This window comes from Lipotes vexillifer, unplaced genomic scaffold (genome assembly GCF_000442215.2).
Source record: "Lipotes vexillifer unplaced genomic scaffold, Lipotes_vexillifer_v1.1 scaffold440, whole genome shotgun sequence".
NCBI classification, from domain to species: domain Eukaryota; kingdom Metazoa; phylum Chordata; class Mammalia; order Artiodactyla; family Lipotidae; genus Lipotes; species Lipotes vexillifer.
Genome location: NW_006778543.1, coordinates 1,776,095 through 1,888,709, shown reverse-complemented (window position 1 = coordinate 1,888,709; position 112,615 = coordinate 1,776,095). Strand labels below are relative to the sequence as shown.

At 38.9% G+C, this 112,615-nt stretch overlaps 1 protein-coding gene across 1 annotated transcript; it reads left to right on the top strand.

Annotated features, from left to right (window-relative positions):
• Nucleotides 1–25,653: 25,653 nt before the first annotated feature.
• Nucleotides 25,654–66,233, top strand: COLEC10 (collectin subfamily member 10). Its single transcript, XM_007451675.1, has 6 exons — nt 25,654–25,889; nt 50,690–50,761; nt 52,123–52,194; nt 62,073–62,126; nt 63,730–63,825; nt 65,701–66,233. Exons 1-6 carry the CDS (start codon nt 25,742–25,744, stop codon nt 66,090–66,092), a joined length of 834 nt encoding a protein of 277 aa, XP_007451737.1. The 5' UTR covers nt 25,654–25,741; the 3' UTR covers nt 66,093–66,233.
• The last annotated feature ends 46,382 nt before the right edge of the window (nt 66,234–112,615 follow it).

The window sequence follows — 112,615 nt, the reverse complement described above, 5'->3', positions numbered from 1 at the left end:
CCTGCTCTCTCCAAAATGGTTTTTTTTTTTTCCCTTCAGGTTTATTGAGATTAAACTGACAAATAAAATTGTATGTATTTAAAGTGTACAGTGTGACGATTTGATACATCATTACCACAAATTAATTAACACTTAATTCATCACCTCCCATGGTTACTATAATTACCACGCTCTACATTAGATCCTCAGTCCCCAAAGTTCTCTGAATCCTAAATTGATCATCTCAAGCATCTATACACAGTATGAACTCCCCTGGTAGAAACTTCTCTTCTTTTGCCCGTGTACACCTAGATTATTATTCTTGGAAGCCCTTCTCTGATTGATACTCATTCCGTAAAAGCAATGATCACATTGAACTGTATTTTTTTCTCTCAAGTGACTGTATTAAATACAAAATTTTGTTGTCTAGCTGTCTGAAGGTTTGGGCCCTGTCTTTTTCATCATGAAATCCACAACATGAATCTTGGCACTTAACAGAAGCTCAATAAATAGAAGTTGAATTTATTCAGGAGTTCAATGTTCTTCTTCCCTTTTCTAGGCTCTTCTGGACATATCCCTAGACTTTGGAGATGCAGCAAGAAGCTTGATTCTCACTCTCTTCTGCTGCTGAATAGAGAGCCTGAAAACGAACAGGGTAACGTAGAATAAACTTGGGTTTTAATATGAGACCAAGTGGGGCTCACATCTCAGTTTTGCCGTTTCTAGCTCGATAACCTTGAGTATTATTCAACTTCTCTAAGGTTGCTGAGAGAATGTAATAGGATTACGTACACAGCAAATTCACTGACATGATAAAATATCAGCTTTCCTTCTATCACCCTCTTTCCCCTTAAAGGTATCAAAAATTGTGCTCTGGTTAAAGTCAAAGGATGGGGCAGTGGACTTAAATGGGGGATTTAAGAAGCTTCTTGTAATTTTAGAAAAAGGGCATGGCATAATGCGAATCAACATTCTTCCATTAAACTTCCCTTTCCAGGAGATGTGAAGACTTAATCTTAGTACTACTTTAACTAAATGAACAACTGAACAAAATACCACAGGAGTTTCTGTACATTCACTCCCCCTTTTTCTATGCAAGCTGGTATTTAGACTTGTTTTAAGAATGTATTTCAATGAATGGATGTTGGTGTTGAAATGGTAATGTTATACCCTCATTCTCATTCATTCGTGAATCTTGTGATCCACCTTTGTGAATCTTTAGATCAATCATGGATATCTTATTCTTGAGCTAACCTGTCCACACGACTTAATAAACACGCCTGAATTGTTTCCCAACCTTACCAGACCCTGCCCCTCAAATACTGCTCTCCCTCTCTTGCTTATCTCCAGCCGCATTAGCTTTCTTTGAGTTCTTTGCAATTTTGCATGACCGTCTAAGTATTATACATAAAATTACAATACATATAAAATTACAATATACATTAAACTTATATAGAAAATTACAATATACATAAAATTAAATATACACAATAGTAGCTGTCTTACTAATAGCATTAAATTATATCACCCAAATTCTGTTTCTGAAGGCTCGGGATTCACAGTCTGTGGCACGTATAGCATTGTCCCTTTGCCCCTGCTGACGTCAGCAGCCCCCTCTCTCACCATGCTGTCTCTTAAGCCTTTATGCCAGTCATGCAGAACCTTCTCTTGGCTTCACCAAGACCTTCTTTTTTATTCTGGAACACGCTCTTACTTCTGTTTATATCTATTCTGCCCCACCTCAATGCCCAATTCCACTGACATCCCCAGGGTCAGTTGCCTCTGCTCACCCTTCAGTTTTCAACTTGAAACAGTCGCTTCTACAGAAGGCTTTCCTGACCCCTCCTAGGGTCACACCTCCTGCTAGGTCATCCATAGCACACTGCCCTTCTCTGGATAGCACTTCCCCTATGTCAATGTTAAAGCTGATTTAAATTTCTTTTTTTAATTTAATTTTTATTTTATACTGGAGTACAGTTGATTTACAATGTTGTGCTATTTTCAGGTGTACAGCAAAGTGATTCAGTTATACATATATATGTGATTTAACTTTCTGACTCTTTCTCCAGTCTATAAGAGGAGAGAACCTATGGCTGTCTTATTTCTTGTTATATATCCAGTGTCTGGCATAGTGCATGATCCATAGAAGATGCTAAATAAATAATTACCAATTAAAACTCTAAGCTAAAGACGTAAGGGTATTTGGTTTACAATGATATTAGTTTCCTTCTGCTGCTATAACAAATTGCCATAAATTTAATAGTTTAAGATGATGTAAATTTATCATCTCACAGTTCTGGAGGTCAGAAGCCCCAAAATGGGTCTCACCACACTAAAATCAAGGTGTTGGTGGAGTTATTTAACTTTGGACACTCTGAGAGAGATTTTGTTTCCTTGCCTTTTCCAGCTCCTAGAAGCTTTGGCTTGTGGCCCTTTCCTCCATCTTCAAATCCAGCAACATTGGACCAAGTCCTCTCATGCTGCCATTTCTTTACCTCTCTCTTCTTCCTCTCTCTTCTACTTTTAATGACCCTTGCGATTACATTTGAACTATCCAGATAATCCAAGATGAAGTCTTTATTTTAAGTTCAGCTTATTAGTAACCTAAATTCCATCTGCCACCTTCATTCCCCTTTGCCATGTAACCTAAAGTATTCATAGATTCTAAAAGATTAGAGCATGGGCATCTTTGGGGGCCGACATTCTGCCTATCGTAAGAATGGTACTATTTTATTCACCTTTGTATCTTTAAAATGAGAGGTGAGGTTAGTGGACCTCAAAGGAATTATCTATCTCTGGCCCAAGCAGTAGAGATAATATTAAATTATTAAATGGATGTATTCTACTCCTTTCTTCCTGTAAATTGTGTTTGGCTATAACAACTCCAAGTCATGAGATATAAAACACCAGAAAGAAGAAAGCAGATGCCAACCAACCAACAATGGCATCATTAGTTGGGCTTGGCTCTTAAATGAGTTATTATTTTGTTTTTCTTTGCGGGGGTGCCTAGCATGGCTATAGTCTTAAAAGCAGACATTCTTTAAAGAGAAAAAGTTGTTCTCAATTCTTTAATATCTCATTGGCATATCAAGGTGGAAGGTTGAAAATTGTGCTTTATTCTAAACCATTTGAAATGAAATTCAGGATATGATGTAAGGGATGTAGTTATCACAAAGAGAAGAGCAAAAGCCCATCCCTCCTAGTCCAGTAGCATGTAGGGAGAAAGACGAAGGTCAATGGGAAACATGTAGTAAAACAGGTATTCTGTGGCTCTCTGCTTTGTTTAAATCCATAACGAGAATACCCATACAGATATGAGATTTACTAGTCAAGTCCTTAGTGGCAAGATGTATATTCGAGGCTTTGAGCAAAGAAAATTTGATGAAAGGACCACTTACAGAGAGGTGTGGGCAGGATTAAAGGAACCAGTAATAGATGGAGAAGCACCAAGAACTATCAACAGAGGCGGAGGACCAGAAGGGGGAGATGGGTTTGGGGATCCACAAGAGTAAGAGTTTTAACTGTACGCAAGAGGGTCATTCAACAGGAGTTGTGGCCATTGATAGAAGAAAGAGCCACTCACTGTCAAACTATGGCCCTGCAGGGGGAGTGTGGAGGGAACACCTCCACTTTTCTCTCTCCCCATCTCCTGATCTCCAACCGGTGCCGCTCTCTAATTTGGCAAATTCAAACCTGGAAGCCATAAGGCAAGTGAGACTGTGATCTGGTCTAAAAAGGACAGTCCCCCAGGAAAAAATAACAGGAGCAAATGGAGAATAACTCACATAGAATAGAACTAACATCTGAACATATGGGGTTGTAGTTCATGTGCCTGGGCATAATCCAGGTGAAACTGCACCCCATGCCAAAGGGGTACACAAATCCTTGTCTAAGAGTGGACTTCTGGGGAACTTAGCCCCAAACACGGATGGAGCTGGGTCTCAAACCTATTTGCCTTGCTCCAAAACCCATGTTATTATCTACCACCACCTAATGCTGGCTCTTGTTGTCAGATCCTCAGGACAGAACCTGCTGAAGCAGCATTTCTTTTTTCCAGTCTGATCTCCAAATGATGGAGTACCATTTAATTCTTGCAGGAGAATCTGAAGGTTTGGCTTTTTTTTTTAATGGCATTTCCTCCATACATCAATTCAGTAGAAAATCACTATAGGAATGCAGTTTCAATATTTTTATGAAATGGATCCAAGACTAAAAGAATACCACCTAACAGAATTGCTAAGGGCTAATGAGTTTGAAATCTTAATTTTCCTAAACTGTACTAACTGGGTTCAAATTTTTACCTGGCCTCTTACTGTATTATGACTCTGGCAAACTGTTTGAATTGATTGTACCTCATTTTCTGTACCTGTGAGGTTGAGGTAAAATAAGATCGTTTTGAGGATTAAATATTTTAATACAGCTAAAGTCCTTACAAGAGTGGTTGGTATATATTAAACAAGACTCAGTAAATGTTATTATTACATGTCTTAACAATAACACCTTCTGCTTTTATTCAAGAAACTTTTAGTGAGCAACCACTCTATGAGAATACCTATAAGAAATGGTTTCTGTACTTAACATCAGAATTTGGCAGGAAAAACAGACTGTCAATATAAGGTGGTGCATGACAAGACAGAGGGAGTCATAGAGGTCTGCGTTATATTAACTACCGTCATTTATTGGTGTTGTCACAAATTCAGACTGGCCAGACATTGGTTGAGATGTGAAATAGGCAAGAAGGAAGAACCAAATTTTGTTAAATGTTACCTCTGGCATTTATGATTAATATGGCAGTTGTTCCTTATTTATGATTGATTGATTATGCTTTTGAATTTTTGTTTCTTTAAGGTTTTATCTTACTTTTTAAAAAGTCTTTCAAGAAATAACTCTGGTTTATGGACTTTTCACTAGGGCAGCAGCCCAAAGACACAGGTTCATTTGCTGGCACTACAAATTACTAGCTTTGTGATGCTGGACCATCCTCTCTGAGCACCCTCATCTATAAAATGAACCTAACATCCACCCTTTTTGCTGCCCTTGTAGAACATTATGAGGACCAATAAGCTAAATGGATGTGCTAGTAAGAGTGTTAAAAACATAAGACTTTGTGCAAATGTAGAGAAGGAAGTTGTCACCCCATGATATACCCTGAGATAAGACTATAGTTGTTCAGGACACAGGGTTTGGATTTCAGATATACTTGGGTTTGAATCCTGGCTTTGCCACTTATCAGCTGTGCAAACTTGGTTGAGTAAATGATCTTTTTGAACCTCATTTTATGTAATGGATCATTTTGAGGATTGGTTGAGGTTGTATGTAGAAAATGCTTAGCACATTGTTAAGCTCATAGCTCAATAAGCTGTTGTATTTTTAGTTTTTTTTTTTTTTTTTTTTTTTTTTTTTTTTTTTTTTAACTATTCCTTATACTGCAGCTTGGGTAGGAATGTATTGTAGTAATCAAATGAAGAAGCAATCTTGCACCTAAAATTTACAACCAAGAGTCATAGCAGAAGAGAGAAACCACCCATATTTGTATTTTGTCTCCCTGGCTCAGCAAGATGACTTAAGGAAGTTTTGAAATGTTAGCATTCAGACAAGCATTATGGAAAGACAAAACACTGTCCCAAATTGTGCCTGTAGTATATGCAGAAAGTAGATAAGGCTTATCACTTATAATTTAAATGGGGGATTTATTAAACTAGATAAGGATCTAGAATTTCTGATAAATTCTGTTTCTGCTTCTTATCCAACCACTTTTATGCTTTTAATCATTAACACCTCTGAAGTTACACGGGCATGTAACACTTTTATCACCCAGACTTTCCTCTCAAAAGACACATAAAAGATTGCAAGGACTTGCAGACACCAGAAACAATAGCAGGAAGCCAGAGAATTTGCCTAAAAATTGAAGGTGAGTCAAATAGGAAAAGTCTTCGTAACCAGGAGCAACCAGACAGCGTCTAATGTGACTTTGCCACATAAAAGACTCTGTTATAACAAAAAACCCACCAGTACCCTAAACTGTAGAGTTTTGCCAAAAACACACATGAAAAAACATTTCCTGTCTGTACTGAACTACCAAGTTGCTGTGACATTATGTGTCTGGGTGTGACTTTCAATATAGGTAAACAATTTTGCTTTTTTTTTTCAAAGATAACATTACCAACAGTGTATTCCAGACTCAAATTCTGGTTGTTTTCTTATTCAATATTTATTGAAACTTCATATTCTTTTCATAACTGACCTCTATTTTTATATATGTGTATAGACATATATATACGTGTGAATACACACACACACACACACACACACACACACACGTTAAATGGAAATCTGGGGGGCAAAGAAATCCTAGACCATTAGGGCTAGAAGAAAACTTAATAGTGATTTAGTCCAATTCTATCTTTTAATAGATGCAAATACTAAATCCAAGAAAGAACAATGATTTTTTTGTCTCACAGAAGTAGGACTCAGACCCCCAGATGTTCTTCTTTGTATTTTTTTTTACCTTTCCACTATATAATGCTGCCTTTCAAAATAAGAAAACAAAAACAAACCTTAAAAAAAAACTGCACAATAGAACAAATACCTATAACAGGGGAATTTTTACTATTGTGGATATTGGAAACACTAAAGCTAGGGAGATCACATATCCTAGTTTGCCAAGAGTAGTTCAGTGTGCACCTGTTGTCCTGTTGTAATAATCAGTACTACCCCATCTGCTCTCACAAATGTATGATTTGGAAGATAATTTATACGGTCACCTTAATGAAAGCACAAGTTTCTTGTTGAAGGTACAGAGCCACATTTTACTTGCAAAGAATCTGAAGGTCCATTCTAAAACTTGGCCTCCCATAAGGAAACACACACAGCCTATTACAAGAGCTTGGGATTAAAAAGGCGGTGTGGGTGGGAGATGCTGTGTACTTGAAAATGAGCAAGGTCACACACCATGGCCATAGTAGAGCTAACCGTTGCCAGAAAGACCCAAGCACGTATGTGTGGCTTTGCAAGATGTCTTCAATGAGAATTTTCGTTCTGCTTTTATTTTTGTTAGTTTTTAACAAACAACATGAAAGTACCTGAAAGAGTAGTCAGGCTATGCTGTGACTGTAAAAACTCAGCTGGGAGTTGAAACCCAAATTCATGTCTCAGCAAAGTGTGACTTGAGGCTGGTTGCTCTAAATCTCTGGATCTTATTATCTATAAGATAAAATGATTGAATGAGACTATCTCTGTTTCTTTCCAGCTCCAATTTTAGACTCCCATGGATTTGTTAATTGACTTCCATGATTTTATCCTTTCCCAGGGAAATGTATTACCCTTACCAACACCCTCACCTCCACCATCACCAGTTTGTCCTCAGAAATTTCAGAAAGCGGGATAAATGAGAACCACAAAGAATTTCTCCTCCTGGAATTTGCCTTAGACTTTAATACAACTTAACACAACCTAACAACATAAGGTTGAAACAATGAGAGCCCATCTCTCCATCCCAGTGTCCTGACTGGGACAGATGTCACTTGCATGTCTCATGTTTTTATTTTATTAGCTCAGTGGCAAACTAAGCCTCTGCCTGTACGTGTGGAATGGATAAAATATGGCATGGCCAATCGGCTCAACTCTTCTTTTACCCCCAATTGGTTCAGACCACAGCCCAGCAACTCATGATGACAATAGACAAAACTGAAACGATGGGATTAGATATGCTATAACCTCATTTGATGGCATGAATAGACCTAGCCTCACTTTTTCCCAGACTCCATTGCTGAGTTTTAGTGAGAAGTCCAAAGGTCAATTACTTTTTGACCGACTGTATGAAGAGAAAATTGATATCTGGGGAAAGTTGATTGTATTATTCACTCTGCACACACAGCAAATTGGTTTTCTATTTATGGAGAATGTTTTTAATTAGTGCTTGAATTGTGCATTAAAATTGGGCAACTATAAATAGTTAACAGCTGTGATATTTTATACCTTAAAATTCAAAACTTTTTTCCCCCCTCATTTGATGAATTCTAACCCATAGCTCTCTGTTTACATGTTTGCTATTTTGGTTCTGTGTAATTCTAGAAATAACTAGTTTCAGACAGTTATGGTTTAGTGAACGCAGGGAATTGCTTTTGCTAAAATTATTGTTGCTTGTTTCTAAAACTCCTACAGAATAAATCTACGGTCTTCAGAAAAGCAGAAGTTATTTCCAATGACACACACTATTTGCTGAAAATTTACGGTAGAATGACTCATGCATCTTTGCATTGTACTTAAATTAAAATACTATAGCTTTGGTTGAAGGGTAGATGTGTCAGTGGCCTCTCTGTGGCTTAACGGTTTGTTTTGATAGGACAGAGAAAGTTTACCTAATTATAGGAGGCTCATTATTGGTTCTGAAGGAGGAAAAAAGTCATCTCAACATTGATTTCTTCTGGAAATGAATCATGCAGTTGTATAACTTTTAGCACCACTGTCTGTCTCCATCTATGATCTTTTTTTTTCTTTTAGTTAATGTGAAGTTTGTCATTTCAAATAATGTCTGATGTCTGGCCCCAGGCTATTTGTAGATTTATCCTAGCCAACATGTGTCACTCATCTTTGTTTAGAATCTGCAACCTTCATCCTAGCAACCTCTTTTTATTTTATCCTTTTGCTTTTGCTTCCTTGGTGGCTCTGTACAGATTATAATGGGCTCTCTCAGAAAAAGTATGATTAAGGGTGGGTATCATAAGTCCATAGATGTATAGTAAATTGGAATTCTTGACATGAATTTATCATTCAGGTAAATATTGGCTGCATCTTATTTCAACAGTTGCTTTGCCCATATTTTATAGTGGCCAACCCGTCCTTTTAATGGTGCCGCTTAAAGAAACAATAGACAGTTCAAACTATTCACTCAACACATCCAATCTCTAAACTGAAGCTGGAGATGTCAGAATTCTCCAAATATGAAAAAAAGATGCCTTGATTTTCAAACAATTGTAATTTTAAAATTAGACTTTCATGATTTTTTATGTGGTATTTGCTTTGTTTACCTGCTTGCTAAACACACAAATAAAAAATGGATTCCAGCATGTTGTTGCCTATTTAGGAATCCATTTCTTTTCATTTAACCCTGATCCTGAGCCACTGACTGTCTTCCTATGGCCTTATGGGTTAGTCAATGACTTCACCACACATTGAACCATAGAATTTTCTACCTCACCTTTAGCTTGTGTGTGAAGTAACCAACATGAACTTGCATGTCAAGAATCCAGCTAAGAACATGATGAGGTCTTGGGAAGAGCATTCCCTTAGGAAACTTCTGAATGCTGATTTAGCTCTCCTAAGTAATCTGGCTCTCCTACTTTGGACTCTATTCCAAAATGGGTTTGTTTTTTTTTTTTGGAATATATACCAACATGTATTAATGGGTGCTTTCTCAAAAGAGACAGTACGTCATTATCACAAAGGAGCAGCCACTTTCAAATAAAAGAGTATATGGATTAGTGTACAAGGCAAACATTTTGGGTACATCCGAGCCTTGGTGAAACTGGTTTACCACTTTGGCTCTGTTGCCACATGGGTAGTGGATCAGGCAGCCAGAAAACCATGGACTCATTTCAGCTGTGGAAGTTCAGGGCGTGACTCCAAGCCAGAAGCGTGGCCATGGCCAGCTGTCTCAAGCCTCTGTGTGTACTCAGTAACCAAGAGTATGTTACAGCATATGCTGTGTCAGATCCAGCCATTCGCCTTCCAGATCAAGTTAGGGGAGTCTTTCTTGCATTTGGTGCACTAGCAAGAAAGCTTCAGTTGAATTATAGGGATCAGCAAGCAGAAAGGTAGAGAGACTAAAGCTCAAAATACAATTTGGACTTTGACTTGCCAGCTCTTAATAGTAGCATATCTACTTTTGTCTCCTTATAGAACTAACATATACATAATATGGTAGATGCAGGTTTTTCAACACTCCGCACATCAGCTGGAATGGAGAAGTTTCCTCTCTGAAAAATGTGCAAAAAAGGACATATTTACTCTTTTAAACATAAACCCCCAAGAGGTGTTGTTTTCCTCTTTTTTTTTTTTTTTTTTTTTTTTTTTTGCGATATGCGGGCCTCTCACTGCTGTGGCCTCTCCCACTGCGGAGCACAGGCTCCGGACGCGCAGGCTCAGTGGCCATGGCTCACGGGCCCAGCCGCTCCGCGGCATGTGGGATCCTCCCGGACCGGGGCACGAACCCGTGTCCCCTGCATCGGCAGGCGGACTCTCAACCACTGCGCCACCAGGGAAGCCCAGAGGTGTTGTTTTCTATCTGTACTAAGCCTCTCCAGTTTTCTACATTTTTTTTCTATAGGAATGTGATTACGTAGTATAAAGAAAAACAAAAAACTAATAGGAGAAAACAAATGACTTTGAGAGTCCATTGTCAAAGGTGTCATGCCAATTACAGTAAAAATTCAATTAATAAAAACACAGCTCTCAGCAATAATGCAAATAAGTGGAAAGTCTGAATTGCCCTCTTTTATGTAAAAAACAAAAAATGTCAGAAAAACAAGCTTATCTCATAGATGTTAGGAAAGTATGATTTTCAAGGTAAATTCTAGAGTTTGAACAAATTAAATCTATCTCCTTACATAAACCCATCTACTATAGAATGAGTCATCATTCCACATGGTAGCTCCAAATCCTTGAGGCTCAATCATCAAAGAAAGAGATGATTTTTTTAACATCCTTATTTACTAAGCCCAAGAATAGCATAATAGAATTTTTAAAGTTTGGTTTCTTTTTTTTTTTTTTTTTTTGGCTTTTTAACAAAGAGGAATTCTCAAGTTCAAAGACTAAGTTGTATTCATTGTACTGCCTCCACTGCTTAGGCGAGTACATGGCACAGAGTTGCTACTCATAAATTCTTGATGAATCAAAGGAATTTTAACACCAGTTGTAGGAGCTGTATAATTGCCCTGAAGAAGAAACAAAAAGTCATCTCAGCATTGATTGCATCTGGAAAAGAACCACGCTGTAACTTCTATCAGTACTGTGTCTCCATCAATAATCCGAGAATTCAATTATCTAAAAATTCAGTTTCCCCCATTTTTCAGGAATACATTGTCAGTATGGTTGAATTAGCTTTTGCTAGGAGAGACAGACTGGCTTTCGGGCTGAAGCTGCGACCCTGAAGCTGATTGCCTGTACCCATAGTCCAGATGGGCATACTAGCCGTGAAACCTTGGGCAAGCCACTTCACTTCTAAATACCTGTTTCCTGGTAAGAATAGTGCCTACCTACTCGGCTTTTTGTGAGAATCTAGCTCATATATGTAAACCACTTGTAAAATGAATGTTCCCTAGCACTTCATAAGTCTTAACTATTTTATTTTTAATGAGATTCATAAAAGGAAAGCATTATATCTCAAATGTCTTATCACTTATAGTTTCTAAGAATTTCTAGAGTAACCAGAGAATAACTGATTTGCTTTTTAATATATTCCTGGCTGTCAAAAAAAAATAAGTAAGAAAGTTCATTTGGCCTCTAAAGTTTTGCGTTAAATATAAACCCACCATTATCTCTTGAAATCATCTTATGGCAGCCTTAAAGTGATATGATTTATTCAGAAGTTAGTAAAGAGATTTTCTATCCAAGAGAAGCTTATAAATCATTAGCCAGAGGCTGCAAGAAACATTATATATGCATTTAGAGTCTGATTAAATGTCTGGATGGCTATTTTTTCTTAGGAAAAAATTTTTCTATTTTTTGGCTTGGTAATTTATTTTACTTTAATAAAGTCAATACTTTTTAAGACAATGAAAAATTCAATAAAATGACTATGATTCTAAGACCCACGTGAAAAATATTCTTTCTTCTTTTGGAGATAAAAATTCCGATAAATCAGTTCACATCCAGGTCACTGATTCCAAGCAATTCTCTGCCACTATGGAAGCATGTCTGAGTGGTTCTGTCCTGGGATTACTGACTTGTTTATAGAACGGGAACAACAGGACCAAAGTTATATTCTTGCTGCCTCTGTTGGTCAGGTAGCTGTGATCTTTCCATCACTCTTACAGTGCTCCTTATTCAGTAAAGCAAATTAATTTTTCACACATCTAAATATTCTAAGAGTCTCACCACCAACAAGAAAGGTTAAAGTATACTTGGATTAAGGGTGAAATAGAAAAAAGTGAAAGCTATTTGCTTTTTAAAAATGAATAAATCCTTACTTCAATCCTTTTCCCAAAGCGAAGTGCTTAAGAGAAACATACGTGTCTTTCAGAGCTATAGACCGAAACCAGTTTCCAAGTTGGAGGGATAAGAGCTGCAAAATTCAAAAAAATGCTTTCATTTACTTATGGATAATAAGAGTCTGTAACAAAATCTAAAACGAAATTAATCAATTATAAAAATTCAAATAGAAATACACTGTAAGAGCACGAATTATAAGTAATGTACCCATTTGTTGCCCTTTCCAGATTACTGTTTTAGGTGGTTCTTGGATGACTGAAACATTTTCCTTTTTAGTGATGCAGTGAGAAAAGCATCAAGATAGCAAATCAGAAGATCTGAATTCAAATCCCTGTTATTTCCCATCCATCTGGCAGAAGGCAAGTCTCTTGACCTTCCTGAGCCTTAGGAATATACCGATAAAATCAGAATTTTATGAGGAAGATAGAGATCATGAACCTAATGAAAATGTTATCAGTGTTTTTTAAAACAGCAACAAAAGTATCTGACTCAGGAAGTCTGGGCCTTGATCACAAACAAGAGTGCCTGGCACAGAGATGGAGTGAAATATATGTTCGTTTGAACGTTCATCAATGCATGAATAAACAGATGAATGTATAGTAGATAAAAGACTGTGACATTTGGGCTTCCCTGGTAGCGCAGTGGTTGAGAGTCCGCCTGCCGATGCAGGGGACACGGGTTCATGCCCCGGTCCAGGAAGATCCCACATGCCGCCGAGCGGCTGGGCCCGTGAGCCATAGCCACTGAGCCTGCATGTCCGGAGCCTGTGCTCCGCAACGAGAGAGGCCACAACAGTGAGAGGCCTGCGTACCGCAAAAAAAAAAAGACTGTGACATTTATTTCCCAGCCTGAGCAGAAAAAAAAAATAATAATAGAAGCAGGAACATCACCCTCATTTTAGATAGTGATTATACTATTTAAGTTGTCAGTTTCTCTAATGCATAAGATGCACATTGCTCAATATATGGCAAGCTGCAAAAGTAAAGATTCTGAATCCAGGGGCAGAGAGTGGAGATGCTCAGGCTCAGCCTAAGTATAGCTTTTGGAGCTTGAATCCTACCTCTGCACCTCAACTGCTGTGTGATATTAAGCAAGTCACTTAAATACTCTGTGCCTCAGTTTTGTCACACGTCAAATAGGAAAGATAACAGTTTTATTACAGTGTATTAAGCATCAAAAGAGATAGCTGAAGTATAGCACTTGGTACTCCCCAAAATAAACACATTTCTGGGGTAACTTCATCAGGGAGAACTGATAGAAAATACACCAAGATGGCAACATTGCTATAATTATTTCCACCTACAACATTATCAAAACTAAGTTTCTCATTCTTAGGCAAAGTTATTTGGCTTGGTTTTAGCCAACATGGTCCCAGCAACATTCCACAGTTTCAGCTAGAGCTTGCAAAATACATGCATTTTTAAATAGGAGGTCAGATGCTAGACAAATTATGGAAACAGTAGCAACACCAAGTCTGTGCATATACTGATCTCTTGTAAAGATCATGTTAATGTCACTTAGGTATAACTCTGAGAGCTACTTACTAGTCTTCTCTGCCAGGTAAGTATTTTAAGTTAAAAAAACAAGTCTTTCCATTATCCAAGGCATTGTCTCTTTTAATTTCTAAAGCTCCAAGGCTATCACTACTGACCTTAATTTCTCAGATCTGAACTTAGTTCTGGTTGTGACACTTATTAGTTAGACAAATTTATTATGTCACTTAAAGTCTCTGAGTTTCTGTTTCCTCACGGAGTTCATGAGATTCTCAGATTAATATAATATCTGTGGAACAACTTACAAATAGCAAACCAAGCCAATGCTGTCTCCCAAGGTCAGTTGATGATGTTGTTTTCGTGCCCATCCCATTTTCAGAGGAGAGAAAACGTAAGTATTTTTACATTTTAATTTAATTGAAAGAAATGTTGCTGGTGACGGTATGTTATCTTAAAGAAAAACGGGTGTTTTATCTTAGAGGTTATTGGGCAAATTTAGTGGAAGGCACACAGTGAGAAAGCAAAATTATCTGCAAAACGCCACAAAAAAAGATTTTGGAGCTATTTTGGCAACCCAAGAAGGAGGAAGAGTGAGGTTACATGAAACCAAGAAGAGAGGATCGGAGGTAAAGTCCTAGAGAAAAATGTTGGGAAGGAAAGGCCTGAGAGAAGATGGCAAAGGGGAAATTCCTAGTATATTATTGGCTAGGGAATTTTGAAGACGAGGAATGGCGAATACTCAATTTTAAGTTGTTTGATCCGCTCTTGAAATAATCATCCTCTGTTTATCCTCAGCACTTCGGTAGAAAGATACTGCATATAACTGTCTTGCACTGGTGATGCTTCAGGGTCAGGAAATAAAGTGCCCTTGTGTGATGGATTGCACACGCTTGAACTTACAAAATGGGATTTAGTCTTTCCTTCAGTCTTAATTTAGTTGATCAACTTGAAATAATTTACTTTAAGGCTGCAACTTGTGAATGTGATTATTCATCAGGGAAAGTCTCCCATAGCAACAGATTGCCAACAGGTCATGTAACCAATGTTTGTATTCTACAATACATGTATTAAACATATTCATAGAGGAAGCATGTGACAGACAAGGAGCCACTTAACAGAGACACCATGGACCTGGGGTTGAAGAATAGAACACAAAACCAAAATTGAGTTGAGCTCAATGGTGTGGCCAAGATATCCTAAAACATTAACCCTGTACATATCCCCATGGTGCCCCAAAACACACACAGCATTATTTCTAGGAGTCCCTAAATTCTCGCTTCCGTTTTCCGTGATGTATTCTTGCCTCTGAAATTAAAGTGTTTAAAAAATATTTTTTAGCAACTAAATGCTCATTTTTAAGCAAAATTGTTCCCCCGTGTTGTATACATTGTGACATGTCCTTGTAAGCGTTTGGATCCTTTGGAAGAAAGAGAAATAGGAGTAAAAGACTTCAGTATCTATGCCTGTTATGAAGGAGAAGCTTTGGAGTCGTTTATCAGAACTTAGAAAATATATTTGCTTGACGTTAAGTTTAGATCTTCTCAGAAGTATTTCATGAAAAGATGTGCTGAAAATTATATATAAAGTAAGCAGCCAAATTTCATAATGTGAAATCTCTGAAATATAAACAGGCCATTAAAAAAAGAACATATCATTTATTAGGCACATGCTTCCCAGCAGAGCTGAAATAAATATTTATCTCTATAACGCAGGAAATATTTTCCCCGAAATGGGTTATATTCTGTGTTTCATCAGCTCAACAAATGCCTGATGATCTCTTTTAACTTCTCTGTGTTGAATGTCAACCAAATACATCAGGTCAAAGGTCAACCACACACTCTTCAATCTTTATGGAGACCTTGTTGCTAAGGATTCTCAGAAGCAAGGGGTAAAAGAAGTGGTCAACAGCAATTACGCTGAAGAACGTTCATCCCTGACCTCCGTATACAGCGAGGAGAGAGGCAAAGATGCCCTTTAGTAATTCAACCTGTACCTGTTTAGTGCCTATCTCCAGGGAACTCAGGTACCACGAAACTGTTTGACCCATTCCATAAGCAGAGCATGGATCTGGTCTCCACACTTGCAAAAATAGAGAACTAAGATGTAGCACAAGTAAATAGTCTTCCCCAAGGCAAAAATCCGTAATGGTATTGAAAGTTGGGCCCAGGCTTCTTAAATGTCGAGTCACTGCTATTGTTTAGCATAGTTTCTGTTCAAAATATTCAGTTTAATCATCTTTTTTTCCTAGAGAGCATAAAGCAATTTAGAAGAGATCATGTATTTGAGCTGACTACAAAGAATAAAGATGCCTTGTCAAAAAGGAAAAAAAAGTGCATAAAGTATTAATTTCCCTCTCACACTGCCAAAAGCATTAAAGAATCTCTCAGTTATAAAATGTGAACTTTCTTCCTCTATATGGATTTGGCAAGTTACCAAACTCTATTGACTCTTCCTTTATAATACATTGGCTATCTTTTCTCTCACTTTCTATTCTTTCAAGATCTCATCCACTCTGATGGCTTTAATTACAACCTATATGTGGATGACTCTCTAATCTGTACCTCTGGCTGAGATTTTGTTGGGGCCATCAGATACCTCCCCTTGAATATTCCAGAAGGATGTTGAACTCAACATACCCAAAATTTAATTTATCATCTTTTCTCTGAAATTTGCATTTCTTTTCTCAGTAAATGGCATCACATCCAATTGTTCAAGCCAGGAACCTGGGAATTTCCCTGACCCCTTCCTCTCCCTGACCCTCCATTTCCAAGCAATCAGTAAGTCTTCTTACTTCCACATTCTTTTTTTAATCCATTTGCTTCACTTGATACTCACCCTTGCTTCCAAAGCCCTGATTTACCTAATTGAACTATTTGATCTTTCAGCCTCCCTTGCTGCTAGCATAATTCTAGCCAATGAGATGTAAATGGATTTCACCCCATAAGTTTTCCAGGATGGTTCTTTGAAAAGATGACTAACTAGCTGTCCCGTTGTCTCGGCCCTTAGTCTACAATTTTTCCCTTCATCCTGCGTAGAATGTAGGTACAATGTTTGAAGTTATAGCAGCCCTTTTGTGGCTATGAGGAGAAAAGCCACATGTAAAATATGGTGAAGCCAGAAAATAGAAGTCTTGGTGCCTGATGACAACGTAGTACTACTGTGGTAGGATTCTCTGCCTTCAGATTTCTTATTATTTGAAAAAACAAACCAATAAACCACAAAATCCATCTCTTATCTCATTGAGCAAGTTACTTGCTGCGTTTCTATTACATGAAGCCAAGAAGGCCTGCCTCTGACACACCTCTCATATTCTGATTTTCAGATCCAGCAGCAACATTCCCTTTCTTTTTTTTCTTTATTTTTCTTTTGGCCACACCCCTATTGCTTACGGGATCTTAGTTCCCTGACCAGGGATTGAACCCATGCTCCCTGCAGTGGAAGCGCTGTCTTAACCACTGGACCGTCAGGGAAGTCCCAGCATTCCCTTTCTTAAAATCCTTCATGCGCTCCCACTGCCCTGGGTATCTTTTTCAAACTCCTAAGCAGCACCTACAATGTCCTTCAGATCTACTCCTTACCTTCAGCTGAGCCTTATCTGCCCCATCAAGTGCCAAACGCTAGCCTCAATGAACTACTTTCAGTTCCCCACACATATCATTCTCTCTCTCAACCAAGACTTTGCATATGGTACTCCTTCTATGCAGAATGTCTTCCTTTTATAACTTCTCAACTTTATTTGGCTAATTCCAATAGTTTTCCAAAACCTGCTTAGGAAACATCCCCTAAAGGAAACCTTTCCTAATCTGCCAAGCCTAAATCAGGTTCCTCTCATCTAGGTCTCCATGACAACTGGATGCCCGGTATTTATCCCTATCAGAATGGGAAAAAGATTTAAAAGGTAATGGCAACTGTTTTTAAACTTCTCTCTCTTCCCCAAAAGACAATAAATTCCCTAAGAAAAAGACTGTGTCTTAAGGACTATTGTAACTCCAGGTATTGTACCGCAGTAACTGATAAATCATTCATAGTTGTTGAATGAGTAGATGAATGAATGCATTTACATCACACATATCTATCATTCAAACTCAAACCCCTCTCATTATGTGCCCATATAATTAGTCATTCTAATTCATCCACTATTATTCAAGAAATTTCTGTGTATGATTAAACACAGAACAAAAATAATGAAAGTCAGGAGCTTGCCTTGAGCCACATTTTAACCAGAAGAAGGTATTGATCCCTGAGTACGTAAATGGGGATACCCGTGCTCTTTAGTGTAATTAAGCTTATACTTAGATGTGTTTAAATAATAGAATTTAGTAATTTATATATATTAATATCTTTTCTTTTCTCTGGTTATTTTTTTTTATTGATTGCTTTGATTGAAGAAGCCTCACATAAAGACACTCTTCAGATGCACTGAATCAGTACATACTGACCTGGAAACAATCTTAAGATTTTTGATGACTTACTGAATCTATAAGAACTGATTTCCAAAGTGGAGGCAAAACCAGATTTTTCTAATTGATGATTTCCAGGCTTACAAACACTTCCTGAGAATTAAAACATTCCAAGAGTTTGGAATGTAATTTTGATGTTAGTTTTTTTTTTTTTTTACAGTTTTATGAAGGTATAATTTATATACCATACAATTAACCAATTGTAAGTGAAGAGTTGGAATTTTTAGTGTATTTATATAGTTGTGCAACCATCACTGTAAAACAAATTTATAACACAGCTATCACTTCCTGGAGTTCCACTGTGCCCATATGAAATCAATTCCTGCTTCCGCCCCCAGCCTCAGGCAACTACTCATCTGCTTTCTATCTTGAGAGTCTTGCCTATCCTAGAAATTTCATATAAAAGGAATAATATAATACTTAGTAATTTTTGTCTGGTTTCCTCTACTCTGAATAATTTGGAGAGAAGCTATCATCTATATTGTTCCATGTATCAGTAGTTTGTTCCTTATAGTATTGATCCATTGTATGGACACACTACTTGGTGGACAAAATCCATCCACTGCTTGATGGACATTTGTGTTTCCAGTTTTTGACTATTATGAATAATACTGTTATGAAAATTCATGTACAAGAATTTGTGTGGACATATGTTGTAATTTCTCTTGGATAGCTATCAAAGAGTTGAATTGATGGCTTATATTTTAAGTTTATATTTAACTTTTAAAGAAACTGCCAAACTGTTTTCCAAAGTGACTGTACCATTTTACATCCTTACCAATAAAGAATGAGGGTTCCAGTTTATTACATCCTAGCCAACACTTAGTACTATCACTTTTAAAAAATTATTATGGCTAGTCTAATCTGTGTATAATGGTATCTCATTGGAATTTAATGAGTAATGACATTGGGCATCTTTCCATACATATATTAGCTATTTGTTGTCTTTGTAGACATGTCTGTTCAATTATTGAGCTCATGTTTTTTTATTTAGTCAGTTGCATTTTATCACTTAGTATTTTTACAAGTCCTTTATTGAATATATGATTTGCAAATATTTTCTTCCAATCTGTGACTTGTCTGTTTATTCTTAATGAGGTGTATGTGTGCTTAAGCACAAATGTTTTAAATTTGGAAGTAGCATAATTTATCAGTTTCTTTTATGGACCATGGTTTTGGTATAAATATCTAAGAAATTTTTGCCTAACTCAAGGTCACAAAGTTCTTCTTTTATGTTTTCTTCGGTACGTTTTATAGTTTTGTCTCTTATATTTCAGTTTTTTATCCATTTTGAGTTAATTTTTGAGTACGGTGTGAGATGTGGTTCTAAGTTCATTTCTTTTCATGTGGCAATTCAATTTTCCATGTGGAATCATTTGTTAAAAAGACTATCGTTTTCCCCACTGAATTGCCTTGGTACCTTTGCCAACAATCAATGTGAGGATTTATTTCCATTTGATTTTTTTTAAATGTGTTTTTATAAATATGAGGTTTAAAATGTAAAAATAAAATAATTTTGAGTGTTTGTTAGCATGTTGCTTTCTAAATATGTGTCATTTTAAAAGCCATTCTATTAATTTCCATTTTTTACAAACTGCATGCAATTACATTAACTTATGAGAGAGAACTTTAATCGAATAAGATGCTTATATGTGAATGGACAGAGATAAAACCAAGTCCAGAGTTGAGTTATATCACCTTGCTAGGAAATTCCTTCAGGAGGTGAGGTTGTCATTTTGCTGTTATCCTGTTTTAACTAGTAAACACTTCAGCCTTGGGATATGCTTGTTTCATATTCTGTTCGTCATTTCCCTCCAGATATCACCTAAGCTGGATGAATAATAATTAAAATGCATAAGAACAGATGTTATTTGGTCTCTGTCAGGCACTGAATAAATGTCTGATGTGTCATTCCTTCCCATTAACTGTGGATGAATATCACAAGAATGGTATCTTAGTTTCCTAGGGCTGCCATAAAAAATTACCACAAATTCGGTGGCTTAAAATAACAGAAACTTATTATCTCACAGTTCTGAAGGCCAGAAGTACGAAATCGAGGTGTTGGCAGGGGAGGGTGATTCCTTGCTTCTTCTAGTTTCTGGTTGCTCCAGATGTGCCTTGGCTAAAGGCTGCATAACCTCGACCTCTGCCTCTGTCCTCGCATGGCCTTCTCATTTTGTCCCTGTGTCTCTTTTGAGTGTCTCTTATAAGGACACTTGTCATTGGATTTAAGGACCACCCAGATAACCCAGATAATTCATCTTGAGATCCTTAGCTTAATTGCATCTGCAAAGACCCTTTAGCCGAATAAGATCACATTCACAGGTTCCGGGCATTGGAATATGGACATATCTTTTATGGGGCCACCGTTCAACCTATGAGAAAATGGGTAGAAGACTGGGGAAGGAGGCAGAATATCACTTGTTATTCACTTCAGTGGCATGTCATTTTTGGACAAGCACAAATCTCAAACCTGGGATTTCAATGCCTTGGGAAGTGGAAGATGAAAAATTCAGGAAAATGTGGAATCACAGAGACAATTTCATAAACGAGCCACTAATTCTTATCTTTTTAGATTTACTATTTTTTTGAGGGTTTTTTTTAACATCTTTATTGGAGTATAATTGCTTAACAGTGTTGTGTTAGTTTCTGCCGTATAACAAAGTGAATCAGCTGTACATGTACGTATGTCCCTGTATCTCCTCCCTCTTGCGTCTCCCTCCCACCCTCCCTATCCCACCCCTCTAGGTGGTCACAAAGCACTGAGCTGATCTCCCTGTGCTTTGCGGCTGCTTCCCACTAGCTCTCTATTTTACATTAACCTCTTCTAATTTTATACCAGCTGAAAACTTGATTGGTTTATTGTTTATGTCAGAATTATGTTTTAAAGAGAAAGCATAGTTGACTTGTATTTCCACGTCTGACTTAATTTTCTAGATAACTGAGAGTTAAGTCTTTAAAGTTTCAGTAGAAATCTTTCTAGTGGGCGTTAGATATTTTTCACACACTAAAAAGGATACATTTAACATCATTTGACAACTTCCTTTCATTTACTTAATCCTCTCTTCCCTTTTAAAATTTACGTCATTCATTTATTCCATATTTACTGGGTTAACAAGGAACTTGTACAAAGTTTTTAAACAATAGCAACAGGCTCACAACTTTCAACATTTCACAGACGAGGCTCCATTAATACTTTCTTTATAACATCATCGACAAATTTCATAGTAAATTATGCTAGATTCCACTGTCTCATTTACCACACCATTCAATTTTAACTGCACTCTGGTTCAAACACTGTTTAGAACCCTTAAGAAGAAATACAGTATATTCTTAGATGCTGAGAGTAAGTAAGCAGGAGAGATATGGGTCAATAAAGATAAGTGATATTATTAGTTTTCATATTATTGTTACTGTTCAATAATGACTTTCCCAGTGGTTATGAGACTCCTTGTCATTCCTTTCCTCTCATCTTGATGAAATCTCTTCACTAAGTGATCTCTTTCATTCATAAGGTGTTATTTATAAATTATTGACTTCTAAATCCCGTGGCTTATTCTCAACCTTCATCTTATGCTTCCATGCATTAATTGGAACCAATTATACATTTGGACTTTCTTGTTCTTTGGCTTCCATGACATCTTGCTCCCTCTGTGATCTGTTTGCTAGCCCTTCTTTTGCCCTCTGGCCCCTGAATATAGACTCTCTTGGTATTCATACTCTTGAACTTCTTTTCTCACTCAAAATTCCACTTTTATCTCTAATCTCCATACTTATGACTCTCAGATTGAAATCTCAAATTCTAGATTTCCCCCTAGAATCAAGACCCGCATTCCAAAATGCCTGTCTGTAATCTCCATCCTGTTATTTCTCTGACCCTTAAAGTTACCCAGCCTCATTATTTTCCCTTCAAAATTATTTTTTTTCCACAACCAGGGTTTCTTAGTGGCAATAATGTTTTTCCTGTCACCCAGATTGAAACTGAAAAGTGTTTTTTAAGATCACATTTCTTGGTAAATCCTAGCTAAAAGTAGAGCAGCCCTCTCTAGTCTATGAAAGTCCTCTACTTTGAATATCCACCTATTTAAAAGCTCCCATATTTATCAGTCAGGGAAAAAGGGAACTATATTTCCAAGCCAGATGAGAAAAAAATTAATCCTGGAGACCATAGTCTCCATGAGAAAGAAAAGCACTATATGATTACAATATATGAGTTATTTTTTTTTAATTTCTCTTTAGCTGTTGCTCTCAACATTCAGTGACTTAGCAAGCCATATACATTTGTCTTCTTCAAGATCAAAAGGACTGGGAACACAGATTGATCTCTAAAGATGTTAATCACAGAGTTATAATATTAGAAATTTTAAATTCCCAACACTAGAGCATTGATTGACTAAATCATGTTTTACATATAAAACATGTGATGAATAATCTGCACTAATTTAAATTTTGTTGTAATAGTCTATTCATTAATATAGAAAGATATTATATGCATCCTTGAGTTTAAAAAAAAAATATTGGAAAGAACAGGAATAGGACATCCAAGGAAAAATACTAAGGACTATTACTTCAAACTGTTACCAGTGGATTTCTGCATATAAATGTAAAGAATGTATGTTCATTGTGTGCCAGGCAATGCTTAAAAAAGAAATGAAAGAAGTAAAATAGATTTAGAATAGTCTAAATAGCTTAAAGAACACCTATTTTCAAAGAATCGTAGAATTCAGAAAGTACATTAAATATCAAGTCCAAACTCACTTTATATGCCTTGTGGCAATTGAAGTTGAGTGATTTGCTCTATGTCATACAGTTGGTTATGACAAATGTGGAATTTGAGGCCTCTAACACCATTCTATTAATTCCCCCCATTTTCCTATCACTGTTAACATGACAAATGCATCCACTTTTGACATTTTAAGCATGTGTGAAAATGAATGCCCCTTCGAAGCTTGAGAATATTCAGCTTTATGGAATCCAAATAGCATTTTAAAGCAGGAGTTTTTAGACATAATTTGTATGAATTTCTTTTGTCCCCTTTTCAATGGGTGACTATTAGTCAGGATTCTCCAGAGAAACAGAACCAACAGGATATACCTCTATCTCTATCACTATCTCTATCTCTATCTCTATATATCTGTATATATCTATTTCTAGAAAGAGAAAGACTTATTATAAGGAACTGGCTTACATAATTATGGAGGATGAGAAGTCCCACAGTCTGCAAGCTGAAGGCCCAGGAAAGCTAGTGGTGTAGCTTCAGTCCAATCCCAAAGACCTTGAGAATCAGGGGAGGCAATGGTGTAAATCCCAGTCCCAGTACAAAGCCCTGAGAACGAGGATAGATGATGCTGTAAGTTCCAGTCCAAGTGCAGGAAAAAGCCAGTCCCAGTTCAAGTGCTCAGGCAGAGAGCAAGTTCTTTCTCTCTCTGTCTCTTTGTTGGACTCAGGCCCTCAAAGGATTGGATGAGGCCCATTCACTTTGAGGAGGCCAACCTGCTTTACTCAGTTTACCAGTCCAAATGCTAATCTCATCTGGAAACATCTTCACAGACGTGCCCAGAAATAATGTATAGCCAAGTATCTGGCACCCACGATCCAGTCAAGTTGACTAGTAAAATCAACCATCACAGTGACCTTGGCAAAACTGCTTAACTTTTCTGAGCCTCAGGTACTTTGCCTGTAAAATGAGGGAATTACTATCTATTCCACAGGGCTATTTTAAGGTTTAAATAAGATAAACAAGTTAAGAGACCTATCCTTGCACATAATGACTGTTCAATCAATGCCAGTTCCTTTCCCTCCCTTTCCCTGTATTGCTTATGAAAAGATCAGTTTAGTGATACTACAAGCCTGTTGTTATGGGTTGAACTGAGTCTCCCCAGGCAAAAATAATTACATGTTGAAGTTCTAACCCCCAGTACCTCATAATGTAACTCTGTTTAGACACAGGGTTGTTAAATAGGTAATCAAGTTAAAATGAGATCATTAAGGTGAGTCCTAATCCATTATAAATGGTATGTCTATAAAAAGGGAAACATTTGGACACAGAGACACACACACAGGGAGATCTCTACTTGAAGATAGGAGTTCTGCTTTCACAAGCCAAGGCACTCAGAGGCTATGAGATGGGCCTGGAACAAACCCTTTCCTGGTGTCTTCAGAAGAGGCGTGGCCTTGCCAATACCTTGATCTCAGATTTCTAGCCTCCAGAATAGTGAGACAACAAATTTTTGTTGTTTAAACCACTTAGTTTGTGATACTTTGTTACAGTAGCCATAAGAAACAAATCTACCTGTATTTCTTAGATTGACCATAATTTGAAATTACATCTCTTAGGGATAATTCCTTACTAGTTCTTATCAGAATATGTAAGGTTCTTCTTTTCCAATTTCAAAGAAACTAGGTCCAAAACCTCTTCTGGCCCAACTCTTAGTTAACATGCCTCTTCAAGAACAGAGAGGGTAAGAAAGCTCCCTGCTATATGACCTGGTTCTAGTTTTTCAGAATCTTCCTAAGTCTAGGCTACTCATACAGGTCATGGGGTTAATGGAACAGATAGGTAAGCAGACAGATAGATGGATAGATAGATAGATAGATAGGTAGGTAGATAGATAGACAAATAACAGATAAATGTAGAAAGAGAGAGGAGATCTCTATTTCTATCTCTGTATGTATGTCTTTATTTGTAGTTACATTATCTGTATCTATATCTGGTCTGCTTTTTAACAAATGTGATACCACAAGGTTTTTTCTCCCCATTTTATCAAAAACTTGCTGAAAACACCATTTTAATAAAATTGTCATGCTGTACTCTCATGCATTTGTACTTAACGATGACTTGCCAACCATTAACATATCATTAAGCAACTGATGTCCTTTCGCCTTTTGGCCACATCTTTTAAATAAAGCTTTGCCCACATTTCAGAATATTTTTTTCAGACAGTGTACCAGAAGGCTAATTACTAGGGCAAAGGCCATAAACATTTTTAATATTCTTGATACTTATTGCGAAATTGCTTTGCAGTGAAGTGGTGTTCTTTCCTTTGGGGTTCAATCCCAAGACAATTCTTTGTAGCAAGAGAAGAAAGAAATAAGGTCATGGAGATCAGTTGGGAGTATTAGTGTTCAACTGCCACCAGCAGCAAGTAATGAATATTTCCGTGTGAAAAAGCTCAATGCCATGCATAACGATTACATAATATGTAGGTAATTCAAGAAATCTCTGGCTCCATCTTTCTGGAACCCCAACATTTAAGTGCAATTTGGGTATTAAATTATCCATTCATGCACTGAGTTGAAGGTATCTCTATCCCCTCTATTCTCTGAGATGTTTCTGCTGACCCGCACAGTTGAGTGTTTAGTTCAGAGATAATTTTCAATAAACTGTTGTCACTTGAAAATAAACAGTCTGGACAATGTATGGTTCATTTGGAACACTGAGAAAATAAACAACCTAGGATATGCCTCCTTCCTGTTTTTACAGCCCTTTTTGGAATGTGTGTTCCAGATGGTTCCCCTTCCTCCCCAAAGAAGGTTTTATTTAAAATAAAGCTGTTTATTTGGCACTTCAGGGCGGCCCTTTTTTGAAGAGCCACAGCAATGGGTGGCTTCGGAGCCCATCTTCGAAGGAATCAGTTCATCCTCCTGATGCTTCTTCTTTTGCAAATTCAGAGTCTGGGTCTGGACATTGATAGTCGTCCTACGACTGAAGTCTGTGCCACACACATAGTTTCACCAGGACCCAAAGGTGAGGAAAGAAAAATGAAACGCTCATATCTAGTAAGTAAGCTCTCTTACTTCATCTCTCAACCCCACTCTAGCCCCCAATGACTTTCTCTACTCCCTTCCTTAGAGTTCTCTCACTTTCCTTCTATTTTAGAAAAATCAATGTCTTGTTACTTATTTTAAGATCTCCCTTGGTGTTAGGTAAGAGAACGTGGGGAGGCGCTGGAAGGCTGGGGCAGGGGTGTGATGGAATTCACCCAGGGCAGGGGGAAGTTCCATCTTCCATGCTGCTCCAGGGGAGATACACAAGCAAGACATCAACCTTCCGGAATCCTCTCCTTGAGAGCATCTCTGTTCATGGGCTGCTTTTACTCCAACTGCTTTCTCAGACTGATTTTGGTAAAGCTACTAGACAAAAGCTCAGTAAAGTAAAAATGAATTCTTTCATGTATTTCATAAATTAATGGGCTTCTGGGTTCCAGTGAAGAGGAAAATGTTCATCAAGGATTGGAGGTAGCATAGAAATGAACATTTCTTTATTTGAAAGTGGAGTTTTAGGGCCAAGTGCCTTCAGCTGAAGGATGATAGAATATTGCAAACATTGTTTTTCAAGTAGAGCCAAGGTCCAAATGCGCTTCCAGCAGCTGCTTGGTAAAAAAAAATGCTGCTGTTTTCCTGGTTTCTGACCCCTTTGTTCTGAAAGTGGTCACTGCAGTACAAATTGGTGCTCCCTCATTAGTAATTCATGCTATGTTTCTCCAGGCTAGATGGTGGAAGAATTGCATATGCTTAAAATTTTAAGTAGAAAAAAAGGGTCTTTAAAAAAAAAAGAAAAACATTGCCCCGTGCTTGTCAGTTATTTAAACGTGTATTGCTTAAAGTGCATTTTTCTTAATCAGTGAATTAATTTCCTCCTAAGATTGCAATCCAAGTTTTAACCTTTGATACCATAAAATAAATGCAGGGAAGAACAATGAGGCCTTGGGGCTTCCAAATAATTTCTTGGGTGAATAAATGAATAATGCGAGGGTAAATGTTCAGAAAACAAAGTTTCAATTAGAAATAAAGTACTTACTTAAAACCATTACTGGACTTTTCATAGAATAGAGGAAACTTTGTATTATTCCTGGGGTTTCATGGGAAATGCTAAAAATTAAAATTAAAACTTTGTCCCTTCAAACGGGAGAATCCATTTTAGAATAGAACTGTTAAGCAGTTTTCCTTGCAAAGAAACTGCAACTTTCAAACTGGAAGAAGAAAGGACAAAGAATTGATAAAATCATGTCCAAAATATCGTCCAATTCAACAATTCTGTTCATTCCAACTCAGCCAGCATATATTGAATACCTATTAAGTGCTAAGCACTATTTTAGGCACAAGCGATGCATTAAATTATATATATTAGTGTCATGAGCAATGGGGACGTAAATAATTTAGGAGGGAGAGCAGAGGGCAATTAATATTTGCTGGATACCAGCGTGGGGTCCACCATGAGTCTTCCAACCCTCATTTTTTAACGTAACACAAAACTTCTCCCTTCCCATTAGAAACTCTAAGGTTTCAAACAATGGAAACCTCTTTGACTCTCTTCCTGAGCCTGTGTAGAAATTATGAGATGATTATGCGCAGAAATGTGACAGAATGAAGAAGCAGGTGCTCCTGGGGAAGAAAGACTTGGGAAGAAGCCCTCTAGGGCTCCGGGTTTCAGAACTAAGTTATGGACTTGGTATGATTTCTTCTTCCCCTAGAACCTGGGGACTTGGCATCGGCAGGCGGACTCTCAACCACTGCGCCACCAGGGAAGCCCAGTTAACTCATTTTTAATTTGCAAATTGCCTGTATGTGTACCACATGCATAACATCAAAAGCCTATTCATCACTGCCCTTCCTCTGCTCTATGTCCTGTGCTAGACATTGTGGATACACCAAAACACAAGGCATGGTTTTTTTGTCTTCTCTCAAGATATAAACTGCCATCTATTCTATTTCATCCTGTCATGAACACGGTGACAGTCCTCCCCACCCATGAATAAGGCAGATTTGTATATTTATCTCTACAAAGTGACAAAAAAAAAAAAAAAGCTTGATGGCTAAGCAAACATTTTAAAGAACTGGATTATTGCTTTTGTTTAATATATTTTTTTAAGAGCATGCTGGTCTATATTTTCCTCCATGGCTAATCATCTCAACACCATAGTTATCAGCACTGTGTGCAGAAACTTTCAGATACTCTGAGAAACAAACAATAAAAGGAGTTTTCCCTAAATTCATTTGGGAGACTTGGAATTTAATAAAAAATAGAGAGTTGCAAATGGAAAACCATTAATGCTACTCCGTCATATAATATATTGTCTAAGACAAACACACTTTTTTTCTTGCGTTATGCGGGCCTCTCACTGTTGTGGCCCCTCCCATCGCGAAGCAAGGCTCCGGACGCGCAGGCGCAGCGGCCATGGCTCACGGGCCCAGCCGCTCCGCGGCATGTGGGAATCTTCCCGGACCGGGGCACGAACCCGCGTCCCCCGCATCGGCAGGTGGATTCTCAACCACTGCGCCACCAGGCCACCAGGGAAGCCCTGGAGCACATTCTTCAGTGGCTTTCTGAGAATGTTTGGGAGGTAAATATGTGATAATATCTTTAATCTGTTTTCTCACTGGGTTGGTCCTTTGATTGTGGTGGTCTGAGGTAGCAGTCATTTTCCCTCAGCAGTTTTCAGGGTTGCTAGTGAGAAGTCTTAGGCCATTCTCGTTCGCTTTCTTTTATGTGTGAACTATTTCTTTTTGCTGGAAATTTTCTTTTTTCTTTTTTTTTTTTTGCGGTACGCGGGCCTCTCACTGCTGCGGCCTCTCCCGCTGCGGAGCACAGGCTCCGGACGCGCAGGCTCAGCGGCCATGGCTCACGGGCCCAGCCGCTCCGCGGCATGTGGGATCTTCCCAGACCGGGGCACGAACCCGTGTACCCTGCATCGGCAGGCGGACTCTCAACCACTGCGCCACCAGGGAAGCCCCAGACACACCGTTTTTTATTGCACTACTTCCCAAGCTTGACTTAGTGGGAAAAAAAGACATTGGATTGAATCTGCTTGATCTTCAGAATCGTATTACATCTGTTTATGCTTCAGTTTCTTTATTTGCAAAATGAGCTTCATCACAGACCTCTTTTAAGAATAACATCGGATAATCAAAGTGAACTTTAAGCTGTGTAGACATTATGAATAGATACTTAACAGATTCTGTTTATCTTTCCTCTCCGTCCTATTTGTCTAAGTCTGTTGGGTAGTCATTTTGAGAATGAGTATTGCTCTAGTTATAAAAAAATTCTTCGTTGAAAGCCATTTTTATTTTTCTTTCTCTGCCTTAAACTTATTATTTTATGCTGCTTAGTAGGAAAATGTTCTCGTCTTTCTTCCCCCCACGTTGGTGGTTTCTTTAAACAATTTGTGTGAAATTCTGACCTCTAGTGGTTTTACTTGAAAACAGCAATGGCAAGAAATTTTAACAAGAGCTGTTAAAAAGAAATGTAAAACCGATAAGAAATATTTGGGTGATGCTTCACAATTTCCAAGGAACTTTCAAATACATTATCTTGTTTAAGTTTCACAGTTTTTCAACGTGGTAGCAATTACTTTAACCTTAAAGATAAGGAAACAGTCTCTATGAGGCCAATGGAGGTCCCGAGGTCTTCCACGTAGATGTTGTACAGTCATGCAATTTGAACTTGACCCTTGGCCTTCTGGCTCTGTGTCCACCATCATTCCATGACATCTACTAGAGTCTATTAGAATCATGTTTGAAAATACAGCCCACTGACCCCTTTTTGATAAATGGATAGGACTCTGCCTCAGAACATGGAATTTATGCAAGCTCACAGCCCAACGTTTTACTGGACCCTAAAACATGCTGAAAGTGATGACGTGCCTCCTCTTTGATAATGAACTCCATCACTTCATTCGTTTGTTTGGAAATTAATGATATTTCACCCTATTGCTTATTTTGGGTTTTGGTTTAGGAGGATTTTCTTTCAATGAAATTTGGGTGTATGTCTATGTATGTGGTCTTATAAAGCTCCTTTGCGATCCATCTGGCTTCTCCCAACTTCTCCCATGTCACACTGCTTGTCCACTTGCTTCAGGCATCCTTGCTTTGTCTCCCGTTCCCGACCCAGGATTTTTGCACTTGATGTTCCCTCTGTCTGACCCAAACTTGCCCCAGATCTTCCCAAGGATTGTTCCTTCTTCTCATTCTGGTTTTAGCTCAAATGCCATTTGCACAGTGGGGCCCTGCCTGACGACCCCCTTCACTCTCTGTCATAGTTCCCAAGACATTTTGTTGTTATTGTCACAGACTTACTACTAAATGGAAATCCCTTGTGTTTTTATATATCTACAGTCAGTCCTAGAATACAAGCTTCATGAAAGCAGGGACCCTGTTCATCTTGCTGAGTGTGTTTTCCTGCTGTCTAGAAGAGTTCCTGACACATAGCTATTGCTCAATAAATACTTTTGATGAAATAAACAAACCCAAATTTTCCAAGATCCCCTGACCGTTCCTTGAAAATACTTTCCAAGGATGTCTTGCAGTTCCCCAAAATGTGTTGCAATGCTTCCAAGAAAACAACAGGTCTTGGGAGACACTGTCATTGTACCACTTCAGTGGTCAAAGAACTTTCCCACCAGTGGCCACTGGGTTTCTGTAAGCACAGCCGTGCCACCACTTCCCTGGTACCCCTGTCTCAACCTGGCCTGGCTACTAACTCAGTGCCACTTCACTCAGTAAGGAAGGCTTTCCTTTGCTTCTGAGGGCACTGCAACTCCTACAAGTAACCATCTTGACTCCACGCAACTGGCCTGTGATGAACTCATGGGACCAAGAAAGGCTCTCTCCCCTTCAGCGTGACTGTAATGACAACCTCAATCATGGTGGTGGCAGCAGTAATACTAACACACATTGAATAGATGCCATTGACCCGGCACTGTGTGAGTGCTATCCAGCCATTTTTAAGTTGAACTATCTCAACAGACTTTGAGAAAGAAGACATTATAATTCTCATCTGACAGATGAGGAAACCGAGGTTCAGAACTATTAAGTCACTAGCCTAAGGCCACACAGCTGGAAGGTGGCGGGTTGGAACCTGATTCAATTCTAGTTGGACTTCATGCTCCAATCAGAATGCTAAACCGTCTAATCAGCTGGAGGGGCCCCTAAGCAGCGTTGACTGCATCACAGGATTTTACAGGGCAGGATGAAACAGCTACTTTAGTTTTTGCTTAAAGCTCCTATTGGTCCCTATGGCCCACATCTGAGTGCCAGACACTACGAGGTACATGTGGCTTTGCCAGGACGTAAACCTCTGTCTTATGGGATAGTTTCTTTCCCAGAAAACCCCTTACCTCTAGGAAATGGACTTCAATCTGGCCAGTATTTTTGCTGAACATGGCTCTGGATCCCAGCAATAGACACACTTGAGTTATTTCCCAGAAGTGTTCTCAGCCTCCAAACAGATGGCCAGCATGCCCAGCAATATCTGGGTCACTTTCACACTCCAATCAGAAGTCTCACTATGTGTAAAGTAACTTCAGAGTTTATTTGGTTTAACACCAGTTATTTTTACATTTGTGAAAACTGAAGCCCAGAGAGGTAAAATCACTTGTTCTAGTTCACACAGCTGTTCATTGGTGGCAGAGCTAAAACTCCTCTTCCAGATTCCCAAGCCAGTCACTGTTCCATTCCGCAATGTTCTACCATTGTCCTCAGGTTTTATCATCCTCATTAGGCATGAAATGATCCTTCCTTAGGTTTTATAAATTAACATTAGAAAAGGAGGTCAATGTATAAACATGGTACAGAACTGTTTTAGCTGGGTCACCTTGGTACAAATTAAGTTGCTGATTTCTTTCTGGTGACTTTATCAGAGAGGTTAAGCAAGTAGGTATTTTCCCAAAACCTTTTTTTTAATTGTATTAATTCACCGAATTCTTTCATTAAGAGTTTTAATATGTATGTTATGCATAAGGTCAGACCAAAATTTTAAGAGGCTTGGCTTTTTCAACTTTATATTCCAATGGATGGATGTTCTGAACCAATTTGTCTCCTCTTTTTCCCTTTGAATAGATGCCAAGAAAACATTTCAAGGTTAGGTCAGGAGGGGAGGAATAAAAGTCCAGTCACTCAAAGTGTGGGCAAAGGTGAGTGAGGATGTAATAACCAAAAAAAAAAAAAAAAAAATTAGCTTGTTTCATTTAAGAAAGTTGTATCCTTTACCTGTACCATTTCTCCCCCCAACTCACTTACATAATAATTTGGCTAATATATATCAGTCGTTACTAGGGACTGTGGTAATAGGTGCTTGCATGTTGATAAAGATCATGGGCTTTGGAGACACAATATATGGTTTTGAATTTGAGCTCTGCCACTTAACCTACCGATGTGATCTTAAGTCTCAGTGTCCTCATTTTTTAAATGGAGATAATTTTATGGCCAATCTCAAAAGCGTAATTTGAAAATTAAGACACGTTTAGCGTAGAGCTCAGCTATCATCATTTTTTTTCATTAGCTTCCATTGCTGTTACTAGTCACCATAAGTCTTCTCTCCCACATCCCTAAACAAAGGCTCATAGGTTGTAACCTTGGTTCCACAAACAGAAATCTACCAGGGAAATGCACCACCTTCTGCTCCTTGCTGCCATTTCCTACCTATTTTAGTCTCACTGCAAAGTCAACTTTTACTCATCAGACGCTCACAAACTTGAGACCACCCTTTCTCTTCACTAATGGTGCTTTCTTTCTGTAGTTCTCCAATTGAGCCTGGGGCTTCTTATCAATTAAATAGAATAATAATAGTGTAAATACACTCTAGTAGGATTAAATGAATGACAGAAAAAACCAAGCCTCAGTCCTTTTATCTGTAACATGGGTTAATAATGGTATGACTACTTCATAGGATTGTGATGAGGAAAAATCAGCTAAGCCACATAAAGCATTTAGCACCATCTCTGACACATTGTTAAGGACTCTTTAAATATTAGAAAACCACAGATTAGCAAAACCCAAGGGAGAATGAGAATTATTATTTCTGCATGTTTCCTTCTCTTTTTCCTTTAAGGAATATTTTCCTTTAGCCACTGTCTGTACCCTAGGTAGGCAATTCTGTTGGTCTTAGGTCATTAGCCATATGTGTAGGCCAGATACAGCTTACGTGTCTCTTTTTATTTGTGTTTATGAAATACTACTCCTGGAAACTTTCAAATTCTGTTAGAAATGGTTTTGTTTGGCCTCTGCACATCTTTCCAGGATATTCCAACTGATAACCAGTCTGTCTGGTTTTCACACTGCTATTCACACTGCTAATATTCTATAATTTTCCAAAATTCTTTCAGTTATATTTTACAGCTTTCTCTGCTCTTTGATAAAAGAATTATAAATATATGCAGTTAAAATCTGACACTCAGAGACTCAAGTCAAGTAGCATCTGAATAATTTAATTGTTTTCAAATTGTTTATCGTGATTGTTCTTGACTTGAAAACTCTGGAAGCATCCTTTCAGGTCTCTTGACCATACTTGTATCTGTGAAATCAATCATATAAATACGAGTCTTTAAAATTTACAGTTTATCCATTATTTCGCTTTAGCTCCACTGACGTATTATAGGAATCATTATCCCTATTTAAAGAGAAGGAAACTAAAGCACAGTACTCTTGTTTGTGACCCTTCTGAAGGTCATTTATGTAACATATCACCCAGGGATCGGTGTATGTGTAAGACATTACAATACTGGTTGCAGTCAAAAATATTTTACATGGTGGTGTTCTGCCTGGCCTGAGATGAACAAATATTTAGAAAAAGATTTTGATATTCAGAGCCAATAGCTATGGCGTCATCCCTCTCTCATCAGACCACATGCTGAGTGACCAAATGACAGGACAACCAAAAGGAAGAGGCCCATATGTTCAATGGGAAGTTGGCAGCAACTGTGACAGTGTGCTCCAGACCAAAATGAAAGTCCCCAAAGAGACTGGGAGACTTCGATATACCACAAAGGAGCGTCTCTGGAACTGTTTTATCAGTGTTGCCCTAGCATGTGCAGAGCACGGCTGGACAATGCCACCAATGATCTTGGGGAAAAGCCAGTACTAGACCATAGGCACAGACCAAATACACTGAAATAAAGCTCACCTAGAGTGTACAAAGGCGAGGGCTATGACCTGCCTTCCTAGATTAGAGTACTCCTAAGGGGGCATTATATTTTTATTAAAATGGGCAATTCTTGATTAACATATACATAGGTATCTATATCTATATTGAGAAATAAAGTATTGCCTGTCATATCAGTAAACAAAGGATGTCACAGTTATCAGCGATTACAGACTGAAGCCACCTCCAAAGGCCAGCTGGTGAGCCCTGAGGGAACGCAGGAAGGAAAGAATACCTGCCATCCAGCAACCATCAGACTGCAGCCACTCCCAACGGTGAGCCCTGAGGAAACTCAAGTGTGAAAACACAGGATACTGGCCCCAGAGAGCTGAGGTGCATATCAAAGGAATGATTTCTGTGAGCCCAGACTCTTGCATCTTCCCATACATAGAAAAGCACTAAATTCCTAAACTTGAGATATCTAGTTTTCTTTCATAAATAGTAATCTTTTGGTCTGACTACCTGCCCTTTGTTGCAAAACTCCTCTATATCCTAGCTCCCCCCTTCGCCTCCCGGGAACAGTTTTCTCAGGGTTACCTGAGATGCTGCCTCCAGGGCTTGAAGTCCTCAGTTTGTCTGCCAAATAAAACCTAACTCTCAACTTTTAGGTTGTACATATTTTTTAATCAACAATATCTGTATCTATATCTATATCTATCATCTCCTGATGATCAAGGAAAGCAATACCATGTTGGTATTATTCTAATGTTGCCCAACAATACTAACATGGAACTTTTTCCTTCTCCCTCTTTCTGATTGACTAACATTTTAACTCTGAACAAATGAGCGTATGCAAAACTAAAACGTCCAGCATTCATAGCTCCCAAGGTGTTCCTGTGCCTTCCTAAAAAGTTTTATTACTGGGAACTGAAACTGCCAAAATGCATCATTCCACTGCCTGTCCTCCTATATCCCTTTCTGTCTTACCTTTTGGAATGAGGTTAGCGCGCAGTACTCTGCCATGTCAAGAAACATCACTCGGGCTTCCCTGGTGCCGCAACAGGAGAGGCCACGGCGGTGGGGGGCCCGCGTACCGCAAAAACAAAACAAAACAAACAAAAAAAAACCCCCAAAAAAGATGGAAAAAACATCACTCATGTAACAAAGTTACTGACTCAGCTTTCTTGTCAGTAGAGACCTCGTCTTGGAGCAGGGGTGTCCAGTGGAAGAGGAACTAAGTTTCATTCTACCTCCTATTAGGTAAATAGGATGGATCTTTTAATAAGGTAGAAGACAGAATTATTTTCCCTATCCCAGCTCCAGTGGCTTCTGTGTAAATATTCATATGCTTCATTATGCTTTGTTAACCTAAACTTCGTTGTACCTTGGGTTTTCTTTTTTCTTCTTTCTCTCTCTCTCTTTCTTTCTTTCTTTTTTTTCCCCCCCCAGGTTTCATAGCTATTCTGTAGAAGTTGTATTTATCAGGTCTGAGCAGCCAAATGATCGTTTAAACCAGAGTAGCCAATGGAAGTTTTTGAGTAGGAGAATGATGCAATTAAATTTGTTTTTCAGGCAGATAAATCTCTTGGAAGGGGTGATGATAGACTGAAGGATGTGAGAAGCTCCTGGTGGAACATGAATTAAAAACAAGGGATGCATTAAGGCTGTCGGGAGAGGGTGTATTAGAGAGATTTCAGAAGCAAAATGGCAGATCATAATGAGTTCCACACTGTGTTTGAGCCACCTATGAACATCCAGATGGAAAAGTCCAACAGGCAGTTGAAAATAGACATCATAAATACTTTTTAGGCATTTTTCCTTAATAAAACCTAATCACATGACCTGTAGCCTCGACTCTTAGTCTTTATATTTTGTCTTATTTGGTGATAGCAGGGAGGACTGCCTTTCTCACAGATAGTTGGGGTATACATGGACCAGGATATTTGTTTATATAATAGCAGTTATGACCTACACTTAATAACAACACTACTCTTTTTCTTTAAATTTGTTTCTGCCCCACTTTGTACTGAAAGAAAATTTAGACAAAATATTGTATGTTACATCTATAGAGTATTGTAAACATTTCAATGCCAGAAGCACAAATCTCTGGAAGCAAAAATATATATCAGCCAGGGCGTGGCAAATCCGCACAGCCAAGGTGTGAGCTAAAAGATGCATTTGCTTCCCCTTGGCCTCTTCTTTTTATCCCTCTAATTTCTTTTCTTTTTTCTTTCTTTCTTTTTTTCTTTTTTTTTTTTTTTGTTGAGGGGGGTTTCTCATTCTCTTTATTTAATTGTTTTTTTAATTGAATGTTGTATTAGTTTCAGGAATACATATATATACATATATATGTATATATATACATATGCATATACATATATATGTATACGTATATATGTATATATACATATACATATATATGTATACATATACATATATATGTATAGACACATATACCTATATATGTATATATATATACATATACATATATGTGTATATATATTAGTTTCAGGAATACATATATATACATATACATATATATGTATACATATATATGTATATAATATATATATATATATATCCAAGATATACATTTTTTTTTCAGATTCTTTTCTCTTATAGGTTATTACAAAATATGTATCCCTCTAATTTCTAGTGGCTAGAAACTCTGGGGGCCGATTGGATGATACTGTCATAATGTAATATTTGCTGAATGCTCACTGCATTCCAGGCACTGTTCGGCCCTTCACATGTATCGTCACGTTTACTCGTCCCCACGGCGCCCTGGGGAAGATATTTCACTCTCTTCTGATTTACTAATGAGGAGACTGAGGCTGAAAGAATTGTAGTTGCAAAATCTCACAGCCAGTGAGCTCCTGATCCCAGATGCCCTGTTCTTAAGCACCGCATTGCATTGCAGAAACACAGCACTCAGTCCTACATGGACGGGATACCTCCTCCTTGCATTTGTTTCTGCTGACTTGGCTGTGAATGCATTTGAATAATGAATGATATGTTCAGGCAGAAGAAAACCTGCCCCACAAAACTTAATGTTGTATTTTTCATTAAGGATAATGTTAATTGTGTTTTGTTTTTTTCCTCCCTGTTACTCAGACATGCAGTGACTGCAAAAGACTTGCAGGTTCCCAGTAGGAATTCTTTTTAAACAAAATAAGCCTGAAAACAAAGAGTGGGTGCTTTGTAATTCAAGTAGGAAAGATTGCAGGATTATTGAAATTCTCACTTTTCTTTGCTAGGTTACACAGGAGTGAGGTGAAGGGGGAATGAAGTTTATGGGTCCCTGGGATGGATGGGGCACAGTAAAGAGATTGGCTGACAGCATGCCATGCATATTAACAACCCAGCTAGGGCCATATTAAGCACCCGATAAACATTAGCTGTTATCATTATTGACGTTGATATTATTATTATTGTGATAAATTAGTCACAATATACATATCTCCTTACATTTTGTATTTCCTTGCATTTGTTTAGCATATTAATATTGAAAAAACACTTCCATTTTATTTTCTTATTTGATATGTAATCTTGTCATCTGAGGAGACAGCAGTAGAGATGAGTAAAAGCCTAGTCTCCTTACCCCTACATCATTGATCTTTCCAAAGGCTCACCTTGTTAGAAGCCAACAAAACAGGCAGTAATTTCCCTTTCAGAACATTCATGACATTTACAAGACCTTGCTTGGTGCCTCCTTCCCACCAAACTTTTCAGCTTAGGTCATGTCTTGTCCGAGCTAATGTTGTATCCCTAGGATCCAGCACAGAACTTGGTGGCTGGTAGAAATTCAGTAAATATTTGTCCAAGGAATGAATGAGTGAGCACATTGTGAAGTTTGAACAGCTCTTGAGAACAAAGTGTAGAATGTCTGCCCTTATCACAAGGAACTTACATTCTGAAGTTAAATAACAATGCATTTTAAAATAATACTTCAAGGCAGCAATTAGAAAGTCGTAACAAGGAGCCAGGTGGTGAATTACCAAGGAAATAATTCTACCAGTAAATTCAGATAATTTAGAATTTAATTTGAGACACGACTCATTGGTACGATTTATAAAAGGAGAAAAGGGCCACAGTTCCTTTATATTATTTATGATTTATTTTTTAAATCATAAGAGTAACTCAGGCTTGTCGTAACACATAGCATGTATAAATGTGTACAAAATAAAGATATATAAAGAAAAAACTAATGATCTCTCTTTTCACTGTGACGCTGCCCTTTACAGATCCAAATCTCTCCTGTAACCATCATTAATAGCTTGTTATTAACACTTTTCTCTATATTTGTTCTGTTCATTTGTTCTTTCTTCTAAATGGGATCATATGCATATGACTCTCTAAGAGGCATTCTTTACATAATATAACCTGGAGCTCACTCCTTATTCAGAGATCTTTCTCATTATTTTTAGTAGTTGCACAATATTCCTCATATTTTCATCAGTCTCATGATGATAAACTTTCAGATTGTTTATGTGTTTTTTGTTTTTGCCACTACAAGCAAACATTCTCATGTATACATTTGTTCTTACAGTTAAGTCCCATAAAATAGGTTCGCTAAGGTAAAGTAGAGTATGTGGATTTTTTATTTTAATCATGATTGACAGATTATTTTGCAGAAATGTTGTAGCAATTTATGTTGCCAAAAGCAATGACTGCGTGCTTTCTGTAGCTATGGCAACTTCAGATGCAATTGATCTTTTATAATTATTACTAAATTTGATGGGAAAATATGATATTGACATTTACACGTATATGTTTTTCTGACTAATAGTGAGTCTGGGCATTTTATCCATCATTTACTGTTCATATTTTTAGATTAGCTTTTAATTTCATGTGTTGTCTTTTTTAGCAAAGCAGTTTGCAAAAATTTTTTGTACATTAAAATATTAATCATTTTTTTTATGTCAGTGTTTGACTTTTTCCTTGTCTCTCATATTTTTGTTGATAAACTTTATATATTTATGTGGCATCTTTTGTCATATAAAGACTTTTAATTTCTCATATGGTCATATATGTCTTTTATTTTATAACTTTTTCCCCTGAGGAGATGAATTTCAAACAGAGAGAAAACCACGTGCCTTTCAATGGGAGCAAACATTGAAAGACATTTTAATGAACAATGAATAGACAAGTCGGGCAGGAATAGAAAGTTATGCAGGTCAATGTCAGAAAATAATGCCAGAAAGTTCCATTGATACCAGTCTGTGAAAGTCCAAACACTAGACTAATTAGTTTGGACTTGGCCTAGAAACACAGAGGAACTGCTGAAATATTTTGAATGGGGCAGTTTTAGAATGAAAATGTGATTTTATACAGATTAGTTTGCAAGGTGGTTTGAAAAAGTGAAGTTCAGATCCAAAGAAACCAGGATTTCAACAACTATGTATACAACAGACACGATTCTAGGCCTTTGGAACCACCAGTGAATAAAAACACCATGAACACCATTTAGGGCTCACCTGCAAGGAACACGGGTTAGTGTACAAGGGCAGGAAGAGGTAAAACAATGGCAGTAGAGATGGAAGGAAAAAGAAAGGATGAACATGAGAAAAAATAATCAAGGTGGGAGTTAGGAAGGAGGAAAGGGTCAAAGCCAGTTTGGGTGTCGAGCCTGGGGGATTGGAGCCTGGGTTATTGGAGCCTGGGGCATTGGAGCATGGCAGTGATACTGGAAGATGGGTAAATCAGAAGAGGAAACAAAAATATGAAGTGGAGGGAACAGTAGAGACAGATGTTGGTGTACAGATCTTACTCAACTTACAATGCAGTTGCATCCTGATAAACCCTTCCTAAGTGGAAAATATCATAGTTGAAAGTGCATTTAATACACCTAACCTAGGGAACACCATAGCTTAGCCTAGCCTGCCTTAGACATGCTCAGAACACTTACATTAGCCTACAGTTGGGCAAAATGACCTTTTTAAAAATAAAGTGTTGAATATCTCATGTAATTTATTAACTACTGTACTGAAAGTGAAAAACAGAACGGTTGTCTGGGTACAGATGGTTGTCAGTGTATTGATTGTTTACCCTCGTGACTGCATGACTGACTGGGAACTGCAGCTCACTGCCACCACCCAGCATCAAGAGAAAGTATCATACTGCATATCGCTAGCCTAGGAAAAGAGCAAAATTCAAAAGTTCAAGTACAGTTTCTACTGAATGCATATCACTTTTGCATCACTGTAAAGTCAAAAAATTGGTACGTCAAACCTTCGTAAATCGGGGACTGTCTGTATTTGCCTGGGCTGCCTTAGTAGATTATAAGCCTTTCCCATAGACCCCCCCAAGCAGGCTGAAGTCAACTCATTAATCAGCCATTATTAAGAATGACATTTCAATCAATTAGTAATTAATTTGACTGTATTTTCATTAACCTCACATTCATCCATCTTGTTTTTAAGGATGTTATTCCTTTTACTTTTAAACCTTTATTGAGAAAGCACCTATTGCATCTGAGACCCTGTGCCAAGTACTAGGGGTACAAAGAAAATAATATATCATTCCCCAACGCATCCCATCATCTGTGACACAATGTGGTGGATGTTATGAAGTCTGAGGGGAATTACCTTCAGAGAATGAGATTGATCCAGACTGCTAAAGAGGGAGATGGGGGCAGATGCTGAGAAGACTCTTGGGTAGAGGAGGTGACACATTAGCTGGACCTACAGCGTGCATGGAATTGGGCAAAAGATAAAAATCCACATGAATTTTATTGATGAGAACGTTTTAGTATCAACCTGCCCTAATATATTGACAAATTTGTATTTTAGGTTATTTTCTTCCACCTTGAGATATAGTTTATTCTGGTGGAGCCCAATGAAAGGGATCTCGTTTACTTTTTCTGGCGAAAGAATAGAGTAGAGTTTTAGGTGTGAGCAGGCAGAGTTAGATGTTTTCTCCTTTATGTTCCCATAACTGCTACTCTTCCAGCATCTATCACAGTAATTATGTTTACCTGCCCATTCTCTCCTGAAGTTTTGATATCCTCATGAGAAGATCCTGATCGGTGTCTAGTAGTTATAATAGTAAGGAAACTTGTGTTTGCAAGTGAAAGAAACAAAACCAAATCCAACTTAAACTGGTTAATCGTACAAACAAACAAAAGAGAGAAGAGGAATTTATAGACTCATGTGACAGGGAGGGTTTCAGGCAGAGCTATATCCAGGCTCAAGTCATGTGTTCAGAATCAAACACACCTTGGTTCTCTTTTCCCCTATAGTGACTTCACTTTAAAGAAGGTTCTTATTTTGTGGTGCTAAAATAGATTCAGATACTTCGGTAACAGTCTATCCTCTCTGCAACCCCTGCAGGAAGAGCAAGTCTCTGTCTTGAAATTCATAACTGTCTGAGTTATTGAGGAGACTTATCTACCAATTGAAATTTGTTGGCTCTCGTTGGGCCCCATGTCCACTGCTGAGCCAGTTACTGTGGAGAAGGTTCAAACTACATGGATTGAGAATAAGCTAGTATTGTTTCCTATGGCAAGTTGTGGGGCCGTTACCAGAAGCACAGGTAAAAGCTCCCAGGTAGGTGAAAGTTACAGATTTTGTGGATTAATGAGTCCCCTCAGTGCAAGGGACTCCTCTATGAATTTTGCCATCCATAGTATTATTTAATATTACAGTAACTCCGTGAGACATGTGTAACTATCTTAATTTTCCAGGATAGAAAATTGAAGCAGAGGGGATAATTATTTAGGATAAGATTAAAGAGCTGTTAAGTGGAGATTTAGGATTTGCACCTAGATCTCTGTGACTGTGATTCCGTTTGCTAGGGCTGCCGTAACAAAATATCACAGACTGGGGGGCTTAAACAACAGAAGTTTATTGTCTTACAGTTCTGGAGACTGGAAGTCCAAGGTCAAAGAGTTGGCAGATTTGGTCTCTCTTAGCCAAGACCTCTCTCCTTGGCTTGCAGTTGGCTGTCTTCTCACTGTGTCCTTACATGGCCTTTTCAGGGATGTGTGCACGCATCCCTCATGTTCCTTTGTGTGTCCAAATTTCCTCTTCACATAAGGGCACCAGTCAGATTGGATTAAAACTGCCCTAAAAGCCACAATTTAACTTAACCACCTGTTTAAAGGCCTTATCTCCAAATATAGTTCCATTCTGAAGTGCTGGGGTAGGGCTTCAACATATGGATTTTGGGGAGAAGATACAATTCAACCCATAACAGACTATAAAACTCTTGTTCATTGCACCAAGCTTCTGGAGGAAACTTGAATGACAGTCCTGTCACTCATTCAGTTTGAACAGACTTAATGGTTCTGAAGGCTGAGCCCCTTGAAAATTTCACCTTGGTTAAAAGCTGTCACCTTCCATGTAAGATTCTCCCTGGGACAGCTTTCCTCCTTAAAGACATGAAGTTTCCTATGGACTAAGATGAACGTGGTTCTTTGGTAAACATATCCCTACTGTGAACAGGAATAAACAGTGTTTTGTGAACACGTTAAATGTGGAAAAGGCAGGAAAAGCGTTAACTGTTTAGAAGAATGGTCTTATTTCATGCACATTCATCATAACCAGGTGAGGTAATATTAGGGAAGAATCTCAGAAAAATCTCTTAGAGGACCTATGTGCTACCACCATATTTTTACTAATCATGGAGAAACATACTGTTGTTTATTTATTTATTTATTTTTGCGGTATGCGGGCCTCGCACTGTTGTGGCCTCTCCCACTGCGGGGCACAGGCTCCGGATGCGCAGGCTCAGCGGCCATGGCTCACAGGCCCAGCCGCTCTGCAGCATGTGGGATCTTCCCGGACTGGGGCACGAACCCGTGTCCCCTGCATTGGCAGAAGGACTCTCAACCAATGCACCACCAGGGAAGCCCTACTGTTGTTTATTGTTCTTAAGCAAGGTTGACCAAGGTCAGGGTCTCCCCTGTCAACAGATAAGCTACCTCACGGCCATGAAGATGCCAAACACAATGTTTACAAGCGATTTTTCACTTAGAAATCATGCTTGCTTGCTCAATTTTTATGTTTTCATTAAAAGAAATATGAAGAAAATTGCCCCTCAGAGTCTCAAATAAAGAAAGATGCTGTGACAAAATGTCACTATGGATCTGTAGTCTCTCTACACTGTATACCCTGTGCTATCTTTGGGGGATCAGTAAGCCATACCTGGTTTTAAATTAAAGATAATCTCCTTTAAAAAATTTAAAATATGTATCTAAATATAATCTTTTCCTATTGGCTCCCAATAACCAAGTGATGGGTGCCAGTTCTAGGGTATAGGACTATTTAGACAGTTAAAGAATCCCACTTTCAGGCAATGAACAGGAGCTGTACAAGTAAGACTAGACAGGGAACAAAGGAAGTGAGAAACCTTATTAGTGATGTTTTCCTCTGCCCGCAATTACCATCCCAAAGCTATTAAAAATGAATCAAAGTACCATGTGTCTCAGAGTAAGGAAACAGCCCTCATTATGGGGGACTAAATATGTAGGTACTCTAGTCATTTCCAATTACAGATAAAACAGAAATTTTGGAAGGTTAAATATTACCCCTAAGTTCATAAAGCTGGAAAGTGATATAATTAGGACTTGAACTCAGGACATGTAAGAGTGGAACCTGTGGGCTTCATCAATATATCACCCCAGCTTCCCAGGAACTGCTGTCTTCTGTGAAAGACCAGTGGAAATTTGTCTTCTTCCAATCACTCTGGTCATGGCAGTTTCTTAGTAGTCCTTAGTAGTCCTTTCAGAAGAGAAAATGAAATTATTTGTCATGATTTGTCTTCAAAGAACCTCAGTTTCCTCCTCTGAATGTCTTCTCGTCTTTCTAGGTGCTTGCCTGTCTTTCATTAGATTACATGCAGCACAGCACTATGGGCTCCAGATAAATGAAATCACAAAACACAAATCCCTGCAGCCCACTAAAAAGTAAGATTGATATAATGATATTCTGTTTACATAGGAGAATGTTCTTACCTTTTAGAGACACTTGCTGAAGTCTTTGAGAAATATTGGTTATAATTTACTTTAAAAAAATCAGTAAAAATAAATAGATGAAGCAATGACACCTTGTTAATTGTTAAAGATACCTCAGTATCTTTAATGGGTGTATATTTACTTAGCTATCTTTGCGTGAAAATCTTCATAGTAATGAGTAAAAAAAATGCCTAGTCAAATAAAAAAGTAAGTAATGATTTTAAAATAAGGATTGAGATGGGTTCAAAAGAGATGACCTTTCATCGTAATCATCATCATCATTTTTGTACCTCCATTCTGTTCTCTTTAAAACAAGAATAGATGAGTTTACCAAGCACCAGACACTGTGCTGAACACCTCTCATGCATTGTCTCCTTTAGTCCCTGACAATCCCTTGACGTAAGGATTTTTTCCTCCATTTTACGGATGAAACTGAGACTCAGAGAAATGAAATGACTTTCTCCAGAGCTCTTTTCTCCAGTGCAGTGCACTCCTTTTTCCTTAGGGCGAGCCTTGTGAATGTGACTGAGTTGAAGGGATCCGGGACATATGGGGAGGTAGGTAGAGGCACAGAGGGACTGGTAAGCTGGGTGAATAGAGGAAAGGCAAACAATAGCAGATCCCAGTAAGGCCTAAAAGTTTTCTTTTTCTTTTTTTAAAAAAATCTGTATTGGAATAGAGTTGATTTACAATGTTGTGTTAGTTTCTGCTGTACAGCAAAATGAATCAGTTATACAAGTACATATATCCACTGTTTTTTAAGATTCTTTTCCCATATAGGTCATTACAGAGTATTGAGTAGAGTTCCCTGTGCTACACAGTAGGTCCTTATTAGTTCTCTATTTTATATACAGTAGTGTGTACCTGTCAATCCCATCTCCCAATTTATCCCTCCCCCTCTTCTCCCCCGGTAACCATAAGTTTGTTTTCTGCATCTGTGACTCTATTTCTGTTTTGTAAATAAGTTCATTTGTACCATTTTCTTTTAGATTTCACATATAAGCGATATCATGAGATATTTGTCTTTGTCTGACTTACTTCACTCAGTATAACAATTTCTAGGTCTATCCATCTTGCTGCAAATAGCATTATTTTGTTCTTTTTTCTGTTTCTGGGGAATAATGAGGTCGTGATTGCGGAAGAAAAAGTACTGGGATGTGGTCCACTTTATGACCTTACTAGTGTATCTCATATATATGAGAGGTCCAGACGATAACTGATACAACTATGAAAATTTCCAAAAATGAAGATGCAATCAGCATACGTGGAAAAAGGACCTAAGTAGGGTTGGGGAGGATATATTTTAGGTAGGAATCTGGCCTCGTTGTTAAAGCACACCATAGCACCTGTATCACTCAATCCCAAGGCTGACCAGGAGAAGGACTGTTAGCAACTTGCCCCCAGTCCATAAGTTTATTCTGGCAGTGGAAAAAGTACAGCTTCCAGTGAATTTTCATTAGGATTTCCAAAACCAATTCACTAAGTTTTAATAATTACTTCCTTTGAGCAGGGGTAATGACCTAGGTTCAGCTATTTCATTTCAAACTAGAATTTCATTTTAAGAGTTTTTGCTTTTTGGGGGAAAAAAATTGTACCTAAGAAAAATTGGTCAGCTGTGCGCTCTGCTGGAATTCTGCTGGAGAGATTATCACAAAAGCTGGTGGCCTGGCAGGGGCTGAAACAAATAATTTTTGTAAAACTGAAATTAGTTCATCACAGTTTATAGCTTTTCATTTAATTTTAAAATGTAAGTGGCTATTTTTTAAAAGAAGGAAAGCAAGTCTAAATTGCCCTACTAATCCGATGAAATATTGCCAAGAGGGTAAAAGCAGACAGCTGTGCGACATGTGGGAGATCCTTTCCAAAGCCTGCTTTTATGCCTCTCTTCTGTTCTCATTAAAACAAGTCCCAAAGATCAAATGAAGCTGGGACCCAAGCTTAAGGCAAGGGTACACGTTGTTTACTTCATCGCTGCCAGCAGCCCTCTCACCACCAGGCTGGGATTCAGGCACACAGGTCAGAAGAAGAATAATCCTGCTTTCACCCTCCCAGGTCTCCATCAGGAACCACCAGGGAGCAGCAGATGACTAAGTCACTCACCTGGCTGCCTCCAGTTAGATACTTGCTTGAAAATGAATGGGAAAGCTCCTAAGAAGGGGGAGAGAAGAAATAATAATGGCACCAATAATTCACATTAGTGTGGTTTTATGATTCACCAAACCACGTACATGCCTGCGTTTGATTTTGCCTTTCGGTGAGCAGGGCACGCATCTTTGGCCCCGTTGTGCAGAATAGCAATCCCCAAACCCAGAAATGTTAAAACAGAAATTTGTTCCCAATCATACACCTTGTTCAGAACAAAAGCTTTGAAGGCATTTTCCCTGGTTTGAATTCTGGCTTTATTACTTACGAGCTATGTGACCTTGGGAAGTTATTGAACCTCTCTTTGACCTCATTTTCTCATCTGTAAAATGGAGCTAATGGCCTCGTTGTTAAAGCACACCATAGCACCTGTATCACTCAATCCCAAGGCTGACCAGGAGAAGGACTGTTAGCAACTTGCCCCCAGTCCATAAGTTTATTCTGGCAGTGGAAAAAGTACAGCTTCCAGTGAATTTTCATTAGGATTTCCAAAACCAATTCACTAAGTTTTAATAATTACTTCCTTTGAGCAGGGGTAATGACCTAGGTTCAGCTATTTCATTTCAAACTAGAATTTCATTTTAAGAGTTTTTGCTTTTTGGGGGAAAAAAATTGTACCTAAGAAAAATTGGTCAGCTGTGCGCTCTGCTGGAATTCTGCTGGAGAGATTATCACAAAAGCTGGTGGCCTGGCAGGGGCTGAAACAAATAATTTTTGTAAAACTGAAATTAGTTCATCACAGTTTATAGCTTTTCATTTAATTTTAAAATGTAAGTGGCTATTTTTTAAAAGAAGGAAAGCAAGTCTAAATTGCCCTACTAATCCGATGAAATATTGCCAAGAGGGTAAAAGCAGACAGCTGTGCGACATGTGGGAGATCCTTTCCAAAGCCTGCTTTTATGCCTCTCTTCTGTTCTCATTAAAACAAGTCCCAAAGATCAAATGAAGCTGGGACCCAAGCTTAAGGCAAGGGTACACGTTGTTTACTTCATCGCTGCCAGCAGCCCTCTCACCACCAGGCTGGGATTCAGGCACACAGGTCAGAAGAAGAATAATCCTGCTTTCACCCTCCCAGGTCTCCATCAGGAACCACCAGGGAGCAGCAGATGACTAAGTCACTCACCTGGCTGCCTCCAGTTAGATACTTGCTTGAAAATGAATGGGAAAGCTCCTAAGAAGGGGGAGAGAAGAAATAATAATGGCACCAATAATTCACATTAGTGTGGTTTTATGATTCACCAAACCACGTACATGCCTGCGTTTGATTTTGCCTTTCGGTGAGCAGGGCACGCATCTTTGGCCCCGTTGTGCAGAATAGCAATCCCCAAACCCAGAAATGTTAAAACAGAAATTTGTTCCCAATCATACACCTTGTTCAGAACAAAAGCTTTGAAGGCATTTTCCCTGGTTTGAATTCTGGCTTTATTACTTACGAGCTATGTGACCTTGGGAAGTTATTGAACCTCTCTTTGACCTCATTTTCTCATCTGTAAAATGGAGCTAAGGGGCTTCCCTGGTGGTGCAGTGGTTGAGGGTCCGCCTGCCGATGCAGGGGACACAGGTTCGTGCCCTGGTCCGGGAGGATCCCACATGCCGCGGAGCGGCTGGGCCCGTGAGCCATGGCCGCTGAGCCTGCGCGTCTGGAGCCTGTGCTCCGCAATGGGAGAGGCCATGGCAGTGAGAGGCCACGGCAGTGAGAGGCCCGCGTACCGCAAAAACAAAAACAAAAAACTCTCTGAAAAAAGTATTATTTTGTCCATTCTACAAACGGGTGAAACAAGGCCCAAGGTTAAGGACCTCCCAAGGTCCTTCAGCTCATGAGTGGCAAAGCCAGGTCTGACTTATACTAAATTACCGCAAGGATACATTCCCTATGAATTAAGTCACTGAGACCTTGAGCTGGTTTCATCCTCCCCACTATCCATCTTATTTAAAAAGGAACAAGACTCACTTTCTGTATCTCCACATTTCTCCCTGAAAAATGTGGCACAGTGCCAAGTTCTGTAAAATCCAGTCTGCTGAGAGTCACAGGATCCTAGACTAGAAGGAACAATTACCTGCTAGTAAGGATCTGGAGAGGCAGAGACACACATATTGTTGAATCCTAGTTGTATCACTCACAAGCTCTATGACGACAGGGTAACAACCTAACCTCGGTGGGTCTCAGTTTTTCCATTCAGGAAATGGAGCAGTAATTGTTTCCACCTCCTAGAATTGCTGTGATGATCATATTAGCACAGTGCTGGCACCCAGGATAACTGCTTGATAAACATGTACTAATAACTTTAGCTAGAGAAACACCATCTAGTTCATCCACTTCACCCCACTGGTTTGATCACACAAATCATCTGTGTATCTTTTTTGAAATCCTTCCCCAGAAGAAGATACTAGAGCTTCGTGTGTGAAGGGTTCCAATGCCTGACCAATCTCACAACCTGGAAATCTAACTGCTCCATTTAAAATATTGTTTCATTTAAAATATTAACATTCTAAAACAAATAAAAAATTAATATTCATTCTCCAAAAAAAGTAGAGAATGACTTGTTATGCTTTTTCTGGATAAATGAACGAACATCTCAACATTCTCTCTCCCAAGCTAATCTAATCTAATCCCAGGAATTTCATTTTTGTCTTACGAAGTCTGTTATCTACCACTTTCCACTGGTGATGACGAGGATGCCTTCCTGTCCTGAGATTGCTGTGGTGATAAGGCAGGTAGCTCATCTTAATAATATTGTGTGTTGTGCTCTTTATTTTCAAAGCACATTCACATGCTTATCTTTTTTCTTTCTTTCTTTTTTTTTTTTTGTGGTACGCGGGCCTCTCACTGCTGTGGCCTCTCCTGTTGCGGACCACAGGCTCCAGACGCACAGGCTCAGCGGCCATGGCTCACGGGCCCAGCCGCTCCGCGGCATGTGGGATCTTCCCAGACCGGGGCACAAACCCGTGTCCCCTGCATCGGCAGGCGGACTCTCAACCGCTGCTCCACCAGGGAAGCCCCACATGCTTATCTTGTTGATCATAATACAACTGGGAGAGTTAGGGAGGGTGGGGGTTATCTCTACATTAAGGATGAGGAGACTGAAGTATAAAGGAAAGAACAACGATAGCCACCATGGCTAAGCACTTATATTCCAGGTCTTTTTTTGTTAATTTTTATTTTATATTGGAATATAGTTGATTAACAATGTTGCGTAAGTTTCAGGTGTACAGCAATGTTCCCGGTCTTTCACACATAATATCTTATTTAAACGTCTCAAGAGCCTTCTTTAGTAGGTGTTATTAACTCAGTTTAGAGGAAAGGAAAATGAGGCTCATAAAGGGAGGTGACATAGCCAACTTTCTCCAGATACTGAACGGTAGAGCTGAGAAACTCCAGATCTACCTCACTCCAAAGCCAATAAGCTCAGTCACTGACTTTTGAAAATTTGATTAACCCATCAGTGACTAAAATGGCATTAAAATCCAGGATTCCTGATTCACAGTTTGGGACACCTTTCATCAAACCACTAATTCAGTTCTTCCTGACTGGGTACGTTGCTAGAGCTAGACCCACCTATGACTAGAATAGCCACTGCTCACACAGAACTGCTTTGCAGCTGTTCCCCATTCCTAGCTAGTCTTCTGCTCTTATCTTCTAGGTCCATGCCTATGATTTGGGGGTTCTCAAGCATGCAGTCAGAGGGTTATAAATTTATATATATGTTTACATATCTATCTATTATATATGTATACAATGTATATATATTTACATAATATATAAATATATATTATATATTTATACATATTGTGCATATTCATGTATATGGAGATATATATATATATATATATATATATATATATATATATATATATATATACATGCACAGGCTTCCAGAATTTGCTAGATTCTCCAGCAAGAATAAAGATTTGCCAGGCCAAACAAACTTCTCAGGGATTTGCCAATAAGTGTAATTCTTTAAACACAGGTTTGGATGTGTGTTGGTTCTGAATTTTGGGAATTTCCTCGGTGAAATCTGAAACTGGCCCCATACACAGAGGGCAAAGGGAGGTGAAGAAAGAGGCAGGCCCCTCCAGATTGGTAGGTGAGAGGTTTAATAAGCAAGAGAAGTTACAAGGCTCGTCTTGAGTGGCCTTAAGACTAGTCGATCTCTGCACTCACCCACCAGAATCTTAAAGGTTTATATAGATGCCTTAACTGGGTTCAGGCATGTATTCAGTCCAGGTGTTCTCAAGGCTGCATCCTTGAAATGGCTTGGGCTATGGGAACTGAGTGGAACATACATTCCAAGGACAGGGGAGAGGGTAAGGTGCCTCTGATTGCCAGGGTCTAGCTTGCTGGTCAATCAATGGTCACATCCTCTTTATTACCTCTTCCAACAACATGGGAGAAGTGAAAGAAAAATGCTAATGGGAATTTCTTCTCTCTCCCTGAGTGTCCCGTTCACATGGGCCTATAGACATAATCAAATCGAAGTTGTAAGGCCAGCACTGAGCTGAGGGATGGATTCCAACCATGTTCAGCTTTTCCTGGGGCGTCTGTGCTTATGTTACTATTTGAGCTGCTCCACTCATTCATTTTCCATTTCTAAAGGAGATGAGGGTGAAAAAGGAGATCCAGGAGAGGAGGGAAAGCATGGCAAAGTGGGACGCATGGGGCCGAAAGGTAGGTAACATGATATGACTTTGACACTTTTCTCTCTCTCTGCTGGACTTGCCTTGGAAGTTAGCAGCTTTCATAACACCCGCTGCTGCAGAGATTCATGAGATGTGTTTCCTAGATGAATTTACTTGCCACCAGAGAGTTCCTATGAGATTGCCTGTCGACAAGACTCGGACACATTTCTCAAGCTTCGTCCTTAGGACTGGTGGGAGAGGAACACCCTGGGAGCCCTGGGAAATTGCAGTCTCTGGGAATATCTAAGAAACTCTGAGTTTTAGAAACACAGCCATGTTCACCGCTGTGTCTCTCCTCAGATGCCGTGCTAAGCACCTCTGGCCAGCTGGCTTAGAGTGTGAGGGGGGAAGAAAAGCAAGAGCAGAGGGAGCTGTCTGATCCATTGATTTACTCACTTTTCTCCAAGATCTCTTGGAAAATGGTGGGGTATATATGGGAAGAACAGGAGAAAAGAAAATGAGACTATAACACACAGGCTATTAGGGAATGGTTTTACTCACAAGCCAAGACTCAGCCTCGCCAGAATACAGCTTCTGGATTGTGATGTGCCAGCACGTGTCTTCCAAGCACTAGAACTATTCCTTGCCATCTGCTACAAGATAGTGGCCCTAGACCACTGATTTTAAAATCTTCAGTAAGTTAAAGAGAAAACAAGACTCATAGGATTTTGAGACTTTAATTTGAGAAATGCTGATTTAAACTCTTCTTATTGTATAAATATGTACAACCAACTGCAAAATTATTCTCACAACTAGATAGCTTTACAACTGGTAAATATTTTTTAGATAATCATAGATTAAAAATGCAAATTAGCAACAATTTTGTAGGCACTCAGGAACCCCTGATTATGTTTTTTTGGATGAAAACTTGGTGGGACAATCTCTGATGTCTCTTTAATCACTAGGTTTCGTGATTGTATGTTCCCTCCCCTTTGAAAAAAATGGCTAAGCTAGTCCAATTTGTTTTAAAGTAGCGAGGAAATAGAATCCCAGAGTGAAGCCAAAATGGATCTCAGGAGGAACAGAATTAGAAAAAACTGCAAGAATTTTTTCACTCAGCTCCTTGTCTGACCTTTAAACATCCTCTGCTGTAGTTCTTTAGAAATATTGCATTTTAATATCATCAGGCCCAGGACTGTCACACTCACCCACATTTTAATTTTAATATGTACATTATAATGCTATTAAAATAGTTAATATAGCACAGGATGTATATAATATAGCACAGGATACCACAGATAGAAGAATGCACTTTTCAGTATTTCCTTCAAGTGAACATCATATACTAGGCACATCATTAAAGGGAAGATAAAACCTTAGGATATAAAGATGACATGCTTTGCTTTTCAGGAATTAAAGGAGAACTGGGAGATATAGGAGACCAAGGCAATATTGGCAAGACTGGGCCCATTGGCAAGAAGGGTAAGCTATATTTTACTATTCTCCAGTAGCGATTTAAAGCCTATTGAACCGACCCTCGATATATATATGTTGAAATGTTCTGTACCAGGAAAAATGATCCCTTTCCTTTCTTTTAAAACACGAGCTTTCTCTTTCCTCCTATCTTGGCAGTTTCTTCCATATGTAAGCAATGTGTCTTTAAAAAGAGGCCTTGAGCAAACTTCAACTGAAATTCAGGGACAGATTCAAACATAAAGTTCAGTTAGTCTCTACCCAGAACTCTCTCCTGGGATCTACTGGTTATAATCCTTTATGCAATTAAAATGGGTGTCATGACCATGAAGCACACTCAGTTGTAGAAAACAATTATTCATAAAACTCAATGTAGCTGAGGACAGTATAATATTCCTTTTTAATCTGAGTGGAATAATAATAAGTCTGTGTCTGAGATCTACTAACAGGATAGGAATTTGAGGTGCGTGTATATACATCCTTTTGTTTTCAGTCATATCCTGATCCTGCATGTTCCTGCTTCCATATTATAAAACACAGGTAGCCTCCCCTTTATTATCTAAGCACCCTATCCCATCGTCTTCTCCTAAAGCACCACAACGGTAGCAGTTTCTTTTTTTTAATAGATCTTTACTGGAGTATAATTGCTTCACAATACTGTGTTAGTTTCTGTTGTACACCAAAGTGAATCAGCCATATGCATACATATATCCCCATATCCCCTCCCTCTTGAGCCTCCCTCCCACCCTCCCTTATTGCTTCTGATATTCAGCAATTCATACAGACATCGTTCTGTTGGTTTGAAGTTACAAAGCGATCTCCTTTTACCTGGATACACAATTTATTTGAGCATAGGAGAACGGGCTCACGTGCGGATGATTTGCATCACAGGGGCATTTTAAGCAGATACTTGCTACGCTGGAGCTCACCACAGTAGTAGTGGGAGGTGGCTACGAAATTATGACCTAAGTACAGTATTTACTCCAGTTAATTTTATGCAGTTATGATTTAATACTACATCTTTACATTTGCTTACATTTCTCGCAACTGGGAATGGCACCATGTATGGTCTGTAGTCGTGTCTGTAAGTTTTGATAAATTTTAACTTTCTATAATCAGTTTGTGTATATTTTATGGTGTAAATGATAAAATAGACTAGTATCTACATATATTTTATACATTCATGACATACCTAACTTTTTCTTAATTTTTTTCAGTATTTCTAGGCTACGTGGTTTATCTGTGAGTTTTTTCAAATTGTTGAAAATCTCCCAAAACTTCCCCAATATATTTATTTTAAAACTTTGCACATAAGTGAACCCGCACATTTCAAACCCGTGTTGTTCAAGGGTCAACTGTATAATGCTGAATAACTACAGGACTACTATAGGAACCATGTCAGAGAGTGAAGCCAGATTGGTATGAAAAAGAACTGACCGAGGTCTTGAAGAATAGTAACATGTTTATGGAAACGGGGATAAAGCATTTGAGGAAGATGCAAGAGATACTTGTGCAAAGGTGCAGAGTGGGGAAACTCAGTGCTATGGGTAATAGAATTCTGCAGCCTTGATGTCCCTTCCATACGTGCTTGAGCAGCTGCATAATTAAACCAGCAGTGGCCAGCAGTGTGTTCTCCTGGGCAGGTTGATGGATGGCAGGCTGAGCTGAGGCTGTGGCCCCTCTCCTCTCATTCTGTGGCTTGGAACACCCTCCAGCTCATTCCTTTGAGAAACCTCCTTCGACCTGCATTTGAGGGCAGAAATAGAAGGCAGTACCACTGAAAAGAAGTTATTATGGTTCCTTTTGATCCAGTGGCTTATATCCACCGTATAGTGTATGTTCACTTGAAGTTGAAATCCTCGTAGCTGAAGGAGAGCTACATGGACCCCTCATAGTTCATGGTCCTGCTGTAGGATGTGCCTGTGGTGGTTTTACCATGAAGCTGATGAAGTTTTGGCTTCAGAGCCCCGCACTTGTTTGGGTTTTTCCCAAGCCGCCAAGAGGAGCCTCAGCGATGGGTTCACATGGCCACAAGTCTTGGTGAAATTTGTAAAGTAACCTTAACTCATCAAAACGGTGCCTCTCAACATTGTAAAAAACCAATGCCTTGCCAACAAGCCTTTTGAGACATATTGCCCCCTTAATGAGATGATTAGACCTATTTTTCCTTCTTGCCCACCCCTCCGTGAAATTTTAACACCATCCATGGGCTATATGTTATGTAGTTTGTGTGTATTTATACTTTATATATTAAAAAAGAGTAAGATTTTTTCACCCCCGCCCCCGCACTGACTTTTGCATCCATGAGGTGGTACTGTCCCCATTGGAATGCATGGATTAAGGGTACTGTCTCCTTTTGCTGTTTCCCAAACATGCCAAGGTGCCTTCTTCTGCCCTCTGCCTTTGCTCAGACAGTTTCCTACCCCTACACACCTCTTCATCCCTCACTGTGTGTCAAAATACCACTTATTCTTCAAGACCATGAAAAATAGGCTTCTTTATAAAGCTTTTCCTGAACCCTTCCTTTGTGCGCTCAACCTGAGTTTGAACACCTGTTAAGGTGTGAACATCTTCCATCATGGATTACTTGGGCTGCCATACAGCAGAATATTTGAACTCTTGAGCGGAATGATTGGGTTTCAATCCTGACTCAGTGTCTTTCTTGCCATGTGACTTTGTATACATTTCTTAACCTGTCTGTGCTTCAGTTCCCTCATGGACACAATAAAGACAATAACAGCCTTAAAAAAAAAAAAAGAGAGAGAGAGAGAGAGAGAAAGAGAGAGCACTGTCTCCTGCGCCAACTTCCCTCCAACATACTTCTCCTTGTATAAGTTTTTGGAGTGGATACAAGTATTTTGGGAGCTAGCTAAGAAGAACTTGAGTGGGGGAAATATTTGGTTTGGACTTAATGAGATATATCTGTGTAGTTTGCAGTTACTTCCATGTACAGTTAAGTTCTTGCTAACAGTTCCAAAGTAGGAATAACTTCCAAGAATACTCCTACCACCGACTGTGCAGATCTAGCCAAAGTCATAATGAAAAAGTGCAGGGGTAGAAGTCAGATCATCATAAGAATGTGTCCGGGGCATTCAGCCCAAGAAATGTGTCGATTGTGCAAAAGAAACAAGGCTTGAAATGTACCAGGCCAGGGTTAATCTGTGGAAAAATTTTTCAAATCTAACAGCTCAGATATGAACAAGACTTTACAGAGGTATTCTCAAAGTTGACAATATTCTTAATTTACATACATCATCAATAACAAGTTGTGAAGGTGAAAGTAACTTCTTACGTTATTAATAATAAAAATTAAATTCAGATTTCTGCTACGGGCCATGAGGGATTCACCTGCGTTAATCCTTCTGCTAAGCATGACTAGTTGAGTCAAAAAATAAATAAAACCATATTTGAAGGCATGAGAGGGCAACCAAATTGAAAAAGACTTTAGGGGAGCCACGCTAAGGTAAGCTCTACATCCTGTGCTAATTTTCCACATTTACCAATTCATACTTGAGGCAGCATTAAGAGACTAAGAGGCTTGAGCAGAAAGCTGCTCAAACCGAATTGGGAATTCAAGGCCTGCCAGAGATGAGTAGCCCCGGAAATGCCACTCTTTTTCTCATTTCAAAAACAAAAATTTCCGGTTAGAATTCCAGGAATTCTGAAAAAACATTTAATTAAACATATGCCTATTCGTGTTAAAAAAATGTAGCAAACTAGAAATAGAGGGAAACATTTAATATGAAAAGAATGTCAACAACAACAGAAACCTATTTAAAAATCATAGTTGGTAGCGAAATATTGAACACTTCTCTCCTGATATTGGAAATGAGATGAGCATAGCCTTCATCACCAAGTCTAATCAGCAATTATACTCCAATAAAGATGTTAGAAAAGAAAAAAACATTATATTATAGAGGAGGTGCCAGCCAGAGCAAAAATGCAAGAACAAGAGATAAGAAGCTTAATAACTGGAAATGAAGAAGAGGGTGATTATTTCCTGACGACATGATAACATACCCAGAAAATACAAAAGAATCTACAGATCAGCTATTTGTATTAAGTTTTTTAGACAGCTTAACTTATAAAAATCAATTTTGTTTCTAAATACTAGAACCAATTTTAAAAACTGAAATTAAAAAGATTCCATTTATTATAGCATCAAAATGGTCAAATATCTAGGAATAAATCCAACAAAAGAGGCATAAGCTCTCTACGACAAACACCACATGTTGATAATGAGAGGAATTAAAGAATATCTAAGGAGATGGAGGTAAAGCTACATTCATAGATTGGCTGACTCAGTATTGTTAAGATGATCAGTATTAATAAGATGATCCTCAAATTGATCAATAGATTCAGTGCTATTTCAGTTAACATCCCAGAAGTAGTTATCTTGGAATAAGATAATCCAATTCAAAATTTATATGCAAATGAAAAGGACCGTGAATACCCAAAGACGATCTTGAAAAATAAAAACAAAAGTGAAAGCTTTAAATTACTGCATTTAAATATTTATTATAAAGTTAAACAATTAAGATGGTATTGATTTAGTGCAGAGACAAATAGACCAATGGAAATGAATACAGCATGCAGAAACAGACCCCAAACTTGAATTATGCAAAGATGATTTTTTTTTTTGAAATGGGAAATGATGCACCTATCAATAGGACAATGGATGTATATGAATGCAGCCAAACATATGCAGCACATAATATATGAAAAAAAAGAATTATAGAAGTACAAAATTCTTTTATTAAAATTTTATGATTTTTAGTGAATTTTGTAATGTGGTACTTTTAAAATTTAGTGACTTAGTTTTCTTTTCTTATAACAAGGATTCATTTTTATAAGTACTTTGTCATTTGTAATTTAGTATTTTTTTAAAGAAGTCTCCTCAAATTGTACAAGCTTCAGATAAAAATACATCATGAATCTGCTCCTGGCTCTATCAGCTTCATTTAACAAATGGTTAAAGGGAGGGAAAGGTGTAGCCAGGGTGTGGGATGTTGGACTTCAAGATTTCTGAGATGCAACCAAGTTAAATAAGGTTAAGATCTCAAGTATTGCCCTAGAGATGAGCAGAAGTAGAGTGGGAGGCTAAGTCATTGCCACAAACACGTCCGGAATTCAAGGCCTTCATTAATTATTCTAGATGTTGCACATTCCTAGATTTAGATGTGCCAAATCTAGATGAGACTCCAACCAGGAGGGTTGAAGTTCATGATCTTGAGCCTAGTCTCAATCCTTTCATAGAATAAGACTAGGTAATTTTGGAAGGAAGGGTGGTAGACGACAGAGTCAAGGGGTAGGATCAAAAGTTTTCGTATGATTTTCTGAGCCTTTAAGGATGGATGAACTTCCAAAAATTGGAGAAGTAACAGTCTGGAACAGATAGGGTTAACTAACCTTATCTTCTTCGGGCAATTCCTTATTCAAACTCAGTTGCCTATACACCTAGTGCACACCTCCATCACTTTATTATCGTCATGGCTTATTAGGTTGTCTGTTTCATCCAATACACTGTGGATTTCTGGAGGAAACAAATGAACAAAAGCTGTATCAGGTCTCTTTGTTTAAAGTGTATGTGAGGATGCTGCTTTTTAACCATTTTATTCTAATGTCTACTATACAGTAGAAACTTTCTAAATGTTTGTTGCTTTAAGGATGAAAAAATAAATGATATACATTATTTCCTATGATGTGACCTTCTTTTCTACTCTTTATTTCTAAGTACCACTTTCCCTTAACATCAGTTTTCACCATTGGTTAAGATTTTTTTCTCCTCCAGAGCTATGTCATGTCCTGGAATTTCAAATATATGAGCGTGTCCTGGAATTTCAAAAAGAAAAAAAAATGGAGGTTCAGTGCTCTGGCTCACCTGGGTTAATTTCATTTTTAATCTGAACTTTGAAATTTGTTGTTCTCATTTTGTCATTGGTCCTTCTAAATTTTTCTCTGACTTAGATGAATCTCAGCTTTCTGGGCTGACCTTAATGTTGTCACTTGAATGGATAAGGTAGCTTTCTGGATGTCAATATTTCATTTCAGGAATAGGAAATGATGATTTAGTATAGGTAAATTCCATCTCACGACAAAATAGATGCTTTTACTTAAGGTTAATAATCTTTTTTACAGTGAAAGTATTATGGTGCTTGTTTGTTTAAATGCAACCTCTAATTCTTCAACGTTAAGACAGTTAACAGAGAGGTGTTCTCGCTTATGGGTCAAAAATAAATTTTTGTGTATGCTTTAAACCAGATTTCGTTTTGGGGAAGTAGACACTGTGAGCTCACATTCACCATGAATTGGCTAAGTACTTGGCATGCTTTCCTTTACCATAACTCTGATTTAGGGGGCAGAAGCTAACACTTGTTGAACATCCTCGGGGCATCAAGCACAGACCTAATCCCATGATAACGTTATCTAATTTATCCTTCTTAATGATCTTATGACTTAAGGTACCACTATTCCACTTTAAAAATGAAAGAAATGGAGGCTTAAAGGAATTAAGAAACCTGTCCATGTTTAACTATTAAATGGCATAGTCAAGATTCAAGCCCTGGTTTTTCAGACTTCCATGGATTTTCATTCCACCACACTGCATTGACTTTCCCATCTGTTAAAAAACAGGAAAGGAATTCATGTCAAAATACTGGAAAGTAGTCACAGTGCTTACATCTTCTCAGAAAAAAAAAAAAATCCACGTATCAATTCAAGTATCTATTTCCCACATTAAAATCCAGTTAAAGGCTCCTGCTTTAATGAATCTTTCCCTCCTCTGATCCACAGCCGTCTTTACCTTCTCTGAAAACCTACCAGGCAATTCCTTTATTTCATTCTGTATTGTAGACAATGGTGCTAATGTCTCATCTCCTTGGTCTCTCATGTGCGCTTTGTTTTCCTTAAAAACCTATTTTTTTGGCCGTGCTGCGCGGCTTGCAGGATCTTCGTTCCCTGACAAGGGATTGAACCCGTACCCTCGGCAGTGAAAGAGTCCCAGCCACTGGATGGCCACCCTACTCTGATCCACAGCCGTCTTTACCTTCTCTGAAAACCTACCAGGCAATTCCTTTATTTCATTCTGTATTGTAGACAATGGTGCTAATGTCTCATCTCCTTGGTCTCTCATGTGCGCTTTGTTTTCCTTAAAAACCTATTTTTTTGGCCGTGCTGCGCGGCTTGCAGGATCTTCGTTCCCTGACAAGGGATTGAACCCGTACCCTCGGCAGTGAAAGAGTCCCAGCCACTGGATGGCCAGGGAAGTCCCCCCAAACCTATCATTTTCTAAAGCAAATACTCAATGTATGCTTTTTTTTAAAATATTCATTATGGGGCTTAGACCAGAACTAGGGTCATAGCAGAACTAGAATCAATTTTCAACCTATGTTGAATTGAGAGGATTCACATATAAAGAAAATAAACGATTTTTAATTAAAATATTAAGCCATATTCATATGAACTTTCAAGTCCATATTGCTTTTGGTGATGATAGGATTGATATTCCTTTCAACTTTTTATAACGTTTTTTGAAGACTTGGCTTCCCTTCATTAAGTCATTGGTTAAGTTATTTGAAAAACACCATGAATTAGGGAGTCAGAAGTGGTTGGGTTTCAATACCAGCACTGCTATTGAATTGCTGGATGTCCTTGAGCAATTTATTTTGCCTCTCTGATCTTCAGTATCTTCAGCTGTAGAATAAATATAATGATAGTACCTAGCTCATTGGATTTAATATGATAATACCTATAAAGTATCTAACTTGACAAATGATTGGCACTCAGCAAGTATATATTCCTTTTCTTCCATTAACATACTCTCAAAATCTAGTCTTATCTTTTCCAGTTTACATATAAGGGAAATGAGTAGTTTGCAGGACACAGCTTAGGTGTGTCCAGATCAATCTTCCTCATCAGGGTGCTCAGTATATTTTTATGCTTCTTTCCCAACTGTACCTCTGCTGTACATTGTTTCCTCTGTTGCTCCCACCTTCACCTGCTGAAGCTCCAATGCCACCTCCTCAGGAGAGCCTTCCTTCATTCTTCCAGCTAGGGCACTACCTCTTCCAACTCCCTTCTGCATTGGACAGAGTATGTTATCTCTCTTCATGGTCTTTCTTATAATACTTATCACATTCCATTGTCATAGATTTCACCATTGTCTCATTTCATCCAAGTACAAGTTCTGAGGCATTCCCCAGCATACTTAAAACTACATTTGGGTTTCAAGGACTCCCCTCCTTTTGTCTGGGGAGCTCTGGCATCACTGTAAAGAAAAGTGTCCACATGGGTCAATTTGGAAAGGCTCAGCAAATCCTGGGGGCCCTGGCAGGCACGCTTTTCTGCATGATCAGTGGCCAATATGTACAGGAATGAAAAGCAGTCAGCAGACAGTGATGAAAGGGTAGCTAGTGGGCAGGCAACATGGGGAACCCTTTGGGTTTTAGAGTGGCTCCCAGGTTTTCCCTTTTGCTGGGAAAGGAAGGGGTTAGGCAGAACCTCAATGCTGACCCCATTGCCCCTTACATTGCCCCCTCGGTCATATACCCAATTCCTGGCCACATCATTATCCTACAAGAGTAAGCCTCATACTCTTCTCTAGCCTGGATGACCTTCATCCTGTATTCATCCCCCTGAATTCTTTCTTATTCTATTTCCAGATCACCGTTGAAGCATAAACTCTATTTTACTTCTATCAGGGTCTTCTCTTTTGAGAAGAGTACTTCAGGACCCCAAACTTCAGGCAAACGTTTCCTCTTATAAATCAAAAGCTTTTGCTTTCAATTATTGTGCCTGATGTGGGCTTCAAGAGCTTATTTTGAAGTGGAAAAAATTCAACATTTTTTTTTCTCTCTTCTTCTTCTAATTCTGATTCTCTGAAAACTGTTTTGTGGATGTCTCTGACTGAATAAGAAAAGGGTCAAATACAAAAAAGAGCAGAGAGGAAAATTATCAAGGTTGATATGTCGGTATAATATTTTTGACACAACTTTAAATTATGGATATTTGCACACATCACATCTCTTCCAAAAAGCATAAACTCTTTCAAGCCAGATGTTTAATCTTGTCTCTCTTTATACCCTTTCAAAGTACCAAGCAAGTCTTTTGTCTTGCATAGAGTAAGTAAATAGTAAGTATTTGTTGAATTAAATTGAAAAAGCGCGATACGTGTTTTTGAAAATCCAAGGGCGAAGCCACATGGAAGAACTTGGGGGCATAATAAATACACAGACACTGTGTAGTGCTAATCAGTTGATCCAGATATGTAAAACAATGGCACTTTTTAAATTAAAAACATGCAGAATATTGTCTTAGCTTTGCCCAGAAGGCCACATTATAAAAACATGTTAGTAAGATCAGTGACACAAACTTAAACGTTTATACATCCAACTGGAATTCTGCATTCCATCTAATTAAACTATGACTTGTTTGATTTGTTGTACCTGTACAGCCAACTCAAAATCAAATTATTTTTATAAAACCAAGGAATATTTGTTGGAGATATTGCAATGAATTTTAAAACCTCTTTCCTGTTATTTTAGGTGTATAAGATATTGTCTGCCTGAAATAATTCTATTTCATTAGATTTTATGTGTTCTATTCTATTCATCAATAACACTGTTTTGGGCTTCCCTGGTGGCGCAGTGCTTGAGAGTCCGCCTGCCGATGCAGGAGACGCGGGTTCGTGCCCCGTTTCGGGAAGATCCCACATGCCGCGGAGCGGCTGGGCCCGTGAGCCATGGCCATTGAGCCTGCGCGTCCGGAGCCTGTGCTCCGCAAATGGGAGAGGCCACAACAGTGAGAGGCCCGCATAACGCAAAGAAAAAAAAAAAAAAATAACACTGTTTTATTTAGTTGTTCTTTTCATGGCTATTGTTTTCCTTCAGGTGACAAAGGAGAAAAGGGTTTGCCTGGGATACCTGGAGGAAAAGGCAAAGCAGGTATAATATACTTAGTTTTTCTTCTTAATTTTTAGCATCATTCCAAATCTATTCATCTTAAAAATGAATATAGTTTGTAGAAAAACAATAGTCTTTTCAGTGGGATTAACCTCATTTTCCCTGGGCCAGAAGAAAGGGAAGAATGAAAATTTCCTCTCTATCTGCTGGTGACTTTCCAAGCCTCTGGGGAAGGGGAGGATGGTGCATTCCACCCCTCCCATGCTTACCATGAGGCAGCAAACCCAGCACATCAGGAAGCAGCCCTCATTCTCCGAGACCAGGAGGAAAATCCACGAGGGTCACAACAATTGGACCAGCACGTCTTACATTCCACCAACATCTCAGCCAAATACTGGCCAAGCAGTTTGCCAGCAGCAAACTGGCCTGATCCAGTGAGGCCCTGTGGTTACAGAACATGCCTCAGTGGCCGGGGAGCTTCTCCCTGATGCTGAAATAGGGGTCTATTTCCAGCGCTTGATGCAAGGAAAAACGTGGCTTGTTCTTGGTGAGCTTCAATTATTTCTATCCGTAAAGGTGTAGTGCAGACTAATTCTAAGAGCTCTTTTAACTTCCTTAATATTTAACTGTGAATGTGGATAAATAAAGCCACAGATATTTTTTTTTTCCTTTGGCTAATAGAATTCATTTTGCTTTTCAACAACCAAAGAAACAAAGCAAATGGAAATGTTGACATGAAGCAGCCATTAAATAGGAAAAGAGAATCATTTGAAATTTTTTTAACTTTTTATTTTATATGGGAGTATAGTTGATTAACAATGTGTTAGTTTCAGGTGTGCAGCAAAGTGATTCAGTTATACATATACACGTGTCTATTCTTTTTCACATTCTTTTCCCATTTAGGTTGTTACATAATATTGAGCAGAGTTCCCTGTGCTATACAGCAGGCCCTTGTTGGTTATCTGGGAATCATTTGAATTTTACATCATTTTCCTTACAATTCTTTCTCTGCCGCATTACCAGTAGGTAATTGAAAAGGTAAATGAGCAAAGGGGAATTAACGGCAGAAGTTAAAATCATAGTTAATCCACAAGTGGAACAACTGACTCTTGAAATTGTAAGATAGATCTATTCACAAGATTTAAACTTAGTCCTTGAAACATTAAGCTATACTCCAAATGGAATCAGAATTAACATTTATTTCATCGTGAAAGTTTTCTCTTGTCTTGGCAGAGTTGTGTGAGCCAGTGAACAATGCAGTAACAGAAGAGAAGACTGGCTAGAAATATGTTTTTTAAAAGCTGTAAAGGTTTTATTCTGAGACTGGTAGGTTCTGTGTTCAACAAAAATGACAAATGGTCCACAATATGTGTACAGTGGTTAGTCGTATTTACTGTTCTTTTAAAAAATCTGGTTTAGAACTGTGTTTTAACTAATTTAAAATATTTAAAAAGATATTTTCTGAATTCCTGAAGACAAGGTATATCAGAAACCCTGTCTTAAATAAAAGACGAAAAGCATAGCCGTTCACAGAGAGACGTAGCCAGACTAGAAAAAGACAGTAAATATTGGGAAGAGAGCAATTGCTCTTTTCAACCAGTCTGCTTGTGCTTCAACATAAATTCACAGCTTTGTCATTTAAAAGGGACTGTCTGTGATTGCGGAAGATACCGAAAAGTTGTTGGACAACTGGATATCAGTGTGGCTCGCCTCAAGGCGTCGATGAAGTTTGTCAAGAATGGTGAGTCTCTTCTGTTGCTTTGTACTATTTATCCATGGATTTATCTCTTTCAATCCTGCAGTTCCAACATCCCTAGCAGGAAATAACTTTGGGCAAAGGCCTACTGAGACAGTGTCAACAGTTTAAAGGTCTCTCAAAATCCTAATTATCCACTCACTCTAGGACACTTTTGGTCCACTTCCTGTGGACATACATATGTGCGTTCCTATGGGTAGAAAAGGGTGCTTTAGTGAGAGAGGGGAATGAAGAAGAGGCAGAGCTTAAGGCTAGCTGGGCCTTAAGAGAAAACGGGCCCAGCTTTCAAACAGCCAGAATCTCAGAAGATAAAAGTAATAATAAAAACAAGAGCTACTTTCTTGAGTACTTGGAATAATACTAATTTTTATGATTAGACCGAAGCTTAGAGAGGTTACCTTACCCATAGGTACAAGCTAATGAACAGTGGAGCACAGATCTGAACCCAGGTTTCATGACTCCTCTACCCTCAGTGCAAATCAATAGGAACATTATGCATTTCGCTAAATTGTGCACTTTTCCATATCAGTCATTTTTGTTTTCCCTTGTATTTCCCTATTAAAGTTCTCAATAAAGCCCTTAAAGTGGGGCTTCTGTGCCCTCTCCTGAGACAGTATGAATGAGAGAACTGTTTTAGTTACTGTTACGGTTGGTTTCACTTTGTTGTACTTTTATTTATTATAATCCAGCCATATTTATTGTACAATACTGGAGGCACGCAGTTGCCATCTTGTGTCCATTCTCGTCGTGTAATACTAAAGGCATAGGAAATGTTTGATATGAACTAACCCTCAGTTATAACTCTGGTTATAACCTATACAGAAGATGCTGCGTCTGACGTGACTTGGACCTTAATGAATAAACCAGACCCCAGAGGTTCAACATAGCACAGTAGTCCTTAACAGTTGAGTGCTCATAGATTTATTTGTAAATTTTAACTTATAGACCCTAAAAAGATGCATGTAGATGCCCCCATAGGCCAAAACGTACATAGCATATTATGAGCTCAGGATGATTCTGAGTCCCCAATTCTGTCCTGAATCTTACTCAGAAGTTCAGTCTACTTGACGTACCTGGAGTGAAGTATAGACCATCTATCTCAATTGATGTATATGTTCACAATCTAGGAATCTGGCCCATAGGGACAAACTTCTGAGTTATTTCCATATCAGTCCAATAAGTCTTTACCACCCCCTAACGCTGTTCCAGGCCCTGAGGCTACAGAGTGGCAAAGACATGGTCACTGGCCTCAAGATGCTCACAGTTCAATAGAAGAGACACACAAACAACTAGACTAGAATGTGTCAAGTGCCGTGAAGTGAAAGGGACAATGGAAACATAGAGGAGAATGCACAGGAGTGCTCACGTCTGCCCAGGAGCATTGAAAAGGCTCTTATAGGAGAGAACACTTCCACTAAGATCTAAAGGACGGGTAGGAATTTGCCGGAGAAAGCAGTAAGAAGACCTTCCAGGCATGAAAGGTACGGAAGTGGAAGAGAGAAGGTCATGCTCATGGAACTGTAAGTGTGGCAAAAGCATAAACTAGGAGGGGAAAAATTGTCTGAGATGAGCTGCATGGTGACATTCATATAACACATCTTTGTCAAAATAGCTCTCTGCTTCACATTGTGAGGGAAGTGAAGGAGAAAAAGACAAGGGAGGGCCAATGACAGGAGTTTGTTCCCCATTTGACAGCTAGAAAGGTGGAGAAAGTATTGAACCAGTGCCCACCTCATGATAGGGTCTTGGAAAAGAATTTTAAGCGTCGAATAAATGAATTTAAATTAGCAAGTATTTGATACTTAGCGTTTCTCTTTTTGACACACATGTAATCACGTTCTTCTCTTCCTTCCTGCAAAGTCATAGCCGGGATTAGGGAAACCGAAGAGAAATTCTACTACATCGTTCAGGAGGAGAAAAACTACAGGGAATCCCTGACCCACTGCCGGATCCGGGGTGGAACGCTAGCCATGCCGAAGGACGAAGCTGCCAACATGCTCCTGGCAGACTACGTCTCCAAGAGTGGCTTCTTCCGGGTGTTCATCGGGGTGAATGACCTTGAGAGAGAGGGCCAGTATGTGTTCACGGACAACACTCCACTGCAGAACTACAGCAACTGGAAGGAGGGTGAGCCCAGCGACCCCTACGGCCACGAGGACTGTGTGGAAATGCTGAGTTCAGGCAGGTGGAATGACACAGAGTGCCGTCTTACCATGTACTTTGTCTGTGAGTTTGTCAAGAAGAAAAAGTAACTTCCCTCTTGCTGCACATTTGTCATTTCCCTGTGACTACCATGGCAGTTATTTTTATCCATCTTTTTCTGTCTAATTACACTAAATTCATTCTGACTCAAGGCAAGTGTGAAATGCTAGACTGAGGTTTGGAATCTCCATTGCCCTGCTCGCCCATGACGATTTTGAACATTTTCATACACGGTATGTTACTGAGCCATAAGCTCACCAGGTTATGGGTCCCAAGAGAGAGCCTGAATTACTAGCTGTGCAGGAGGTGGTTGTCTGTGTCTCAAATGAAATTCTCACTTGGCATTTGCTCTGCCACCTCTCCCTAGAGCCGTAAACCACTGTCTATCTAGCCCAGCGGATAACTGGATAGTTGGTTGGGGATGATTAGGCTCCAAGCCAGACATATGAGAGAGGCTCTTCTCTTAGGAATGTCAAGGTATTATCTGTCTTTGAACCCAAGATCCCCAATTCTTTGACCAGTCACCCATCATGGCCATAGCCACACATGCAAGGTCCTCTTCTTTGCATACACTCAGAAATACTTCAACTCTAAGCCTCTATATGAGGAACCTCTAGCCTAGTGCCCTGTTCCAGACCATACGGCATCATACAGATAACTTTTGTTCTTCTGGTTGACAGCCTTCACTTGGCCCCCTTTCTGTAGGCCCACAGGTAAATTCCAGGCCTCCAGATATTAACCCTGTGATCTGAGGAAAAGGGAGCTCTAGAAATTGAAAAGAAAAAAAGAAAAGGTTAGCTCCCACACAATATTATTTATAATCCTCCTGCTCAATTGCCCCCTTTATTAATATGGCTCCATTTGTCCTCATCTTAAGTTTACCCATAGCAACTTTTCTCCCCTTGGGCATGGAGAATGAAGGAAAGGGTTTGTGAAGCCTTCAGAAAACTCTAGAAGCTTCAGGGTGCTACCAACACCAAGTCTCTAAGACCCTTCTCTGCCTCTAATATATCATGCATGGTGACATTCTGTGGGAGGCCCTTTATTCTCTGCAACTGTATGTTGTAAAAATCTCACATCAGTGATGCCTTCAAGTACTTTCAGGTACATCACAAGAATGTGTCAAGTGTGGAGTTTGGAACATGCCTGAGACTCACATTTACTAAGCTGGTAAAATTCTACTTTGAACTGCAGATCAAACCTCAAAGCAGCTCTAAATTGAAATTTAAAAATAAAAGTTCAACAAAACCCTAGATTATCCCCTTATAAACTGCTGCTCCAGTTATAGTTTGTGACATATAATTAGACGTTTAAAATGCTGGCAAAACAGTTAATGAAGTAAGAGAAACAGATCAACAACGTATGTTCACCTTAAACCACCTGTCTATGATTTCAACCATGACTAACTGGTTATGAGATAGGACTTAATTAGGTTATTTCTGTGAGTTTATCGAGGGTCACAAACTCAGGTTCTACAGAGGCCATACAGATGACATAAATAAATGAGGTGGAGCAGGTGGGGATCCTGGTACACTGAACACAGCTTGCCCTCCCAGAGGAACAGCTGCTCCCCAGGCACTGCTGTTTTTGCCATGGAGGACCCGATGTTGCTACATGTTCTGATATTTAAGAGAAGTCAGAAAGCTGGCACTTTATAAGGTACCTTTATATTTTTAAATGTTGGCAACCAATCAATTCTTAATCCACATTCTAAATCATACAAAGCAGTCTGCTAGCCAAAATTGTGGCCTTTCCACTTCTCACCTCTGGGGAAAAGTTCTGAAGGTTCTAACTGTGTAGGATGTCATTAGGGCACAGTGACATCAAAGTCAAGATCTCCCATTTATACCTCATTCAGTTCAGCTCATAACAGGACTTCAGTCAATGCTTGCCAGTTCCTCAGGTTAATAGATTAGTTACTAATTCAGACTTCTGAGAATGTGGCATATTTTGAATACAGTGCAGTTAAATCAAAATTACAAAGCAGGCTTCCCTGGTGGCGCAGTGGTTGAGAGTCCGCCTGCCGATGCAGGGGTACCCGGGTTCGTGCCCCAGTCCAGGAAGATCCCACATGCCGCGGAGCGGCTGGGCCCGTGAGCCATGGCCGCTGAGCCTGCGCGTCTGGAGGCTGTGCTCCGCAACGGGAGAGGCCACAACAGTGAGAGGCCCGCGTACCGCAAAAAAAAAAAAAAAAAAAAAAATTACAAAGCAGGACACCATATCAAATTCAGTATCCTGGGGTAGAATGCCAGCCAAGAGCTTGAGGAACAAGAATCTAGAAGCACTTAGAGGAAAAGAAAGGGATTAGAAAAGAGGAGAGAGGGAACAGACAGTAAACATTGCCTATGGGCAGCTCACACTGGGATCCATATTCAGATTTGTTCTAAGCCCCCCAAGTATGAATATTAATTGTGTGTACCATCCATGCTATTCTAATTTCTATTATGATTATTATAATAATAACAACATTTCTCTCAATGACTCATCGTTGCTGCCAGTGCTTCCAAGAGAAGATGACAGAGTTTCAGAGATAGGATTCATCCTGAGACCTTGCCTGGGAGAAATTTTGAAGGCACCACACACTTAATTAGATTTGCTATAAAACTTACTTTGTGCTTTACAAAATAAGTGTCTTCACATAACATTTTCCATGTGATCCTGATAAACTCTGTGAAGTATGAAGGGCAGACGTTTTTACTGCCATCTTTCCAATGAGAATACTGAGGTCCAAAGAAGCTAAGCAGTTTACCAAAATCAACTCATCTGAAAGAAAAGCAGGATTTCAGTCTGCTGATTGAAACTGTCAATCCAGTGTTCCCTCCAGCCTATGTGTTTTGCTTTTATATTGAATGGAATTTCATCCACGATTCTCTTGTGGTAACAGGGGCTCAAATAATCTCTCTTGATTACTTTCCAAAGTTACAGATTAGGGTTAATTAATAGAAATGCTGGGGATTCAGAAACTTGCCTTACAAATATGGTACTCACTGGTTTCTTTTAAAATTCAGGAATGTCTACACATGTCCTTAATGTTGAGGAGGTGATTTAGTGCAGTGTCACTACAGTTTTGCAAATAGCTACAGATTTAGGGAAAGCAAGGCAGATATAGTAAAATTAAGATTTGCCAAAACTAAAAGTGAGCAAGTAATTATTTGCCCCATAAGAGAATAAAGTAGATAATTCCCTTAAATAATTAGCATTTAAAATCAATTTCATTCTCAAAAGTTAAATGTATATTCAGCTTTTCAGGGACATATCTGGGCACTTCCCAAGGATGACATAAAGGTTCCAGGGGAAGAAAATTTAAAATTTATTCACAATTGCACAATGCTGCCTTTTCAAAGCAACACACTCTATAGCCAGACAAGAAGAAATATGTCCAGAGTCATTGCCCAAACACTGTAGAAAGGTATACATCCTGTGTTGAGAGAAATATTAACAAACATTGATTACACTTTGGACAACTCACCCATAAAAACGACTGCCATTAAAGAAAATGTATTTTTTCCTTCTTAGATGTATGAGCTTCTTTGATTGTTATTGACCAGTTAATTTTCAGCTCTCTGGATTGCATACCTGGAGACCATAAGATGTCTGTGGAATAGGAAAGGTTAACTAAATAGCAGCACCCACTGCATTTGCCACAGATGTGGTATACATACATTGTTTTTCTATATAGGGCTTTCTTTTACTGCGCTCCTAACAGGTGGTCACACAGTCCATATTTGAAGGTTTTGGGTAATTTTCTAACCCCATTAGATAGTTTTTCCTTACAGTGAAATAAAATATGCTGTCTCTAATTTCCATCTACGTCCTTGTTCTCCCTTCTGCTGTTCATAACTTTGAGAGGTCTGACCCTGAGACCAGCTGGATCAGCCTCTAAATGAAAGTACAAGTCAGGGCAGGGAGAACTGTGCTCACTGCGGCACTGGTTACTAAGGTGGATACCCAGTTTTGTTTTTTTGTTTTCTTTGGCGGGGCGGGGTTCGCGGGCCTCTCACCATTGTGGCCTCTCCCGTTGCGGAGCACAGCCTCCAGACGCGCAGGCTCAGCGGCCATGGCTCACGGGCCCAGCCGCTCCGCGGCATGTGGGATCTTCCCGGATCGGGGCACGAACCCGCGTCCCCTGAATCGGCAGGCGGACTCTCAACCACTGTGCCACCAGGGAAGCCCGATACCCAGTTTTGTACATTTCTCTAACCCTATATGGTATGCCCCACTCCCAGTGAATTCAAATTTTGTTGGTGAGGCCTTAGAGGCACAGATATAGAGTAGAACTGGGATTGAAAGTCATGTGGGGCATCTCAATTATAAATAATCTGTTTATTAGGAGTGGGTATTCAGTGGAGAGGGTTCAGCCCTAAGGGAGGAGGCTGTTAAGAGGTTGATGGTTTGGTAAGACCTGACTGAGAGGGTTCAGGGCAGGTGTCCAGTGCCAGTGGGATGAAGGCCAAGTCAGAGACCAGGTTCATGAAACTGACGTGGCAAACAATTGGCTTAGGTGCCTAGTAGAGCTCACTAACTCATTAATTCATCAAATGAACTTATGGAGCAGTTACCATGTGATGAGGGCTGGAGACACAATGGAAAAGAAGACAGATCAGACTTCTAGCCTCATGAACAGAGCTGTCCTTCGGCCCATTGAACATCGAGGTTACCACACTGAAGCCCAAGAGTTAATCCACTGTCATGGATGGAATATATAAAACTATTCTATTTTTATTCCTACTTCCTCTTCAACACAACGCCTCTTCAAAATTATACTGAAATAGGTTGGACAAAGAGAATTTTTTTTTTTGTAAAAGTACAACGTTACCATTTCTTGAAGAGCAACATTGACACATCTCTTCAAATACATTTATAAATTCCTGTAGGCTGGCTAATTTTGATGTGAACAAGAAGTTCTCATGTGGTTGTGTATACTCACCCACACTGCTACCTCACAAGACAGAATATATCCTTGTGATTGTGCACGGATGAGCGTTAACACTTGGTAAATATTCCTCCACATTATCTTTTTCTGGTGACCTACAGCTGACATTCAGTGAAACCCCGATTTCCCACAGACTGTCACTTTCATACTAAAATAAAGACAGGTAGGGAGAAGGGGGAAGGGAATCAGAATTTTACAATTTATTAAAATGTGAGCACAGCAACCTTAAATTAATCACCATGCTGGCATCTGCAGCTGGGAAATAATGCAGATTCATGTGTGTCCACACAGTTTTAAAGGTGTGTAATGCTTTGGCCTATGTGTTTTTCATTTTAGAACCCTTAAACAGATGAATTTATCAAGAGGTAAGTCTTATCCTTTGTACAAACTGGATTGGTGGGCTTCTGGGGGAGGTGACAGAGATGAGGATTGTCTACAACCCACCCCTCGATATATTGATAGAACGTCAGTCGGGAAGAATACTCATAAGCTCTGCCATGATATGTGAAAAACCAAGGCAGGCACAGAAATTTCCTAAGTCTTGAGAAAATGAGGTAAGTGGAGACATAATTGCAAAACACATTCAATTTACATCCAATAAAGTCTAGGTGAATATCTTTACTAAGTGTAGTGCACATAATAGACAACTGTGGAAGACTCTTTCCTAGGAGATCACAATTTCATATGGATATTTCCTGAATCAACTCAGAGAAAATGATTCTGGAGAAAGCTTACCGGGAGAAACATATGTGTTTTACAAATAGATGCTTTTTGGAAATGTTTATGGTTAAAATAATAATGTTTCAAAATATGTTTCCCCAAACTCCCTGGTTTGTCTGATCTTATCTTGGATTCTGCTGACATTGGTACTTTTCAGGGACTCAGTCTCCGGGAAGGATGAAGGATTTTTGTACAGGCACAAAATTACAATCACCACAATTCTCTCTTCCACAGAATAGGGATATTATCTTTGCCCTAAAGGACCTCAGGGCTTAAAGAATAGAGTGAACAAACATAGGAAGCTATTTCCAAGAGTTCAAAATTTTGATCTCTACATTTGAGAAAAAGGAGATCCAAAAATACATTTTGAGACACTGGAATGAAAAATCAAAAAGCACAGCTTTTAAAGAAGCTTGAAAATATTTCTTCTGCGGTTTCTAACCTTAAACAACCTTGCATGGAGATATTTTATAAAGAGTGCAGGGCACTGGGTAAATATATATGTTTGTGTCCCCATCTTTGAAAGTGTAAAAGAAAAAATACCTAAGCTCTTCTTTCCTCAGATAATCTATGTTACTGGGGACAGGATGGAGTATTACACTACTGCTCCTTTTAAAAAGTTTTGTTGTAAGTTTTGCTCATTCTTACATTTTCAAAAATTCAGTAGCTCAGTATGCACTAATGTCCAGGCCTCACTGATTCATGCCTGTATGAATTATCAAGATAGTATTTGGAGGGTGAAATTATACATGAAAAAAGGATGGGTTCCTTTGATCAACACAAACAATCCCTCAGTTCCATATGGAGAGAAATAACATGATATCTGGGCCCTGGTACGTAAACACCTTACACTGGAAATCTTTACTGTCAAACTCTCTGTAATCACTCCAGAGTGAATCAGCTATACGTATACATATATCCCCATATCCCCTCCCTCTTGTATCTCCCTCCCACCCTCCCTATCCCACCCCTCTAGGTGGTCACAAAGCACCGAGCTGATCTCCCTGTGCTATGCGGCTGCTTCCCCTTAGCTATCTATTTTACATTTGGTAGTGTATGTATGTCCAAGCCACTCTCTCACTTCGTCCCAGCTGACCCTTTCCCCTCCCTGTGTCCTCAAGTCCATTCTCTCTGTCTGCGTCTTTATTCCTGTCCTGCCCCTAAGTTCATCAGAACCAATTTTTTTTAGGTTCCATATATATGTGTTAGCATACGGTATTTGTTTTTCTTTCTGACTTACTTCACTCTGTATGACAGACTCTAGGTCCATCCCCCTCACTACAAATAACTCAATTTCGTTTCTTCTTATGGCTGAGTAATATCCATTGCATATATGTGCCACATCTTCTTTATCCATTCATCTGTTGATGGACACTTAGGTTGCTTCCATGTCCTGGCTATTGTAAATAGAGCTTCAGTGAACATTGTGGTACATGACTCTTTTTGAATTATGGTTTTCTCAGGGTATATGCCCAGTAGTGGGATTGCTGTGTCGTATGGTAGTTCTATTTTTAGTGTTTTAAAGACCCTCCATACTGTTCTCCATAGTGGCTGGATCAATTTACATTCCCACCAGCAGTGCAGGAGGGTTCCCTTTTCTCCACACCCTCTCCAGCATTTATTGTTTGTAGATTTTTTGATGATGGCCATTCTGACTGGTGTGAGGAGATACCTCATTGTAGTTTTTTGTTGTTGTTGTTGTTGTTGTTTTTGCGGTATGCTGGCCTCTCGCTGCCGTGGCCTCTCCCGTTGCGGAGCACAGGCTCCGGACCCGCAGGCTCAGCGGCCATGGCTCACGGGCCCAGCCACTCCGCGGCACGTGGAATCCTCCCGGACCGGGGCACAAACCCGTGTACCCCTGCATCGGCAGGCGGACTCTCAACCACTGTGCCACCTGGGAAGCCCTCATTGTAGTTTTGATTTGCAGTTCTCTAATGATTAGTGATGTTGAGCATCCTTTCATGTGTTTGTTGGCAATCTGTATATCTTCTTTGGAGAAATGTCTATTCAGGTCTTCTGCCCAGTTTTGGATTGGGTTGTTTGTTTTTTTTAATGTTGAGCTGCATGAGCTGCTTATAAATTTTGGAGATTAATACTTTGTCAGTTGCTTCATTTGCAAATATTTTCTCCCATTCTGAGGGCTGTCTTTTCATCTACTTTATGGTTTCCTTTGCTATGCAAAAGCTTTTAACCTTCATTAGGTCCCATTTGTTTATTTTTATTTCCGTTCCTCTAGGAGATGGGTCAAAAAGGATCTTGCTGTGATTTATGTCATAGAGTGTTCTGCCTGTATTTTCCTCTAAGAGTTTGATAGTGTCTGGCCTTACATTTAGGTCTTTAATCTATTTTGAGTTTATTTTTGTGTGTGGTGTTAGGGAGTGTTCTAATTTCATTCTTTTACATGTAGGTGTCCAGTTTTCCCAGCACCACTTATTGAAGAAGCTGTCTTTTCTCCATTGTATATTCTTGCCTCCTTTATCAAAGATAAGGTGACCATATGTGCATGGGTTTATCTCTGGGCTTTCTATCCTGTTCCATTGATCCATATTTCTATTTTTGTGCCAGTACCATACTGCTTAGATTACTGTAGCTTTGTAGTAGAGTCTGAAGTCCAGGAGCCTGATTCCTCCAGCTCTGTTTTTCTTTCTCAAGATTGCTTTGGCTATTCAGGGTCTTTTGTGTTTCCATACAAATTGTGAAATTTTTCACTCTAGTTCTGTGAAAAATGCCATTGGTAGTCTGATAGGGATTGCAATGAATCTGTAGATTGCTTTGGGTAGTATCATTTTCACAGTGTTGATCCTTCCAATCCAAGAACATGGTATATCTCTCCACCTGCTTGTATCATCTTTAATTTCTTTCATCAGTGTCTTATAGTTTTCTGCATACAGGTCTTTCCTCTCCTTAGGTAGGTTTATTCCTAGGTATTTTATTCTTTTTGTTGCAGTGGTAAATGGCAGTGTTTCCTTAATTTCCCTTTCAGATTTTTCATCATTAATGTATAGGAATGCAAGAGATTTCTGTGCATTAATTTTGTATCCTGCTACTTTACCAAATTCACTGGTTAGCTCTAGTAGTTTTCTGATCTCATCTTTAGGATTCTCTGTGTATAGTGTCATGTCATCTGCAAACAGTGACAGTTTTACTTCTTCTTTTCCCATTTGGATTCCTTTTATTTCTTTTTCTTCTCTGATTGCTGTGGCTAAAACTTCCAAAGCTATGTTGTATAATAGCAGTAAAAATGGGCAACCTTGTCTTGTCCTGATCTTAGTGGAAAACGGTTTCAGGTTTTCCACGACTGAGAACGATGCTGCCTGTGGGTTTGTCATATATGGCCTTTATTATGTTGAGGTAAGTTCCCTCTATGCCTACTCTCTGGAGGGCTTTTTATGATTAATGGGTGTTGAATTTTGTCGAAAGCTTTTTCTGCAGGTATTGAGATTATCGTATGGTTTTTATCCTTCATTCTGTTAATTTGGTGTATCACATTGATTGATTTGCATATATTGAAGAATCCTTGCATTCCTGGGATAGATCCCACTTGATCATTGTGTATGATCTTTTTAATGTGCTGTTGGATTCTGTTTGCTAGTATTTTGTTGAGGATTTCTGCATCTATGTTCATCAGTGATATTGGCCTGTAGTTTTCTTTTTTGTGACATCTTTGTCTGGTTAGTTCCTTTACTCTTAACATGACTTCTTCCACTGACATCCAATGATGAAGAGTAAAATGCAATTCTACTTTATTTTGTGCAAAGATGACTGAAAGTAACCCCACCCTCATTTAGGCTTATGTGCTCAATGCCCATAAAGGACTTTTGGTTAAGCCTTTGATCTAGAGAATCTCCTTCCCATCAAGTTCAGTAAAGTCCACTTCAACTCACCAAAACCAGTCAAACTGATTATCTAACTGGTATCCCAGCTTCAGGAAATATTTGTCCTAGAACAATGCCATTTTTACAGTTATACTGTCTAGCTTGGGTCTCAAACACTTCTCAACATACTCCTACTAGATGATCTCAGCTGAAGCTGCTGGTTGTGGTAAAGGATAATGTGGAAAATACTCTATTCAGTGGCAAGCAGCAGAAGAACCTGGGATACCCAATGGACTTTAGAAACCTCAAGGAATTAAAGCTTTGAGACTTTGTCATATTTGATCATTTTCTGTACCCCAGCTCTTCCAGGGCTTTCCTCAGAAATCTCATGTTTAATGAATTCCCTCTAACTTAAAGATTCCTGGTGGGCATTGAGGTTTCTGGCAATGGCCCCATCACCTGCATGATCAGCAACTCCATGTACTGCCTTTTTGATTACTGTGTGATCTGGAGAGGTGGAGGTTTCTGCTTTCTGCTTCCCTCTTCTATTCTCAGCGTCCTACCTTTCTGCTAAACTTGATCTCTCTAGCTATCCTAGAGTTAGTCTCTAATAAAGAAGGGTTAGTCTCTAATAAAGAAGAGTTAGTCTCTAATCTATCTCCTTTTGAATCCATCAGCATAAATTCCTCTTTTTTTCTCATCAAAGGAATGTGCCCAATAAGACTTTTATTCTTTTACCACCAGGTACCAGGCTTAGCATTAGCCTACTCTGACATGAGGAGAGTGCTGTATTATCCTTGTTTCCTTTCCTCCCGTATAAGTTATTAGATCATTTTTACCATCTAGCTCGTGATGCTAAACGTCTTGAAACTAGATCAGAGAAATCAAGGATGAACCCAAAGACTGAAGAAATAAAACTCATTGAAACTTTATTAATTAGGAAGAGTGATATCCAGCAAATTATACATCTGAGCAAGTTTCCTTTCTATTTCTCACTAAGAATCACTCAAAACAGTGGTAATACTCAGCACCCCACATGAGGAGAGTAATGCACTATGTCTGAGAAGTCCTGAGCCATCAAGCTTCTTTCTCTTCAAAAGACCTTGTCAGGGCTTCCCTGGTGGTGCAGTGGTTGAGAGTCCACCTGCCGATGCAGGGGACGCGGGTTCATGCCCCGGTCCAGGAGGATCCCACATGCCGCGGAGCGGCTGGGCCCGTGAGCCATGGCCGCTGAGCCTGCGCATCTGGAGCCTGTGTTCCCCAATGGGAGAGGCCACAACGGTGAGAGAAAAAAAAGACCTTGTCAGAAACAACATATGCTATTATATAACAATAATTCTGCAAATCAGCAGGCCGTGTCATATATGCCTAAAGACCAGGTTCTAGACCTTGAAATTCTGTGCTAGCAATTTTAAAATTTCAGTTTACTTGAGTCTGTATCATAACACATAGACATTTCCCATTCATCTTATTTTAGAGACTTTCCATGGGCAGTCCTGGCCAGAGTCCCCCACAGCAATCCTGGGTGTACAGCTGAGATTTGAAGGTACAGAAATGGGAGAAGTTGCTTTGGGTAAGAATGTTGAGTGAGGAGAGCAGATATCCGAGGCCTGAGATCTAAGTTATTCTAGTATTTAAAGGTTAGGAAGAACGATAAGGGTAGGTTTCTTAAGTTTCATTGATAAAGGGTGGGCAGAGAATAGTAGCAGAATCAGGAACATTTCAGGAAGGGAGCATCAAATTTATTGAATGTCTCTGAGAGTTCAAGTACAAACAGTTAAAAAGCACCTATTGGATTTGTCAGCATGAAATCCTAAAGGAACTTAGCAAAAGTCTCAATAGTATGGGAGAGGCAAGAGACAAAGTAGAGCTGGGTTGATGGGGAAATGGGCTGCAAAGAAGTAGAGATAGTATATTCAGGTAATATTTTCCAGAAGCTTTTCAGTAAAGGAGAGTTGAAGCAATCCAATCAAGAATGGAAGTTGGACATTGTCAATCAAAATAATAGTAATAACTAATATAATTTGAGTGCTATGTTAAGCATTTTATATGTGGTTTCAATTTAATCCACAAATCAACCCTATGTAGTACATACTATTACTACCTCCATTTACCTATGACTAAATAGAAACAGAGATTAAGTAGCATCTCTAAGGTCCATTGCTGGGCCTTAGAGCTGGGATTTCATTGCAGGCAGTTCAGTTCAGTGCTTTCATTGTTAAATCACTACACTATTCCATCTTACCATATGATAATGGGCATATTTCGAAAGTCCAGAGTTTCTGCTATGGCTTTGCTACCTAGGTTCTAGATGAATTTCACAACTCACTCAGTTTTTCTGGGCATGTTGTCGGCATGTACAACACACATTGATAGATGTATGGAAAAGAGGAAGAACTGTACAAACACATTCCTGTTTCACAACACCTCCATCAGTCCTGAATATGTTTGAAACTTAAGAACATATTGTCCATGCCTCAAAAGGAACAAATAGATATTTCAAGAATTCTGAAGACTACTCTTTTTTCTGTTCCTCAGAAGGCAAGGAAAATTACAGCTTCATATAAAGGAAGTGACTAATAGAGACAGAGCGTTCCGAGGGGATCTGGCGGAAAGCACTTAAAGTCAGACATGAGGAAGTTCCTGAAAAGAACCTTGAGAAGCAACTGCTCTGATCAAGAGGAGGAAAAATGACGTAATTGGGGTCCCCTGGGCTGAAGTGATGTGATCCTGGGATGCAGTGGGCAGGAAGATGGAGAGCTCAGGGGTCTTCTTAAAGGACACTGTGAGTGCCTCTGGAGGGAAGTGTGGCCGTGTGGGTCCCCCTTAGTGAGGACATTGGGTCCTCTGTTTGGGATTCTGAAAGCATTCAGGTCCCGCTGCTGTAGACAGTATTCTAGCCTGGAAAAACTACTGTGATGTATATAGTGGGATATGCTGGGTTTTTTTTTTTTTTTTGCGATACGCGGGCCTCCCACCGTCTCGGCCTCTCCCCTTGCCGGACGCGCAAGCTCAGCGGCCATGGCTCCGCGGCACGTGGGATCCTCCCGGACCGGGGCACGAACCCGTATCCCCTGCATCGGCAGGCGGACTCCCAACCACTGCGCCACCAGGGAGGCCCGAATATGCTGTTTTTATTTAATTTTAAGAATGAAATATCACTTGTTCCATGATGGCAATAGTGTTCTAGCCTTTGCAGTTCTACGTCACAGAAGTCTTGCCTCCAGTCCTGTCCTGTACTCTTATAGTCCTATGGGATAAAGCCAAGAATTCGTAATATAACATACTATGAAACTTAGATACTTGATGAACGAATATGCAATCTTTGTAATATGGCTTCTGCCTACATTTTCAGCCCCTCCATTCACCACCCCTTCTAAGTACACACCTCCAAATCTGCACATGTACTAGAAGTTTCCACGGCATTTTCATCTCTCTGATTTGTGTATTTTTCCCTGTTGTCTGCTTAGCAACTTTTCACTCATCCAATGAAACGCAACTTATACATCTCAGCTTTCTAAGAGACCCTCAGGGGTTTCTTCCACTGCTCTCTCTCCACACAATTCTATATGTTCCTGTCAGGGCATTTCTGTTGAGGCCAGGGACTATACCACATTCATCTTTGTAGCACAATGGCTGAGGAAAATATCTAGGATATAATAAGTAACCAGTATATGTTGGCTCAATAACTACCTTATAAAGGGTGAATCAAGGAACAGAATTCAAAGTCTCTTGGTATACCTTGGTCCTACTATGTTCAGAGCAGCACTTTAGGACCAAGGGGTGTTTTATTCAGGGTCCTTATGGGAAAGAGATGGCACATGCAAATGAGGTGATTGAGAAGCCTTGAAAAGGGAAATTTTACAAAGGTGTAGACAGAGTCAAGGGAAACCACCAAGAGGTGATGAAACATGTAGGGTACTAACAGCAGGACCTTTAGGGCCAATGTGAGGAATGGGTTACCAGCCCTGGAGAGAGCTCATGGGAGAGCTACCCAAGAGGATCTGTGGCCTTAGAGGTAGGAAAGCAACCTGCTGCCAGGTAGGGAGGGAAACCAACAGATCATTAGCTGACTAGCACCTCCTACTGCTTCCTGTTAACCCACAAGTGCTTCCCATTGGCCAATCCCAACCAGAAACCAGAGAGTAAAGGATCCAGTTGTTGTAGGCTAAAAAATTCAACCTCCCCAGTCTCTAAACATGGTGGAGCCAGGTAAAGATGTAGTTGAAGGGCGAACAAAAATATCTAGCACAGAGACCGGAGTCCAAGCTCTCTTCTTCAGCAAGCAGAGGCTGCCAATGCCTATTAGGGATTTTAGGAACTAGGATAAGATAAGGAAGTTGGAAGATCGTTGAAATTAGAAAGGCAGCAAGCAGTGGACAGCCAGGATTAATACAGACAGTTCTAATAAAGCAACAGAATAAAGAGATAGGCAGAACGGTGGGTACAATTTGTGAGGCAATGGGACATGAACCCAGGATTGAACAGGAAATTTTCAATGAAAATTAGAAGGTGGGGCCAGGAGACACTCTCTAAAATAATAGAGTTCATTGTAGGGACTTTTCACAAAATGTTTACAGATTTATTCACAGGAGAAGAAGGAGCTACTAAGTCTGCAGAGCTGGGTTTGGCATATGCAAAGGGGACTAATGTATGAGTCCTAACTTTAGGAGCTTTCTAAACTGCCAACGCAAAAGGGTCAGATGGAATTCAAGTGTGCCGTCCACCCCTTGGCATATCCTGGCTTCTCAGGTCTTGGAGGACACTCTTATGATCCCCAATCCTTGAGAACTATTTTTTAAAAATTCCACAAGACCCTGAAATTCTTTGCTGTCATGGCCATCGTGCTTATAGAATGGAAATGTCTATATATAGTTATATGTTTGAATTCTTCAAAAAGTTACCAATAAGTTCGTTATCATGAGTCTATTTTAATTCTAATTAGAACTCAACACACAGGTCGACTCAAAATTTTATTCTCAATCACAATCAGCTCAATCAAGCAAAAGCCATTTGTGCAAGTAGTATGGTTACTCTAGAAATGTGTTTCCCCATTCCCCCTGCACCACCACTTCTGGGCTTATAGCTCTCCCTCTGTACTTCTTTGGGCCAGAATATTTTAATAGCAAGAAAGAGAAACTCAACTCAGACTAACTGAAGTAGGGAAGGAAAGTGGGAAACATAGGGCTACAGCTGGACTGTGCTCATCTGGATCCAGGACCTGAAAGGACTCTGCCTTCTCTGGGTTCTCCTTGTCTTTGTCTCCTTACAGACTCTCATCCCATGATGGAATGCTGGTCACTTGTAAGCCTCATGCTGATTCTCATTCTTCCTTTTCACTGACCTCAAGGAAAATACAGTGTGTCTTCCTGACTGGGACACAATGTCCTGTTGTTGTCCCCAAGTAGCTCAGTTTGGTCTTACGCCCTCCACTATGGCAGGAGAATAGGTGGGATGGGGCAGGAGTAAGTAACGATTCCATTAACTCATGGAATCTCTTTCTGTGTGTCTCTCTTTTTTTCCTTCTATATTTTGATTTATCTATCTATCTATCTATCTTGAAATACATCTATCTTTGTATGGAGTAATAATATTTTGAATTATGTTGATTTGAATTGGACTGAGGGGCTGAATAACAGAAAGGAAAAGAAATGAAAAGGGATAAAGGACACAGCTGTGCTATTACTCCACCTTCATTTCACCTGGGAGACATCATACATCACAATAAACCCCAATTCCTTGTAAGGAACATTCATCCTTAAAAGTCCTAGACCTGAATTTTGTTCTACCCAGTGACTTAAGACCAGTGGGATTTTAGATATAAATATCTAAAGGAGGCACCAATATCCATCCTGCTAAATTGTAAAATGCCTCCTACACCCCTTCTCTCCTTCTGTTCCCTCTCACCTCCCAGTTTCTCAGTTAACTAAGGCAGGCAGAATTGTCTCTGCCAAGTGATTCAGCCCAGGGAAGCTGAAGTTTGCCAATGCCGCAAAAATACATTTATTTGCAGTTCCATAGCTCATCTCAAAAATTCATCTAAATGTCGCAATCTCATCTACAATATAGTGTGTTTATTTTAATATAAAATAATGTGCCTACTGGCTGTTTCAGGAAAACTGGCGGCAGAGAAAAGCAGACCACGTTTCTCCTTTCCACCGTACCTTTGTGGCATACTGCTTGGAATACCTCAGTCCAAAAAGCAAGACTGTGCTACTGTCTCACATGGAAACCAAAGTTGGGTAAGACCACGGGGATATGATTGCCAGCTGGAAATCCATCCGATTGTGCAGTATCACTTTCACATTTACTGAAATTTTAGTTGCTCTGAGTGTTTTGACAATTACTAGACATTTCCCAGATGAGGAACTAGCAATTATTGCAACGGCTGTGAGGTATTTCAGGTTGTTATAATGTTCATGGTGATCTTATTATCTATTTGTTTTTTTTATCAAGTTGACATTTTTGAGGTGAAAAAGGCTCTTTCTATGATTTAAAGCAGCGTATGGCCATTAAATTGACACGTTGTACCTGGCAATTTGACAGGGCCATCAGCCAATTCAAGAATCTAAAATTGTTCAGGCTGCAAGAATAAATGCATGTGTGCTCTTTTATTCTGCTGACCTACCACTCTCATTCTACTCCTAGGGGGAATGCATCTGACCATTGTACTTTACCACCCCTGGTTCTATCTGCAAGGAAGTTCCTCCTGGTTATTGTTCTCCTTGGCCATGTCTGATGTGGGTCTTAGAGACCACGCCTTCTTTGGGGGTTAAATAGCCTTTGAAGCTTGACTCCTTTCCTCAAAACTTTGGGACCTATGGGTTGTTTTAGGTCTCATCCAGTCAAAGGATTTTTTTTAAAGCCAGAGTTGTGTTTTCTTTAACAATGTAATTCCTTAAAAAATTAGTAGGCTTCTGATCTTGCTTTAGGTTCCATCAGCAGCCACATACAAAATTCTTTATAGGAAGAATTTTCAAGCCTGATGTATTTCTCTGCTTCCTTGCTCTGTGCCTGTCCCATCCCCTCTCTTTGAGCTCTCTGGAACTGTGTTTGGGAAGTCTACGGTCTTCATCTGTCTTTTCTCAGATTACTTTATTCATCTCAGAAGTTTTATTAGAACTTTTCCTTGAATGTCTTCTGACATCTCATCTTCTTTAATTATTTGGCATCTTCTGACATAGCAAGACCCCAATTTCTGCACTCTACTCTCTTTCAATTCTATTTGTTACTGGACAGTTCTTTTTCCAATTTTTTTTTTGGTAATAACCTTGCCAAAGGCAGCCAATAATAGCCAATAGACACTAGTGGTCTTTTATTCATCCATTTCTCTTAAAACTACAAGTTAAATATTCCTATTCTGTCTCCCGAGTAACTAAAAGCAACAGTTATTTCCAGTTGCTCTTCCACAGTATTAAAAGAATAGCTAGTTTCTCATATATCCTAGCCTTTGATATGGACCTTCTTGATGCCTAACAATGAAGCCAATGTCATATAATTGATTTTAAAGCAATCGGATTCAAAATACCAATTTCTTTATTAGTCAGGATACATCAAGGTATGTGCAAGTAAATGTACTCTCATATCATAGTGGTTTAATGTAATAAATGTTTCTTTCTCATTCATATTATCATTGAACACAGATTGGGGAGTCCGTCTCCATCTCTTGGTGGTCCCATGTGGAACCCCTGGCTTCCTTGTTGCCAAAAGAGAGAGATCTAGAGGACCTCAAAGGATGATTTTAAAGGCCAAGCCTAGAAGGAAGTTTACATCATTATTGCCTACATTCTTCTGGCCAGAACTCAGTCATTGGGACTTATCTAGTTTCAGGGCAATCGAGGAAATGTAGCCTTTCTGTGTGATCTGGAAGAGGAAAATGTTGTAGTAAACACATACCATTTTCTCTGCTACCTGCGACTACAAACTTGTAATTAAGTGTAATGATTCTGATCTTACCATATAATGGCCATGGGACATTGAGCAAGTTACTTAACCTCTGTGTGCTTCAGTTTCTTCCCCTGTAAAGTGGGGATCATGAAAGGGTAACTACATCAGACGGTCATAGGTTTATATATATATATATATATAAAGTAATTAGAAAAAGCCTGGCATACAGTAAGTTCTATGTAAGGTTATATAGCAAGTTGTTGAAATGCCAGTAGAGAGCACACCAGGATAATTAGCAAATGAGCCATTTTATTTATATTTTTAATACATTTATTTATTTATTTATCTTCGGCTGTGTTGGGTCTTCGTTGCTGCGTCCAGGCTTTCTCTAGTTGTGGCGAGCAGGGGCTACTCTTCATTGCGGTGGCTTATTTTGTTGCAGAGCACAGGCTCTAGGCGGGGGCTTCGGTAGTTGTGGCTCACAGGCTGTAGAGCACAAGCTCAGTAGTTGTGGTGCACAGGCTTAGTTGCTCCACGGTATGTGGGATCTTCCAGGATGAGGGATCGAACCTGTGTCTCCTGCATTGGCAGGAGGATTCTTAACCGCTGTGCCACCAGGGAAGTCCCCGCAAATGATCCATTTTATAATAACTCTATTTGACTAGAAAGACAGAAATTTAAAAACCCCAGCCCAAGCTGAGGCTGCGCCTTTGGTCGGATCCGAGGGAGAGGACTGGGGTTGGCGGCGTGAACACAGCCTGAAGGGGGCTAGTGCGCCACGGCTAGCCAGGAGGGAGTCCGGGAAAAGGTCTGGACCTGCCGAAGAGGCAAGAGACTTTTTCTTGCCTCTGTTTCCTGGTGCGCGAGGAGAGGGGATTATCAGCGCCGCTTAAAGGAGCTCCAGAGACGGGCGCGAGCCGCGGCTAAAAGCGCGGACCCCAGAGACGGGCATGAGACGCTAAGGCCGCTGCTGCCGCCACCAAGAAGCCTGTGTGTGAGCCCAGGTCACTATCCACACCTCCCTTCCGGGGAGCCTGTGCAGCCCGCCACTGCCAGAGTCCCGGGATCCAGGAACAACTTCACCGGGAGAACGCACGGCGCGCCTCAGGCTGGTGCAACGTCACGCCAGCCTCTGCCGCCGCAGGCTCGCCCCGCATCTGTGCCCCTCCCTCCCCCCGGCCGGAGTGAGCCGGAGCCCCCGAATCAGCGGCTCCTTTAACCCCGTCCTGTCTGAGCGAAGAACAGGCGCCCTCAGGCGACCAAATCCAAAGCTGAACCCCAGGAGCTGTGCGAGCAAAGAAGAGAAAGGGAAATCCCTCCCAGCAGCCTCAGGAGCAGCGGATTAAATCCCCACAATCAACTTGACATACCCTGCATCTGTGGAATGCCTGAATAGACAACGAATCATCCCAAAATTGAGGAGGTGGACTTTGGGAGCAAAGATATATATTTTTTTCCCTTTTTCTCTTTTTGTGAGTGTGTATGTGTATGCTTCTGCGTGTGATTTTGTCTGTATAGCTTTGCTTGCTTTTACTATTTGTGCTAGGGTCCTGTCTGTCCGTTCTTTTTTTTTTTTTTTTTTAGTATAGTTTTTAGTGCTTGTTATCGGGCCTCTCACTGTTGTGGCCTCTCCCGTTGTGGAGCACAGTCTCTGGATGCACAGGCTCAGCGGCCATGGCTCACGGGCCCAGCCGCTCCACGGCATGTGGGATCTTCCCGGACCAGGGCACGAACCCGCATCCTCTGCATCGGCAGGTGGACTCTCAGCCACTGCGCCACCAGGGAAGCCCATCTTTTTCTTTCTTTCTCTCTTTTTTTCTCCCTTTTATTCTGAGCCGTGTGGAGGACAGGCTCTTGGTGCTCCAGCCAGGCGTCAGGGCTGTGCCTCTGAGGTGGAAGAGCCAAGTCCAGGACATTGGTCCACCAGAGACCTCCCAGCTCCACGTAATATCAAACGGCAAAAATTGCCCAGAGATCTCCATCTCAATGCCAAGACCCAGCTCCACTCAACGACCAGCAAGCTACAGTGCCGGACACCCCATGCCAAACAACTAGCAAGACAGGAACACAATCCCACCCATTAGCAGAGAGGCTGCCTAAAATCATAATAAGGTCACAGACACCTCAAAACACACCACAAGACGTGGACCTACCCACCAGAAAGACAAGATCCAGCCTCATCCACCAGAACACAGGCACTTGTCTCCTCCACCAGGAAGCCTACACAAGCCGCTGAACCAACCTTAGCCACTGGGGACACACACCAAAAACAACAGGAGCTACAAACCTGCAGCCTGCATAAAGGAGACCCCAAACACAGTAAGTTAAGCAAAATGAGAGGACAGAGAAGCACACAGCAGATGAAGGAGCAAGGTACAAACCCACCAGACCTAACAAATGAAGAGGAAATAGGCAGTCTACCTGAAAAAGAATTCAGAATAATGATAGTAAAGATGATCCAAAATCTTGGAAATAGAATGGAGAAAATACAAGGAACGTTTAACAAGGACTTAGAAGAACTAAAGAGCAAACAAACAATCATGAACAAGACAATAAAGGAAATTAAAAATTCTCTCGAAGGGATCAACAGCAGAATAACTGAGGCAGAAGAACGGATAAGTGACCTGGAAGATAAAATAGTGGAAATAGCTACTGCAGAGCAGAATAAAGAAAAAAGAATGAAAAAAATTGAGGACAGTCTCAGAGACCTCTGGGACAACATTAAACACACCAACATTCGAATTATAGGGGTCCGGGAAGAAGAAGAGAAAAAGAAAGGGACTGAGAAAATATTGGAAGAGATTAGAGTTGAAAACTTCCCTAATGGGAAGTCCCATACAGGATAAATCCAAGGAGAAACACACCAAGACATATATTAAACAAACTATCAAAAATTAAATACGAAGAAAAAATATTAAAAGCAGCAAGGGAAAAACAACAAATAACATACAAGGGAATCCCCATAAGGTTAACAGCTGATCTTTCAGCAGAAACCCTGCAAGCCAGCAGGGAGTGGCAGGACATATTTAAAGTGATGAAAGGGAAAAAGCTACAACCAAGACGACTCTACCCAGCAAGGATCTCATTCACATTTGATGGAGAAGTTAAAACCTTTACAGACAAGCAAAAGCTAAGAGAATTCAGCACCACCACACCAGCTTCACAACAAATGCTAAAGGAACTTCTCTAGGCAGGAAACACAAGAGACGGAAAAGACCTACAATAACAAACCCAAAACAATTAAGAAAATGGTAACAGAAACATATATATCGATAATTACCTTAAATGTAAATTGATTAAATACGCCAACCAAAAGACATAGACTGGCTGAATGGATACAAAAACAAGACCTGTATATATGCTGTCTACAAGAGACCCACTTCAGACCTAGGGACACATACAGACTGAAAGTGAGGGGATGGAGAAAGATATCCCATGCAAATAGAAATCAAAAGAAAGCTGGAGTAGCAATTCTCATATCAGACAAAATAGACTTTAAAATAAAGACTAGTACACTACATAATGATCAAGGGATCAATCCAAGAAGAAGATACAAAAATTGTAAATATTTATGCACCCAACAAAGGAGCACCTCAATACATAAGGCAGATACTAACAGCCATAAAAGGGGAAATCGACAGTAACACAATCATAGTAGGGGACTTCAACACCCCACTTTCACCAATGGACAGATCATCCAAAGTGAAAATAAATAAGGAAACACAAAATTTTAAATGATACATTAAACAAGATGGACATAATTGATATTTACAGGACATTCCATCCCAAAACAACAGAATACAATTTCTTCTCAAGTGCCCATGGAACATTTTCCAGGATAGATCATATCTTGGGTCACAAATCAAGCCTTGTTAAATTTAAGAAAATAGAAATCATATCAAATATCTTTTCTGACCACAATACTATGAGATTAGATATCAATTACAGGAAAAAAAATCTGTAAAAACTACAAACACATGGAGGCTAAACAATACACTACTTAATAACCAAGAGATCACTGAAGATATCAAAGAGGAAATCAAAAAATGCCTAGAATCAAATGACAATGAAAACATGACGACACAAAACCTATGGGATGCAGCAAAAGCAGTTCTAAGAGTGAAGTTTATAGCAATACAATCCTACCTGAAGAAACAAGAAACATATCAAATAAACAACCTAACCTTACACCTAAAGCAATTAGAAAAAGAAGAACAAAAAAACGCCTAAGTTAGCAGAACGAAAGAAATCATAAAGATCAGATAAGAAATAAATGAAAAAGAAATGAAGGAAATGATAGGAAAGATCAATAAAACTAAAAGCTTCTTTGAGAAGATAAACAAAATAGATAAAACATTAGCCAGACTCATCAAGAAAAAAAGGGAGAAGACTCAAATCAATAGAATCAGAAATGAAACAGGAGAAGTAACAGCTGACACTGCAGAAATACAAAGGGTCATGAGAGGTTACTACAAGCAACTCTATGCCGATAAAATGAACAACCTGGAAGAAATGGACAAGTTCTTAGAAAAGCACAACCTTCCAAGACTGAACCTAGAAGAAATAACAAAAATAAACAGACCAATTGCAAGCACTGAATTTGAAACTGTGATTAAAAATCTTCCAACAAACAAAAGCTCAGGGCCAGATGGCTTCACAGGCTAATTTTACCAAACATTTAGAGAAGAGCTAACACCTATCCTTCTCAGAGTCTTCCAAAATATAGCAGAGGGAGGAACACTCCCAAACACATTGTATGAGGCCAACATCACCCTGATACCAAAATCAAAGATGTCACAAAACAGGAAAACTACAGATCAATATCACTGATGAACATAGATGCAAAAATCCTCAACAAAATACTAGCAAACAGAATCCAACAGCACATTAAAAGGATCATACACCATGATCAAGTGGGGTTTATCCCAGGAATGCAAGAATTCTTCAATATTCACAAATCAATCAATGTGATAAGCCATATTAACAGATTGAAAGAGAAAAACCATATGATCATCTCAATAGATGCAGAAAAAGCTTTTGACAAAATTCAACACCTGTTTATGAAGAAAGCCCTCCAGAAAGTAGGCATAGAGGGAACTTACCTCAACATAATCGTAGAGGGAACTTTCCTCAATATAATAAAGGCCATATATGACAAACCCACAGCCAACATCTTCGTCAATGGTGAAAAACTGAAACCATTTCCACTAAGATCAGGAACAAGGCAAGGTCGCCCACTCTCACCATTATTATTCAACATAGTTTGGGAAGTTTTAGCCACAGCAATCAGAGAAGAAAAAGAAATAAAAGGAATCCAAATCGGAAAAGAAGAAGTAAAGCTGTCACTGTTTGCAGATGACATGATACTATACACAGAGAATCCTAAAGATGCTACCAGAAAACTACTAGAGCTAATCAATGAATTTGGGAAAGTAGCAGGATACAAAATGAATGCACAGAAATCTCTTGCATCCTATACACTAATGATGAAAAATCTGAAAGTGAAATTAAGAAAACATTCCCATTTACCATTGCAACAAAAAGAATAATATACCTAGGAATAAACCTACCTAAGGAGACAAAAGAAATGTATGCAGAAAATTATAAGACACTGATGAAAGAAATTAAAGATGATACAAAGAGAAAACTTAAGGGAGCTTGGGGTGAACATACACACACTACTATATATAGGATAGATAACCAACAAGGACATGCTGTATAGCACAGGGAACTCTACTCAATATTCTGTGGTAACCTATAAGAGAAAATAGTCTAAAAAAGAATGAATGTATGTATATATATACACACATTCACTTTGCTGTACACCTGAATCTAACACAACATTGTAAATCAGCTATTTAAAATTTAAAATAAAATAAAAAGAAAAAAGAAAAGAAAAAAGAAAAAAAAAAAAAAGAAAATGAGAACTTAGGTCCAGGATGTAGCATATCCAATGTGACCCCACAGGAAAGGAACTGGGGCCATAAACACTCAAAACCTCCCTTCCTTGGATCTCCTGCCTGTGTTTCTCATTGGCCCGAAGCAAGTGGAAGCTGGAGAGATGCTGTTCAGCCTCCAGAAGAAAAGAAGGTGGCAAAAGGAGAAAGAGAGTGAATTAGAGGGGAGCATCAGAAGACACACAAGGTGGAGAATAGAGGAGAATGAATCTGAAGTGGCCAACAAGATAGTCATCACAACCACTTTCATAAAGGGTGAGCTCACGTGATTATACAGCCATTTTTCTGGAAAGTTATATTAGTCAGGATTTTACAATGGATTTAACTTAACAGTCACAGAAACAACCCTCTTTTACTATAAATGTTACCTCTGTTCATTAATATTGCATTATTTTATTATAGTAATAAGTCAACTGGAAAACAGGTTTGGGAACAAACACACTTGACTCTTAGTAAGCGCACATAGCAACGGTTGATAGTTGAAGCAGGCAGGCATAACCCAGATGCCCACTCTCTGCAATGATTCAGTGACCAGTGGAATGGGTCATGGTGATTTACCAAGTGACGACGTACATCAGTGAAACCAGCAAATCAGATAGGAAAGGCAGAGAAGAGCTTCTAGTGAAGTTCTATGCTGAGCATCTGGTCATTTTACTTGATAACTTAAATGGAGAAATATTTGTCTAGCTAGATAATATCAATTCATTTTTTCCTAATCTTATAGTGTCAATAATCTTCAGTTTCTTATCAAAGCTGTCAATGATGTTTAATTTCTGTGCAGTCTTCGTGCCTGAAAATTTCATAGACCAGCCTCCAGTGCACCACGTGCTTGGTCCATTTTAACAGACCAGTTTCGCAGGCAACATCAATGATTAATGAATCCTATGTGCTGAACTAGCAGCTTGCTTGGTGTATCTGAACTGGGTGCTTTAAAACTCATTACTGGTACCTACTGAAGCTTTTCTAATAGATTTAAAATAGATTGCACTGCTGTTAACACGATTCTGCTCTTATGTGATCTAGATTTTCATGTTCCTTGTTTGTGTGTTGTAATTTATTGTTAGGCACTATTAACAGACATTCATTAAAAAAAAAGTCAATCTACATTCAGGATAACAATTTACCATGTATCATTTAGAAAAGAAAGACTTTTACTCTAAAGTTACATGTCTAAACGATGGACATTTGACACAAGATAACACTACTTTAATGTAGAATTTATATGTTTAATATTATAAATAAAGCCAGGTCTATATGAAAATAGTGCCCTGGAATACTCCCTATAGTGGATATTGGTTATTTGCTCAATATTTGTTCTTCTGTGTGGTTGTGATGGAGCTGGTAAGCATGTTACTCTATCTCTTCCCTCATAATGGGAACATGTTCTAGGCTGGCCAATCAGATAAACTTCTTTTCCTAATCACTGTGATTGGTTCAAAAACGTGACTCAAGCACAAGGCCAATCACTTTTTGTCAAGGTTTAACATATGGATAATGGGAGATATGATGTATCTCTCTTCGTCTAGGATTACAAGTAATAAAGGTGATGGAAACTGGAGTTGTCACAGACGTCTTTCTGCCTTGAATGGAGGAAGCCATCTATGCTAAGAGAGAGTAGGAATAACTCATAATCACCTAATTTAGCATGTGAAAAAATACATTATTACCACTCCTTTCTCTGATGTAAAGTATAAAATCTAGAATCTCCCTGCATTCTTAGATGACTAATTTATGCTAATTTAGACTTCAGTTTTTAAGGCTTTAGACACCTCTTGGTTTAGGAAGGTCAGGGAAACCTGATGGCTATCAGGTTTCTATAAACCTTTCTATAAACCTGATGGATATAGAAAGTAGAAAGGCTACTTTCTATAAGGGAGGAAAATTGGGGTTAACAGAAGAAAGAGGAATGAATGTGAATGACCAGGAAGAAAACAAAAAAGAAGGGAAAAAAGAAAATTATAAGCCACCAAATCTGGATTGAAAACCAAATTGTGGTCAAACTTGGTGGTTGCTTAAAGAAACAAAATAGATGAAACGATAGTAGATTTTATATATGTTTAAGATTTATTGCCTTCTGCTTTTACGTTTCATGATTCCAGGAAGACTGATGGTATCAACAGCCAAGAAATGTTATAGTCATTCAGGGAAACTGGATGCATTAACAAAAAAGCCACAGTGAATAAATAGAATTGCACACAGCAAATGGAAAATCATAGGATCTACCCAAACTCTGGACTGTGGAGCAACTTTGAAAATACAATATTTATGGTAATAACTTCTGAAAACTTTGTCATGACAAAGGATGGCAAACTTGAAGCAATACCCATTGCACAATAGAGGCAAATCTTTCTGTTTATTGATACTTACAACATTGCATTTGTGGGAGGAAATCTCATCATCAGAGGGAAGCAGTTAAATGGGGATGATCCAAAAAGAAAGAAATGCATAGGATGAGACCCCTGGAAAAGGGAGTGACTGTCTTATTTACACAATTATTGGGAAGTAAATTATTCACAGAAGAGTGTCTAGCTTGATGGAACTTTCTCTATTCAGTGATCAAACTCTTAAACAATGTTAACGATTTTGAAGGAAAACTTTATACACGGAATTTTTGTAATTGTGTTTGTTCTTCAAAAGAACATGTGAAATGTAAAAACATTTTTGATAATTGAAGTGGTTACTATAAATATGAATTATGGTATTGTATTGTAAGATAAGAATGCCTTGAGGACTTATAAGGTGTTTGAAGCTTTTCACTAATCCAGATGTCTGTGCTTTCAGAATTTTGGTGTCTAGATTTTAATATTATTATTATTACTATTATTACTTTCTTCCTGAAAGTAATAGGAAGTTACTACTTACCTCTTTCTATTATTGCTTGAGAACGCTTATGATCTCAGTGGCTAGTCACTACATTTTGGTGCCCGTATTTGCTAGAGAAGAGGAATTGTGTGTAAACTGGAGAAAACAAATGCAAATGCAAAACCCTCCTGTAGAACATTTCATTGGCTTTCTACGCTGTGCTATTTGCCAGCTCTTTTAGATTCTCAGCAAATAGAATTTCTCCCCACCGCACCCCCGCTCCCTCATTCACTCTTTTTCATTTTTGTGTATTTCACTGTGCCCTACATACAGAGCTATGTTTGATGTATATTAGAGTGTGTTGTATGCAAACACACACACACATACAAACACACAGAGAATAAGGCATAAAGTATCTAGTATAAAGAAGGAAAGGGTTGTAAGTTAATGATAGAAAATTATAACTATATTAATATACTTGAAGATGTAGCCAAGTGAGAGTAAGGGAGAAACCAAGACCAAGACCTTGACACAGAAATTTTAGGCTGATGGCAGTCCTAAAATTCAAATTCAGACATTTCAACTATAAAAGAATTTCAGTGTAAAGACTGAAAATTATTTCAAGAAATTTATTCAGCTCACACTATATTCTATGGTACTTCCAAATTATGTGAACCGAATGGTTTCAATCAAGAAAATTTAGTGCCTTTGAGCAAACAAATGACTAACATAATTAAAGATATTTACAGAATAATCTTTAGATAATAATCATGACCTATTCGAAACCAGGGACCAAGCTTGTTCATTTTTGTCTCTCCTCAATGTCTAGCCTAGCATTACACATAGCAGATGCTCAAAAGAAGCTTATCAAAAGAATAACTGTTACCCTTGTAAAAACTTAAAACAAATGGTGACTGCCTGGCTATACAGGTATACCTATGCATGAATATATAGATAAATATACTGGGAAACGATCATTCATTGGTTATTTAATTCTAAACAAAACCCCTTCATTCCTTGCAAAGATATTTATTGTCTTTAAGTTAATTGGATCAGTAAGACAGTCTCTGCCTTGAAGAGGTTTGTAGTTTCTTTGAAGAATACAATATACATTATGATATTGAAGGCTTGTTTATTACTGTAATATTTGTCAACATACCTCTTTTAAATGTCAAATAAAGCTGAAATTTATAAGGTTTTATAACATTATTTTTTTATATTTATTACCTACTCTCATTCCAAATAGTTGATGTAGTTTGTAAACTCTGAAGAACACATTTTACTTCTGTTAATTATTTTCTGTTTTAAAAGGATAAAATCTTTGTAAAAGAGATAAAATGTGACTTGTCAATTGGGGGGGTCAATCTGAAATTAAAGAATATATTTCAGAATTTTACATTCAGAATTAAATTTCTATTGTTTGCTAAATTCATTTATACATTCATTCATTCAGTACACTGATCATTCCAGAGTATCATTTACTAATGAGAAATTTGTGCCTAAATTTCTTTCATTAACATTGCATGCTTTGATTTTGTGAATAACTTGGTTCAAAAGCTTTGTTCATTTATTCTAAGGTATTGAATGTCTGATTGCCAGGATAAGTCCACTGCTCACAAGGGTTTGTTTTTAAAATAATTTAGGCAAAATGCACAAAAGTTTACTTCTTTAAGATATATTGTCTGGGAAACTGTTATCAAAATGAATTAAGTAACTTACTTTATTCATTACCTGGAAACTAATAAATCAGTGGATGACAGTTGTACCTTCCCATAATATTTCCCCAAACATAGCGTTAATCAAACTTGCAATCTCTTATTTAATAAGTATATTCACTGCTAGACTCTAAACCCCCCAGGAGCAGGGATGCATTAGTATTGTCTGTCACTTAATGTCCACACAAAAGTATATGACACATAATGATCAACCCAACAAATATCAGTTGAAAAGAACAAAATTGAACAGGTAAAGTAATACAGAATTTCTTCCAGTCATTTACTGAAAATATGAGACAATTTCTACATGCAAGGGAAATTAAAATTATGTCAAAGGAAATTAACTAAAATCTTTCATATATTTAATGTATGTGTTGTGTTTGGTTCTGATTTTGATACATAAGTATGAATGTGCATGTGTCCATTTTGATGTCATCTCTAGATTGTCATAGAGTTTGAATGCTTAGAATGTAATAATAATAGCTATAATAAAAAATATAGGTAAACATTTATCAAGTCCTTAACTACGTGCCAGGAACTATGTGCTTTACATATATTAATTCATTTAACTCTCACAACTGCTGTAGTAGGTAAGTACAGTTTTATCCCTTTTGACAGAGAAAGAAACAGCCTAATTCTATAGGCACTATAAAGTAAATGGGAAGCAATGTCACCCTTACAGTTTGGCCAGCTTCTCATATACTATGGAAAAGATAAAAAGAAAGAAAGAGAGAGAGAAGAAAGAAAGGTAATTAATTAATTAGTTCTTGATCAGAACCTGTTAAATACACATCAGTGTAGACCACTCAGCTAGAAATTAGGTCATGTCCCGTGTTGCAGGGAGAAAAAGCAGTTTAACTGGGTGTGGTTCTGCAGTATGTACACTGCAGTATATTCCATAGGTCACTGATTCTTTTTCACTTCAGCCTTGCTTTTTGTATTGTACAGAGTAGACAGAAATGACTGAGTAAACAGAAAATGGCAAATTGCACTAAGTAATTCCAAGATTTCACATATACTAAAGAATTCCACAGAATCAAGATAAATTTAGCAATAACTGGTGAAAAATAAAAGATTGTATCACAGGGAAAGATAACACAAGGTGGACATTTCCATTGCCCTTTATGAAGTGAAAACTCAGTTTCTCTTGATGTAAAATGGAAATTGAGTCCTGAAGACTCCTAGCATATAAGCCAAATAAGTTTAGTCAATGTTGTAAGTCTATCAGCAACAGCTTTGTGCGCCACCTTGAGGAGAGAGTGACGTTTAGTTAATAAATGTAATTTATACATATATATTAAAATGTGTGTTTATATATAATATATTATAAATTCATGTTCCTGTAAAATATAATTTATTAATCTCCTTACATAAACCAGGTATCACATGGAGTACTTTTCACTGGATTATCTCATGTATGGCTCCTAATTTTGAGAGTGTTATTACTTCCTCACCGTGAGAATGAGGAAGGAGACGTCAATAAGCTATCCCAGTTTACACAGAGTAAGTGGTAGAGTTCATCTGAACATAGGGGGGCTGACTACCGCTCACACTGTGTCACTGTGTGACTCTTTGGAAGCCAAGTTGCATTTGATAAGGGCACACCAGCAACTGGCCCAAGTGCAATTACTGTAAACGTGGAGGTGGAAGCAAAGAAATAAGTCTGCAGGTTACTACTGACCTTGGTCAGACTTGAGCTAATAAGAGGCCCGACTGTGGCTGTGTGTGACCGTCGGGTTGAAGAGGAAGAGGCAGACACAAGAGCTACGTAGGAGACTGCTTGGCCAGAACTTAGCATCCATTAGATGGCAAGGTAATGGGGGAAAGAGGAGAATCCTTAGGTTCCTGGTTGAGTGATGAGAAAGTGTGCCCCCCAAATACATAAAGATTTAAGAAAGCAGTTTGTTAATTATTTTCAGTAGAAAAGTGTTGTATTTGAGGTAACTGCCCTTCTGTTGGAGATACTCAGAAAGCAGATAAATACGTAGGAGTGAAACTCAAGAGAGATTAACCCTAGAGAAAAAGATACTGGGAATTTTTAGCTTGGGGGTGAGGCAGTTATTAAATGTGATTAAACCCTCAAAATTATACATAGATTAGAAAAAAAGATAGGAAATCAAGGAGAGGAACCCTAGAAATAACCAGCATTTGAAGAGTTCTGCCATGCTTGCCAAGATCAAGGCTTGATTTCTTCAAGAGTTTCCTTAATATTTGGTCTTAGTTATTAAACAATTTTTATACTAATAAATTATGCTTGGATTACAATAAATATCATTTGAATAAAATAGTAACCAAATACAATAAAAATTTTAAAGTAAAATAATATATCATAAATATATATAAATAGAAAATAAAAGTATAAATAAATATAATGAAATAAATAAAAATATAATATATTATAGATATATAATATAATATAAATAAATAATAATAATATATAAGTACAATCAATAAATAAAATAAATATAAAATAGGATATCAAAAATTACAGATAGTCTAACCGTAGACTACAATAGTGATTGCACTATTTAAGTGACTTTATTATAAAGAATGAAGAGTAGAAAATATTGGAAGTTAAAGAAACAAAAATATCAATGATTTTATCACTTGACAATAACCTTTGTTTATAAATCAGTTTATTTACTTCTAGTAATTTGTCTGTGGAAAACATAAAGCAGGCTCACATTATTTAAAATAAAATTAAAATAATGCTGTATATTTAGTTTGTGTTATTATTTTTATTTCCTTATTAAGGTAATACTAATATGCACTAAAATTCACACATTTAAAAAAAACACAGTTCAATGAGTTTGGGCGCATGAGTATACCCACGTACCCAACAAGATATGGGATGGCTCCATCATCCCAGAAGTGTTTCTTATGTTTCTTTCTAATCAATACCTCCAACTTGTGGAAATCCCCTGTTTTGATTTCTATGGCCATGGATTAGTTTTGCCTGTTCTAGAACTTTCTATAAATGTAAGCCCACAGCATGTATTCTTTTTTGTCCTACTTCTTTTGATACCACAATGTTTTAGAGATGTAGCTACGTGTATCAATAGTTTACTGAGTAGTATTGCAACTTGCTTATCCATTCACCTACTGATAAATATTTGGGGTGTTTTCAGTTTGGGGCTATTATGAAAACCTTTCTCTGACCATGTTTTTACAAATTTCATGAACATATGTTTTCACTTCTGTCTTTCAGAACTCTAAGATAATAAATTTATGTTGCTTCCTGCCACTGAATTTAATTTGTTACAGCGGCATTAGCAACTAATACATTTTCGTTTATTATTTTCAGAATTGGCTTATTCTAATGGCCATTAGCACATCAAAACCTCTCTAAACTCATTCCAAATTGCCACCGAAACTCATATTAATTTAACTAAAATTCCCAAATACGAGTACCTTAAGTCAGACATCTCTTCTAAATGCAGAGTTCTTAAATAAAAAGGGCAAAAATGATGTGTATATGCATGTATGATGAAAGGCAGCCATGAAAAACTACTAGCAAGTATTTTTTTTGCCTAAAACGAACACCTGTTATTGACACAACTATTTCCAGTAACAATGTAAACTGATACAGCCACTATCTCCTCCCTCTTGCATCTCCTTCCCGTCCTCCCTATCCCACCCCTCTAGGTGGTCACAAAGCACTAAGCTGATCTCCCTGTGCTACGCAGCTGCTTCCCTTTAGCTATCTATTTTACATTTGGTAGTGTATATATGTCCATGCCACTCTCTCACTTCGTCCCAGCTGACCCTTTCCCCTCCCCGTGTCCTCAAGTCTATTCTCTATGTCTGCATCTTTACTCCTGTCCCCTAGGTTCTTCAGAACCAGTTTTTTCTTTAGATTCCATATATATGTGTTAGCATACGGTATTTGTTTTCCTCTTTCTGACTTACTTCACTCTGTATGACAGACTCTAGGTCCATCCCCCTCACTACAAATAACTCAATTTCGTTTCTTTTTATGGCTGAGTAACATTCTATTGTATATATGTGCCACATCTTCTTTATCCATTCATCTGTCGATGGACACTTAGGTTCCTTCCATGTCCTGGCTATTGTAAATAGTGCTGCAGTGAACATTGTGGTACGTGACTCTTTTTGAATTATGGTTTTCTCAGGGTATATGCCTAGTAGTGGGATTTCTGTGTCGTATGGTAGTTGTATTTTTAGTTTTTTAAGGAACCTCCATACTGATCTCCATAGTGGTTGTATCAATTTACATTCCCACCAACAGTGTATGAGGGTTCCCTTTTCTCCACACCCTCTCCAGCATTTATTGTTTGTAGATTTTTTGATTATGGCTATTCTGACTGGTGTGAGGTGATACCTCATTGTAGTTTTGATTTGCATTTCTCTAATGATTAGTGATGTTGAGCATCCTTTCATGTGTTTGTTGGCATTCTGTATATCTTCTTTGGAGAAATGTCTATTTAGTTCTGCCCATTTTTGTATTGGGTTGTTTGTTTTTCTGATATTGAGCTGCATGAGCTGCTTGTATATTCTGGAGATTAATCCCCTGTCAGTTGCTTCGTTTGCAGATATTTTCTCCCGTTCTGAGGGTTGTCTTTTCGTCTTGTTTATGGTTTCCTTTGCTATGCAAAAGCTTTTAAGTTTCATTAGGTCCCATTTGTTTATTTTTGTTTTTATTTCCATTTCTCTAGGAAGTGGGTCTTGCTGTTATTTATGTCACAGAGTGTTCTGCCTATGTTTTCCTCTAAGAGTTTGATAGTGTCTGGCCTTACATTTAGGTCTTTAATCTATTTTGAGTTTATTTTTGTGTATGGTGTTAGAGAGTCTTCTAATTTCATTCTTTTACGTGTAGCTGTCCAGTTTTCCCAGCACTACTTATTGAAGAGGCTGTCTTTTCTCCAGGCATATTCTTGCCTTCTTTATCAAAAATAAGGGGACCATGTGTGTGTTGGTTTATCTCTGGGCTTTCTATCCTGTTCCATTGATCTATATTTCTGTTTTTGTGGCAGTACCATACTATCTTGATTACTGTAGCTTTGTAGTATAGTTTGAAGTCCTCAAGTTTATTATTAAAAATAAAAAATGACACTTGTTTGTTCCCATGCTGGGATAGAGTATCTGTGCTTGATTGTCTCATAGACATCTCAAATTTAACAGGTCTTAAAAAGAGCTGCTGACTTGAAGGGAATTCCCTGGTGGTCCAGTGGCGTTTTCACTGAAGGGGGCAGGCGTTTGATCTCTGGTCAGGGAATTAAGATCCTGTATCTCACATGCTTCAGGCCCAGCCAAATAAAAAAAAAAAGAAAAAAAGAACTGCTGACTTGATTTGGTCATTTCCCAATTCTGTCCCCCTGCCTGCTCCGGTTGTCTTCTATCCTCTCCTCAGCTCTGTAAATGGCATGACCGCCTCACCCAGTGAACCAGCCAGAATCCTAGGTTGTAATCATGAGCCCCACTTTCTCCTCTCCATTCTCTCACACCAACTGTCATCAAGTACTCTTTCTTCTGTCATAAGTACATGTGGAATCCATGTCCTTACCTCCATCTTCACTCCAGCTGCCTTAGACCAGACCACCATTGCTTCCTTCCTGTATCACTCAGCAGCCCCCTAACCAGGCACTCTCACTCTTATTAACTCTAAATCTATTCAACATTGAAAGTATACTTAAAACATACCTTGGGGTCACTTAACCTATCTATTTCAGAACCCTGCAATAGCTTCCTGTTGTGCTTGGAACAAAATCCAAATTTCTAACCCTGGCCTGTAATACCCTGAAAAATCTGGCTTTGCCTATCATTTCAGACTTATTCTCTGCTGCTCACTGACACACTGTTGGCTTCATCTCCATGGATTCTGTCCTAGTCTATTCAGAATGCTGTAACAAAAACACCATGAATTGGATAGCATGTGAACAACAGAAATTTATTTCTCACAGTTCTGGAGGCTGGGAAGTCCAAGATCAAGGCTCCAGCAGATTGCATGTCTGGTGAGAGCCTACTTCCTTGTTCAAATACAGCTGTCTTTTCACCATGTCCTTACATGGCAGAAGGGATGAGCAAGCTCTCTGGGGTCTCTTTTACAAGGGCCCAATTCCATTCATGAAGGCTCCATCCTCATGACCTAATCACCTCCTAAAGGCCCCCGCCTCTAAATACCATCACATTGAGGGTTAGTTGTCAACATATGAATTTGAGGATGGACATATTTCATCTATAGCAGGTTCCACAAAGAAGACAAAACTCTCCCTGGTTTTAGGATCCTCACACAAATATTCCCTCTTCCACCAAAGATTCCCCATCTTCTTTCATTATTTAAATGTCACCTCCTCAGAGGTGTTTCTCTTGACTACTATACTCAGAATGGGATAGTTACTTTCCTTCTGGCACTTATCATGGCTTGTAATCATTTGCTTATTTGCCTCTGCACTGTGTTTGGTATCTTTCCACCACAAAAATGTAAGCTCCATGAAGCCAGAGGTTGGGTGTCTTGTCCACTTTCTATTTCTAGCACCTAGAGCAAGGTCTATAACAAAATGAGCATCTGTTGCACAGTAGGTAATTAGTGACATTTTGTTAATGAAGATAAAACATTTTAGATCTTATATAATTAAATCATAGTGAGAGATAATTACTATTCGTAGCAACATTTTACAGATAAGAAAACTGAAACTGAAACTTTCTAGCTGTGTTGCTTTCCTGTGTCATCACACAGGTAGAAAGTGGTGACATTAGAATTGAACCACATCAGTCTGCCCAGTTAACCAGGTTATTCGTGGCCCTGGGACTCTGTGGGAAATACAGGCTGTAAGGAGCTGGGGCAAATCAAATGTAATCCCTAAAGGCCCTACTTCTACCTAATTAGGAATTGTAAAATTGTGATTTCTCTAATTTTACCATTCTTTCTACATTTCTTAGCTGGAATTCTTCTATTACGAAGGGGGCTTAATACTGCATATGTTTCATATGCAGTTTATTGTGAGTTATTGAAATTACTAAATAACATGGATTCCAAAACTCAGATAGGAATTTTGAATAAACTTAACGAAAACTATTCTGAGAGTAACAGAGGGGGAAAAATGGGTACTTCTGGTTTCCCTCCCTGCCATTTTTGGTCAGGACTCTTGTCTAGGCAATAGAGCAATTAGTGAAGCCAAATCCAGCCTCTGAACCCTGACACCGAATTAAATCTCAGAGACAGAGTTTTGGGTGAAGAAGAAAAGAACAGCTTTATTGCTTTGCCAGGAAAGGGGGACACAGCAGGCTAAAGCCCTCGAAAACTGTGTGTCCCAACCTGGAGGGTGTAGTGAGGCATTTTACAGTATTGGTTCAAATAGGGCATGATCAGCTCGTCGACATTCTTCTGACTGGTTGGTGATGAGGTAAGTGGGAGTCAGCAGCATCAACCTTCTGGTTCCAACCGGTCTGGGGTCCATGTGCTTGTGGGCGCCATACCTTTAACTTCTCCCACCTGGTGGGGTTTCAGTATCTGCAAAACAGCTCAAAGATATTGTTATGTATAATCACTTGATGGGGAACAAGGACCCTGCCCCAAGGCTGCACTGCTTTCTCTTTTGACTGTTCCTCCCTTGTCTCCACATTCCCCCGACTCCCTAACTAGCATTTGTTTGAACCTGCCTGTTGGAACTCGGGGAAGGTCATGGAGGCTGAATGAAGCTTATTTCCTGTAATCAAGAAATGGGAAACAGAGAAAGGCTTTTGCGCCCTGGAGCCCCACAGTGTCCTGCTCAGTATCATCAGTATCATAAGTTCAGTAACAAGAGATCGTGCATTTTCTACTAGAAAAAGTCAGTTATTAGAAAATTCCCTATAGAACTATTATATTGAAATATCATACATTTTCACATTTAAGTCTTAAGAGTGATGGGTTTAAGGTGATTTTTAGCAATCATCAGTAGAATCTCCACAAGTTAAAACTTCCCAAAACAGCAAAAGTGATTCACTCACCCACCCACCCACACAACTTTCCACTCTCTCCTTCATACCCTTTCTGGATGGTCTCAAAAGAGAAATTTGGGGACAATATTATTGAGAAAGAAATAAGGGAGAGGTTTCTTTCCCACCTAAATCCTATTATCATATCCATAAATTAACCATAAAAAGAAACAGCAACAGCAATGAACACAAAGACAGCTCCACAGGAGATCCAGAGGAGTCAACTGGCTTCAAGCCATGGATCAGGGAGAACCAGTGAAAACCAGAGATCACTCAGGATGGAGAAGAGGAAAGATGGCAAAAAAAAAAAAGCCTCAAGATTTAGAAAGAAGTACATAAAAATGGCTCCCTCTATCGCATGGGTTTGGGATTGGTGTCTGCTTATAGGGGGACTTTTAGTAGATTTTGCTGGAAAGAACTGGGCATATAAGGGAAGTGCTGATTCTCCTGGTTGTTGGGTAGATTGGAAGAGAGATATGAAGGGAAATCCTAGATTTTGATTATGGAATATTTAGCACGGGGACCAGTTTATTCATAGGTCTACAATGGTTGATATCCCCAACAAGATTTTTTTGTATAATAAGAACAATCTGCTAGGAAATAATCTGCTAAGAAAAAGGGAGAATTGACCCACATGAGAAGCAGAGAGTGCTACTCGGTGTATCTCTAGAGAGAAAATTTTCTTAGCATGGAACAGAGAGTGAATTTTCCCATTGTAGACTACAGAAAATCCAATGAAACTTTGTTACTCTTAGGATTCCAGCCCCTTACTGCCATCAGTAAATTTGGTATCCAGAGGGGAACCATTATTGTATTCAGAAAGAATGGCTACAGAATCTGAAGGAGAGAGGACCAAAGGAAGGAGGTAGCATTATTCTCAAAGAAACAGGAAAAAGGATACTTGGTATTAGTATTCTTTTCCTTAATGGATGGCACCTGCAGCCAAAGTGACTAAGAGAATATACAAAATACCCTCAGGGACTCCCAGAAATGATGGGAGAGTTCAAAGTCCTGAAAAGGGAATGGGACAAAAGAAAATGTTGTGGTTTTTTTGCGGCACGCGGGCCTCTCACTGTTGTGGTCTCTCCCATTGCAGAGCACAGGCTCCGGACGCGCAGGCCCAGCGGCTGTGGCTCACGGGCCTAGCTGCTCCGCAGCATGTGGGATCCTCCCGGACCGGGGCATGAACCCGTGTCCCCTGCATCGGCAGGCGAACTCTCAACCACTGCGCCACCAGGGAAGCCCCAAATCTGTTGTTTTTTATAGTTAATGTGACCACATTAGCATCTCACAGACTGGTATGGTCTAGGAAAATAATGGATCATGATAGTGCATATGTATGTAAACATTTTAAATTCCCTGTCATAAAGAATATTATGCTTCAATAGGGGGATGAAGAATAAGAAAAATAAAAGGAACTTAAAATTATGTCAATGTCTCATATCACACAGAAGTACCTATTGAAGGCAAGTATTAAAGGAGAATAAATAAGATAAAGATGTGTGTGTGTGCCTGTGTGTGTGTTTTCTGATGGGAAATAAATCAAGTATGCCACCTTTCCTGGTGTTATCTTCTTTCTTTCGTTTTATTCCTATTCATTTTGACTTTATAGTATGCCATGCTAAGATTCTAAGCTCCCTTGCTCTTTTGTTCTTCCATTGCTCCTCCATGGCAGATAGCCAACCAATAGCCAAGAATCCAGCTCTTCATCTCTTTTGTAACTACCCCTAGGTTGATGAGTACTGCTGGGAAGGTCCCATTGTTGGGCAAATTGACATCACTATCAATATGTGCTCAGCATTCTCAACTGAACCTTTAGTGTGGATTGAAAGGACTACCCTGTTATGAAAGTCATTATGCATACCTCCTTACCATAATTCTTTTTCTACTCTTCTCAAGCATTTCTCGTCTCCTTCCCCACTCCCTCTCATCAGACTATCTCAAGTTATCTTCCAAATTATCAGAAAAATAGAAGCCATCAGATGAAATTTGTCTCAACTTCCAGTCTAGAAATCTATAAAAATACTCAAGTCTACTCCAAAATTTTTCTCTTTTAATCCTTTTAATGACCTTCTTAGGACCCTCGCAAGTTTAGTTATTTCTCCATCATCAGCCAAATATGTTCACCTGTTCTTTACATGTATGTATGTGTTCATATGCATGTATTATGTATATATTCCTCCATTAAGACTAACTACCCTTCTAGTTACTATCTTAACTTTTTTCCTTTCCACAACAAAATTTCACAGAGTTGTCTATATTCATTCCCTGTGGTTTCTCACTTTTCATTCCCTATTTAGCATTCTTTCACTAATATTGTTCTTGCCAAGTCACTAATAATTTAAATATTGCTAAAAGTATACTTTTTTTTTTTTTTTTCGGTACGCGGGCCTCTCGCTGCTGTGGCCTCTCCCGTTGCGGAGCACAGGCTCCGGACGCGCAGGCTCAGCGGCCATGGCTCACGGGCCCAACCGCTCCGCAGAATGTGGGATCTTCCCGGACCGGGGCACGAACCTGTGTCCCCTGCATAAGCAGGCGGACTCTCAACCACTGCGCCACCAGGGAATACCTAAAAGTATACTTTTAAAAGTAAACATTACTAAAGTATACTCTTCAGTCCTCATTTCATCTTATTTCTTAGCCTCATTCAACAGAAACGTTTTTGGTTCTGATTTTCTTGAAACAATCATTTCATTTGGCTTCCCTGATACCTCTGCTTTTAATTTGTTTCTTCTATTTCTCTGGCCACGCTATTTCCATGATTGGGTCACACGCCTCCAAGCAGCAATAGGGTATTGGAGTTCCCTGTGGCTCTATCCAGTACTCTCTGTCCACTCTCCTTTTAGACAAGCCCTAACATGTTCAAGGCTTCCATTACTATGTGTGTCTCCAGTCCAAATCTATGTCTGAGTTCATGATTCATAGATCCAACTTCCCACGCAGGCTTTCCATTTGGACTTCTTACAGCACCCAAAACTCTACTGTCCCAGAGAAGAATTCCTGCTCCTCCTTTGTTTCTCATGATCATTCATGAGAATATGTGTTCATCCTTGACACCTACTTTCCCTTTATCACATCATACAGCCAGTCATCCAGCTCGGCCAGTTCTACCTCTAAAGCCCCCTGAATCCACCTCCTCCCTTCCATCTCTGGTGGCACCACCCTAGTGTATGTCTCCATCATCTTCTGTCTGGAATAATACAATAAATACATAATGGTCTTCTAATTGGTCTCCTGCATCTAACATTGCCTCTCTCATGTTACCACTGATCTGTTATCTTCATAGTAGTAGGAGCTCCTGAAAACTGTAATTATAATTCATGAAGTTCCTCTGCTAAGGCCCTTTATTAACTTTCTATTATCTTTAGGATAAAGCTCAAACTCCTTAATATTCTTTTAAGTCCTTGTAAGAATTGGCCTAGACTTACTTCTCTCATACAATTGTCTTCTTTTCAGCCCAGTCAAGCTTTCTTGAGACCCTTGAACATACAAAGCTCTTTTCGTTGAGTCATCACATGGGCCGTTCTGCCTATCAGGCTCTTGCTCTTTTCTGTGCCAACACTCTCTTCCTGTCCCAGATCAGTGATGTCCTCCTCAGGGAAGTTTTATCACCATCACCACTCCCTCAGATCAGGCCTTATGTACCCCTGTATCATAGCCTGGTACATAATCAGGGCTCAAAAATATTTGTTCACCGACTTTTTAACTCTCTCCCAGTTCATGAAGACCTGAAAGCTACTAAAACTTGATGTGATTCACGAGCAGTGGAGGACCTTTTACCTTAACATTTGCCCACAGTCAGTCTTATTAAAAGGAGGTATGGTAGGTGAAAATGGAAAACTCCCTACCACCCAGCTGTCAAAAAAGGCCCTGGTAATTTGCTTCATGGCCAATTGCTGTCAAAACTCACAGTTTCTCCTATTGGGATGTGGTAGCTAGGCAACTTCAATAACATTTGGAATCCAACCCACAAATATCACACTCCAAAACAGGATAAAGTGCCAACACTGGTTGGTTTCCCTTGAGAGATACTTTTCCTAAGGCCATGAATATGGGCCAAATGTCTGAGAAGAAATTTTTATAAATACCTATACGTCAAGCATACACAGGTGTGATGTTTTATCGACTTAATTTTGTGACACAGAGCGTTTGATCCAATATATGGTAGGCTTGGATTTTCCTACTATAAGATGAAGTGCACATGTGAATAATTATCCTGTTAATATGCCATTTATTGAAAAACTGACTGCATATTGCAACACTGTAAATTAAGCAAAGTACACCGTTATTTTCAAGAGGACTTTTCCAAGCATGAAATCCTTACTGCAAGATTTGTCCTGTAAATAACAAATTTAAATGAAGTAATAAATCAAATGTCTTGTGCATACATTCTTGGACTGAAGAAAAAGACCTCAGCAGACAACCTTACCAGATAATGATTTTAATATGGAAGCAACTATTGCAACAGGATTATTCAGAAAAACCTTTATCTTTTCACAGATTCAAATTAGCTGAGGATTGAACATATCCACTAAGGGATTCTGTGAATGTCACCATCATTAATATTGAGTTAATACAAATTTTAAAGATTAATAATGGCTGCTTAATGCTCTGCCTCCTTCAAAAAAATCTCTTGTGTAAAGTGACTAACTGCTTCCTTTCATTTTTTCAACTTGTAAATGTGTATATAAAACCATAATGAGAAAATGTTAAGCCTAATGATATTCATTCCCTGCTACAAACAGTGTTTTAATACATAATTAAAACTTCCTATTTGGAGAAAAGAAGTGATATGGTGTAATTGGTTGACTAGAGAAGAATTTTTTTCTAGTTGTTTATTAAACAACCCAACTATTTTTCTATTTCCCAATTTTTTTCTTGCCTGAAATTATAAGCACATTTTAACTTTCCTTAATACTTTTGATTAAGCCAGAAAAGTACTTTAGTTTTACCAAGGGTGTAATATTTTGTTCTTTCCCAAATCTATCCATCAATTAAAATAAAACAATCTCAATATCCTATGTGATTATCCCTTCCCCCTAATGAATTTTTAGCCAGGAATTTGACCAATAAAACAAACACATTCCTATAAAAATAATGACTATATATCTCTCATATTCACAAAAATATATATTCATGATGAATATTTAAACCTCTAAAATGTAATGAAACCTCTTTAAAATGTAATCAAATATCCAAATGTTTAAATACAAATTAAATTGCTAAACATTCTTCTTCAACCTAATTATACAAAATTAACAACCAAAAGTTCTGCTCTACTTTAGTACACTTGAGCTGTTGTAGAATAAATATATTTTGCTACATCTGTTTAACACAGACAGATAGTAGTAGTTAATTTACCAGTTAGAAACTGGGGCATGTCTGTCAGTTATCTGACAGCAGAATCAGATCCAAGAAAAGTTTGGTGCCAGGTAATAGAGAAACTGCTTGAATGCATTTTGGCCTTTGATTTCTGAACAATTTTCAGGAAGTTCAGTCCTGGGCCAATTATACAGTATCATGCTTGGAAAACAGGAAACTACCTTAAGCGCAAGTTGTTAGTGTCATTTGTAAGATATGTCAGACAGCTCATTCAAAGACAGATAAGGTATTTTGCTGGGAAGCAGCTGTATTGTACTGGAAAGCAAAATAGTCACAAGTAACAAAACAAACGAACAAACGAAACAAAATGAAAACAGACTCTTAGATACAGAAAACAAACTGGTACTTGACAGAGGGGAGGGGCTTGGGGGGTTGAGGGAAATAAGTAAAGGGGATCAAAAGGTACAAACTAACTTCCAGTTATAAAATAACTCACGGGATGTAATATTCAGCATCAAGAATATGGTCAATAATACTGTAATAACTTTGTATGGGGACAGATGATTACTAGACTTATCATGGCATCATTTTATAATGCATTTAAATGTCAAGTCACTATGTTGTACACCTGAAACTAACATAATATTGTATGTCAGCTATACTTTAATTAAAAAAAAAGACGAATGGATGTGGATCCTGGCTCTCCCATGTACTACCTCCACGTATAATCTTGGGCAAGTCATTTAATGTTCGAGTCTCAATTTTATCATGCTTAAAAAGGCTATGATACCTGCTTCAAAGGATTGCAATAAGGCTCATGTAAGATGACAAATGGAAAATGCTTTCTGTTATAAAGGACACTCATTGAAGAATGGTGGTTATTATTTTCCATACAATAGTCCTTGCCATAGTATTAATGAATCTACAACATTGGATGTTGAGTTCTAAAGCTCCATCTAAAGACCTTACAACCTTTTCCTCTTGATTGTAGGTATGAGTGAATCTGAGAACTGTTAAAATAGTAAAGTGTATTTATTTCATCTGCAATGAGGTGGGTCTGTGTTCAACCTTTGAACTCTCATATTTCATCTACAACAGGCTAGACCTTGCAAGATTAAATACACTGGACAATTTATTGTGCTTATAAGTTTGCCTTTCTTCATGTAAGAGATGTATCCTGAGATATTACATACAAATTGACTCATATTTAACTATGTTGGAAAGAGATTTTTATTTAGATTAAAGAAATGCTGTGATAAATCTTTTGCAGAGTAAAGAATCCCTTCAGTATCGAAAAATGATGGTCTTGTAAATTTAGATTTTTCCATGCCTAATATTCTCAAAGTGGGAATATAACTTCATTATGACTTTTTTCTTGACCTGAGAGCCTCACTCGTGATCTAGAAGGACCTACACTGAGCCAAGAGACAATAAAAATGAAGGATTAGCACTCTGTCCTTTGACTATTTTCTTACTGAAATTATTATCTTAGGTGGGATAACAGTCTGTCCATGTTCATATCATCAACTTAACAGCAAACACTCTTTCCTTCACAACTGGAGTCACGGTCACCCTTTGATTGGAGTACTGGCCTCTTTGTATCAGTACCTGAACATCAGGATCTGTATAGTAGATATTCTCTCAATTACCCATCTCAAATCTCCATTTAATTATGTCCAGTCACAGACTCTGATTCTCTTTGTTTGTTGTGTGTGCTTGTTATTTATTTATTTATTTTGGGGGGCTGCATTGGGTCTTCTTTGCTGTGCGTGAGCTTTCTCTAGTTGCAGCAAGCGGGGGCTACTCTTCGTTGCGGTGCGCGCGGGCTTCTCATTGCGGTGGTTTCCCTTGTTGCAAAGCACGGGCTCTAGGTGCACGGGCTTCAGTAGTTGCAGCACACAGGTTCAGTCGTTGGGGCATGTGGGCCCTAGAACTCCTGGGCTTCAGTAGCTGTGGCATGTGGGCTCTAGAGCGCAGGCTCAGGAGTTGTGACACACAGGCTTAGTTGCTCCACGGCATGTAGGATCTTCCTGGACTAGGAATCAAACCCATGTCCCCTGCATTGGCAGGCGGATTCTTAACCATTGCACCACCAGGGAAGTCCCTGTTATTTTTCTTATTTACTCTGTAGTTGGGCTCATAGGGTTAGAATATTTATTTGGATGGTCTCTTAGTTCCCAGTTTCTCCTTTGCCCCTTTCTTGAAGCCCTTGCAATTTAGTTCTGCTTAGAGCCAGCCAAGAGCTACACCTACTCCTCAATCTGCCCCAACCTCATGATCTCCTGTCTGGGCAAATTCTCAGACCTCCTATCAGCCCTGGAGTGAAAGTTTGTGTAGTCTTGATTTTTTAAAAAAGAATTTCCTAAGTGAGGTTTATTTCTCATTGAAAGTGACAGCAAGCCAACAAGAAACTAGTTGAGCCAAAAGATGGAAATTTATTCGAAGACTTGTAACTACTAAAAGAGCAAATATGGCCCAGGGACCGTTTGGGAATAGAAACTGCAACATCTCCAGAACATACTACATGTCCTTTATTCACATGTTGGCTTCATTTTCTTAGGAAAGGTTTTCCCACCAGCAGGAAACATGGAATCTGGCAGCAACTCCATCTTCAATCTTCTATTACCATCACCAGAAAATGACTGACTCCTGCTGTCTCTTTGCCCAAATAAAAAAATCAGGAAAAAGACCTCTAGTTTGTCCAGGGTGAGGGAAAGGTTTTTTCCCAGACCAATCAGCTAAGGTCAGGCAGAGTGTGATGTCACTCACAATTTACTGATACACCTTGATCATTCTGTGTGTCTGGGAGTGGTAGCTCCCATTCAAACTAGATGGCTAAAATGAGATAAATGCCATTTCCCAGGAGGGAATAAGGAAGGAGAAACAATTTCCAGAAGGAAGGAAGGATGACTGGACAGACAAGGCAATGACTGTTCATTGGGGTAGATATCCATTTGGCATATTATCTTGAGATCTTTCGGTTTTCCTATATTCCCCATTAACCCTTGCCTTTTGTTTATATCAAAATTTTCTTAAGGTCGAGGTGACTATAGGAAAAGGAAATTAATCTGGAAAAGTTTTGTAGGAGAATTACCACTTTCTGAGTACCAGCTAACCTCCAAAAATATCTTCTATAATCTTTTATTCCTCCCCAAAACAACCCTAAAGTGAGCTTTCTCCATTCCCAGATAAACAAATTAATACTCAGGGATAATATAACTGCTTCAAACTGACAAAACTAGTAAAGACTAAGCTGGAACTGAAGACCTGTATATACTCAGTTAGAAAAGGGAAAATGCAGAGGGACTGGCGCAGATTCAATTCATGATATTTGCAAGGAAGTAGGATTTGCTGTTCAAGGCTCATCTTTACACGTCATCCCACAAAAGATCTGTTGCCTTACAGGGACCAAGTACGAGAACAACTTAGGCCATATTACTGAATCATTAGTATAAGAAGTATAAACAATACTTGCTCTCCTTTCTTTTCTTTGGGATCTGCTTTACTCATCATCACAGCATTAAGATGGAAAGTTGAGAGTAGGGTGCAGACCTAGAGAAATGAGGCCGAAGAGACCAGCTGAACTGCTAACTATAGCCCATGCTAAAGGCTTTCTCATGGCATTGTATGATAAGAAGACTCTATTGGGATTTGATGGAAAGTCTTTAAAAAATAAATACATTTAAAAAATGATTTTTTTCCCCTAGAGTATTCCTTTGGCATAATGCTTTCTTGAATCTGTGGAGTTGTAGGCCAGCTCCTGGAGGATTCCTGGATCTTGGGTTCTCGTCAAATGCCACTGAATCTCAAATAAGAATTGATAAGAGATGTCTATACATACAGAACATGAAAGATGATAGGTTATGCACTCTGTATCCACAGAATATGGTTTAAATTCTTCTTTTTTCATCTGATTACATTTAACACTCACTATGTATAGGTATTGTGCTTGGCACCAGACATGCAAAGATAGAGCCCTTCCCTCAAATGCACAGTATTGTGGATGCACTTTGATGTATTTCTGAGCTCAGAACTTTAAATGAATTATCAAGATAATTTTGTGATGTGAGTACCAAGTGTGGTTAGTACTTGACATAGATCACAGGCTACTCAGACAACAGATTTATAAAGTAGCTAATATCACTCCCATGTTGTAGATGAAGGAAACATCTGAAAACCTGAAAGATACATAGAGTGAATAACTGCTGAAGTTAGGATTTGAGTCTAGCTGCCTGGCCCTGGAGCTCAAATACATACCCCATTCCTCCATGCTCCTATGCTGAAACTCTAAGTTGAAGTCTTGTCTTTCTCTTTCCCCTCTCTAACCTTTACACATTTGGCAGAGTACTGGGAAATAAATCTAGGATGTGCTCCCTGATCTGAGCACTGACACCAAATAATTAACTTGCTCTTGACACTGCACTCCATATTTAATTTATGATAAAATTGTAAAAAAGGCATGGTCTGGAAAATTGAGATGAAATTAGAAAGTTTTTCCCTACCTAATTTTCCCTACCTAATTTCCAAACCTAGAATTACAACCAAATCTAAGGAGTCAATTTGGTTATTAAAAGAGCTCTTAGATAGAAAAATATTGCTCAATTAAACAGTAATATGCAAAGAAATGGCTCTGATCTGAGAACAATTTCCTAATTTTATTCTTGAACTTGAGTACATTTTATTTTAACAAAGAACTTCTCAGATTACATTGACTAAGTTTTCATTTTACCTTCCAATGTTTTTTTATTACATATTTCCCATCTCTGACTATCATTTAGTCAGGCAAAATGCCATCTACAACCAATATCATTTTAGCTATAGTCTAAATCCACAGGAAGACCCTAATGAAAATAATATTTACCTAACTAACATATAATGAAGGTATGGACATTCAGGGAAACTCTTTGATTTTATGCTTAAATTATTAACTTATTTAATCCTGAGACCATTTTGGTAGATGATATTATTATCACTATTATACAAATGAGGAAATGAATTGGCTGAACCATCTGGTCGAGGAAGACAGCCTTCTAAATGGGGGAGTAGGGATGTCTTGGCTTTCCTAGGTTTCATTGATTTTACTGCCACTCATCCTTGGTCCATTGTAGATACGAAGCAATGTTTTCCTCATCCTCTGTGCGATATTCTTAACAGCTCACTGGACATTCATTTAATATTCAGTAATTATTACTTGAACACCTATTTTATGAAAGACACTAAGCCAGGCACTGTTGGGGCCAGAGGTCAACAAGACCCAAGCTCTGCCCTGTGGAGTTTAAACTCTAGTCTGGGAACAGATACAGATACCCCAATATGAAGAATTCCAGGAAATAGATTATTTAAAAATCCCACCTGAGAGGCATGTTTTAAATGCCATGGATTTAACAGGAAAGGAAGGTCACATCTGGGGGTAGTGGGATGATATCACAGAGAACTGCATCTGGACAGGTTTTTGAGCCCTCAAGGGTGGGGGGGGGCGGATTT

Excerpts from the sequence above, each read along its gene's own strand:
- COLEC10 (XM_007451675.1), top strand. The coding sequence starts at position 25,742 with ATGGGTGGCTTCGGAGCCCATCTTCGAAGGAATCAGTTCATCCTCCTG. Across the intron at positions 52,195-62,072 it reads TGGGCCCATTGGCAAGAAGG|GTGACAAAGGAGAAAAGGGT; the intron begins GTAAGCTATATT and ends GTTTTCCTTCAG. Across the intron at positions 62,127-63,729 it reads TGGAGGAAAAGGCAAAGCAG|GGACTGTCTGTGATTGCGGA; the intron begins GTATAATATACT and ends GTCATTTAAAAG.